At 35.1% G+C, this 144,179-nt stretch overlaps 5 protein-coding genes across 9 annotated transcripts; 4 read left to right on the top strand and 1 right to left on the bottom strand.

Annotated features, from left to right (window-relative positions):
- The first annotated feature begins 11,165 nt into the window (after positions 1 to 11,165).
- LOC309868484 (NKG2-A/NKG2-B type II integral membrane protein-like) lies at positions 11,166 to 20,097 on the top strand. 3 transcript variants are annotated; one of them, XM_082738405.1, is made up of 6 exons: positions 11,167 to 11,307; positions 11,826 to 11,906; positions 12,609 to 12,662; positions 14,246 to 14,397; positions 19,171 to 19,274; positions 19,518 to 20,097. In XM_082738405.1, the coding sequence occupies exons 1-6, from the start codon at positions 11,238 to 11,240 to the stop codon at positions 19,651 to 19,653; spliced, it is 597 nt and encodes a 198-aa protein (XP_082594531.1). In that variant the 5' UTR covers positions 11,167 to 11,237; the 3' UTR covers positions 19,654 to 20,097. The 3 variants fall into 3 exon arrangements, with proteins under 3 accessions (XP_082594532.1, XP_082594533.1, XP_082594531.1); XM_082738406.1 differs by lacking the exon at positions 12,609 to 12,662 and having other exon boundaries at positions 11,166 to 11,307; XM_082738407.1 differs by lacking the exons at positions 19,171 to 19,274; positions 19,518 to 20,097 and adding an exon at positions 17,283 to 17,327 and having other exon boundaries at positions 11,166 to 11,307.
- An 11,579-nt stretch (positions 20,098 to 31,676) lies between these two features.
- On the top strand, positions 31,677 to 63,445 carry LOC309868405 (NKG2-A/NKG2-B type II integral membrane protein-like). Of its 2 annotated transcripts, none has more exons than XM_082738251.1 (6): positions 31,677 to 31,936; positions 32,339 to 32,416; positions 32,897 to 32,950; positions 33,488 to 33,636; positions 60,727 to 60,822; positions 60,887 to 63,445. In XM_082738251.1, exons 1-5 carry the CDS (start codon positions 31,753 to 31,755, stop codon positions 60,802 to 60,804), a joined length of 543 nt encoding a protein of 180 aa, XP_082594377.1. In that variant the 5' UTR covers positions 31,677 to 31,752; the 3' UTR covers positions 60,805 to 60,822; positions 60,887 to 63,445. The 2 variants fall into 2 exon arrangements, with proteins under 2 accessions (XP_082594377.1, XP_082594376.1); XM_082738250.1 differs by lacking the exons at positions 60,727 to 60,822; positions 60,887 to 63,445 and adding exons at positions 40,348 to 40,451; positions 40,680 to 44,512 and having other exon boundaries at positions 31,709 to 31,936.
- A 490-nt stretch (positions 63,446 to 63,935) lies between these two features.
- Positions 63,936 to 84,113, top strand: LOC309868404 (NKG2-A/NKG2-B type II integral membrane protein-like). Of its 2 annotated transcripts, XM_082738248.1 has the most exons (7): positions 63,936 to 64,039; positions 65,061 to 66,824; positions 67,241 to 67,318; positions 67,801 to 67,854; positions 68,366 to 68,511; positions 80,986 to 81,089; positions 81,320 to 84,113. In XM_082738248.1, the coding sequence occupies exons 2-7, from the start codon at positions 66,620 to 66,622 to the stop codon at positions 81,438 to 81,440; spliced, it is 708 nt and encodes a 235-aa protein (XP_082594374.1). In that variant the 5' UTR covers positions 63,936 to 64,039; positions 65,061 to 66,619; the 3' UTR covers positions 81,441 to 84,113. The 2 variants fall into 2 exon arrangements, with proteins under 2 accessions (XP_082594374.1, XP_082594375.1); XM_082738249.1 differs by lacking the exons at positions 63,936 to 64,039; positions 67,801 to 67,854 and having other exon boundaries at positions 66,547 to 66,824.
- A 6,861-nt stretch (positions 84,114 to 90,974) lies between these two features.
- On the top strand, positions 90,975 to 107,587 carry KLRK1 (killer cell lectin like receptor K1). Its single transcript, XM_082738404.1, is given in 9 exon segments — positions 90,975 to 91,129; positions 92,168 to 92,274; positions 93,431 to 93,468; positions 93,470 to 93,539; positions 99,241 to 99,333; positions 99,768 to 99,803; positions 100,169 to 100,320; positions 100,857 to 100,960; positions 107,213 to 107,587. Coding segments are annotated over 8 exon segments (651 nt in total). The 5' UTR covers positions 90,975 to 91,129; positions 92,168 to 92,234; the 3' UTR covers positions 107,331 to 107,587.
- A 9,499-nt stretch (positions 107,588 to 117,086) lies between these two features.
- Positions 117,087 to 130,854, bottom strand: LOC309868481 (natural killer cells antigen CD94-like). The gene is made up of 7 exons (XM_082738401.1): positions 130,558 to 130,854; positions 128,850 to 128,969; positions 123,213 to 123,308; positions 122,428 to 122,505; positions 121,438 to 121,589; positions 120,377 to 120,504; positions 117,087 to 117,241 (listed from the first exon to the last, which is right to left on the bottom strand). Exons 2-7 carry the CDS (start codon positions 128,965 to 128,967, stop codon positions 117,115 to 117,117), a joined length of 699 nt encoding a protein of 232 aa, XP_082594527.1. The 5' UTR covers positions 128,968 to 128,969; positions 130,558 to 130,854; the 3' UTR covers positions 117,087 to 117,114.
- Positions 130,855 to 144,179: the final 13,325 nt, after the last annotated feature.

Raw genomic sequence — 144,179 nt, 5'->3', positions numbered from 1 at the left:
TGTCCACTTTGGAGAAATGTCTGTTCATGTCTTCTGCACACTTCTTGACTGGACTATTTGTTCTTTGGGTGTTGAGTTTGTTAAGTTCTTTATAGATTTTGAAAACTAGCTCTTTATCTGATTAGACATTGGCAAATATCTTCTCCTATTCTATCAGTTGTTTTTTGGTTTTGTCTACTGTTTCCTTTGCTGTACAAAAAGATATTTGAATTTGAAAACAGGGTTTTAAAAATGGAATACATGTTTATGTATGGACCCTAAGCAAGAGTAATATTTCTGTACATGCATTTCCATTTTTGAAATCAAGCTACAATTATTTTTCTCTTATTGGTCAAGAACCCCATCCTCCTCACCCAGAGTTTTACTTTGGACGTATATAATGGTTGTCTTTCTTGGAATTGGAGATGTTTTTAAATGAATTTTCAATGTTTGGCAAGATAGCCTGTTTGGTTACTAGATTTGGGGAACCTAATGGTGCCTAGAAGAAGAAGACAATAAAATTACCTTTTCCTTCCAGTGCTGAGTATCCCATCTATATATATGTAGTTCTTACCATGGAGAATGAAGAAAAGTAAGAGACAAACTACTTAATATTAACATTCTCATGTGGAAAGCCTTCCAATTTTTCTCCCAAAGTATTTTTACATATCTGCATACTTCTGAAAAAGTGCCTAACATCTTACATGCACCCATATAAGAAGCCATGGGAAGTCTTTGGTAGAGTGAGCTTAAGTGGAGGATCCACCAAAAGCACTGGAGATATGTAAACATTGAACATTATTTTCAGGAAGTTAATCAAGTGTGAAGTCAGAATAAGAAGAGTCATGGAGGGGTGCGTGGGTGGGGCAGTCAGTTAAGTGTCTGACTCTAGATTTTGGCTCAGGTCATGACCTCAGGATCATAAAATGGAGCTTGTGTTCAGTTTCATACTCATTGCAAAGTCTGCTTATGACTCTCTTTCCCTCGCATATACCCAGCCCCTAACTTTCAAATAAATAATTTTTTTTTTAAATGACCATACTCTCTTGATGATTATAGCTTTGCAACATACCTTGAAGTCCAGAATTGAGATGCCTCCTGCTTTGGCTTTCTTTTTCAATATTCCCTTGGCTATTTGGGGGCTTTTCTTGTTCTATACAAATTTTAGGGTTGTTTGTTCTAGCTCTCTGAAAAATTCTTGTGATGTTTTGGTAAGGATTGCACTGAATGCATGGATTGCCATGGGTAGCATAGCTGTTTCAACAATATTTGTTCTTCCAATCCATGAGGATGAAATGTTTTTAAATTTCTTTGTGTCTTCCTCAATTTCTTTCATAGGTGTTCTATAGTTTTTAGATTACAGGTCCTTTACCCTTTGGTTAGGTTTATTACTGTGTATCTTATGGGTTTTGGTGTCATTGTAAATTGAATAAATTCCTTGATTTCTACTTATTCTGTTTCATTGCTAGTATATCGAAATGCTATTGACTTCTGTGCATTGATTTTATATCCTGCACCTTTGCAGAATTCCTGTATGAGTTCTAGTGATTTTTTTTTTTTTTTGGTGTAGTTCTCTGGATTTTCTACATAAACTATCATGTCATCTAATAAGAGTGAAAGTTTGACTTCTTCCCATTCTTGATAGGAATACAAACTGGTGCAGCCACTCTGGAAAACAGTATGGAAGTTCCTGAAAAAGTTCAAAATAGAGCTACCTTATGACCCAGCAAGTAAATACACTACTAGGTATTTATCCAAAGGATACATTGTGATTTGAGGGAGCACAAGCACCCCAGTGTTTATAGCAGAAATGCCCACAATAGCCAAAATATGGAAAAAGTCTTGATGTCTGTCAAGAGGTGAATGGATAAAGAAGAAGTAATATATATAGAATGGAATATTACTCAGCCATCAAAAAGAATGGAATTACACTGTTTGCAATGATGTGGATAGAACTGAAGGGTGTTATGATAGGCAAAATAAGTCAGTAAGAGACAGTCAAATACCGTGATTTCACTCATATATGGAATCTAAGAAACAAAACAGATAAGCATAGGGGAAGTGAAGAAAAAATATAAAATAAGATGAAAATTGAGAGGCAAACCATAAGATATGCTAAACTCTAGGAGAAAAACTGAGGGTTGTTGGAGGGGATATGGGTGGTAGTCATTAAGGAGGGCACTTGAGGTAATGAGCCCTGGGTATTATAGCCAAATAATTCATCATTAAATTCTACCTCTGAAACTTGAAAGAAAGAAAGGAAGAAAGAAAGAAAGAAAGGAAGAAAGAAAGAAAGAGGAGTAAGAGAGAAAAGAAAAGGAAAGAAAAAAAAGAAAAAAGAAAGTCTCAGATAATTCAGGGAAATAAAGATCAACATGGTAGTTTTCTCTGTGTCTAACTTTCTGATGTAATTCAAAATACATTAGGTGTTGAATATTATGGGATTGTTATTCTCAGATAATTCAGGGAAATAAAGATCAACATGGTAGTTTTCTCTGTGTCTAACTTTCTAATGTAATTCAAAATACATTAGGTGTTGAATATTATGGGATTGTTATTCTAGTTCCCAGAGATAAGCAATACTCATTTCCATACGAGATTCATAAAAGATGGTGCCTTTTATAATTTACTGTTGTTGCAGCAGAGAGAAAGTGTATTCTTTGCAGGCACTCAGTTCCAAAAAAAATGAAAAGGACAAAGCTGTGTCTGTCCACTCTTGTGTAACAAATTTATTAATCTGAAAATTTTATATTCTGAAAATTAATGGGTTTTAAGTTATGGATAAAATAAGAATTTAACATTAAAAGTTGTTCCTTTCCTCTTAATTAAAACCATTGCTTCTTTGTGGCTCCTCTTAAAGCAATATGCAAATATTTAGCTTTTGTCCTCCTCAAATGCTCTGGATTGGATAAGAATAATAATGGAATCTGAGAGGGGATCAAAAATATTTTTTTAAAGAATTTATTTATTTATTTGACAGGCAGAGATCACAAGTAGGCAGAGAAGCAGGCAGAGAGAGAGAGGAGGAAGCAGGCTGCCTGCCTAGCAGAGAGCCCAATGCAGGACTCGATCCAAGGACCCTGAGATCATGACCTGAGCTGAAGACAGAGTCTTAACCCACTGAGCCACCCAGGTGCCCCAAAAATATTTTTCACAAGAGAGATCAACGTGATAATATCAAAAGTTATGACACATGTAATTAGCATCTTACAAGGAAAGGGAAACAATTAGCAGAAGGTTATTTTAAGAAATAATGGCTGAAGCTAATTCAAATTTGTTGAAAAACACCAAGTTGAATTCAGAAAGCCCAGCAAAACCCAAATAAAACAAATAAAAATTAAATTACAGGCATTGTAGTTATACTTCTGAAATAGACAAAAAATAATGAAAGCAATGACAGAATAACAACACTTTATATGCTTAGAAATTCATTAGAAATAATTAAATGTAGGGGATAATAAAATAATCATCTCAAGTAAAAAAAAATCCTGCTAACCCAGAATTTGATATCATTAATAGCTTTAAAGATGAATGAAAATTAAGACATTTTCAAAAAACTTCTCGGAAAATCCATCACCAGCAGACCTGCAGTATAAGTGTTAAAGAAAGGAAACTTGTCAGGTTTACATGTAAGTTTCATTAGAAAACTGGGTGTTATACTCAACACTATATTAAAAACTAATGATACAGTATATGTTGACTAATTGAACATAATATTAAAATTAATCAATTAAAATTAAAAATATAAAAAAAGAAAACTGGGTATTTAGGGTAGCATAAGGATATGTAAAGTTATAAATATCTAGGTAAATAGGAAAGACACTCTTCTGCTAGTTTCCTTGCAGTGTGCTAACTATTCAAAGCAAAATTTGTAAGATTCTTCCTGTTTTTACAATGTACATAATAAGTAATACATATGGCAACTATATGCCATAATGTGTAGAGGAGAAGATCAACAAACCTGTTCCATACAGGATTCTTAAATTGGACAACTAATTCTACCTAGACTGTGGAAAGTTAAGAGTATATACTGGAATGTCTTCCATCTTTTTGTGTCTTCTTCAACTTCTTTTATGAGTGTTCTGTAGTTCCTCGAGTACAGATCCTTTACCTCTTTGGTTAGGTTTATTCACAGGTATCTTATGGTTCTTGGTGCTATAGTAAATGGAATCGATTCTCTAATTTCCCTTTCTGTATTTTCATTATTAGTGTATAAGAAAGCCACTGATTTCTGTACATTGACTTTGTATCCTACCACATCGCTGAATTGCTGTATGAGTTCTAGTAGTTTGGGGGTGGAGTCTTTTGGGTTTTCCGTATAAAGAATCATGTCATCTGCGAAGAGAGAGAGTTTGACTTCTTCATTACCAATTTGGATACCTTTTATTTCTCTTTATTGTATAATTGCTGTTGCTAGGACTTCTAATACTATGTTGAACAAGAGTGGTGAGAGTGGGCATCCCTGTCGTGTTCCTGATCTCAACGGAAAGGCTGCAAGCTTTTTCCCATTGAGGATGATATTTACTGTGGGTCTTTCATAGATAGATTTTATGAAGTTCAGGAATGTTCCCTCTATGCCTATATTTTGAAGCATTTTAATCAGTGTAATTTACAACTCCAGCATTGTTGTAAATCACAGTCCTTGATGAACAACTCATGGAGCATTATGCTTACTAACAGTTAAATGGTATATTGTGAGGAAGATTACAATGGTAGATATGGGATTGTGGTCCATGTTTATACCTATGATTCCCTGTCCATCTTTGTGCTGGATTTTGTCAAATGCTTTTTTTGCATCAATTGAGAGGACCATATGGTTCTTCTCTCTTCTCTTATTAATTTGTTCTATCACAATCAAAAGCTTCTGCACAGCAAAGGAAACAATCAACAAAACAAAGAGGCAACCCATGGAATGGGAGAAGATATTTGCAAATTACAGTACAGACAAAAGGTTGATATCCAGGATCTATAAAGAACTCCACAAACTCAACACACATAAAACAGAAAATCATATCAAAAAATGGGCAAAAGATATGAACAGACACTTCTCCAATGAAGACATACAAATGGCTATCAGACACATGAAAACATTTTCATCATCACTAGCCATCAGGAAGATTCAAATTAAAACCACATTGAGATGTCACCTTACACCAGTTAGAATGGCCAAAATTAGCAAGACAGGAAACAACATATGTTGGAGGGGATGTGGAGAAAGGGGAACCCTCTTCCACTGTTGGTGAGAATGCAAGTTGGTGCAGCCTCTTTGGAGAACAGTGTGGAGATTCCTCAAGAAATTAAAAATAGAACTTCCCTATGACCCTGCCATTGCACTATTGGGTATTTACCCCAAAGATACAGATGGAGTGAAAAGAAGGGCCTTCTGTACCTCAATGTTTATAGCAGCAATGGCCACAGTTGCCAAACTGTTGAAAGAACCAAGATGCCCTTCAACGGACGAATGGATAAGGAAGATGTGGTCCATATACACTATGGAGTATTATGCCTCCATCAGAAAGGACGAATACTCAACTTTTGTAGCAACATGGACGGGACTGGAAGAGATTATGCTGAGTGAAATAAATCAAGCAGAGAGAGTCAATTATTATATGGTTTCACTTATTTGTGGAGCATAACAAATAGCATGGAGGACATGGGGAGATAGAGAGGAGAAGGGAGTTGGGGGAAATTGGAAGGGGAGGTGAACCATGAGAGACTATGGACTCTGAAAACAATCTGAGGGTTTTGAAGGGGCAGGGGGTGGGAGGTCAGGGTGCCAGGTGGTGGGTATTATAGAGGGATTGTATGGACAGAAGGATAGCATGGATTGCATGGAGCACTGGGTGTGGTGAAAAAATAATGAATACTGTTATGCCAAAAATAAATAAAAAATAAATTTAAAAAAAAGAGTATTTACTGGAATCTTAGAACAACCACTAAAAATAAAATGTAAACAGGGATAGTCTAGAAGCCAATGTACTGATTGAAATGGAGTTCTAAAAAAATATTCAAATAATCCCAGAGAAGGCAGGCACAGAGTGCACAAAGAACAAATAAATTATAAATCCAGTAGTATGTAATTTTGGAATTAACACTTATATACTATGAATAATATATAAATGATATCATTAAGAAAAGAATTCTTCTATCCCAAATTCCTACTCTGTTTTTTTTTTGTTGTTGTTCACCATAAATACGTGCTATCTAGATTAAATTAGTATTTTTTGGCATTTCAGTTTAGGCTGCCTTCCCTTGAAATGGATATAGTATTTCCCAGACTACAAAGAAATGGGTTTAGAAAGAAGTGTTATGTTTCTTATTTTTAAATCTCCAAATATAATTAGCAGATAAAAAATAAAGCCCTTATCTTTCATCCACATAATCATTGCCATTATCTTCCACATAGTAAAGAAAAAAAATCCCTATATGTACAGTTTATCATATACAAAAATAATTTCCCAGAGTTCAGTGATCATTTTTGCTGAAGATAAAGTTCTGTGGCTATTCTCAACCCAGGCCACAGAGGATTTGGAAGCTACAATAAAAATAGAAAATCATTCAAAAAAAAAAAAAAAGAAAGAAAAAAGAAGAAGAAAGAGAAGGAGAAGAAAAGTAAAAGAGAAAAAACGCAAATGATAAAATTCTTGAATATTGATTATAAAGTAAAAATATTTAGGGTCAATAAATGTATAAGGGATACAGAGGGACCATTAAAAAAGAAGTTAGTGTCTGAGGGTTGGGTGATGGGGAAAACCCAGAGAAATTTGAAAAAGCCAAAAAGAAGAATTCTAGAAATGTAAACCAAAACATTTAAAAGAATAATTGGTGTAGTGATTAAAGAACAAATTAGAAAGAATTAAGGAGAAAGTAAGTGAATTGAATGAACACTTGAAAACAAGAGAAAAGGAGGGAGAAACTATAAAAGCTACTCAGGCATGAGGGATAACATTTGCAGCATGGATCAGGATCATAGGGAAAATGCAGATAAGCCATATTGGAAGAGAGCATATGTGGTGGTAGTCAGGACTGGTAGTCCACTGCATCTTCCCATTCAAGAAACACAGTTCATCACTATTGGAAAAGATACCTTTAATGAACACCATGCTGCATCATAGTAAAACTATTTTTAATTTCCATCCTTCCATTTTCTTTAAAAACTATGACAAATTGGATTTTTGCCCCAATTATTCATTGGAATAATTCCCTATTTTATACATAAAATAATAAAATCTCATTTTAGTGATTAGCAGCAGCATTTGACAAGAGTGGGTCTTTCATTCCTACTAGAAACAAGTTTCTCACTTGCTACTCAAGGCAATACCTTTTCTTAGATTTGAGTCCCATCTCATCATTACACCTTTAGTCTTGTTGCTGATTTCACCTCTTCTCCTCTTTCTCTTTACATGAGAGAGTCGCAGAGCTTATCCTAGAACTTCCTCTTACTTATATCCACTTTAAGTTCCTCGGTGGTATTCTCAGTTACATAGTTTTAAGCAACACATGCAAGCTGAAGAGCCCAATTTTATGCTTTCTGCCCCAAACCTCACCATTCATCTCAGGGCACTGATATTTGAGTCCCTATTCAACTGCTCCTCTTGTGTGTTTAATGGATTAGTCACACTTGACATATCCAATCCAAACACAGTCTCCTAATCACAACTACCTCATGTACAGTCTTTTCCATCTCAGTGAATGGAAACAGATTTTATCTGTTTTCAGATACTCAAGGTACAGCACATGCTTCATCCATGACTCCTCTCCTTTCTCATGCCACATTCTCACATTAGAGTCTTGTTAACACTGACTTCAAAGTATTCCAGAGTCCAATCTCTTATCACCATTGCCATGCTTTACCTTAGTCCAGGCCACCCCATATCTTGCCTGTAGGATTTTGCGTTTCCCTTTTTTTGCTCATAATTCTTGAATTTCATTTATCTGCCAAGTTGAGACTAGTAAAGTATAATCAGAGCATCTTACTCATGTGATCTTGCTTCTTGATAAAGAAGGGACAGCCTTACTTAACAAAAACCTGGGTGATTTGAGCCCTCTTCCAACATGCTTTGTAATATAGCATTGGTCAATAATTTCTTCATTATCTACTCCAAACCTCCAACCAAGGAGTCTTTACAGACACATTATCACCATGAAAATTCAAAACCAAAAATATGTTATCTCTCTCTTTTTGTGCTATGTGTGTATCTGTGCTTTTTACATAGAATGAGCAAGATTTTTTTACTACCAACATCACAGGAATTCAATTATAAGAAATATTATTAAAAAACATAGACCAACAAATGGGACAACCTGAAATGGATAAATTCCTTGAAACATGAACTACCAAACCCAAAACAGGAAGAAATAGGTAAGAACCATATGATCCTTTCAACAGATGCAGAAAAAGCATTTGACCTTGTGCAACATCAATTCACAATTTATAAAAACCAAAGAACAAAGAACAAAAAACCTCAGTAATGCAGGGATACAGGAACATAATTAAAAGTAATAAAGACCACATATGAACCATGCACAGCTAATATCATCCTCAATAGAGAAAAATCGAGAACTTTTCCTCTATATTGAGGAAGAAGACAGGGATGTCCACTGTCACCATTGTTATTTAACATAGTACTGGTGGTCCTGGCCTCAGCAGTCAGACAACATAAAGAAAGGAAAGGCATCCAAATCAGCAGGGAAGAAGTCAAACTTTCACTATTGCAGATGACATGATACTGTATAGAGAAAACCGAAAAGACTGTATGAAAAAATTACTACAACTGATCCAGGACTTCAGTAAAGTCACAGAGTATAAAATCAAATGTACAGAAATCTGTTGCATTTCTGTAGTGCAGTAATAAAGCAGCAGAAAGAGAAATCAAGGAATCAACCCCATTTACCACTGCACCAAAATCATGAGCTACCTAATAAAACTCACAAAAGAAGTAAAAGATCTGTGCTCTGAGTACTATAAAACAGTAATGAAAGAACTTGAGGTGGACACAAAGAAAGTATGTAATGCCAAGACTAAGCAACCCGTGTGAAAATAGAACTTACATACTATTAAAAGACCTGAATTTTCAGGTCTCAGAATTTGTGACTGAGAAAAAAGCAAGCTAACAGCATGGGTGGTCAAGCCTCTGACCCCAGAATCTTGTGGAACATAAACATTTCTCAGAGTCATGTCGCAATTAACTGACACACCACAAGCTGAAAGTCTCGGACATTCTGGAGGTGTGTGATGAGATAGTGTCTTCAAAACAGCCCAAGTGTAAGGATTTCCTGTTCAAATTTTAAGTCACACATTGATAAAGAATCTACCTTTTCTACTACTGCTTCACTTTGAAAACTTTGAGAGCTGGCGGTCTGGGAAGACCACAGATACTATCTGTTTACAAGAGTAACCTGGTCTCCCACTGCAAGATGCATGACTTTCTGCCCAATAGAAGGTATGTGTCACTCCTCCACTGTCTCTCTCCTAGCCACCTCATTTAGTGTGAGATTACAAATGCTGGGTGGGATACACCTGAGGTACAACTAATAAACAGTGAAATCACAGAGGACACTGATTATCCCTATTCCAACAATTCTGGGTCACAAACAGGAGTAAATATGAAATATGTCAGAGAATTTCTTGAAATATTCAAATTCTTGCCCGTGGAGAAGTAATCAAGTATATACACACACATATAATAAAGGTTTATAAATCAATATAATTTCAAGTGAAATCTTATAAGCATCATGCATGACAAGGTACAGTTAATTTGGATCTGACATCATATAATTACACATATTTTTGATATTTAACCTAGCCCAGGCTTTAAAAATAGTTTTTAAAATACAATCTTGCAAGCATGAAGACTAACTATAATTCCTCATATACTTTCTTAGTTAAATAAAACCAGTTTAATTTTTCATATCAGGATGAGGAAACTTCCATAATATGGTAATTTAAACTTACCTATAAACAATGATAAGATTTCTAAAACATTTGAACAAAACTTTTCAAAGTTTTACTGCATTGATGAAACAAACACTCCCATGAATCATGTTGCATGGTCTAACTGATATGAGTCAGAAACAGTAATATGGTATGATGCTAAAAATATAATTAAAACAAGACTTAAAAAATCTGATTAATCTAGGTGTTTTACATGCATCACAGCTTACATATTTTTATTTCCATTATAGATTAGTAAACTAGATAGCTGAACATGAAATAACATTTAAAAGATCACACACTGTAACTTTGAGAGCCAGAAGTGATTCTAGAGTTCACGGACTGCGGAGTCAATTGTGTGAATTATTAAATTTAAATTAAATATTAAAATTATATTAAATATTAAAAGTTATATTAAATACTAAATTTGATTTATTACAATTGATTACACATTAAAGTTACCTTCACTGCCTTTGACAACCATAGATTGTTTCCGAGTTCACAACAACACTATTCTTCCATAACTGATCTCTACTTTTATTTATCATTTTACAGTTTCATATGTTGGCCATTATCATTTTCCATTTTCTGGTGTCAAATAAGGAGTTTAAGAAATCTTTTCTGTCGTTTTGTTTTGTTTTCAGTATTGTTTATGTTTTGGATAAGTTTAGCATATCATGTAGCATTTTTCACCAGATACAATATTTCTTCAAAATTTAATGATTTCCAGAATTCCACAATTATTCAAAATAAAAATTCATTTGATAATACCTCAATGCTTTTATTAAGTATATATAAGTCACCAAATAAAAGTAATTTACTTCAGGAATTTCTTGAATACACTAACACTATTATTCCCCCAACTTTAGAACATTCAATCTTTAACCATCCATGGATTTTAAAACTTATCATGGAAAATTAGTCTCATTGTTTCCTAATAACATCATTTTAGTTTTGACCCAGCTATTCTAGCAGTGTTAAAATGTGTTATGGAATCTGACTTTAGGTTAATAAGGGCATCATTCGTTACAAGTTTCTTTATTCCTCACTAATTTATTGCTTTTCATTGCTACACAATAATATTGCATCAAACATAGAATATCATTTTAAAAATCAGTTATTATCTGATGAAACCCTTATTTCAAGCTCTGAGGAAATCGGAACCAGAGTTTTACATCATTCAACTACAAAGGAGTGTTACCACTTACCTCGCACTCCACCTGGTGTGACTCCAGCAGGGCTCTTGTCATTACCTACACTGTTTGTCAACTACATCAGTCCAGTTTCCATACAGCACAGGCCCTGAGATCTCTCAGCTGCTGAAATGAATAACCAGAGAGAAAACCTCTCAGAACCAAATCTGGTTAAGAATGCAAGAAGACAACAGTACAAAGGTAAGGGCACTAAAAGCTCTAATTCAGTAACTGAGCAGGGAATCGTCTGTGCAGAATTAAATCTTCAAAATAAGATCTGCAAGGGAATGACAAGAACTCCCACTGCAAAAATAAAGCACACAGTAAGGCACAACTGTTCTAGGATGTGAACTTGGGGTGCAGATGTGTGGGGAAGAGTAGGGAATGATTTCATGTATTTTTCATTTGTGAGGATCAGAACTTGAAGCTGGAATAAGGTAATCTTATTTTTGAGATCTGAGGAATAATTTACTCCAGCATTGTTGTAAATCACAGTCCTTGATGAACAACTCATGGAGCATTATGCTTACTAACAGTTAAATGGTATATTGTGAGGAAGATTACAATGGTAGATATGGGATTGTGGTCCATGTTTATACCTATGATTCCCTGTGCATCTTTGGTTCTCTTGTATGTAAACTGTCTAAACTTTAGTCTTTATCCACCTATCCTTTCTCACTGTTTCATTTCTCTCCCCACATACCTGCCATTATCTCTAGAGAAGATCGTTGCTGGGAGTTTGGGAATCATCTCCTTTGTCTTGATGTACATTGTAGCAAGAATGATAACTTCTCTTCCCTGTGAGTAAACCTTTGAATGATTGTAACTTCTCTTCCCTGTGAGTAAACCTTTGAATGATTCAAGAATGCATTTTTTGTTTGAATGATCATCAGTGCCTCTAAACATTTCAAGTACCATTAATGGAACTTTCTTTTTCATGTATGCATTTAGACTAAGTGTGAAGCACTTATTCTGAATTTCTCAAAAGTATAAATAACAATGATTGTAGAAAAAAATACATATGTAATTGAGAAACATGGGTTAATTCTTGAGATTGGTTAAACCAAATACTGTAAGTGCTGAGTTTTGGTTCTTTAAGCCTTTTAATTATTTTCTCCAACAAGTTCATTACTTTATTAACTACTTACTGTAAAATCAAAATTATTACAGACTTTTCTAATTCTAAACAATACACCAAAATTCAAATTAAGAAACTCAAATCAGGGACGCCTGGGTGGCTCAGTTGGTTAAGCAGCTGCCTTCGGCTCAGGTCATGATCCCAGCGTCCTGGGATCGAGTCCCACATCGGGCTCCTTGCTCCGCAGGGAGCCTGCTTCTCCCTCTGACTCTGCCTTCCACTCTGTCTGCCTGTGTTCGCTCTCGCTCGCTCTCTCTGAAAAATAAATAAAAAAATCTTTAAAAAAAAAAAAAAGAAACTCAAATCATTGTGCTTTATTTAGTTTAATATTAAGTTTGTATGAGGATTGCTTTAATTTTTCTAGGTACTGATGGACCGGAGCAGAACAAAATATCTCTTGAAACAAGGATCCAGAAAGGTACATCATCATTTTCAAAATTCTGATATTAGTACAGTTTTTATTTTATCTCTATCATAGGTTAGACAAATATGATAATAGAATTTTTCTTTATGTTATCAGTCACCATACAGCACATCATTAGTTTTTTTTTAATTTTTTATTTTTTATATTTTATATATGGACATTGGGGAGGGTATGTGCTTTGGTGAGTGCTGTGAAGTGTGTAAACCTGGTGATTCACAGACCTGTACCCCTGGGGATAAAAATATATGTTTATAAAAAATAAAAAATACATCATTAGTTTTTGATGTAGTGTTCCATGACTAATTGTTTGCATATAACACCCATGCTCCATGCAATCCGTGTGCTCCTTAGTACCCATCCCTGGGCTAATGCATCCCCCCAACTCTCCTCCCCTCTAAATCCTCAGTTTGTTTCCCAGAGTCCATTGTCTGTCGTGGTTCATCTCCTCCTCTGATTTTCCCCCTTCATTTTTCTCTTCCTTCTCCTAATGTCCTCCATGCTATTTCTTATGTTCCACAAATAAGTGAAACCATATGATAATTGACATTATCTGCTTGACTTGTTTCCCTTAGCACAGTCTCCTCCAATTCCATCAATGTTGATGCAAAAGTTGGGTATTTGTCCTTTCTGATGGCTGAGTAATATTCAACCATATACATATTACATCGTGTATATGGATCATATCTTCTTTATACATTTGTCTGCGGAAGGTCATCTCAGCTCTTTCCACAGTTTTGCTATTGTGGATATTGCTGCTATGATAGATGTTCTTGGGGAAAATAAATTAGAAAATCATGTAATAAACTTTTAGAAATCATAGTTATAGGAGAATACTACTTCTTATGAAACAGTATAAAGAAATACTCATTTAAAATCACTATACCCATGGGATGTCTGTGTGGCTCAATCAGTTAAGTGTCTGCCTTCAGCTCTAGCCATAATCCCAGGGTCCTAGGATTGAGTCCTGCATCACTCCCTCCTCTGCTCCCCCTGCTTGTGCTCTGTATTTGTCTTTATATGACAAATAAATAAATAAAACCTTAAAAACTATTTCATAAAATCACCATACCCATAGTCATCAATTGTCTTGAATTTCCTCCTGCTATAAGATGCTGAGAGATGGGCGCCTGGGTGGCTCAGTGGGTTAAAGCCTCTGACTTTGGCTTGGGTCGTGATCCCGGGGTCTTGGGATCAAGCCTCACATTGGGCTCTCTGCTCAGCAGGAAGCCTGCTTCCTCCTCTCTCTCTGCTTACTTGTGATCTCTGTTTGTCAAATAAATAAATAAATCTTTTTTAAAAAAGATGCTGAGAGATAAGTCACTTTACAATGCCAAAAAAGTGATTTTGTTCAGTGACACAAAGGACATATAGAGATGGACATTTTTGTGTGTTTGCTTTATATGGGCACATAAATTAGGATATGAAAGTATGACTCTTCTTTGAGTGTTTTTGTGTTTTGTTTCATTTTTATCTGCTTGTGAGGGTGCATGGATAAATCATATACATGTGAAAGCATACGCGTTGTAAATTTTTAAAATTTGAAAGTTTTTGGATAATGCCTCATAACCTTTGTTCAGTGTATAGCTGTAGCCATTGTCCAAAAGAGTGGATGGCACATTCCAACAATTGCTATTACATTAGCACTGAAAGAAAATCATGGAGTGAGAGTTTGTCGGCCTGCGCTTCTGAGAACTCTACCCTATTCTCCATAGAGGATGAAGAAGAATTGGTGAGATTTCAGATGCTTTCAGATTTTATTAAAAGCTTATCAATTAAATTATATTTTTAGAGTTCATTCATCTTTGTGTACATATTTCTAGTTTATTTGAAGTCTGTTACTATTCCATAGTTTGACTACTGTATTGTATTTATATTTTATGCCTTTATTGTACCTTTGACAATTATCAGTTCTTGTTTTTAATAGAAAATCCTCCTTCTATGAATGCTCTTTTACCTGAAATAACTTTACTATTTAATTTTACACACATCAAAGAAACTAAACATATGATTGTACAACTTGATCACAGAGTAGTTAGAACCACGTAATTACAAATCAGGCATGAAATAGAAGTTTCAAGTCTTTATACAGTCCCACCCATTTTAACAATGTGAAATACCTTTGCTTGTTTTTGGACTTTATATCAATGGAATCATGCAGTGTGCATTTGTATGTGTGTCTCCTTTCACTCTCACATGATATTGTGGTCCATATATATTATCACATTTGTATATAGTTTGTGAATTTTCACCGCTGCTGTCTTAAATGAATATGTCCTTGAAAAACTATTCTCAGAAACTTAGTTCCTTTTTAGTATGTGGGAATTATAAATAATTACTTTATGAAAAGACATTTCTATGTCTTTTAAAAATATTTATTTATTTATTTATTTATCGAGAGAGACCATAGGGAGGAGCAGATGGAGAGGGAGAGCCAGAGAATCTCAAGCAAACTCTGTGCTAAGCACAGAGCCCAACTTGGGACTGGATCTCAGGATCCTGAGCTCATGACCTGAACTGAAAACAAGAGCCAGATGGCGACACGCAGGCACCCCAACCTTTATATGTCTTTCCCACAAACTGTATTTATGCTAATTTATTATACATAACCACATAGAATATAGTATATTATATGTATGGAATGTAACTATTGTACTTGTCATAATAAATAATAATGTATAATGTAGCATTATGATTGTGTTTATATATAATTATAATACTGTTTATTTTAACCATTAGTATAAAATTACATGGTCAATTTTATTTGTTTCTTTTAATATATTTAATTATCCCTATACTATTCTAGTATATTGTGTAAATACACATTGTACAGAATAATCTTGTTATCCAAAATTCAATGGTCTTAGAAAAAATAATACAATAAGTTCTGGTGCTTATGCAAATAGTATCTTTTTTTGGTCTGTGAATCATTTGGATATTCTCTGTGAGGATGAGAAGTGCTCGAGTGTGTCTCTTGTTCATTTCTTTTAGGTGGTGCTTTCTTTTCCTTTCTTAGACCTTGTCATATTTTAGCTATGAGAGTTTTAGGAGATGGACATAGCTGTGACTTGCATTTGTACTCCCCTGTTGGAGTCTTTTAATGATCAGAATATCAATGTTATCATTGAAGAGAGAGATAAATTTATCATTTTGGATGTTAGTGATTATTTTGGACCTATTTCAGGAATATAATTTCCTATATTACTTCCAAGATTTACCTTTTTCTTTATTTCTTTATTTTTTACTTTTAATTAGGGTTTATGATCCACTTGGAATTTATATTTTGTGATGCTGTGGGATGATGTTAGCAATGGCAGTTCAGAGTATTCACTGGCAGTTCAAAATATTCATTTTGTCATTCATACGATTATGACACTTGAAAATTCAACCAGCTATTGGCATGTATCCCCTGAGCGTTCATTTGTATACACATTATACTACAGTAAAATTACCAAAAGAAAATACTATGAAAATGTGCAAATAGGCTTAAAGCTAGACATAAAATTGAAAACATCCTACCAAATACAACTTGTGATTTTTATTTGCATTTATCTGATCATTAGGGATACTGAGCATCTTTCATAAGAACTTTCCCCATTTACTTTCTCGGACAAAATGTTTATTTACTTTTTTTGCCCATTCTTTAATTGCCTTATTTGGATATGTTGTTGTTACTGATCTGTAGGATTCCTTATATATTTTGGATATGAACCCCTTGTCTGATGTATGATTTGCAAGCGTTTTTCCCCATTCTGTCTTTTCATTTTGTTGATCATACCTTTTGGTGCACAAAAATGTTTTGATGTGCTACATTTGCCTGCAGTGAATTTTTCCTTTGTGGTCTGTGATTTTGGTGGCAGACCCAAGAAATCATTGCCGAATATGATGTTTACTTTTCCCCATGTTCTCTTCAAGGAGAATTATAGTTTTACACTTATGATTAGGTCTTTTCTCCATTTTGAGTTAACTTTTGTATATGGTGTAAGTCTTTGCCTCCACCTTCATTCTTGTGCATAGGGATAATCAGTTTCCCGTCACCATTTATGAAAAATCCTGTCCTTTCCCTGTTGGCATCCTTATCAAAATGAAAATACATGGACTATGTGTCTGGATATATTTTGAAGTTTGGTTCCATAAAGGATATAGGACCTTGGGCTTTGTGTTCCTTTGTCTGGCTGATTTTATCCACTCCCATCTGAAATAGTGTGCAGGGCAGATACAGATTCTGCGGTAGATGATGTGGTCTAAGGCTGTGGGAGGTGGAGGATATTATCACCCATTCCCTGATGTTCACACTGACTTAACTCACCTCATAATCCACCCTGTTCCCTCAAGAGCATTTCTTTGTCTGTGTTTGCAAATGATTTTTGGTGGTATCATTATGACATCTTGAGATGTGGATTTGTATGTAATCATTCCATTAGTAGTTTCCTAGCCTATGGTGTCCATAAATATTTTTTGATGATATTTAATAAGTATTTGCTCATCGTGACTTAAGATTGTTGTTCTGCTTTTTTGTCAGTTTGTACTTAGACCTATGTTGGATTTCCTGAAGCTGTTTTGAAGATCTATGAACTCTATTAATTTTTCTCTTTTCTTCCCTCTCTCATCTTATAGGATGAATAACTTCTTTTACTCCTTCCTCAATTTCACCAACTTTTTCTTCTGCATATCACATAATCTATAGAGCTAATAAGTGAATTTTTCATTTCAAGTATGTATTCATAAACTCAGAATCTTCTGGGGTTTATTCATAGAGTTTTATTATTTTATTGATATTTCCTACTTACTATATTGCTGCCATCATATCTTCACTTAACTATTTGAATATTGTTTTCTTTATAATTTACATGTATTTATAAATATTACTTTAAAATACTTTTTTTCTAACAAATGTAACATCTTATCCCAGTAGAAATTTCTATTGGCCTATGCTTTCTCATAGCATGGAAGATATTTTCCAGTTTTTGTGTGTATTAATTCCCTTTAAAGATATTTTTATTTTGTTTTAGAGACAATGCGAGAGAGAGATAAAGAGACAGTGCAAGTGGGTGGAGGAACAGAGGGAGAGGGACAGAGAGAAACCCAAGCAGACTCCACATTCAGCATGGAACTTGATGTGGGGATTGATCCCAGGAGCCTGAGATCACAATGAAGCCTGAGCCTGAGAGCCTGAGCCAAAATGAAGAGTTGGTTGCTTAACCGAATAAGCCACACAGCTGCCCCATTTCTTAATTTTTTGGAAGACATTTTTGATAATACACCTTAGTGAACATTCATTCTATTTCATTTTTCATAGATTTATTATTTTCTTGTATGTTGAATAAACTTTACTGCAGAATTTTCTCTAAAGTTGATCTCCTGATATTTTTGTTTAGTTTTTCCCAAATTCATATTGTTTATTTTTATTTTTGGGGATGATCCTTGTGAATTTTTAGCTTAGGTGTCAACCATCATTTTTTTTTAAAGTCTGTATCCACGGATGCCTGGGTGGTTCAGTTGGTTAAGCTGCTGCCTTCAGCTCATGTCATGATCCCAGGGTTCTGAATCGAGTCCCACATTGGGCTCCTTGCTCAGGGGGGAGCCTGCTTCTCTCTCTGCCTCTGCCTGCCTCTCTGCTTGCTTGTGCGCTTTCTCTCTCTCTCTCTCTCTGACCAATAAATAAATAAAATCTTTAAAAATATATATTAAAGTCTGTTTTCAAATATGGCAAGATAGTAGGGCTTCCACCCTCTTTCAGGTGATGTGTGTATGTGTGTGTATGTGTACACAGACATATACACGTGCACACATGAGTGTAGAAAGGGAGTCCTCATACCTTTATAGCAGTTCTCAAGTCTTCTTCACCTTTACTTCCTACTAGGATCATTTTGGTCTCCTCTCCCCATGCACATATTTTCTATCAGCCAAGAGTGTATAGAGAGCTCATGTCATCTCTTCAGTCACACTTTCCTTTATATTTCTGAGGGTGTCACAGTGCTGGACACAAAACCACAACATCAGACTAGTAAAAGGATATGTTTTTCTCATTCATTACCAAGCAAAATAATCACGTTGAACTGAAAAGTCAGTGGGCTCTCTCACTGTCTTCCCCACTGCTAACCCCTGTGGCACCAACACTATTGCTCTCTGCAGCTTCTCCAAACTATAAAAACGACCACTCATCTTGATCACTGAGCTGGGGTGGGCTGGTGGGGAGCCACAAAGCAATCCCAGACAATAACAATCCTAAGCAACAAATATGATGCTTCTTACTCGAATCTCTAGGATTTTTTCCCACTGTAAGTATTTCATGAATTATCAATTTTCAGAACCCTGAAATTGTTATCTTTGTAATTTTGTTGTCTTCCCTTACACCTACTTATAAGGTAGTTTTGTAACATGTCTACTGTGTAACATTAAAATTTGAAAGATTCTATAAGGCAAGAATTAACTTTGTTACTACAAAATTCAAATGAATATAAGAGTTTCTGTTTGACATCTAATAAAATTTGTTTTCTCACAGCATTTGTTAGGCCTCTTCATTTCTTCTTCATGGCTTGGAGTTTCCCAGGCAAGCAATAATAATCCATCTGTGTGGCCAAAACACTCAACTTTCTCTTCCAAAGCGTAAGTTTCTTAAGAATTTTTGTATTTTGTACCTTAAAAGAATTAATCTTACAATGAAAAACAGCAATATGTGAACAATTATATAAACACAATTGTTGAAGTGTTTTCATAGTAAATTATATGGGAAATATTCTGATTGAGGTATAGAACTATTAGTTGAACTAAATTGTTAATTCATCAAAATACTATGGTGCATAAGGTATATATTGGTAAGATTAATGAGGTATAATTCTCATATTTCAGGTTGGCAGTATCATCAGAGAGTGACCGGGCTTGTCCATATTTCAATTTTGGACTGGAGAAAGTTTTTTTTACATCTTGTTTAGAAATTAAAACATATGTTTGTAAGCCCCAGGCAAGCCATAGCCAAACACCTTGAAAAGACCATAAAACCAGGAAGAAGAGCCTCTTCTTTTCTCTCTCTTTTTTTTTTTTTCCTTATGTTCAATTCAAGTCCCACATCGGGCTCCTTGCTTGGCAGGGAGCCTGCTTCGGCCTCGGCCTCTGCATGCTGCTCTGTCTGCCCGTGCTTGCGCTCTCTCTCTCTCTCTAACAAATAAATAAATAAAATCTTTTTAAAAAATAAATATTTATTGGGGCGCCTGTGTGGCTCAGTGGGTTAAGCCTTTGCCTTCAGCTCAGGTCGTGACCTCGGAGTCCTGGGATCGAGTCCCACATTGGACCCTCTGCTCAGCAGGGAGCCTGTTCCTCCTCTCTCTCTCTCTGCCTGCCTCTCTGCCTGCTTGTGATCTCTCTCTGTCAAATAAATAAATAAAATCTCTAAAAAAATAAAAAATAAAAATAAGTATTTATTTCTCATTCATTAGTTTGTGATTTGGCTGAGTTTTAGTTGATCAAGGCTAGATATGTAAGAACTTGACTCTAGACTACAGATTTAGCTCATATCTTTTTTTTTTTTTTTAATTCTTAGAGAAGTGGGCTAGCTGGCATATGACCTTTTATGGCAGAGATCAGCATCAAAGAGAGACTTCATCTTAATACCTGGACTCTGAACCCATTAGCTATCACATCCCATTCATACTATATTGTGAAAGCAAGCCACATGGCCAAACTTACCATTGATTGTCTGAATCATATGTCTTCTCAAGGTGGTCAGATTGAAGAAATGAAGGTTCATTGAAAAACAACCTAATCTATCATAAAAGCCCTGGGAATATTTTTTTTTCTCATTATATTTCATGAGATACGTTAGTTGGCTAAAGAAAAATATTGGGAAATAGATGAAAAAAAATTAGTAGTGTCTTAATTTCCCATCCAGTTTTTTGTGTTCTCTGTGCCAAAAATTCATGCTAAATAATTTTGCATAGTGATAAACATCATCATACAGATGTTTTCATTGAAGTTCTTGATCAATTTACAAATGGGAATTAGCAGTACAGTATAAAGTTTAAGGACATTGGCAATGAAACCAGGTCATTTCAATGTATTTTCTATATGTACTATCTTAGCCCCATGCCTCAGCTGCATAACTGCTCTGGTTCAGTTTCTTATGCTGGAAAATATGATAGAAATAGATTCTTATTCACAGACTTACTTGAAGATTATTTAAAAAGTACCTCTGTTGACATACAAGTATTCACTAGATCTCAGGTGTTTTGACTTAAGAACTTGATGCTTCTATGCCATGACCTATGACATCATGACCATAATTGTAGCCACCTCATAGGGCTGATCTGAGGAATCAATACTATAAGGCCCAAAGTTCCTTAAAATAAATCTTAACCACCAGAATTTCTTGCTAAATATGATCTCTTCATATTTTACTTTTCCAAATATTCAATAAAAGCTGTTTTCCAAGAAAATCCATGTTCTGTAATTATTTTCTTCCTTTTACCCAATGAAATAGCCAGTCATCTGACTTAAACTCTTCAATTATCAAAGATGTTTGCATTTTAAGTGTTTTGAGAAATTTAATACACCTCATTTATGGACACTAAAGTAATTTTTTTTTTCTGCAGATATATTTCCTTTTTTGAAATCAAGTCACAATCCCTGTTCTTTCTTTTATTGGTAAAGAACCCTAGTCTTCTCATCCAGTGTGTTATATGGATATATGTAAATGTTGTCTGTTTTGGAATTGAAGAAATTTAAAGGGGATTGTCAAGGTTTGACAAGATAACCTGTTTGGTTCCAAGATTTGGGGAACCACCATGAGCCTAGGGGAAGAAGATACTGAAATGCCTCTTCTTTCCAATGTTGGAGAATCCCATCCACACATAATGCATCTCTTACCATTGAGAATGGTGAAAATAGGAGAGAAGGTGCTTAATACATTTTCATGTGGAACACTCCCAATTTTCTCCCAAAGTATTTTACATATCTAAACATGTTCATTTAAAAAAGTGTCAAATTCTTACATGTACCCATAAAAGATCATTGGAATTATTTGGTAGAGTAAGCTTGGGTTTAGGGACCCACAAAAAACACTGGAGATATAAAAATATGGAACAATATTAGGAGGTAGTTAATCAAGAGTGAATTCAGAATAGAAAAAGCCATGCAGAAATCAGGGATATAAAGATCACAATAGTATTTTTTTTCTCTGTGTTTATCTTTCTGAGACTATACATTACGTATTGAACATAATAGACTTGTTATTTTGGATTCCAGAGTTAAAAGGTACTCATTTCAGTATAAATTCAGAGGAAGATGGTGCCCTTTTAAAATACACTGTTGTCGGAGCAGATCTGAAAGTATACTCTCTGCAGGTAGCCAGTCCAAGTAGGAGGCAGAAAGGACTGAGTTCTGGTAATTGAATATAAAGTTGGGGAGGATATCAGAGATTAACACTAAAAAGTTGCTCTGCCCTATGTTTTATGAGGCTCATCCCTTAATTACAACCATTGTTCCCCCTAAGGAACATATAACAATTTAGCCTGTATACCCCCAAATGGTATGGATTTGATAAGAACAATAATGCACTTTGAGAGGGGAATAAAAATAATTTTTACAAGAGATTAATGTGATAACATCAAAAGTTGTGACACATGTATAATTAAGATCTTACAAGGAGAGGGAAATGCTTGGCAGAAAATTATTTGAACAAATAATGTTGTAAACTATTTCAAGCTCGTTAAAAAGGAAGTTAAATTCAAGAATTCCACCCAAATCCCAACAACATAAATATAAACTAAGTCACAAGTGGGTACATTGTAGTCATGCTTCTGAAAGAGGCAAAAAGAGAATCTTGAGAGCAATGAGAAAATAACAACACTTCATATGCCAAGAAAGTCATTATAAGTAGTAAAATTTACAAGATAATAGATCATTCTCATTGAGGAGGAGAAACTGCAGACCCAGAACTTGACGTCATTGATAGTTTTCCAGAATGAAGGTACATGAGGCCATGTTCAATGACTTGGAGCTAACATCACCATTGATCTGCAGTGTAATAAAAAGAGCAAAAAGAAGGGAATTCTCCAGGCTTCAGTGTGGTAGTAACAGATGGAAAACTGGGTATTTGTGAAGGTGAGAAGGGAATGAAAAGTTATAAATATCGGGGTAAATATGAAAGACTATCTGTTATATTCCTTGAAGTATGCAAGGCTATTCAAAGCAAAGTTCTCAACAATATCCATTCCAGGGTTTATAATGTATGCATGATGTAATACATACAATAACTATACCATTATTATTGGAGAATGTGATCAATATTTTTAAGTGGTATTTTTTTTAAAGATTTTATTTATTTATTTGACAGACAGAGATCACAAGTAGGCAGAGAGGCAGGCAGAGAGAGAGGAGGAAGCAGGCTCCCCACTGAGCAGAGACCCCGATGCGGGGCTCGAACCCAGGACCCTGGAATCATGTCCTGAGCTGAAGGCAGAGGTCTTAACCCACTGAGCCACTCAGGTGACCCAATATTTTTTAAGTGTTATTCACTCTGATGCCATTTGAGCTTCTGAGTAAAATGTTTCTGTAGGAAGATTTATATCATGAACTCAATTTCTTTAATACCTGGTAGGTTTGCCCAGGTTGCTTTTTGTTGTACTCCACTTTGGTAATTTTCAGTTTCTAAGAATTTTCTATTTCTTAGAGACATTATTTCTAGATTTTTAGAAAGTTAAAGATTCTGTGCCTAACTCAGTGTCTTAGAGATTATGGTGAAAGGGAATATCCTTAGGAATGATACATAAACTTTCTCTCTTCCTTTGGTAAGAGGTAAAAACTGTAGAGAATTCTGAGGTCATTACTAAGATGGTAGAGTAGGAGGGTCCTGAGCTGACCTCCTTCTAGGCACATAGCTGATTTATACTAATATGGAGAATGACCTAAAGACTAGAAGAACAGCTCTATCCAATGAAAGATATGAAGAAAAAGTCACATCAAGAAAGGTAAAAAGGACAAGACATGGCCTAATGTGACCCATAATTCCAGTGTGGTCACCCACAACTAGCAGAGAATTCACAGGCACTACGGTCTTCTGTGAAAAGTGAGGGGATCAAGCTCAACATTGGGCATCTCCTTACCCTGACAATCTGCACGGGAATGATGAGCCCCCCATTATATCTGGCTTTGAAATTTATCTGGGTTTACCCCCAGGGCCATCTAAAATCAATGGGATTTAACCCTGGGAGAACTTAAGGGTTATGGGAAAGGAAGACTCTGCCCTTATTAGGCCCATGATGAACTCACTATCACTGAGACCTAGCACAGAGGCAGCAGTTTGAAAAGTGCTTGGCCTATATGGGAAGATTAATTGACTAATATTTGGGTGTATCCCAGAGTGACAGGGTCTATAGAAACTTTCTCTGGAACTGGAAGAGCTGGAAGGCACCATTATTCTTACCCACCTTTTGCCTAGCTGCTCTGATGCTTTGTATTCCAGGTCTGACAGTCTCCATCTACCTTTCTAGCACTGTTTACCCCATCCAGGCTTTCCTGCAGCAGACCCACATGCCCAGTGTGCATTGCTGTGGCAGATACCCCTCAATTGGACTCCTAACATGCCACACTCTGAGGAATGGGACTAGTAACACTACAAAAAATAATCTGCCTCACCATGCCTAGACAAAAGCCTTGGACCAAGACAAAGCCACTGCCAAAGTGCCTCCCACACCTCCACACTTGCTAGACAGGCTTGATTGGTCTGGCTTACCTGCAAAGTGGCTTCTGCACTACTAAACCCAGGGGATCAATACCGTCTAAACTGTTCCCATCCTGCCATTCTCAGTAGATGGCTTCACTATGATTAGAGACCCTCCAGAGCAACTCTTCTGGAGGTTGCCCTTGGGCACCATATGCCTTACATCCATTAATGTAAGTAAGGTGTTGAAGTTCCCTACTATTATTGTATTCCTGTCAAATTATCCCTTTTCCCTGTTAATATTTCTTTTATACGTTTAAGTGTCCCTCTGTTGAGTGCATAGAAGTTTTTATATATAGGATATTTGTGGTATCCTTTTGTTGGATTGATCCTTTCACATTATGGATCTTCTTTTTTGTTTCTTGTTACAGTCTCTGTTTTAAAGTCTATTTTTGCTGATGTAAGAATTGCTACCATAGCTTTCTTTTTATTTTCATGTACATGGAATATCATATTTCATCTTTTCACTGTCAGACTGTATGTCTCTGGGATGAAGTGAGTCTTAACCAGCATATAGATGAGTCTTGTATTTTTTTTTCCTTCTTTATCCATTCAGTCACCATTTATTCCTTTTACTGGAGCACTTATTCCATTTATATTCTTACTTCTGTTTATGGCCTTTTCTTTTTCACTTCCATCAAGACAGATTATCAACAAAGAAACAGTGGTATGTTGGACCAGGTGAATTTAATAGATATGGAAATTTGCACTTAAAAACAGAAAAATATACATTCCTTTTTAATTGCATATGGAATATTTTCCAGAATAAATTACATGGAAGGCCACAGAACAGGTCTTATTAAATTTAAAAAGATTAAAATCATATCATGATTTTCTTTTCTGGCCACAATTGTATAGGCATCCACCTAGAAATCAATTACAAGAAAAAAAACCCACTAAAAAACAAATATGTGGGGGGTGCCTGGGTGGCTCGGTGGGTTAAAGCCTCTGCTTTTGGGTCAGGTCGTGATCTCAGGATTCTGGGATTGAGCCTTTCTGCTCAGCAGGGAGCCTGCTTCCCCCACCCCCCTCAGCCCCTCTGCCTGCCTCTCTGCCTACTTGTCATCTCTGTCAAATAAATAAATAAATAAAAATCTTCATTTAAAAAAAAAAAGCATTCGGGGGCTAAACTGCATGCTACTAAACAATGAATGATTCAATGAAGATATCAATGAGAAAATCTAAAATCCCTGGAGAACAATGAAAAGGATGTCCCAATATTTCAAAATCTATGGGACACAGCAAAATCATTTTAAAGAGGGAAGTTTATAGAGATAAAAGCCTGCCTCCATAAACAAGAAATATCTCAAATAAACAATTTACTCTATACCTAAAAGAAGTAGAAAAAGAAAAAAAAAACAAATATAAACAAATATCAAACCCAAATATATTGGAAGGAAGAAATAATAAAGATGAGAGTGGAAATAATTAGAAATGAGAGTATAAAAATAATAGAAAAAAATAAATGAAACTAAATGTTTCTTCCTTGACAAAATATAGAAAATTGATAAAACCTTAACCAGAATTGTCGGGAAAAAAAGGGTGGGGGTCCAAATAAAGACACTCAGAAATTAATAAGAGTAGTTACAAGACACATCTCAGAAATACAGAAGATCATAGGATACCTACTGCCAACAAACTGGACAACCTATAAGAAATGGACCAGTTCAGGGTGCCTGGGTGGCTCAGTGGGTTAAGTCTCTGCCTTTGGCTCAGGTTATGGTCTCAGGGTCCTAGGATCGAGCCCTGTATTGGGCTCTCTGCTCAGCAGGGAGCCTGCTTCCCCTTCTCTCTCTACCTGCCTCTCTGCCTACTTGTGATCTCTGTCAAATAAAAAAAAATCATTTTAAAAAAAGAAATAGACCAATTCCTAGAAATATAAAACTTTTCAAGATTGAATCAGGAATAAACAAAAAATCTAAACAGATTAATTAATAGTGAAGAAACTGAATCAGTAATCAAAACACTCCCAACAAACACATATCCAGGATCAGAAGTCTTCACAGGTGAATTCTAAAAAATGTTAAATGAAATTTTATACCTATTGTTCTCAAATTAAAACCACAATTGAAAACAAAGGGAAGCTTCCAAATTCATTCTGTGTAGACAGCATTATCCTGATACCAAAACTAAAAAGGGACACAATACACACAAACACAAATATACCCCCCCCACACACATACAAATAATATTACAGGCCAGCATTCCTGATGAACATGTAAAAATCCTCACCAAGGTATTAGCAAAATGAATCCCACAGTATAATAAAAGTATCATATACCATGATAACATGGGATTTATTCCATATATGCAAGGCTGTTTCAGTATATGTAGATCAATCAACTTGACACATCACATTAAATAATTGAAAGTAATCATATGTTAATCTCAATACATGCAGCAAAAACACTGACAAAGTAAAGATACATTTATGAGACGAACTCCCATTGGTGTGTAGAAAGGGAATGTACCTCCGCATAATATAGGTCACAAACTACAAGCCCACAACTAACATCATTCTCAATAGAGAAAAGCTAAAACATTTTCTTTTAAGATCAGCATGAAGACAAGGATGTCCACTCCTATTGCTATTATTCAACACAGTACTGGAGATTCTAGCCACAGTAATCTGAAAAAAATTTAAAAAAAGACATCCAAATTGATAAGGAAAATGTAAAACTGTCATTATTTGCAGATGACATGATTTTCTAGAGAGAAAAACCCAGACTCCACCAAAAATACTATTATTAGAACTAATAAATGAAAATTTAATGAAGTTGCAGGATACAAAATTAATATGCAGAAATCCACTGCATTTCTGTACACTAGTAGAAAACTATGAGAAAGTGAAATTAAGAAAGTAATCCCAGGAAAGCCTGGGGGGCTTAGTCGATTAAGAGTCTGCTTTGGGGTCAGGTCAGAATCCTAGGATCCTGGGATCAAGCCCTGCTAAACAGGGAGCCTCTTCTCCCTTTTTCTCTTCCCCTACCCCCATGTGTGCTCTCTCTTGCTATCTCTGTCTCTCAAATAAATACATAAAATCTTAAAAAAAAAAAAAGAAAACAACTTCATCTATAATTACATTTATAAAAATAAATTACTTAACAATAAATGTAACCAAGGGGGTGCAAGTCCTATACTTTAAAAACTATAAGACATTGATAAAAGAAACTCAAAAATGACAAAAATCAGTAAATGGAAGATATACCATACTTATCAACTGAAGAATTAATATTGTGAAAATATCCACATTATACAAAATGACCAATGGCTTAAATGTAACCCTTATGAAAATACTTTTTTATACCATACACAAAAATAAACCTAAAATAAATTAAAGAATTAGATATAAGGCCCAAGACCATAAGTATGTTAAAGGCAGGATAGGCAACAAACTCTTGGTCTTTATTCTTTTGGGTGTGTCCTCTCAGAGAAGGACAACAAAATAAAAAATAAACAATACATAAAACTACAAAGCTTTTACACAGCCAAGAAAACCATCAACAAAAGAAAAAGACAGCCATCTGAATAGACAATATTTGCAAATGATATACCCAACAAGGAGTTAATATCCAATGTATATAAAGAACTCCTACATCTCAACACCAAAAGAACACAAACAAAAGATTAAAAAATGGGCCAAGGACCTGAATAGATACCCTTTCAAAGAAGATATACAGGGACACCTGGGTGGCTCAGTTGGTTAAGGGACTGTCTTCAGCTCAGGTCATAATCCCAAAGTGTTGGGATCAAGTCCCGCATCAGGCTCCCAGCTCCATGGGGAGTCTGCTTCTCCCTCTGATCTTCCCTCTCATGCTCTCTCTCACTCTTTCTCTTTCAAATTAATAAATAAAATCTTTTTTAAAAAAAGAAGAAGAAGATATACAGAAGGCCAACAGACACATGAAAAGATGCTCAACATCACGAAAATCAAAGCCACAATGAGGCATCACCTCACACATGTCAGAATTAAAAACAAAAACAAAAAAACAAAACAAAACAAACAAATAAACAAACAAAAAAACAAGAAATAACAAACATAGGTGAGGATGTGGAGAAAAGGGTACCTTTGTGTACTGTTGGTGGGGAATTTACATTGGTGTAGTCACAGTGTATAAGAGTATGGAGGTTTCTCAAAAAATTAAAAATGGAAATGCCAAAACATCCAGAAAATTCATTCAGAGTTTCTACTTGAAGAAAATGAAAACATCCATCCTATGTTTATTGCAGTATTACTTACAATAGCCATGATATGGAAGCAACCCACGTGTCCATCTATAGATGCATGAATAAATGGAAGCTACACAAACATACACACACACACACACACACACACATGCGCACACACACACACACACAGAAATACTAAATAGCAATGAAAAGGAATGATTTTTTTTGTCATTTTGACAATATCAATAGACCTAGTGGATTTCATGCTAAATGAAGTTAGACAAAGGCAAATAATGTATGATTTAACTAATAATGTAGAATCTAAAAACAACAAACAAAAAAACAGAAACAGACTAATATATAGAGAAAGACAAAAGTGATTGCCATGGTGAAGGTGGGGTGGGGTTGAAATGAGTGAAAGGAAGTATGTGGTATAATCTTTCAGGAAAAAAAAAGTCACAGGGATATAAAATACAGCATACAAAATATAGTTAATAACACTGAATTGAAAAAAAAAAATAACACTGAATTGTACTTCACATGTCATTTAAAAGTTCTTTCTCTGGCCTCTCCTCATTTTTTCACTTAAGTGTAAGTTTCAAAAATTACATTCAATTTTTCCCCTGACATAGTTAACCTTAGGGATTTTTCATTTACAAAACATTCTTATTAAAATATAAGTGATTAGTTATCATTGGAGGATTAATAACCAATATATTAATAATTATTTAATACTCAAATCTCTGGCATGGTGATATTTTTCAATTTTGTTCAGTGTTGTATTCTTCCCACAGGCATTTAGTTTTTTTCATTAGAAACCTAAATAACTTACTAACAAATAACAAAAACTAATTGCAGATATATTAAAAACTAAGACAGAAAATATTAAAAAATATGGAATTGATATATTTGTGAGTGACAAAAAACTGATTATAGCAAGTTTTCAAAATTTATATCAAGTACCACTAAATACTTGTTATTGGGATTATGATTTTAAAATATTTTCAGTGTAATAGATGTAACATAGCAAGAGCATAAAAGAAAGGAGTGTGTAATGTCAAGATTTAGCAACCTCATCTAAAAGTAGAACTTAAACATCTAAGACATTTTTCACAAGGCCTAAGTTCTCAATGTTTGTGAGTCAGAAGGAAGCAAGTTAACAGCCAAGATGGTCAAGTCTTTGACCCCAATATCTTGTGGAACATAAAAACTTCTCAGAGGTACTTACCAAGAGACAAAGTAAATGACACAATATAAGCTGAAAGTGTCGGGCCCTCTGTGTGATGAGATAAATAGTCTTCAAAATAGCCCAAGTGTAAGAATTTCCTGTTCAAATTTTAACTGACACATTGATGAGAAATCTACTTTTTCCACTATTGCTTCACTCAGAGCTCTCACAGGGCTGGCAGTCTGTGAAGACCACAGATTCTGTTTACAAGAGTAACCTGGTCTCCCACTGGAAGATGCCTGACTTTCTGGCCAGCAGAAGGTATGTGTCACTCCTCCACTGTCTCTCTCTTGGCCACCTCACTTAGTGGGAGACACAAATGCTGGATGGGAGGCACCTGAGGCACAACTAATATGCAGACAAATCACAGAGAACATTAGTACCTTTATTCCAACAATTCAGGGTGACAAAAATTAATTTGAAATATATTGGAGAACTTCTTAAAATATCCAAATTCTTGGATGTTTGCAAATCAATATAATTCAAGTGAGATCCCATAAGCATCAAAACTAGGAAACTCAATTTGGATTTGTCATCAGTTATAGATATAATTAAATATATTTTGTATATTTAGCTGAGTCTTTAAAAAAAGATACTTAAAGTGAATCTATGACCAATCTATGATGGTCGAATGTAATTCCTCATACATTTGCTTACATGAAGGAAAGAAATTAGATTTTTTTTATAAAAAGCAAGATTTGTGTAAAATCCTAATTTAAACTTAAGTATAAATATTCAAAACAAAGCTTGGCAAAAATGATACTCAATACTGAAAGACTCCCATCTAATGAATTATGTTACTTGGTCTAAAGAATATGAATCAGTAATGATAAAGTGGCTATTGTGTTACAAATAATTAAAATAACTGTATATCATTGAGAGCTTAGAAAAGCTAGGTGGAGTATTAAGTGCTTTATAGACATTATATTTTACATATTTTAATTCTCATTTTAGATCAGTAAAAACTAGATAGCTAGATAGGAAGTAATTGTTAAAGATCATATATTATAAGTTTCAGAGCCATGAGTAGTTTCAGATTTCACTAACTGCAGAGCTCATTGAATTATGAAATTATATTGATTTGATTTATTAGAATTCTTTATACAGCTAAAGCTACCCTTACTGTCTTTGACATTCATTGAACTTTCTGTGATTTGTACCAACAGTGTTCTTCCATAAATAATCTACACTTCTGTTTATCATTTTATGATTTCATATCTTTATCATTAAATCAGTTGTCAATTTCTAGTGTTATATAAGTACTTTTTAAAAATATAGTTTGGTCTTTGTTTTCAATGTTGTTCAGGTTTCCAATAAATTTAATGTGTCATGTGACATTTTTCAAGTCTTTCTTTTGAAATTTAACGATTTCTCAGAACTATACAATTATTCAAAATAAAAATTCACTTGATAGTAGTGCATTACCTTTTAGTAAAGAAATGTACGTTTAAACAAAAGTCATTTACTACAGGAAATTCCTATTTGTGCTAAAACTAGTATTCCCCAATCTCAGAGCACTCAATTTTTAACTAATATGGACTTAAAAATTGTGGAAAAAGTAGATGCACCATTTTTTTCTAATGCAGCATTTAAATTTTAAACCAGTTATCCTAATAGTGTTGACATGGTTCTGTGGAATCATGATTACATTATAATAGGACATTAATAAGGACAATATTATTCATGAATTCCTTTCTTCTCCACAAATTTATAGCTTTATCTTATTTCAACAAATACTATTGTGTCAAACATAGAATAGTGTTGTAAAACCCCTTATTCTACCATAAAACACTTCTTCAAAGCCCTAAGGAAACCAGTACCAGATTTTACACCTTCAAATGCAAATGAACTCACTCACCACACACTCCACTCAATGTGACTGTCCCAGCAATCTTGTCATCGCATACACTCTTCATCAAGTCCTTCAGTACAGTCCCACTCAGCCCTGTGCCTGACACCACGCAGCTGCAGAGATGAATAACCAAGGAGTTACCTATGCAGAACTCAGTCAGGTTAAGGGTTCAAGAAGACAGCAAGTGAAAGCTAAGGGCACTAAAAGCTCCACTTCAAAAATTGAGCAGGAAATAACATATGCAGAATTAAATCTTGAAAATGCTTCTCAGGACCTTCAAGGGAACAAGAAAACCCCCTGCAAAGGTAAAACATTTAATACATACTCGGTATAAGTGTGCTATTATATGCAGTTGGGATGCAGGGGCGTAGAGAATGAGTAGGGAATGATATCCCATATTTTTCATTTGTGAGGATCTGTGTGTGCAGCTGGAATATGGTATTGTAATGGAAATCTGAAGACTAAATTTGTTCAGCCATTGCATACTGAGTCTTTCCCATATCTCTTAGGGTAATATATTTACTGCAACTGCAATGGTATATTCTGAGAAAAGATTATAATGGTAGATACGGATTGGGGTGCAAGTTTCATATGTGATTCCCTGAACATCGTTGGTTCTCTCATATATTATTTTTTTAAAGGATTGTTACTGCCCATCCTTTCTCAGTGTTTTCAATTCTCCTTCTATTACTTATCTTCATGTCCAGGGAAGCTCATTGCTGGCATCCTGGGAATCATCTGCCTTGTCTTGACATCCACTGTGGTCACAATAGCTGTTATTCCCTGTGAGTAATGTTTGAATGTCTACAAGGGAATTTTTCACTTCAATGATCATCAGTGCCTGGAAATACTATGTAACATTATGGAATTGAATTATCTCATTTTAATGCATATATGTTCTAAGTTTGGAAAGCTTATTTTGCTTTTGTGACATTAGAAATAACAATAATGTAGAGAGTATTAAAATTTGCTCAGATTTCATAACTCAAAGACAAGTTATAGCAGAGACCTGATTGAGAAATACACAAATTAATTCTTGAGATTGCATAAACCAAGTATTATAAGAAATAGTGAGATTTGCTTCTTTAGGCTTTGGAAACATTTTCCCCACATGTTCATTACCTACTTAATGGGCTAAAATCCATTTTATTATGGAGTTTTGTAATTCTAAACAATACACCAAATTTCAAACTAAAAAACTCAAATCATTATGATTTATTTGGTTTAATATTAAGTACGTATGAAGATTGCTTTAATTTTTCTAGCTACTAAACGACCAGAGCAGAACCAAACATCCTGGGAAACAAGGATCTCAAAAGGTACAGAATCATTTTAAAAATTCTAATATTATTATAGTTTCTATTTTATCTCTATCTTAGGCTAGAAAAAGATGATAATAGATTCTTTTGGGGAAAATAAATCAGAAAATCATCTAATAAACTTTCAGAAGTAATGATTATAGGAGACTGCTTATTCTAATACAACAATCTGAGGAAATAATCATTTAAATCCCCATATCCATTATTACCAATTGCCTCAAATTTCCTCCTGCTATAACATAAGAGATAAATCATTTTACTATTCTAAAATAGTTGCTTCCTTCAGTGACTCTCAAGACATGTAGAGATGAATATTCTTGTGTACTTGCTTTATATGAACACATAATGTAGACGATGATCGGCTAACCATTCTCTGTTGAGTGTGTGTAAGCATATTTTGTTCTATTTATACCATCCCGTGAGAGTACATGGATGTATTATGCACACATATGTGTATATATATGTGAGTATGTAAATTAATTTGAATTTGTTAATATTCAAGATTCTTTTGGATGATATCTCATGATCTTTCTTTAGCTAATCATTGTGGGCATTGTCCAAAGGAGTGGATTACGTACTCCAACAATTGCTATTACATTAACACTGAAGGAAAACCATGGAATGAGAGTTTGATGTTCTGTGCTTCCAATAACTCTACCTTGCTCTCCATAGATGAAGAGGACCTGGTAAGATTTCAAATGTTTCCAGTTCTTGTCATATTTTGGATATGAGCTCATTTCTGAGTTTATAAGATGCAAATAGATTTTTTACTCTGTGACTTTCATTTTTACTCTGAAATTGGATTCTTTTTTTTTTTAAGATTTTACTTATTTATTTGACAGAGAGAGATCACAGGTAGGTAAAGAGGCAGGCAGAGAGAGAGAGAGGGAAGCAGGCTCCCTGCTGAGCAGAGAGCCCGATGTGGGACTCGATCCCAGGACTCTGAGATCATGACCTGAGCCGAAGGCAGCGGCTTAACCCACTGAGCCACCCAGGCGCCCCTGAAATTGGATTCTTTTAATGAGAAAATTTATTAATGTTACTCTAGTTCAATTTACAATTTTGGTGATTGTTTTGGACCTATTTCAGAAGTTAGTCAAAGTACATGAATATAATTTCCTATCTTATTCTCTAGGATTTCTCTATTTTTCTTTATTTCTTTATTCTTTTTTATTTTTTAACCCTTAAATAGAGTTTATGACCATTTGGGAATTTATTTTTTGTGAAGCTCTGTTTGTGATGCTGTGAGAAAAATTAAAGATTACACTTTTCTACATCATTACCTAATTGTAGAGTATAATTTATACCAAAGTAGATCTTTTCTTCATAAATGACTTTATATATATATATATATATAAACATATATATGTCACATATGCTCTATTCTACTTCATATAAATCATAAAGGTATTAAAAATGTTATATAGATTTTATATAGAATTTTATATATAGAATATATATAGAATTTTATATAGAATTTTTATATAGAATCTTTATATAGATTATCAGATACACATATATCACATTCTACAGTCTATCACAACCCATAGCACTTTAAGTAAAATACAGAAACTTACCTTTCTTTACTGTGTCCTACTTATAATTTTCCTAAATATTTCTCTACTTACATTGAGAATCACATGGATATTAATATTTTGCTTCAACTATCAAATAATTTATGACACAGAGGTGAAAGGAAGTCCATTGAAGCTAATGAAAGTTTTAATCTTTCTTTCTTCTTGATGATCCAAGATTCCTCCCTTTATTGTTTAATTTCTCTTTAGATAATCCCCTTTATCAATTCTTTCAGAGCAGGTCTGGTGGTGACACATTTTCATAGTTCTCCTTTATCGCAGAATGTCTATTTCCCCAGCGTTCCTGAGTGATATTTTTGCTGGATAGTCAAAGGTTTTTGATTAGAATAATGCATTCAGTGACCAAAAATTTTCCCTTTTCCTAGCATGTCTTTTCCTTGTTATTTCGACTGGAGAGAAAAAATGCGTTTTGGACTTTTGTCTGTCCCCATTGGTATCTGTGGGTTGCCAACCTCTCTGGCACCAGTCTGGGACATGTGAGGGAAAGAGATATTCCAGGGCGCTCAAACCATGTCATTCCTCATGCCCAGACTGCTGATTTCTGTCAGCTTTCTCATCATCTTTCTGAGTCTATGTTGTCCTGTATGTAATGTCCAGGGGTTTTAGCTCTATTTAGTTGGAGGAATAGCAAAAAGTTTTTTTTCTCTGTCTTTCCAGAACAGGAAATCTGATTTGTAGTATCAGATTTGTAGTATCTGATTTGTAGTATCCTGGCAGCAAGTCTTTTATTAGATGTATGATTTGTAAATATATCCTCTGAAGTCTATGATTTATCTTTCTTTTCTCTCCAAAGAGTAGAAATTGTCCTGATGAATTACATTTCATCAATTTCTTCTTTTATGGATCATACTTTTAGTGTTCAAAGAAATCTCTGGCCTACTTTACGTAATGTGTGGTATATATAATGTGATATATATATAATTTTTTTTAATTTATTTGACAGACAGTCACAAGTAGGCAGAGAGCAGGCAGAGAGAGAGGAGGAGGTAGACTCCCCGGGGAACAGAGAACCCGATGTGAAAATTGTGTTCAGTGCTGGGTTTGCTGTTATAGAGGCAGCACATGACCCAAGCAGTTAAAGTGGCCCCATCACGTTCCTTCCTCAGAAAATATACTTAGCATCTCAGTATCAAGCATAGCTTTCAACCATGTTTTTGAAGGTCTATGCTTCATCTCAATTTATTTTGTGCATCCATTAGCAAGATGTGTCATAAAATATCAGAATACCCCAAGAGATTATTTTTTAGATTGGAGAATACTCAGCAACTTTTCCATTTAATTCCAATTAATTAATTCCATTAATTCCAATTAATGGTAATTGCTTCTTCAATTTACACCATTTCAGCTCAGGAAAGATTTCATAGGAACATTCTTTCAGATAGAAAGGGGAATCTGTACTTCTAAACAATGTCATACTGAAGCCACCTAGCATTGATTTGAACACCAATTACGTGTATTTTTTCCTACACTGTATTCATGATTTCACATTGGTGATGTGAAATGAAGCATTTCTGGGGAATGTGCACCACAGAAATTAATAAATACTTAAAAAAATGTTTTTTTCAGGGACGCCTGGGTGGCTCAGTGGGTTAAGCCGCTGCCTTCGGCTCAGGTCGTGATTCCAGGGCCCTGGGATCGAGTCCCACATCGGGCTCTCTGCTCAGCAGGGGGCCTGCTTCCCTTCCTCTCTCTCTGCCTGCCTCTCTGCCTACTTGTGATTTCCCTCTTTCAAATAAATAAATAAAATCTTTAAAAAAAAAAAAGTTTTCTTCCTCCCTCACCCACACCATGTGCCTGTATGCCAACACAAGTTTGCATCCGTAAATGGTATAGATCCAAGTGTATGATATAATGATATAACAATAATAACAATGACTTTAAATAATCTTATCTTCAAAAGCAATTCCAAAAGGAAAATACACATACAGATTATTAAATTACCACAGGTTTACCATTTCTACTATTCTTTATTCATTGCTGTAGGTTTGTGTGACAATCTAGCATCATCTACTTTCAGCTTGAAGAATATTTTGGGAAGACAGGTCTACCAAGATGAAATTCTCTTGTTTCAAGTTTGTCATGGGGCCTTATGTACCTTCTTTTTTTGACAATGTTTTGCTGAATTTATAATTCTTGCTTGACAAGATTTTTTGTTTTATCTTATTTTGCTTTAGATTTCTTTTGTGTGAGGAGGAAGTTTTTGTTTTTGTTTTTTGTACTATTAACTCTGAATTTGACATTCCCTCTCTTTCATTTTTCATTGTTTCTGGTGAAAACTCATCCATCGACCATATTGTTATTTTCCTAAATGTAATGACAAGTTTTTCTCTCACTGCTGTCAAGACCTCTTTATGTTTGTTTGCCTTCTGTTTTGTTTTGTTTTTGTTTTTTTTGAGTTCCTGCAACCAAACCACATAACATGAAATTTACCATATTGACATTACCCATATTAAAAAAAAATGGTTTACAGCAAAACTCAGACAAGACAGAGATTTCCCGTATTCCCCTACTGTCTGTATCTATGCATGCATAGTGCACAGACTCCCTCACTTTCGATATCCCTCAGTAGAGTTATTTATTTGCTACAATTGATAAACCTATAATGACACATTTTTATCACCCAAAGACCATAGTACACTTTAAAATTTCCTCTTGATATTGTGCATTTTATGAGTTTGGAGAAATATGTAATGACGTGCTAAACCATTATGGAGTTATACAGAATAGTTTCAGTGCCTTAAAAATCCTCTGCGTTTCACCTATCCATCCTTCTTTCCCTGCTAAACCTTGTCAAGTACTGATCTTTTCACTATCTCTATAGTTTTCATTTCTCCAGACTGGCATATAGTGGGAATCATACACTATCTCACACCTTGTGTTACATTTAACTATATATATGCATCTTCACCATCTTTAAGCATACAGCTTAGGGAGCTCACTATATTCACATTGAGCCCAACGGATCCCTAGAACTTTTCACCTTGTGAAGCTGGAATTCAATATTCCTTGAACAATAATTCCCCTGCTCCATGTACCTGTCAAGCCTTAATAATCACCATCCTACTTCCGTATCTATCAGTTTCGCTGCTTTAGATACTTCACATAAATGGGATCATATATTTTGTGTATGTCTGTGTGTGTGTGTGCGCGCGCGTGCGCGCGCACGCTCGCATGCGACTGGCTTATTTCTTTTAGCATAATGTCCTGGAGCATGTGATGGGATTTCCTTCCTTTTCAAGGCTGAATAGCATTGCATTGTTATGTATGTACTGTTTGCTTGATCCATTCATCCATCAACTTTTGAGTTGCTTCTAACACTTGACTCTTGTGAATAATGCTGCAGTGAGCATTGGTGTATAATTATCTCTTTGAAACTTTGCTTTCAATACTTTCATGTATTTTCCTATATGTGGAATTGCTGATTCTTTATGTTATTCTATTTTTAGTTTTTTGAAGAATCTCCATATTGTTTTTCACAATGGCTGACCAATTTACATTCCCAACAGCAGTGTACAAGGGTCCTCTTTTTCCTGCAGTGTCTTCACTGACTCTTTTTTTTAAGAGTATGAGGTGATATTTCATTGAGGTTTTGATTTGCATTCCTCTGATCATTAGTGATACTGAGCATCTTTTTGTATGGTTTTTGACCACTGACATATTTTCTTTGGGGAAAAAAATGTTTAAAATTTTTTTTAAAAATTAAAAAAAAATTTTAAAAATTAAAAAAAAATTTTTAATTAAAAATTGTTTAAAAAATTAATTCTTTTACTCACTTTTTATTGGGTTATTTGGTTTTTGTTGTTGTTACTGACTTGCAGGATTTATTATATATTTTAGATATGAATACCTTATTTGATATATGATTTGAAATTGCTTTTTTAAATTTCTTTTCATTCTGTTGATCAATCCCTTTTTTTTGAAGATTTTATTTATTTGACAGAGATCACAAGTAGACAGAGAGGCAGTCAGAGAGAGAGAGGGGGAAGCAGGGTCCCCGCTGAGCAGAGAGCCCGATGCGGGCTCAATCCCAGGACCCTGAGATTATGACCTGAGCCAAAGGCAGAGGCCTTAACCCACTGAGCCACCCAGGTGCCCCGTTGATCAATCCCTTTGATGCACAGAAATGTTTTAGTTTGATGTAACCCATTTGTCTACAATGGACTCTTCCCTTGTGGTCTGTGCTTTTGGTGTCATATCCAAGAAATCATTTCCAAATATGATGTTGTTTATTTCCCCAACATTCTTTTCAAGGGATTTTATAGCTTTATATCTTTATTTTTAAGGTTTTCATTTATTTACTTGGTAGAGAGAAAGAGAGATAGAAAATGAACAGAATAAAGGGCCAGAGAGAGAAGCAGACTCCTGACAGAGCATAGAGCCCAATGCTGAGCTCTACCCAGGGACTCCAGGAACATGACCTGAACCAAAGGCAGATGCCCAACTGACCAAGCCAACCAGGCACCCCTATAGTTGTACATCTTACATTTAGGTCTTCAGTGCATTTTGAGTAAGCTTTAGTTTATGGTATCAATGTAAGCATCCAGCTTCATCAATTGCATGATGATCAAGGTTGGCAACCTTAGCAAAAATGATTAGAAGAAATATACAACTATTTGGGTCTGGATATATCTTTAAATTATTATTTCCTTTGGGATTTATGGCTTGGGGTTTCCTATTGTTACATCTTGCTGAGGTCAGCTCCTATGCATAGTCTGAAATAGCGTCCAGGGCAGATATAGATTCTGTGGTAGATAACGTGGACTAACGCTGATAGAGGTGGAAGATATATCACCCATTCCCTGTTTTCATACTGACTTAAGTAATGTCTTAATCCACTCTATTCCCTCAAGAGTATTTCTTTGTGTTCTCAAGTGATCTTCAGTCATCTTGGTATGATGTCCTGAGATGTGGATTTATTTTTTTTAACTTACTTTTTAGAGATTTTAAAATCTGTTTATTTCTGCAAGAGCGAGAAACAGAGAGAGAGAGCATATGCGAGCATGAGTCGCCTGTGTGTGTGAGTGTGTGTGAGTGAGTGTGTGTGTGTTGGGGGATAGGAGTGCTCCCAACTTGACTAGCAGTTCTCAAGTCTCCTTTCACTTTTACTTTCTAGTGGGTTCATCTTGGTCTCTCCCTGTGCACAGACTTTTTTTTTTCCCATCTGCCAAGAATGTGTAGAGAGCTCAGGTCAACTCTTCTGTCATACCTTCCCTTATCAGTATCTTCCCATTATATTTATGGGAGTCTGAGCAATTGACCCAAAGACCACAAGCTCTGACTAAAAAAAAAGTAAGATTTTAACTCATCATGACTGAGCAAAATTAACACTTTGAGCTAGAAAACCAATGGACTCCTATTCCCCCTTCCCAACTGCTAACCAAGTCTCCCTGTGGCACCAGCACCATTGCTACTTGCAGCTTCTCCAACTATAAAAACTACAATTCTTCTTGATCACTGAGCTAGGGTGATCGGGTGTTGGGGGTAGGCACAGGAGCTGTCCTACACAAGAAAATCACAGGTACTTCTTCTTACTTGAATCTCTAGGATTTTTCCCAATGTACACATTTCACAAAGTATTTTTAAACTTTTTGTCACTTATCAGAAACCCAAAATTGTTATCTTTGTCAGTTTCTCCTCCTACTTAGTCCTAGTAGGATATTTTTTTTAGTGTGTCCAGTGTGATACAAAAAATATAGATATAGACAGATACTATAAGGAAAGAATTAACTTTATTGTTACTACAAAATTCAAACGAGTATGAGAGCTCCTATTTGATTTCTAATAAAATCTGCTTTCTCACAGTATTTGTTGCACTTCTTCCTTCCATCTTCATGGATTAGAAGCTCCCAGAGAATCAATAATAACTCATCTGTGTGGCCAAAAGGCACAACTTTCTTCTCCAAAATGTAAGTTTCCTAAGAATGTTTATATTTTAGGATTTAAAAGAATTAATCTTACAAGAAAAAGTGTTAATATGTGAGCAACTAGAAAACACAAATGTTGCAGTGTTTTCATAGAACAATGACAAGGGAAATATTTAGAGTTGTTACTTAACTATTAGTCAAAATAAATTATTTATTCATCAAAATATTATGGTATTTATCACTAAATTAATGTAATTCTCTGTATTTCAGACCAGCAGTATCTTCAGAGAGTGACAAGAATTGTGCATTTTTCCTCTTCAGTTCAAAGATAATATCTAATGAATCTTGCTTAGAATTAATGCCATATGTTTGTAAGCACCAGACATTAGTTACCTAATTTGGGGATAATGCTCTGTCACCATCTAAAGAACTATCTCTCATTTCTCCAAAAGACATACAATTGCCTTCTCAGAATATTTTTAAGATGTTATTTTTTTAGAGAAATTTTAGGTTCGCAGCAAAATTAAGAGAAAAGTACAGAGATTTCCTTAATTGCCCGGTCTGCACACACATTGGCCTTTCCCATCTCAGTAACACTCACTAAAATCATTCATTATTTACAAGGATGAAGTTGCAATGATGCATCAAATCCTTCCAAAGTCCAAAGTATACGTGGGGTTTCAATCTTGGTGTTGGTGTCATACTAATATAAAAAATAAATACTCAGGTATAGATCATATATTTCTTAATCTTTTGCTATTTATTAAAATGAATTTTATTTAAATTATAAATCATAATATTAAGCACTGTTTTTGTAAATTTCTCAAAAAGGTGAATAATTCTATTAATAATTCCAAAAGAATTGATTTGCCCTAGTCCTTAAAGGGCTACAAATGAGGGTTGAACAGCCGTGGGTGACATGGTTACCAGTCAGATGAGTCAGGACACAGAAACCAGGGGAACTTTGAGACAAACGATTATCATCTATTTGTAAAAGAAAGCCTACTAAGAAAAAAAGCTACTAAGATAAAATTATAAGAATACTTTAGGATTAAAGGAAAGTACCCAAAGGAGAGATCACTGGGAAGCCAGATCTTTTCTCTGAAGATGAAATTTAGATATTGAACACAGTGTGGCCACAAACAACTTCATGACAGACATGTTCATAGGACTGGCCTGGGACAGAGCAATTCCACAGTTTACACCTGACTGTAGTCAGGATGGTTCTCAGGCCATGACTGGCAAGCAGGAAGAATTCCTTGATAGACTATTAGAAGGGGCAGAGTAGAGGGCGAGGGCAGGAAGCTTTGACTGGGACTGGCCACAATATTTGCTGGAGACTGAATACATAAGACTTCATTATGCATGCAGCTGGCAACCAAGCCACATCAGCCAAACACCCTGAAAACACCATGAAATCAGGGAGAAGAGCCCTTTCTGCCGCAATTTTTCTCCACTGCCTTTTTTTTTATAAATTGTAGATTTATTATTTTTTTTAATCATCTGGTTAACCCATCCCCCCGTTCAACCCCCATCTGTAACCCTGTTTGGTTCCCAGAGTCCAGTGTTTTCATGGCTTTTCTCTCTCTCTGATTTATTCCCATTCAGTTTTGCCTCACTTCCCTTATGGTCCTCTCTGCTATTCCTTATGTTCCACATATGAGTGAAACCTTATGATAATTGTCTTTCTCTGATTGACTTATTTTACTTAACATAATCTCCTTCAGTTCCATCCATGTCAGTGCTAATGGTGGGTATTCATTCTTTCCGATGGCTGAGTAATATTCCATTTTATATATGGACTACATCTTCTCTAAATGCATTCATCTGTTGATGGACATCTCATCTCCTTCCACACTTTGGCTCTCGTGGACATTGCTGCTATGAACATTGGGGGGCATGTACCCCTTCTTTTTACTAAGCCTGTATCTTTGGGGTAAATACCTAATTGCTGGGTGGTGGTATAGCTCTGTTTTTAAAGTCTTAAGGAACCTCCATACTGTTTTCCAGAGTGGCTATAATGACTAACATTCACACGAACAATGTAGAAGAATGTTGCCATGCTTGTCAACACTTGTTGTTTCCTGCCTTGTTAATTTTTGCCATTCTAACTCATGTAAGGTGGTATTGCATTGTGGTTTTGATTTGTATTTTCCTGATAGCTAGAGATGTTGCACATTTTTTCATGTGCCTGTTAGTCATTTGTATGTCTTTTTGGAGAAGTGTCTGTTCATGTCTTCTGCCCATTTAATGAATGCATTATTTCTTTTTTGGGTGTTGAGTGTAAAAAGTTCTTTATACATCTTAGATACCAGCCATTTATCTGATATGTCATTTGCAAATAACTTCTCCCATTCCGTGGGATGCCTCTTAGTTTTGTTAATTGTTTCCTTTGCTGTGCAAAAGCTTTTTATCTTGATGAAGTCCCCAAAGTTCCCTTTTGCCTCCCTTGCCTTTAGAGATGTGTCTTAAGAGGTCGCTGTGGCTGGTGTTGGAGAGGTTACTGCCCATGTTCTCCTCTAGGATTTTGATGGATTCCTGTCTCACATTTAGGTCTTTCATCCATTTTGAGTTTATCTTTGTGTATGGTGTAAGAAGATCTTCTCTCTATGGCTGACAATTTTCCCTGTACCATTTATTGAAGAGACTTTTTTCCAACTGGATATTCTTTCCTGATTTGTCGAAGATTAGTTGGCCATAAATTGGGAGAACCATTTCTGGGCTCTCTATTCTGTTTCATTCATCTATGTGTCTGTTGTTGTGCCAATACTATGCTGTCTTGATGATCACACCTTTGTAATAGAGCTTGAAGTCAGGCATTGTGATGCCCTCAGCTTTGGTTTTCTTTTTTCAACATTCCCCTGGTAATTCAGGGTCTTTTCTGGTCCCATACAAATTTTAGGATTGTTTGTTCCATTGCCTTTTATCCATATAATTCAACCTCATGTGAGCTAACAGGAGTAAATGTTTATAGCACCTAGCTCCATTACCTAAGAACCCAGGGCACTGAGGGACACATTTGGAGCTGAGTACTGTTAACAGGCACTCAGGATTATCATGCAACAACCACAGAGTTGCTCTGTAAGAGCCATTCACATCTGCCCCACGTCGTCTGAGAATGGAACCAAATTTATCTTCAGAATCCATTTTAGTGCAGCACTGTGAAAGGTTTGGTACATTATTTGGTAGAGATAGGTGCTTCATGGAATAATAACCAGTGTCCTTTGAATCTCTTTCTTGTGTTTTGTTTTCCTCACCTGAATTCCAGATATATTGGAAGAGATCTTGTTTTATTAAATTCTTCACATCACCACCTCTGTTATTCTTTACTACCATGCTAAAAAATATTTTGAAGTGAAAATGAATTTTAAGTAGTGAAGAAAACAAGAATTAAAAGCATAAAGATATTTGTGCAGAGCAAACAGCTAGTTATTGCCAGAATTCAGGACAGACGTTACTAATTTGATATTGATGCAAAGATATTTCTACCCTAATTCAATGACAACAGAGAGAGAGTTTAAACTCAATAATTATTTGCAAAATAAATTCATATTTTATATATATTTAGCTCTTTGAAGACATATCCTTTATATTCTTTGTATTTATTCCTTATGATTATATAGAGAAGTTATGTGAATATTCTAAATCCATTTCATATAATATTTAAGCAGTAGCTATAACTAATTGCTGAAGTTGTGTTACAAACAATACAGGATTGCATTGAGGTTTAAAAGGAAGCACTTATTTCTCATTCACCAGTTTGTGGTTTCGCTATGTTTTAGTTGATTGGGGCTGGGCATATATGGATTTGGCTCTAGGCTACAGATTCAGCTCAGATCTTTTTTCCTTATTTTATTCTCAGAAAAACAGGCTACCTTGTATATTCACTAGATCTCAGTCATTTTGACTTAAGAACTTGATCTTTCTGTGCCATCTCCTGTGACCGGTGATAATTGTAGCCACCTCATAGGACTGATCTAAGGATCAATAATATAATGCCTGAAAATCCTTAAAATATAGCCTAACCTCATGATGTTCTGGCAGTTGTGATCTCTTCATATTTTACTTTTCCAAATACTCAATAAAAGTCATTTTCCAAAAAACTTCTTCCTTCCATCCAATGAAATAACCAGGAATCAGAAATATAATCTGACTTAACCAGTTTGATAATATACATCAAAGATATTTGTATTTTCAAACAGTTTTTTGAAAAATTCGATATGGGTCATGTATGCTTCCTAAACAAGAGTAGATTTTTCTTCTGTGAGATGTGTTTCCTGTTTTGAAATTAAGTTGCAATCAGTTGTTACTGATCGAGGACCCCAGTGTTCTCACCTAGTGTGTTATATGGACATATGTAAAGATTATCTCTTTTGGAATTGGAGAAATTTGAAAGGGATTGTCAAGGTTTGACAAGATAGCCTGTTCAGTTTCTAGATTTGGAATTTTGTTTCCTGGCAATTAATGGGTGTAAACTTATGGATAAAATAAGTCATTAAGATTTAAAAACTGCTGCCATTTGCAACAACATGGATGGAACTAGAGCGTATCATGCTTAGCGAAATAAGTCAAGCAGAGAAAGACAACTATCATATGATCTCCCTGATATGAAGAAGTGGTGATGCAACATGGAGGCTTAAGTGGGTAGGAGAAGAATAAATGAAACAAGATGGGATTGGGAGGGAGACAAACCATAAGTGACTCTTAATCTCACAAAACAAACTGAGGGTTGCTGGGGGGAGGGGGTTTGGGAGAAGGGGGTGGGATTATGGACATTGGGGAGGGTATGTGCTTTGGTGAGTGCTGTGAAGTGTGTAAACCTGGTGATTCACAGACCTGTACCCCTGGGGATAAAAATATATGTTTATAAAAAATAAAAAAATTAAAAAAAAAAAGATTTAAAAACTGCTACTCTGCCCTATGTTTTTGAGGCTCTTCCCTTAATTACAACCATTATCACTTTGCGGCTTCTCCTGAGGAAATATATAAAAATTTAATTTGTGTAGCTCTAAATGCTCTGGATTGAAGAGAGTAATAATCCAATCAGAGATGAGGACCAAATATAATTTTTAAAAGAGATCAGTGTGATAACATCAAAAGTTAAACACATATATAATTAGGATCTTTCAAGGAAAGGGAAACAATTAGAATAATTTTTGCTGTGACTTTTTAAAAAAAATTTTTTAATTTGTTCAGCATAATAGTATTCATTATTTTTGCACCACACCCAGTGCTCCATGCAATCCGTGCCCTCTCTAATACCCAAAACCTAGTTCCCCCAACATTCCACCCCCCGCCCCTTCAAAACCCTCAGATTGTTTTTCAGAGTCCATAGTCTCTCATGGTTCACCTCCCCTCCCAATTTCCTTCAACTCCCTTCTCCTCTCCATCTCCCCTTGTCCTCCATGCTATTTGTTATGATCCACAAATAAGTGAAACCATATGATAATTGACTCTCTCTGCTTGACTTATTTCACTCAGCATAATCTCTTCCAGTCTCGTCCATGTTGATACAAAAGTTGGGTATTCATCCTTTCTGATGGAGGCGTAATACTCCATAGTGTATATGGATCACATCTTCCTTATCCATTCGTCCGTTGAAGGGCATCTTGGTTCTTTCCACAGTTTGGTAACCGTGGCCATTGCTGCTATAAACATTGGGGTACAGATGACCCTTCTTTTCACTCCATCTGTAACTTTGGGGTAAATACCCAGTACTGCAATTGCAGGGTCATAGGGAAGCTCTATTTTTTATTTCTTGAGGAATCTCCACACTGTTTTCCAAAGTGGCTGCACCAACTTGCATTCTCACCAACAGTGTAAGAGGGTTCCCCTTTCTCCACATCCTCTCCAACACATGCTGTTTCCTGTCTTGCTAATTTTGGCCATTCTAACTGGTGTAAGGTGGTATCTCAGGTACCTCCCTGATGGCTAGTGATGAACATTTTTTCATGTTTCTGATAGCCATTTGTATATATTCATTGGAGAAGTCTCTGTCCATATCTTCTGCCCATTTTTTGATATGATTGTCTGTTTTGTGTGTCTTGAGTTTCAGGAGTTCTTTATAGATCCTGGATCAACCTTTTGTCTATACTGTCATTTTCAAATATCTTCTCCCAGTGCGTGGGTTGCCTCTTTGTTTTGTTGACTGTTTCCTTTGCTGTGCAGAGCTTTTAATCTTGATGAAGTCCCAAAAGTACATCTTCACTTTTGTTTCCTTTGCCTTTGGAGACATATCTTGAAAGAAGTTGTTGTGGCTGATATCGAAGAGGTCACTGCCTTTGTTCTCCTCGAGGATTCTGATGGATTCCTGTCTCACATTGAGATCTTTTATCCATTTTGAGTTTATCTTTGTGTACGGTGTAAAAGAATGGTCGAGTTTCATTCTTCTGCATATAGCTGTCCAGTTTTCCCAGCACCATTAATTGAAGAGACTGTCTTTTTTCCACTGTATATTTTTCCTGTTTTGTCGAAGATTATTTACCCATAGAGTTGAGGGTCCATATCTGGGCTCTCTATTCTGTTCCACTGGTCTATGTGTCTGTTTTTATGCCAGTAACATGCTGTCTTGATGATCACAGCTTTGTAGTAAAGCTTGAAATCAGGTAACGTGATGCCCCCAGTTTTATCTTTGTTTTTCAACATTTCCTTAGCGATTTGGGGACTCTTCTGATTCCATACAAATTTTTGGATTATTTGCTCCAGCTCTTTGAAAAATACTGGTGGAATTTTGATCCGAATGGCATTAAAAGTACAGATTGCTCTAGACGGTATAGACATTTTAACAATGTTTATTCTTCCAATCCAAGAGCATGGAATGATCTTCCATCTTTTTGTGTCTTCTTCAATTTCTTTCATGAATGTTCTGTAGTTCCTCGAGTACAGTTCCTTTACTTCTTTGGTTAGGTTTATTCACAGGTATCTTATGGTTCTTGATGCTATAGTAAATGGAATCGATTCTCTAATTTCCCTTTCTGTATTTTCATTGTTAGTGTATAAGAAAGCCACTGATTTCTGTACATTGACTTTGTATCCTGCCACGTTGCTGAATTACTGTATGAGTTCTAGTAGTTTGGGGGTGGAGTCTTTTAGGTTTTCCATATAAAGAATCATGTCATCTGCGAAGAGAGACAGTTTGATTTCTTCATTTCCAATTTGGATACCTTTTATTTCTCTTTGTTGTCTGATTGCTGTTGCTAGGACTTCTAATACTATGTTGAACATGAGTGGTGAGAGTGGGCATCCTTGTCGTGTTCCTGATCTCAACGGGAAGGATGCAAGTTTTTTCCCATTGAGGATGATATTTGCTGTGGGTCTTTCATAGATAGATTTGATGAAGTTCAGGAATATTTCCTCTATCCCTATACTTTGAAGCGTTTTAATCAGGAACGGATGCGGATTTTGTCAAATGCTTTTGCTGCATCAATTGAGAGGACCATGTGGTTCTTCTCTCTTCTCTTATTGATATGTTCTATCACATTGATTGATATGCAAAAGTTGAACCATCCTTGTAGCCCAGAGATGAATCCCACCTGGTCATGGTGGATAATCTTTTTAATGTGCTGTTGGATCCTGTTTGCTAGGATCTTGGTGAGAATCTTAGCATCCATATTCGTCACTGGTATTGGTCTGAAATTCTCCTTTCCGGTAGGGTCTTTGCCTGGTTTGGGGATCAGGGTAATGCCCGCTTCATAGAAAGAGTCAGGAAGTTTTCCTTCTGCTTCAATTTTTTGAAACATCTTCAGGATAATAGGTGGTATTTCTTCTTTGAAAGTTTGGTAGAATTCCCCCGGGGAATCCATCAGGTCCTGAGCTCTTATTTTTTGGAAGTTTTTGATCACTGTTTCAATCTCATTACTAGATATAGGTCTATTCAGGTTGTCAATTTCTTCCTCATTCAATTTTGGGAGTTTATAGTTTACCAGCAATGTATCCATTTCATCTAGGTTGCTTAGCTTATTGGCATATAACTGTTGATAATAACTTCTGATGATTGTTTTGACTTCCTTGGTGTTAGTTGTGATCTCTCCCTTTTCGTTCATAATTTTATGAATTTGGGCTTTCTCTCTTTTATTTTGAATTAGTGTGGCCAATGGTTTATTGATCTTATTGATTTTTTTAAAAAACCAGCTTCTAGTTTCATAGATACGTTGTACTGTATCTCTGGTTTCTACCTCAGTGGTCTCTGCTCTAATTATGATGATTTCCCTTCTTATGTGTGTAGTTGGTTTGACTTGTTGTTGATTCTCCAGTTCTTTAATGTGTAGAGACAGCTGGTGTATTCTGGATATTTCAATTTTTTTGAGGGAGGCTTGGATGGCTATGTGTTTCCCCCTTAGGACCGCCTTTGCTGTATCGCATAGGTTTTGGACCAAAGTGTCTTCATTTTCATTGGTTTCCATGAATTGTTTCAGTTATTCTTTGATCTCCTGGTTGATCCAAGCATTCTTAAGCAAGGTGGCCTTTAGCTTCCAGGTGTTCAAGTTCCTTCAAAACTTTTCCTTGTGATTGAGCTCCAGTTTCAAAGCATTGTGATCTGAGAATATGCAGGGAATAATCTCAGTCTTTTAGTATCGGTTGGGTCCTGATTTGTGACCCAGAATGTGGTCTATTCTGGAGAAGGTTCCATATGCACTTGAGAAGAATGAGTATTCAGTTGTTTTAGGGTGGAATGTTCTGTATAAATCTATGAGGTCCATCTGGTCCAATGTGTCATTCAATGTTCTTGTTTACTGATTTTCTGCTTCGATGATCTATTTCTGAGAGACATCCAATGTGTCATTCAATGCTCTTGTTTCTTTATTGATTTTCTGCTTCGATTATCTGTCTATTTCTGAGAGAGGCATGTTAAGATCTCCTACTATTAATGTATTCATATCAATATGACTCTTTATCTTGATTAACAGTTTTCTTATGTAATTGGCTGCTCCCATATTGGGGGCATAGATATTTACAATTGTTAGATTATTTTGGTGGATAGTCCCTTTAAGAATTATGTAGTGTCCTTCTGTATTTCTGACTACAGTCTTCATTTTAAAATCTAATTTGTCTGATATGAGAATCACTACCCCGTCCTTTTTTTGAGGCCCATTGGCATTAAAGATTCTTCTCCATCCCTTCACTTTCAGTCTGGGTGTATCTTTGGTTTCAAAATGGGTCTCTTGTAGGCAACATATGGATGAGTCCTGTCATTTTATCCAATCTGCAACCCTGTGTCATTTTATGGGTGCATTTAGGCCATTCACATTGAGAGTGATTATTGATAGATACATTTTTATTGACATTGTGTTACCTTTGAAGTCTTTCTTTCTGTAGATTGTCTCTATATAGATTGTCTCTATATTTCTGTTCAATGTTATTTTTAAGATTTTTCCTTTTTTATAATACCCCCCCCTTAATACTTCCTGCCATGTCGGCTTGGTGGTTGCATAGTCTTTTAAGCCTTGCTGGTCTTGGAAACTCTTTATCTCTCCATCTATTTTGAATGTCAGTATTGCTGGATAAAGTATTCTTGGCTGCATGTTCTTCTCATTTAGTGCCCTGAATATATCTTGCCAGCCCTTTCTGGCTTGCCAGTTCTCTGTGAACAGGTCTGACATTATTCTGATGGGCTCTCCTCTGTAAGTAAGGAGCCTCTTTGTCCTAGTGACTTTCAAGAGATTATACCTACAATTATGATTCCTCAGTTTGACTATCAGGTGCCTTGATGTTTTTCTGGAATCTATAATCTTGTGTGGAGACCGTTCTGCCTCTAGTACATGAAGCTGGTTCTATTTGAGAGATTGGAAATATTTTCATGAAGAACTTGTTCCACTATGTCTTCTAGACTTCTTTCTTTCTCCTCCCCTTCAGGGATTCCAATAATTATGATGTTGGAACATTTCATGGCATCATTTATTTCCTTGATTCTGTTTTTGTGACTTCTAAGCTGTTTGTTCCAGGCTTCCTCCTGATCCTTTTTCTCTATCTGTTTGTCCTTCAGATCACTAATTCTATCTTCTGTCGCAGTTACCCTAGTTTTGAGAGAATTCAGATTAGATCAGAACTCATTGAGAGCATTGTGAACCTCATCCCTGGGAGCTTTCAGCTCAGCCCTAACATTGTGAACATCCTGTCTGGTCGCTTTCAGTTAGGCCCTAATCAATTCTGCTTGGTCATCCATGGCTTTCTCCCACCTAGCTATTGCCTGGGTAATTGTTAGCCTGAATTCTCTTTCTGACATATTGTCTATGTCGATAGCCATTAGCTCTGTTGCAGAAGGCCCATCCTCTGTATTTTTCTTCTGTTGGGCACTCCTCCTCCTAGTTATTTTGGTGAGAGATGACTGAACGGATGTAGCTGGATGTATCGACCGTGGTGCAGTCAAGGTGCACCCTGGAATGCTTCTGAGCAATCAGGATTCCCCACCCAAATGAGAGAAAAAAGAAAAGAAAAAGAAAAAAAGAGAGACAGGGAAAAAAAGGGAAGCTAAAGAGAAGATTCAGCCCAAATGGGCTCAAAGGTAAGATTGATGAAGTATACAAACAAAACCAGACAAACAAAAAGACTGATAAAACTATATGACAAGAGGAAAAAAAATATATATATATATATGTAAGCAAATAAAGGAAGAACCTTGTCAAAAAGAACCCCAAGTATAACATTTATATACTATCAGGGCAAACACAAAAACGCAGAAACACTGGCGGAAGAAAAAGATGGGAGGGTGGTAATAAATTCTCAGTGTGGGTGAGGAAGGTTGTTTTGATTCTTCCTGGGTGTATCTTGATATCTTTGTTAAAGAACTCAAATTCCCTAAGATAAAGGGGGATTAAAAATTGGTTTACCTATAGGGGTAGCATTGATTGGGGAAAGGGAATTACCTTGAAGTTTAACTTTATATGACTATTAGAAAATAAAAATAAAAAAGGAATAAACTAGACTAAACTAAATTTTTTTAAAAATAAAAAAATAGAAATGCACAAGAAAAACAGGTGTATGAATCAAAAAGTTCAGGTTAGAAGGTTATTATGGAATTTGATGTACTGGACATCTCACTGTGATGATAAATAGGTTAAAAAATTATCTATATAAAAAAAATGAACCAGAATTGTGGAGATGAGTAAAAAAAAAAGTTGTCCTATGAAGTAGTGGTGGTTGTTCTCTTGTAGTCTTTTTTTTTTTTTTTTTTTTTCTTTCCTGGTTGGTTTTCTGGGGAAAGGGCCTGCCATTTGGGTTTTCAGTCAATTATGTTCCCTGAGTTACTCCCGCACCCCTCAAGGGGGTGGGCTCTGAGGAAGTCGGTTTTTTCAGGCTTTTGTTCTCTGGAGGTTTTTATGTTTGTTCACTTTTTTTTTTCCTTGCTTTGACCGCTTTTGATGGTTTTTGTAGGTTTAGAGGAAAGCAAACTGCACCCTGACCTCCTCTCAGAGAGAAGCCAGAGTCTGGCTGCAGAGCCCAAATAAATTCCTCCTTGGCTGCTGGCAGAGAAGGTTCCGAGTCATGGTCCCTGGGAACGCAGCATCTTCTGTTTGTACCCAAAACCATGGCAGTGGCAGCTGTCTGGGCAGCTCTAGACTGCCAGAGAGGTTCCAAGCAGTGATCACAGGCTGAGATTTTTTCCCTGGCCCTGGCTGGCAGTGCCGGGTCTTTCTGGGTCTAAGAGCACCAGGCTTGGGCGCACCTCTCTCAGGGGAGGGGGAGGGTTGCGCGGCGCATGTGGGCATCTCAGGCTCCGTGGAATGGTGCGAGTCCAAGAGCACCACGCTGGGCCTTTGTGCACCGATCTAAGAGCGTGGGGGTGGAGGGGCCTCAGCACACACCTCTCTCAGGAGAGGGGGAGGGGCGCGTGTGTCTCAGGTTCTTTAGCACCTGCCCTCTGGCTCTGGAGCCTCTGCTGTCTGGCGAGGCTCCCAGCCCCTTGCAGGAGCCAACCCCACGCATTCTGGGGCGCTCTGGTGGCTCAGGACCAAGACCTGGTTTCTCCGCCCCACTCTCTCTGTCTCAGCGCCAGCGGAGGCTGTCCTGGGTTCCGGGGACTTAAGCCCCTGTTCCTAGCCACCCTGATTCCCACAATTACCCCCAGTTATCCTTTGCTCTCTTTGAGTGCTTTCAACCAGACTCCAGGTTAATGCTGGTCCCCCGCTGCAGGGCACTCTCGGATTGGGGTATTACTTTCCAATTGGCTGCCTCTGGTGGCTCCCTCCCCCTTTTGTTTATCTTCCAATATCAGTCTGATGTTCCCACTCCACTTTACCTTCCCACTGGCGTGTTCTGCCCCTGTAGAGATCCAGACGTGTATAATTATGTTCTCAGGCTGTTTTCATGGGTGATTGGAATTCTTTGGTAGGTAATCAGCTCACTTTAGGGTGCAGGTTGAAAAGGTGCCTCCTCCTACTTCCCCGCCATCTTGTCTCTTTGCTGTGACTTTTTACTGACTGACATAGATTTATTAAAGTAAAATGCCAAAAGACTGAGTCTATGTTTTTATATTTAAGCAAGGACATTATTGGGGCACCTGGGGCTAAGTTGATTAGAGCCTCTGCCTTCGGCTTGGGTCATGATCCTAGGGCCCTGGGATCAAGCCCCACATAGGGCTATGAGCTCAGCAGGTAGCCTGCTTCCCCCTCTCTCTCTGCCTGCCTCTCAATCTACTTGTGATCTCTCTCTCAAGTCTCTCAAATAAACAAAATCTTTTAAAAAAAGGACATTATTTATATGAAATATATACAATTATTTAATTAAAAACAGCCAAAATAATAGATATAAGCACCTCAATTTCAAGACAACGGCGAATTTTACATTATTTGGCATCATTAATGAATGCTTTAAATGTTACAATCCTATTATGTAGCTAAGAGAAAAATAGATTATTAGTTTAGTTTATGAAAATACAATGAATAAAATATACTGAATCACTCATATTGCTAACCTGCTTCATCCAGTGTTAAAAAAGTTCAAGTATTTGTCCTTATTTCAATAACATGAATACAGCTTTAAATTCCACTTTCTAGGTTTTAGAAAGCTAAAGCTTGTTTATCCAAATTCTCCTAGAAATTATGGTATAAGTAAATATCTTTAGAAAGTATAAACAAACATGTGCTCTTACCTTGATACAAGATAAAAAACTGATGAAAAGAAATCTGAGGTCAGTACTAACTTGGTGGAGTAGGAGGATCTTGAGCTGACCTCCTTCCCTGCATACAGATGATCTACAACTACATATGGAGAAAGACCTCAAGATTAGAAGATCAGCTCTACACAGCTAAACATATGAAAAAAAAAAAAGCTACATCAAGAAAAGTAGATAGGACAAGACATGACTTGGTCATGATCCACAATCCCCATGAGGTCACCCACAACTGGCTGGGATCTCACAGGCACTGAGTCCTCTCCGAAAAATGAGAGGATCAGGCTTTGCTTTGGGCATCCCCCTATCCTGAGGATATGCACTGGGATTTAGAGCCCCATCACCTCTGGCTTTGAAATTTAGCTGGCTTTACCTGCAGGAACATTGAAAATTAGTGGGGCCTAACTCTGGGAGAACTCAAGTGTTATAGGAAAATAAAACTCTGCTCTTATAAGGCCCACAAAAATTCACTTGCACTGAGACCCAGCAGAGAGGCAGCAGTTTGAAAAGTGCTTGACCCATATGTGAAGATTTAATGAGTAATTTTAGGGTGTTCCCCAGAGGCAGAAATGGAAGGGCTTGAGGGCATTATTTTTCTTACCCACCTTTTGCCCAGATGCCCTGATGTTTTGGATTCCAGGTCTGACAGTCTCCATCCACCTTTCCAGTATTTTTTGCCCAACCTTGGTGCTCCCTAGCAGACTCACCGGACCAATGCGTGTGTCCTGGCAGATGTCCTTAAGAGACTCCTTCCCTACCACACCCCAGGGGAAACTTAGAATGAAGTCAGTGAGCAACAAAGTGGCACAGCTCCACCATATGAGGAATAATGGATCAGTATGGATCACTGCCAAAGTGACTACCATGCCTCCACACCCACCAGACAGGCTTGGCTGTATCTGGCATGTCTTTGAAGTGGCTTATGGACCACCAAACCCAGTGGACCATCTTAGCTGGGACCAATACCCCTGAAAAGGCACCCATCCTACATCCTGCACACCCAGTGGGTGGCCTCACTAGGACTATAACTCCTCCAAAGGAACTCCTGTCATGGTTGCCCATCAATAAGCCTGCAATATTTGTGGCCGAGTCATACAGCCAGCAACACTAGAGACTTGTCCTGTCCAAAAGCATACTTTCAGTACTTCTACCAAGGCCTCCTAGTGGTAGTATCAGGGGTCAGTCCTCTCTAACAGTGTGACTAAACAAAGAAAAAAGAAAAACCATGAATCATCTATCCTGCCTATAAAAGACTCACTTTAGACTGAAAGATAGTCTGACAGTAAAAAGGTGGGAAAAGATATTTAATGCACATGGGGAAAAAAAAAAGCTAGGGTAGCAATTCTTATATCAGACAAAATAGACTTTGAAAGAAAGACAGTAACAAGAAACAATAAAGGGCTTCACATAATGATAAAGGAGTCAGGCCAACAAAAGAATATAACAATGGTTAATACTTGTGTACCCAATATAGGAGCACCTAAACATATACAACAGATATTAACAAAAAGGATAAATTGAAGGGTGCCTGGGTGGCTCAGTTGGTTAAGCACCCACTTTTGGCTCAGCTTATGATCCTAGGGTCTAGGGATTGAAGCCTGTATCAGGATCCCTGCTCAAGGGGGAGTCTGCTCCTCCCTCCCACAGGCCCTCCCCACTTGTGTTCTCTCTGGCTAATTCTGCTCTCTCTCTCAAGTAAATAAATAAAATTATTTCTTATAAGAAATATTTATTTATTTGAGAAAGTGATAGTAAGAGAGAGAGAGGAGGGGGGGAAGAGAGAGTAGCAGGCTCCCCACTGAGTAGGGAGTCCAAAGTGGGGCTCCACCTTGTGACCCTGAGATCATGACCTGAGCCTAAGGCATTTGCTTAAAACCATATGGAACATTTTCCAGAATAGATTACATGGAAGGCCACAGAACAAATCTCATTAAATTTAAAAAGATTGAAATCATCTCATGCATGTTTTCTGACCACAATGGTACAGGCATGTAGAAATCAATTGCAAGGATTTTTTAAAAAATCAATGAAAAACAAACATATGGAGGCTTCATACTATTAAACAACCAATGGATCAATGAAGATATCAACTAGAAAATCTAAACTCCCTGGAGAAAAATGAAAAGGACATCCCAATGTTTCAAAATCTATGGGACACAGGAAAATAATTTCAAAGAGGACAGTGTTTAGAGATACAGGCTTACCTCAATAAACAAGAAAAATCTGAAATAAATAATTTATCCTTCAACTGAAGGGACTAGAAAAGGAAAAGCCAAAAGAAACAAAATAGAAAGAAATAATAGTAAAGATGAGAGTGGCAATAATTGAAAACAAGACTATTAAAAGAGTCCAAAAGATTAATGAAACTAAGAACTGCTTCTTTGAAAAAATATAGAAAATTAAAAAAACTTGAACCAGAATTGTCAGGAAAAAAAGAGTGACGACCCAAATAAATCCATTTAGAAATGAATAGCAGTAGTTACAAGACATAGCTCAGAAATACAGAAGATCATAAGAGACTTTTTGTGACCAATTACATGCCAAAAAGACATATACAAATTTTCAAGATTGAATCAATAATAAACAGAAAATCTAAACAGAAAAATTAATAGTAAAAAAATTGAATCAATAATCAAAACACCCCTGATGGCTTCACAGGTAAATTCTACCAAGCTTTTAAAGAAGACCTAATATCAGATACATGAAAAAATGATCAACATCATTCAACATCTAGGAAATAACAAATCAAAACTACAATGAGATACTACTTCACACCAGTCAGAATGGCTAACATGAACAACTCAGGAAACAACAGATGTTGGAGAGAATGCAGAGAAAGGGGAACCCTCTTGGGCTGCCTGGGTGGCTCAGTTTGTTAAGCGTCTGCCTTCAGCTCAGGTCATGATCCGAGGGTCCTGGGATTGAGCTCCACATCAGACTTCCTTCTGAGTGGGGAACCTGTTTCTCCCTCTGCCCATCCCCTCCATTCATGCACTCTTTCTGGTTCTCACTTTCAAATAAATAAATTTAAAAAAATTTTTTTAAAGGGGGAATTGTTACACTGTTGGTGGGAATGCAAACTGGTGCAACCACTCTGGAAAACACTATGGAGGTTCCTCAAAAAGTTAAAAATAAAACTGCCCTATGACCCAGCAATTGCACTGCTATGTATTTATTGAAAGGACACAAAATATAGTGACTCAAAGGGGACAATGCATCCCAGTGTTTATAGCAGCAATGTTCACAATTGCCAATATATGGAAAGAGCCCAGATGTCCATCGACAGATGAATCCATAAAGAAGTTTTATATGCACACACAAAGACATATGTGTGTGTCTGTCTATGTGTGTACAGTGGATTATTAGTCAGCCATAGAAAAGAATGAAATCTTGCCATTTGCAATGACATGGATGGAACTAGAGGGTATTATCCCAAGTGAAATAAGTCAATCAGAGAAAGACAGTACCATATGATTCCATTCATATATGCAACTGAAGAAACAAAAAAGATGAACATAGGATAGGGAAATCAAAGAAAAATAAAATAAGATAAAAACAGAGAGGGATGCAAAGCATAAGAGACTCTTAACCATAGGAAACAAACTGAAGGTTGTTGAAGAGGAGGTGGTGGGACAAAAGGGGTATTTGGTGGATGGGCATTAAGGAGGGCACTTGATATGATGAGCACTGGGTGTTGTATGCAACTGATGAATCACTGAATTCTATCCCTGAAGCTAATAATACATTATATGTTAACTAAATTTGATTTAAATTTAAAAATCTGAAAAAACCCTAATGCCTATTTTTCTCAAGTTAACCCCAAAATCGAAGACAATGTAAAGTTTCTAGGTTCATCCTTTCTGGATAGCATTACCCTGATCAAAACCAAACAAGGGCCCAACACACACACACACACACACACATACACAGAATATTAGAGGCCAATATCCCTAATGAACATGCAAAAATCTTCACCAAAATATTAGCAAACTGAATTCCACAATACAACAAAAGGATTATACAACATGATCAAGTGAGATTTATTCCAAGTATGCAAGAATGGTTTAATATCTGCAAATCAATCAACTTGATACATCACATTAACAAATTGAAAGGTAAAAATCATATGGTAATCTCAACAGATGAAGAAAAAGCACTTGACTAAATTCAACATCCATTTATGATAAAAACTCCCAACAAAGTGTGTAGAGAGGGAATGTACCTCACATAATAAAGACCACATATTACAAGCTTACAAATAACATCATTGTCAACAGTGAAAATCCAAAGCTTTTCTTTTAAGATCATGATCAAAATAAGAATGTTATGTGAGAAAGGAATCCATCAAAATCCTTGAGGAGAACACAGGCAGCAACCTCTTGGACCTCAGCCACAGCAACTTCTTCCTAAGAACATCGCCAAAGGCAATGGAAGCAACGGCACAATTAAACTATTGGGACTTCATCAAGATCAAAAGCCTTTGCACAGCAAAGGAAACAGTTAACAAGACCAAAAGACAACTGACAGAATGGGAGAAGATATTTGCAAGGGATGTACCAGATAAAGGGCTAGCATCCAAAATCTATAAAGAGTTTAGCAAACTCAACACCCAAAGAACAAATAATCCAATCAAGAAATGGGTAGAGGACATGAATAGACATTTCTGAAAAGAAGACATTCAGATGGCAACAGACACATGAAAAGTGCTCCACATCACTCAGCATCAGGGAAATACAAATCAAAACCACAATGAGATACCACCTCACACCAGTCAGAATGGCTAAAATTAACAAGTCAGGAAATGACAGACACTGGTGAGGATGCAGAGAAAGGGGAACCCTCCTACAATGTTGATGGGAATGCAAGCTGGTGCAACCACTCTGGAAAACAGCAGGGAAGTTCCTCAAAAAGTTGAAAACAGAGCTACCTTATGAACCAGCAATTGCACTACTGGGTATTTACCCTGAAAATACAAACGTAGTGATCGGAAGGGGCACGTGCACCCAAATGTTTACAGCAGCAATGTCCACAATAACCAAACTATGGAAAGAACCTAGATGTCCATCAACAGATGAATGGATAAAGAAGAGGTGGTATATATACACAATGGAATACTATGCAGCCATCAAAAGCAATGAAATCTTGCCATTTGCGATGACGTGGATGGAACTAGAGGGTATTATGCTTAGCGATATAAGTCAATTGGAGAAAGACAACTATCACATGATCTCCCTGATATGAGGAAGTGGAGATGCAATGTGGGGGGTTTGAGGGGTAGGAAAAGAATAAATGAAACAAGATGGGATTGGGAGGGAGACAAACCATAAGAGACTCTTAATGTCAGAAAACAAACTGAGGGAGAGGGTGGTGGGGTTATGGACACTGGGGAGGGTATGTGCTATGGTGAGTGCTGTGAAGTGTGTAAACCTGGCAATTCACAGACCTGTACCCCTGGGGCTAATAATACATTAGATGTTTATTAAAAAATTAAAACAAAAAACAAAAAAAAAAACAAGGATGTCCACTCCTATGGCTTTTACTCAAAACAGTACTGGAGGTCCTAGTCACAGTAATCTGAAAAGAAAAAGAAATAAAAGACATCCAAATTGATAAGGAAAATGCAAAACTGTCACTATTTGCAAACAACAAATAGTGTTTTCTTCTAGATAGAAAAACCTAAAGACTCCACCAAAGAAACTATTAGTACTTATAAATAAAATCATATAAATTGCAGGATACAAAGTTAATATGAAGAAATCTGTTGCATTTCTATCCACTAGTAAAAAACTAGGAGAAACAGAAGTTAAAAAATCAGTGCTACTTATAATTGCATTATAACCAAGGGTGTGTAAATCCTATACTCTAAAAACTCTAAGACATTGATAAAAGAAATTCAAAGATGACACCAATCAGTAAATGGGAAGATATACCATGTTTATGGACTAGAAGGATAGTATTGCAAAAATATCATATTACACAAAATAATCTATTAATTCAATGTAATCTTTATGAAAGTACAAATTTTTTTGCAGAACTAGAATAAGTTTAATTAAAATTGGTATGGAACTACAAAAGACTCTGGATATTCAAAGGAATCTTTATTTTTTTCTAAAAAATTAATTAAATTATAGTTAACTAACATACAGTGTAATAGTAGTTACAGATGTACAATGTACTGATTCAACCCTTCCATGTAACACACAGTGCTCAACACAGCAAGTGCCCTCCTTAATCTCCATCACCTATTTCACTCATTTACCCATTCGCATTCCCCCTGGTAACCATCAGTGTGTTCTACATAGTTAAGAGTCTGTTTCTTGCTTTGCTTCCCTCTCTCTTTTCTCTTTGTTTGCTTTGTTTCTTAAATTCCACATATGAGTGAAATCATGTTGTATTTTCTTTCTCCAACTTACTTATTTCACTTAGCATAACACTCTATTGTCATCATGTTGTTGCAAATGGCAAGATTTCATTCTTTTTTATGGCTGAATAATATTCTATTGCATTTATATAATACTTCTTCTTTATCCATTCATCAGTCAGGACTGTTTATTTGAGATTTTTCTTGTTTTTTGAGGTACAACTCTATTGCTATATACTTCCCTCTTTGGACTGCTTTTGCTGCATCTCAAAGGTTTTGGACTGTCAAGTTTTCATTTTAATTTGCTTTATGCATTTTTAAATTTTTTTTCTTATTTTATTTCCTGATTGACCTATTTATTGTTTATTAGCATATTGTTTAGCCTCCATATATTTGTATTTTTTTCCAAAAATTTTTAATGGTTGACTTCTAATTTCATCTCACTGTGGTCAAAAGTTCATGGTACGACTTCAATCTTTTGTATTTGTTGACACCTATTTTGTGACCTGGAGAATAGTCCATGTGAATTTGAAAAAAATATGTATTCTGCTATTTTAGGGTGAAGTGATCCAAATATATGTGTTAAGCCCATCTGATCCAGTGTGTCATTCAAAGACATTGTTGCCTTGTTTATTTTCTGTTTGATGACCTGTCCATTGATAAAAGTAGAGTGCTAAAGTCCCCTACCACCATTGTCTTATTATCAATGAATTTCTTTAAGCTTGTTATTAATTGATTTATATACTTGGGAACTCCCAAGTTGGAGACAAATATTTAAACTGTTAGATCTTCTTATTGTATTGTCCCCTTTGTGATTATATAATGTCCTTCTTTGTCCCTTTTTACAGTCCAAATCCAACCAGGAGGCACAGAGAACTCCCACCAAAATCAACAAAAGCAGGCCAGCACCACCAGACATACTGTAATTAATTTTGCAAAATGTGGTGATAAAGGAAAAATTTTAACACAGCAAAAGAAATCCTTAATTTAAAAAGGAAAATCCATAAGGCTACCTGCAGATTTCTGAGGAGAAACTTGGCAAGTCAAAAGGCAGTGGCATGATACATTCAAAGTGATGAATAAGAAAAATCTGCAGCCAAGAATACCCTATCCAGCAAAGTTATCATTCAGAATAGAAGAAGAGACAAAAGGATTTTCAGACAAACAAAAACTAAAGGTTTATTACCACTAAAGCAGCCCTGAAAGAAACATTAAAGGGGACTCTTTCAATAGGACAGAAAGGCCAAAGTTGACAAAGACCAAAAAAGATCAGAGAAAATCTCCAGAAATAATTACAAGAAAGTAATAAGGTGGTAATATATTATACCTATTAATAATTGTTTTGAATTTCAATAGACAAGACCCTCCAATTAAAAGACATATGGTGTCAAAATTATTTTTTTTAAAGAAGGACTCATCTTTACGTTGCCTGCAAGATACTCATTTTAGACCTAAAGACACCTGCAAATTGATGGTGAGGGAGTTAAAAAAACATTAGCATGTAAACAGATGTCAAAAGAAAGCAGGAGTAGCAATATTTACGTCAGACAAACTACACTTTAATACCTAAGCAATCTTTTGAAAGAAAAAAAAAACTATATGTAACATGCTCTTAGATTTCAAACTATACTACAAAACCATAGCAATCAAAGCAGCATGACACAACAATAGACACATAGATCAAAGGAATGGAATACAAAGTCCAGAAATAAACCTCTGTTTATATGGTCAACTAATATATGACAAGAAAGGTAAGAATAGGCAATAGGAAACAGTGAGTTTTCAGTAAATGGTGTTTAAAAAACTGGAAAATTATGTGATAAAGAATAAAAACAGACCACTTTTTACACCATAAACACACACACAGGCGCATGCATGCGCACACACATGCACATACACACACACCCTAAAATGAATCAAACTCCTGGATATAAAGCCAGAAGCCATAAAACTCCTCAAAGAAAGCATAGGCAACAAACTCTTGGAGATAGGTCTTAACTTTACTCTTTTGGCTCTGTCTCCTTAAGGAAGGGCAATAAAATGTAAAATAAACAATACTTCAAACCACAAATTTTTTGCCCAGCCAAGGAAACCATCAACAAAACAAAAATGCAGCCTACCTAATGGGGGATGATATTTGCAAGTGATATACCCAGCCAGGGATTAGTATCCAAAATATTTAAAGAACTCCTACATCTCAACACCAAAAGTATAGAAACAAGTGATTAAGAAATGGGCCAAAGACACGAATAGATATTGTTTGAAAGACAACATACAGAGGGCCAACTGACACATAAAAAGATGTTCTACATCATTAATCATCAGGAGAATGCAAGTCAAAAACACAATAAGGTATCTATCATCTCACAGCTGTCAGAATCAAAAAGAAAAGAAATAACAATTATCGGCAAGAGTGTGGAGAAAAGGGAATCTTGTGCATTGTTGCTGGGAATGTAAATTGGTGTATTCATAATGCATGTGAGTATAGAGGTTCCTCAACAAAAAGAAAAATGGAAATAACATAATATCCAGAAAATCCATTCATTTCTATTTGAAGAAAATGAAAACATTCACTTGAAGAGACATTTCCACCCTATATTTATTACAGCATTAATACTGTAGCCTGGATATGGAAGCAACCCATGTGTCCAACTATAGATGAATGTATAAAGAAGAAGTAGTATATATATTATACTTAAAATATATGTATATATATATATATATATATATATATATATATATATATATATCTGTATGCACACATACAATATACACAATGGAATATTACTCAGCAATAAAAAAGAATAAAAATTTTGTCATTTTTGACAATGTTAATGGACCTAGAAGTTTTAAAGCTAAATGAAATTAGACAGTGAAAGGCAGATACCATATGATTTAACTGGTAATGCAGAATATGAAAACAAACAAAACAGAAATAGTCTCATATATAGAAACCAAAGTTGTGGTTGCCATAGGGGAGCAGGAAAAATGAGTGGCTAATTATTTAATATTCAGATCTCTGGCATGGTGTTATTGTTCAATATTGTTCACTGTTGTATTTAGTTTTTCAGCAGAAACCTAAATATCTTACTTACAAATAATAAAATTGATTGCAACTATTTTAAAAACTAAGGCAGAAAAATTGAGAAGATAAGTTTGGAGGAATGCCTGGTTAGCTCAGTCTGGGGAGTTAAGCATCTGCCTTCAGCTAAGGTCATGATCCCAGGGTCCTGGATTTGAGCTTTGCTTCCTGTTCCTTGCTAGGTGGGGAGATCACTTCTTCCTCTCCCTTGTCCCTCCCCCCCACTTGTACTCATTCCCTCTCTCTCTCAAATAAATAAATATGATTTTTTAAAAAGATAAGTCTAGGGGCACCTGGGTGGCTCAGTGGGTTAAAACCTCTGCCTTTGGCTCATGTCATTATCCCAGGGTCCTAAGATGGAGCCCTGCATTGGGCTTTCTGCTCAGCAGGGAGCCTGCTTCCCCCTCTCTCTCTGCCTGCCTCTCTGCATACTTGTGATCTCTCTCTGTGTGTCAAATAAATAAATAAAATCTTAAAAAAAATAAGTTTGGAAATTGATGTTTTTGTGACAGTAGCAATAAATTTGAAAATGTAGTTAGTCTTCAGAATTAGTGCAATATCATTAAATACCCCTTAAGAGGATGATGATTGTTGAATATTTTCAGTGTAATAGAAATGACATAGCAAACGCATAAGAAAAAATATGTAATGCCAAGATTTCGCAACCTTCTCTAAAAGTAAAACTTAAACATCTAAGATATTTTTCAGAAAGTCTAGGTACTCAGTGTTTGTTATTCAGTTAACAGCCTGGTGGTCAAGTGTGACCCCAGTATCTCCTGGAACATAAATATTTCTTAGGGGCACTTGCCAAGGTACAAACAAACTAAATGACACACTACAAGCTCAAAGCCTTTACATTCTGGAGGTGTGTATGAGATGCACTGGCTTCAAAATAGCCCAAGTGTCAGAATTTCCTGTTCAAATTTTAAGTGACACATTGATGAGAAATCTACTTTTTCCACTATTGCCTCACTCAGTTCTCACAGGGCCAGCAGTCTGTGAAGACCACAGACACTGTTTGTTTACAAGAGTAACCTGGTCTCCCACTGGAAGATGCCCGACTCTCTGGTCAACAGAAGGTATGTGTCACTCCTCTGCTGTCTCTCTCTCAGCTGCCTCATTTGCTGGTAGATTACAAATGCTGAATATGATATACCCGAGGTACAATTAATATACAATCAAATCACAGAGAACATTGGTATATTTATTCCAACAATTCAGGCGACAAACAAGAATGGATATGAAATATCCTGGAGAATTTCCTAAAATATTTGAATTCTTACCTGTAGAGAAGTAATTAATAATGTATGCATGCACATAATTGTGTTTGCAGATCAATGTAATTTCAGGTGAAAGCCATAAGCATCATAAAAGAAAACACTTAACTTGGATTTGTCATCAATTATAATTATACATATTATTTTATATTTAGCCCAGTCTTAAAAAATACATTATTAATATGAATCCATTAAATCATAATGGTCAAACAGAATTCCTCATACATTTGCTTAGATGAATGAAAGCAATTTGATTTTTCATAAAAAGCAAGATGATGTACCTTCTGCAAATGTTAATTTAAACTTAACTACAAACATTCAAAAGACTTTAAAAACATACCCAAACTTGGAAAAAAAAAAAAAAAAGATATTCAATACTTAAAGACACTCCTGTCTAATGAATTATGTTACATAGTCTAAAAGGTATGAATGCTTTATATGCATTATATTTTATTTTAATTCACATTTTAGATTAGTAGAAGCTAAGTAGTTAAACACGAAGTAACTTTATAAATATCATACTTTGTAAGTTCTGAGATCCAGGAGTAATTTCAGATTTCACTTATTACAGAGCTCATTGATTGAATTATGAAATTACACTTCTTTGATTTATTAGAATTCTTTATACAAGTAAACCTGTCCACACTGCCTTTGACATTCAGAGATCTTTCTGTGGTTTGTACCACCAGTGGTCTTCCATAAATGATCTACACTTTTATTTATCATTTATGATTTCATATCTTTATCATTAAACCAATTGTCAACTTCTAGTGTTATATAAGCATTTTTATTTTTTTAAATATTTTATTTATTTATTTGACAGAGAGATCACAAGGAGGCAGAGAGGCAGGCAGAGAGAGAGAGAGGAGGAAGCAGGCTCCTATCTGAGCAAAGAGCCTGATGTGGGGCTCGATCCCAGGACCCTGAGACAATGACCTGAGCTGAAGGCAGAGGCTTTAACCCACTGAGTCACCCAGGTGCCCTGTTTTTTTTTTTTTTTTAATATTTTATTTATCTATTTGACAGAGAGATCAAGCACTTTTAAAAAATATATTTTGGTCTTTGCTTTCAATGTTTAGATTTCCAATAAGTTTAGGATGTCATGTAATATTTTTCAATATATAAAATCTTTCTTTTAAAATTAAATGACTTCTGGAATTCCACAGTTATTCAAAGTAAAAATTCACTTCATAACAATGCACTACCTTTTAGTAAGGAAATGTAAATCCCCCAATAACAGACATATACTACATGAAAATCCTGTATGTGGTAACACTAGTACTCTCAATCTTAGACCACTCAATTTTTAACCAACATGGATTTAAAAGTTGTCAAAAAAGTTGGTACAGTATTTTTTTAAATTTAGTTTCTTTTTTTTTCTTTTATTTATTTTCAGCATAACAGTATTCATTATTTTTGCACCACACCCAGTGCTCCATGCAATCCGTGCCCTCTATAATACCCACCTCCTGGTAACCCCAACCTCCCACCCTCCACCCCTTCAAACCCCTCAGATTGTTTTTCAGAGTCCATAGTCTCTCATGGTTCACCTCCCCTTCCAATTTCCCCCAATTCCCTTCTCTCTAACTCCTCATGTCCTCCATGCTATTTGTTATGCTCCACAAATAAGTGAAACCATATGATAATCGACTCTCTCTGCTTGACTTATTTCACTCAGCATAATCTCTTCCAGTCCTATCCATGTTGCTACAAAAGTTGGGTATTCATCCTTTCTGATGGAGGCATAATACTCCATAGTGTATATGGACCACATCTTCCTTATCCATTCATCTGTTGAAGGGCATCTTGGTTCTTTCCATAGTTTGGCGACTGTGGCCATTGCTGCTATAAACATTGGGGTACAGAAGGCCCTTCTTTTCACTACATCTGTATCTTTGGGGTAAATACCCAGTAGTGCAATTGCAGGGTCATAGGGAAGCTCTATTTTTAAATTCTTGAGTACAGCATTTTTTATACAAGTTTTTAATTTTAACCCAGTTATTCCACTATCATTGAAAAGTTCTATTGAATCTGATCTTACATTGATAAGGACAATATTATTTCTGAATTCCTTTCTTCTTCCCTAATTTATTGCTTTACATTACTCCAACCAGTTGTGTCAAACATAGAATATGTTCTATGTTGTGTCAAACATTGAATACCGTCGTAAAAACAATGTATTCTATCATGAAATGCTTCTTTAAAGCTCTAAGGAAATTAGTACCAAATTTTACATTGTTCAACAGCAAATGAATGCTATCACTCACCACACACTCCACCCTTTGTGACTGTCCCAGCAATCTTCTCATCACATACACTATTCATCAAGTCCTTCAGTACAGTCCCATTCAGCCCTGTGCCTGACACCACGCAGCTGCAGAGATGAATAACCAAGGAGTTACCTATGCAGAACTCAGTCAGGTTAAGGGTTCAAAAAGACAGCAAGTGAAAGCTAAGAGCACTAAGAGTCCCATTTCAAAAACTGAGCAGGAAATAACCTATGTAGAATTAAATCTTCAAGATGCTTCAAATCTTCAAAATGCTTCTCATGATCCTCAAAGGAACAGCAAGAACTCCTACTGTAAAGGTAAAACATGTAATACACATGCAGTATATCTGTAGTATATGTACTATGATGTGCAGTTGGGCTGCAGAATGCAGAGAATGAGTAGGGAATGATCTTCCGTATTTTTCATTTCTGAAGATCAGAGCTTGAAGTTGCAATATAGTGTTGTAATTGATATCTGACAACTAACTTTGTTCCAGCCTTGCTATAATTTGTAATCTTTACCCACATCTCCTGGGGTAATAAATTTACTGTAAATGCAATGGTATATTCTGAGAAATGATTATAACAATAGATATAAGTTTGGGGTCCAAATTTTTATATGTGACTCTCTGTGCTTTGTTGGTTCTACTGCATGTAAATTTCTTAAGGATTATTTCTGCCAATCCTTTCTCAGTGTTTTCATTCCTCTTCCAACCATTTACCTTTATGTTCAGGAAAGCTCATTGCTGGGATCCTGGGAATCATTTGCCTTCTCTTGATGTCCACTGTGGTCACAATAGCTGTTATTCCCTGTAAGTGTTTGAATGACTATAAGAGAATTTTTCCCTTTAATGATTTTCAGTGCCTTGAAATATTTCATAATATTATGGAATTGTATTACCTCACTTTAATGCATGTATGTTCTCAGTGTGGAGTGGTTATTCTGAATTTGTCAAAATTATAAATAACAGAATAATTGTAGAGAGTATTACACACATATTCAGATTTCATTGCTCAAAAACAAGTTATAGGAGAGACCTTACGGAGATATACAAGTTAATTCTTGAGATTGGTTAAATCAAATACTGTAAGATACAGTGAAGTTTGTTCTTTATGTTTTTGCAATATTTTCCTCCACATCTTCATTATTTTATTCACTTTTTTTGGTAAGTCCACTTTATTGCAGAACTTTCTCATTCTAAATAATAGACCAAGTTTCAAAAAGAAACTCACATCATTATGATTTATTTACTTTAATATTAAGTTTTTGTGAGGATTACTTTAATTTTTCTAGTTACTGAAGGAACAGAGCAGAACAAAACACTCCTGGAAACAAGGATCCAAAAAGGTACAATCATTTTCCGAACTCTGATATTAACATAGATTTCTATTTTATCTTTATCTTAAACAAGGAAAAGATGATAATAGATTCTTTTGGGGAGAATAAATTAGAAAATCATGTAACAAAGTTTCAGAAATGATGACTATATGAGGGTATTACTTCTAATGTAACAATCTGAAGAAATACTCACTCAAATTCCCATATCCATTGTTACCCATTACCTCAAATTCCCTCCTACTATAACAGGGATAATAATGGTTTCCTCCAGTGACTCTCATGACATGGAGAGATGGAAATTTTGGGGTGTTTGCTCTATATAAACACATAAATTAGGGAATGGTTGGCTAACCATTCTCTGTTGAGTGTGCATAAGCATATTTTGTCTTATTTATACCTTCCTAGGTATACATGGATATGTTATGCACACATATATGTACACATAGGTGAGCATGTAAATTAATTTGAATTTGTTAGTATTCAAAATTCTTTTGGATGACCTCTCATAATCTTTCTCCAGCTTATCACTGTTGTCCGAAAGAGTGGCTTACATATGATAACAATTGCTATTATATTAGCACTGAAAGAAAATCATGGCATGAGAGTTCAGAGTCCTGTGCTTCTAAGAACTCTACCCTACTTTCCATAGATGATGAAGAGGAAATGGTAAGGTTCAGATGTTTCCATTTTATTAAGAGCTTATCTGTTAATATTATAATATTATACTTGTAGAGTTCATCCATAGTTTTATGTTTGTGTTTGTATTTATAGATAATTGCTATTGTTTTAAAGTCTGCTAATGTTCCATAATTTGGCTCTAAATATTTTATTTATATTTTATGCTGTTAATGTAAATTTGATAAATTTCAGTCTAGGTTTTCATAGAAAACTGTGCTTCTATATATGCCATTTTGCCTAAATTAATCTTTACTATTTAATCTTACCACACATCAAAGAAACTAAGTTTATGATTGTGAAATTGATCACAAAGGAGCTAGAACCACATAATTACAAATCAGATCCTGAAATAGAAGCTTAGAGCCTTTATTAGCCCTGCTAATTTTCATATTGTGAAATACCTTTGCTTATTTTTGGACTTCATATCAATGGATTCATGCAGTGTGCAATTTAATTGTGTCACCTTTCACTCTCACATATTTGTAATCCATCTCTATTATCAATTAGTCTATCGTTTGTGAGTGTTCACTGCCCTGTCTTACATGAATATGACCTTTTAAAATCTATTCTTAGAAATTTAGTCCTTTTAGTATGTGGGTATCATTAACAACGATTTTATGGAAAACCTTTCCTTGTCTATTTTCACACATTGTATGTACAGTAATTTGTGCCTGACTATGTAATAGTCATATACTTAGGCATATAAATATAAAAGGCCTATAAAAATAGTAGTAATATATTTAGGCATATAAGTATAGTAGTAATATATTTAGGTAAATAAATATTACATTTATCATCATAAAATACAAACAGAACTATAACATTATAATTGTATTTATGTTTAATTATAATACCTTTTTACTTAAGGATTAGAATGAAATTGCATGGTCATAGTTATGTGTTTTCAATTTATTAAATTATTCCAGTATTTTTTCTAATGTATTATTTAAATATATACTTTATCAAATAGAACCAAAATTCAGTAGTCTCAGAAAAATTAATTCAGTAGTCTCAGAAAAAATAATTCAATAAGATCTGGTGGTTCTATAACAACACTATTTTTCTGGGCCATGAATCATTAGGATGTTATCTTTTGTGAGGATGAGAAGTCATCTAGTGTCACTTTTGATACTTGCCCATTTCTCCTTTTCCCTTCTTAGAAGTCCTTGTCATATTTTAGATATGAGCTCTTTTTTGAGTTTATAAGATACAAATACATTTTGATGCAGTGACTTACATTTTTACTATCATACTGAAGTTTTTAATCACCAATATTTATTTATTTATTTGTTTATTATTTATTTATTTAATATTTTATTTATTTATTTGAGAGAGAGACACACAGACAGTGCCAGCAAGCATGAGCAGGGGGAGGGGCAGGAGAAGAGGGAGAAGCAGACTCCTGAACTGAGCAGGGATCGCAACAGGGTACTGGATCCCAGGACCCTGATTATGACCTGAATTGAAGGCAGCCACTTAACCAACTGAACCACCCACATGCTCCAAGTACAAAAATTTATTAATGTAACTCTAGTTCAATTTATCATTTGGTCGTTAGTGATTGTTTTGGACTTATTTCAGAAATTAGTCTAAATTAATGAATATAATTGCTTATGTTATTTTCCAGAATTTACAGTTTTCTTTATTTATTTTTTAACTCTTAAATAGGGTTTATAACTCATTGGGAATTTATTTTTTCTGATGCTGTGTTTGTCATATTGTGAGATAATAGATTTTTGATGAATAATGCAGTTAGTGTCTAAAAATTTTCTCTTTCTAGCATGCCTTTTTTCCACTATTTTGACTGGAGAGAAAAAACATCTTGGGGCTTTTGTCTGTCCCCCTTGGTAGCCGTGGGTTGGCAGCCTCTCTGTCATCAGTCTGGGACAGGTGAGGGAAAGAGAAATTCCAGGGAACTCACCACCATGTCATTCCTCAGGTCTAGAGTACCTGGTTCTGTCAGCTTTCTTATCATCTATCTGAATCTTCTTATGTTGTCTTTATATACTATCCAGGCTTTTTGCTGTGTTTGGTGGGAGAAATAGTGAAAAGTTTTCCTTCTCTATCTTTCCAGAACCAGAAGTCTGATTTGTAGTGGTTTTAATTTGTATGTTCCTAAGACTAATAGTGTTGAAATATTTTCCTATACTCATTTGCCATCCATATAATGTTTTCTGAAGAAGTTGACTATTGAAATATTTTGGTTATATTTTTAATTTTTGTAATTATACTTTGAGAATTTTTTATGTATCCTGGCAGCCAGTCTTTTATGAGATTATGATTTGTAAATATATCCTCTGAAGTCTATGATTTACTTCTCTTTTCAAAGAGTAGAAATTATCTTGTCAAACTACACCAATTTTTTCTTTTATGAATCATGTTTTTCTTGTTCTATTGTCTGTCCAACATTAGGTCATGCATTTTTTCTAATACATCTTTCTGAAATCTTATCATTTACATTTATGTATGATTAATTTTAGCAGTTTTGTACATAGTATAAAGTATATATTTATTAAAAATATATGATAGTCCATTCTTTCCACAATATTTTTTGAAAAGACTTTACTTCCTCCACTGAATTATTTGTATCTTTGTTGAAATCTATATTCTGTATGTGTGGATATAAATTTTGCACTTCTGTTTCATTAACCTCCTCATGTGTTTTTATGTCAATTTCATACTTTAAAAACCATCCTTTTTTATTTTTTTTATTTTTTTTATTTAGTCTTTTATTTTTTATAAACATATATTTTTATCCCCAGAGGTACAGGTCTGTGAATCGCCAGGTTTACACACTTCAAAGCACTCACCAAAGCACATACCCTCCCCAATGTCCATAACCCCACCCCCCTTCTCCCAACCCCCCTCCCCACAGCAACCCTCAGTTTGTTTTGTGAGATTAAGAGTTACTTATGGTTTGTCTCCCTCCCAATCCCATCTTGTTTCATTGATTCTTCTCCTACCCACTTAAGCCCCCGTGTTGCATCACCACTTCCTCATATCAGGGAGATCATATGATAGTTATCTTTCTCTGCTTGACTTATTTCGCTAAGCATGATACACTCTAGTTCCATCCATGTTATCGCAAATGGCAAGATTTCATTTCTTTTGATGGCTGCATAGTATTCCATTGTGTATATATACCACATCTTCTTGATCCATTCATCTGTTGATGGACATCTAGGTTCTTTCCGTAGTTTGGCTATTGTGGACATTGCTGCTATAAACATTCAGGTGCACGTGCCCCTTTGGATCACTACGTTTGTATCTTTAGGGTTAATACCCAGTAGTGCAATTGCTGGGTCATAGGGCAGTTCTATTTTCAACATTTTGAGGAACCTCCATGCTGTTTTCCAGAGTGGTTGCACCATCCTGCATTCCCACCAACAGTGTAGGAGGGTTCCCCTTTCTCTGCATCCTCGCCAGCATCTGTCATTTCCTGACTTGTTGACTTTAGCCATTCTGACTGGTGTGAGGTCATATCTCATTGTGGTTTTGATTTGTATTTCCCTGATGTCGAGTGATATGGAGCTCTTTTTCATGTGTCTGTTTGCCATCTGGATGTCTTCTTTGCAGAAATGTCTGTTCATGTCCTCTGCCCATTTCTTGATTGGATTATTTGTTCTTTGGGTGTTGAGTTTGCTAAGTTCTTTATAGATTTTGGACACTAGTCCTTTATCTGATATGTCGTTTGCAAATATCTTCTTCCATTCTGTCAGTTGTCTTTTGATTTTGTTAACTGTTTCCTTTGCTGTGCAAAAGCTTTTGATCTTGATGAAATCCCAATAGTTCATTTTTGCCCTTGCTTCCCTTGCCTTTGGCGATGTTCCTAGGAAGATGTTGCTGCGGCAGAGGTCGAAGAGGTTGCTGCCTGTGTTCTCCTCAAGGATTTTGATGGATTCCTTTCACACATTGAGGTCCTTCATCCATTTTGAGTCTATTTTCATGTGTGGTGTAAGGAAATGGTCCATCCTTTTTTAAACATTTTGAGTTTATACTTGTTCTTTCCAGAGTTATATCTATTCTAGATCTTTGCATAAATGTTTCCTACTTATTTCTATCTTGCTAAAGATATTTTTTTAAATAATAGTGAATGTTAATTTTATTAATTGCCTTCTGCATCATGGAAATCATACCATTTGATCTTCTTTACTCTGCTAATATGATGAAGTATGACTATGGAATTTCAAATGTAAATCCAACATTGTATTATTTCATTAAATCTACTTATGTCATAGTCCTTTATTTTCACACATTGTCCAAATCCATTTATGAATGCCACAAACATGTAATTTCCTTTTTTTTTTAGCATTCCCATCAAAATGCACATAACACATATTTTATTAGCCCCTCTTTCTACCCTCAAGGGTTTCTTTTTACTATTCAATTAGCATTACATTTTTCCTCATTTCTAAACATCTAAATATTCTGTAACTGAGTGTGAAAAGCTTTCTGAATGACAGATTAAATTGTATTAGAATTTGTAACAACACTTCTGATATTTTCATTTCTTTTTGTTTTGGTTTTCACAAAGTTGAATTTGGTAGGATTTTTTCAATTTTATGTCTAGTTTTAAATATGTTTGCATATTTTCAAAATATTCTCTTATGATAATTTTATTGTGGTATAAGGTACATACAGATGGATGCAATTTTACATGCCAAAAGATGCCAACAGATGGCTGCATTTTCAAGACTCACCATCATGTGGAATGAGAATACGAATATTACCATCACTACAAAATGCCCCTTTCATGTTCTAATCTGCATTTAAAAAGCACTTTATGTAAATGGATCATACAGTATGTATTCTTTCTTTCTTGGCTCTTTTAGGGAAAGCAAAACTTGTGCAATTCACCTATACAGTTGCATTGGGTTTTCAATTGTCCAAACTCATTTCTTTCTTTCTTTCTTTTTTTTAAGATTTTTTTTATTTGTCCGAGAGAGAGAGAGAGAGAGAGCAAGCGCATGCGCATAAGCGGGCAGAGTGGCAGGCAAAGGTGGAGAGAGAAACAGGCTCCCCACCGAGCAAGGAGCCCAATGCGGGACTCCATCCTATGACCCTGGGATTGCGACCTGAGCCAAAGGCAGCGGCTCAACTGACTGAGCCACCCAGGCATCCCTCCAAACTCATTTCTATTCCATTGTCTGATTCTACTTAAATTTATTCATCCATACTACTGTTGATACTCTTGGATATTTGGGAATTGATCCATCTGGGGCTACTGTGAGTTATTCTACTATATGTAATTCAGAATCAGCTTTTGGCTAAATATATGTTTATTATTTCCTTGTTCTCTAACTTTAATTGGCTCTTCTCTGTATAGCTTCTTGAGAAGGTCATCAGGTCATGCATTTTATAACATTCTTCCTTTTGAGTATAAGTGACAAAGCTTCACATTGTCTCTAAACACCACTTTAGTTCCACTCTAAAAGTTTCAATATAGCCTCAGTTTAGTATCATCCACTACAAGGTATATTCACAGATTTCATCTTGGAACTATACATTTTTCAGAAGTATACCACTTTTCCACAAGTTTGAAAATTGTCCACATGTCTTTTCCTTGTTGCTTCTAATTTAATCCTTTGTCTATTACTTTGAATATCTCCATACTTCAAAAATGTGATCCTTATTCATGACCTAGACCCTTTTCTCCATTCATCAGTTATGTCAGGCTTGTTCCTACTGCTTGGATAGTCTTCCATAGGCCTCCTGATTTTGTGACTAGCTGTTCTCTCCCTACTAATGGAGCAACTTTTAAATTTCCAACTATACCATTAAATTGTTTATTTACCCTTCCAAATCCATCATTTTCTGTTTCATGGTGTTTAAAGGTTCTGTTGCAAAGTGAATAATATATGTTTGTAATTGTTTTATTTTCCTCTTATTTTTGAGAGCCTTAACATGTTGAAATGTTTAATTTCTAATAATATATCTTATTTTTACAGTTACCTTGTCTGACACTAGAATAGCTATTTCTGCTCATTTATGGGCTGATTGTTGTAGGAAAGATCTTTTGTTATCCATTTTTTATACCTATTGTGCTTTTGAGTCTAATGTGTGTCTGTTACAGAAAGCATGTAGATCTTACCTTTTCACTTGGGAGACAATTTCTATCTTTTGATTGAAATATTTATTTAATTCACTTGAATATCTTTAATGGGATAGTTGGGGTTGGGTCTGTCATTTTGCTACTTATTCTATGTCTGTGTCTTTATTTTTCTTCCATGTTGCCCAACAACTTTTGTATTAAACGTGTTATTTTAGTGTTCCATTTTAATTCCTCTATTTTTGTCTTAGCTATATTTTTAAGTTATTTCCTTTGTAGAAGCTGTAGGTATTACAAATATATCTTTTGTTTGTTTTTAATAGCTAAAATAGACATATAACATTGTATAAATTTAACCGTACAATGTGTTCATTTGATACACTTATGTATTAGAGTATGATTACTAAGATAATGCTAGATAACACTTTCTCATGTTATGTATTTATCATTTTTGTGGATATTGAGAGCAGCAAAGATTTAGTCTTACCAACTTTGAAGTTTATAATACAGTAATGCTGACTATAATCACTACATTGTACATTAGACTTCCAGAGCTTATTATCTACTAGTTGTTACTTTGTATTCTTAAACATCTCCCCAATTCCCCATACTTCACAGCTTCTGCTAAACAGCATTCTGTTCTTTGCTTTTACAAGTTCATTTTTTTAGAATCTCCATATAAGTGAGAGGACAGTGTTTATCTATCTCCGTCAGACTTTTGTCACTTACTATAAGGTCTTCAAGATCTATCAATTTGCCACAAATGGCATGATTTTCTACTTCCTCATGTCTGAATAATATTTCAATATGCATAAATATATTTGTGTATGCTTGTGTATGTGTATATATATTGTACATTCTTTAATTATTTATCTATTGACAGATGCTTAGGTTCCTTCCATAACTGGCTATTGTGACTAATGTTGCAATGAGAATGGATATGCAGATATAACTTTGAGATGATTTCATTTCTTTAAATATATACATAAGAGTGGCATTACTGATTCTTATGGCAGTTTTACTTTTAATTTCTTAAAAACCACCACACTATTATCCATTTGGCAGTACAAATTTACATTTCCTTCAAAGGACTTCCTTTTCTTGACATGCTCACCAAAATTAGATAACTCTTATCCTTTTTGAAAAAAACATCTTAACCGGTGTGAGGTGATATTTTATTGTGGTTTATCTGATGATTAGTGATTTAGAGCACCTGTCACGTATCTTTTGACCTTTTGTATGTCTTCAGAAAAGTCTTCTCAGGTCTTTTGCCCGTTTTTTTTTTTTTTTTTTGCCCATTTTTAAAATTGCATTGTTTTCTTTGTTTTTACCACATTGTGTGAGTTCTTTATGTATTTTGGATATTAGTCCTTTATCTGATTTATAGTTGATAAATATTCTCTCCTGTTCTGTGCATTGTTCTTTCAATTTTTTTTATTGTTTCCCTTGCTGTTCAGAAGCTCCTTAGTTTAATGCAGTCCTACTTTTTTCTTTTAGTTTTTGTTGCCTTGATTTTGGTGACTTATGCACAAAATCATTGCCTCTACCAACATCCAATATCCTTATCCTTCGGCCTCTACTAATGATTTTATATTTTTATATGTTTTTATGTTACTTATTTTTGTCTTTTTTTCAGCTTTAAGAACTCACTTTAATGGGCACCTGGGTGGCTCAGTGGGTTAAGCCTCTGCCTTCAGCTCAGGTCATGATCTCAGGGTCCTTGGATCCTATCCTGCATCGGGCTCCTTGCTCAGTGGGGAGCCTGCTTCCCCCTCCCCCTCTGCCCACCTCTCTGCCTCTTTGTGGTTTCTCTCTCTGTCAAATAAATAAATAAAATCTTTACAAAAAAAAAAAAAAAAGAATTCACTTTAACATTTCCATAGGGTAGGTCTAATAGTTAACATTTCTTCTGACACATGGCATTAACCAACCATCACTAGGATCTTGCTTTTCCTCTCCTCTGACTGCCATCTTGGGCGAGAGTTAAAACTTTGACATGCTATCCTCGGAGATGCTGGAAAAGTCTTTATCTCTTCTTCAATTCTGAATGACAGCTTTGTTGAGTGAGGTATTCTTGGTTGACAGGTAATTTTCCCATTGATCACATTAAACATATCATCCCACTCTCTCTTGTGTCATCCATGGGAAGAAATTCTTGCGGAGAGGATACTTTTTGGTGTCTGGTTTGGCATGCTGACCTCAGAGCTCTCAAAGCATTATGGGAGCTGTCATCCAGGATCAGGTACCAATGGAAACACCATAGCAACTGCGTGTTGGTGCACAAGTACACTTGCTGTGGCTGTGGCACTCAGGTCTGGGGTGGAGACGTGCACGTGCACTGAAAACTGTACTTGGGTCTCAGGGGCTCACCATGTGACTCTGGCTGGCTGGAGGGAAGAATGTAGGAGTGACATGGGCTTTTGGATGACAAGATTCATTTGGGACATGAGGCTGTGGGGCAGGGTGTGGTAGCAGCATAGTCTGAGGAGAGTAAGTCGAAGTTTCAATTCTGTCCCAAGTAGCAGTCACAAGATAGCAACAGCATGAACCTGTGGTGGTTTTTTCAAATCATGTGTCAGGACCCAAGGAGCTGAGCATGGAGCTCTAGCAGTCTAACCCCCAGTAACAGTTCAAAGCTGTGACCTGGGAGCTGAAAATTTGTCTTGGGATGTACAGTACCCCCAATGAGTACTCAGGACCCTGCCAAGGAACCTACAGAATGGGACTCAAGGCAGTGAGAGCTTGACCCTAGCAATGATGGGTCAGAGGCTTGAGCTTCCATAGGTGGAGGAAAAGGTCCATGCAGCACCAACCTGGTGTTAGCAATGGCAGTTCAGAGTCCAGACCTGGGATGGGGTTGTGGTTTAGAGCAGAAGCACCGTTTACAGTAAGACCCAGAGCCATAACATGGAACCTGATAGGTAGGGCATAACATCGTGGCATTTCATCCATGTTGTAGCATGTGACAGGATTTCCTTCCTTTCCAAGGCTGAATAATATTATATTGGTATATGTATACTATGTTTCCTTGATCCATTCATCTGTTAGTGGACTTTTGGGCTGCTTCAACCTCTTGGCTCCTGTGAATAATGCTGTAGTCAGCATGGGTGAACAGATATCTATTTGAGATCTTGCTTTCAATTTTTGTATATATTTCCTATATGTAGATTTACTGATTCATATGGCAATTCTAGTTTCAATTTTTTAAAGAAGCACCATACTGTTTTTCATATTTTCATAATAGCTCACCAATATATATTCCCAACAATAGTGTATTGGTAAGATCAACACTTTTTTAATAGTATACATCTTAAGGAGTATGAGGAAATATCTTAGAGAATTTGATTTGCATCTCTCTGATAACTAGTGACATTGAGCATCTTTTCATATGTTTTTAACCATTTGTATATTTTCTTTGGAAAAAATCTCCTTTTAATTCCTTTGCCCATTTTTAAATTGGGTTATTTGGGTTTTGTTACTAACTCATATGATTCCTTATATATTTTGGATATGAATCCTTTGTTTGATATATGATTTACAAGCATTTTTTTTTCATACTCTGTCATTTCATTCTCTTAATCATGCCCTTTGAGTCAGAGAAACATTTTAGTTTAATGTAGCCCATTTGTCTACAACAGACTTTTCCTTTGTGGTCTTTGCCTTTGGTGTCATATCAAGAAATCATTGCCAAATACAATGTTTTCCCTTTCCCCTCATATTTTCTTCAAGGAATTTTACAGTTTTATATCTTGTGTTTAGGTCTTTAACTTGGTTTGAGTTAACTTTAGTATATGGTGTAAATATTGGCATCCAATTTCATTCTTTTATATCAGATAATCAGTTTCCCAACACCATTTGTGAAAGATACAGTCCCCTTCCCTACTGAATGGTCTTGGCACCTTCATCAAAAATGATTAGACCAAATACACATAGTTGTGTGTCTGGGTATATTTTTAAATTATTGTTTACATGGGGAATTTAGGGTTTTGTGTATCTTCATCTTGCTGATGTTATCCCCCTGCAATCTGAAATACTGTGCCAGGCAGATAAGGATTCTGTGGTAGATGATGAGGTCTAATGCTGCTGGAGGTGGAGGATATTATCACCCATTCCCTGATCTTCACACTGATTCAAGTCCCTTCATGATCCATTCTGTTCCCTCAGGAATATTTCTTTTGTCTGTAGTTTGGAAGTGTGCTTCAGCCATTTCATTATGATGTCTTAGTTGTGGATTTCTATGTGCTCTACTAGTAGTTTGCTAAACCCCTGGTGTCCAGGACTATTTTTTAAATATTTGAGAAGTTGTTTATACATTCTGCCCTAGGATTCTTTTTTTTCCGTTGTCTTTTTTCTTTTTTTCTGCCCTGTTGTCCTTCTCAGTTTGAATTTAAACCTATGCAGGTTTTCCTGATACTATTTGGAATATCCTGAACATTGTTATTATTTCTTTTTTCTTTCTCATCCTATGGGATGAATAAATTATGTTACTCCTTTGACAACCTGGTCATTTTTCTTCTACTACATCACAAATTTTCTGTATTGCCAATACAGTGAATTTTTCATTTGAGATATGTATTTATAAACAGGATTTCTGAGCTCTAGTTGCATAGTTTTATTTCTCTGTTGATAATTCCTACTTGAACTATTGCTGCCATAATATTTTCTTTCTTTTTTTTTTTTTTAAGGTATCTTTTTTTTTTTTTAATTTATTCACAAGTAGGCAGAGAGGCAGGCAGAGAAAGAGGAAGGAAAGCAGACTCCCTGCTGAGCAGAGAGCCTGATGCGGGGCTCGATCCCAGGACCCTGGGATCATGACCCGAGCCGAAAGCAGAGGCTTTAACCCACTGAGCCACCCAGGCGCCCCTGCTGCCATAATATTTTCATTTAATTATTTGAACATAGTTTTCTTTATAATTTAAATAGATTTTTAAATATTACTTTAAAATACTTTTATTTTTCAAATAAATTTAACATCTTATCTTCATACAAGTTTCTATAGACCTTATTTTCCCTTAGTATGGAAGACATTTTCCAGTTCTTTTCCATTCTTTTTTTTTCTTGAAGATTTTATTTATCTATTTTAGAGAAAGAGAGAGTGAACACATGCAAGCAGGGAGGCGTGGAGTGGGAGGGAGAATGAATCTGAAGCAGATTGCACTGACTGTGGAGACTGACAGGGGCTCAATCCCACAACCACAAGATCATGATTAAATAAAACCAGGAGTCAGACACTTAACTAACTGACTGAGACACCCAGGTGCCCTCCCAGTTCATTTTCATGTCTTTTTTAAGTTTTTTAGGTAGAATTTTTGATTATATAGTTTAGTAAGTATGCATTCTATTTCATTTTTCTTTGATTTATTATTTTTGAAACTTGCAAAAAGTTTTACTACTAAATCTTCTAAGTCTGCGTGCTGATAGGTCTGCTCAGTTTTTCCAAATTCTTATTGTTTATTTTTATTTTTGAGCCAACATTCCTAGGGCTTGCCTTTGTGACTTTGTAGCTTAGATGTCAAACACTAATTTTTTCCAAAGACTGTGTGCAAAGACTGCAAGTCAGTAGAGCTTCCACCATCTGCAATGTGATGTGTGTGCATGTGTGTGTGTGTGTATGTGTGTGTGTGAGAGAGAGAGAGAAGGGGGGATTGCTCATAACTTTACTAGCAGTTCTATTTTCTACTGGGTTCATCTTGGTATCCTCTTTCTATGTGCTTATATATATATATATATATATATATATTTTTTTTTTTTTTCCCATCCACCAAGAGTGTGTAGAGAGTTCTTGTCAACTCTCCCGTTGTACTCTCAGTAACAGAATCTTAAGTATTTATGGGGGTCACAGTGTTTGACCACAACATCTGACTAATAAACATATGGGTTTTCTTCATTTATAACAAGAGAAATCATCACTATGAGCTGAAAAGTCAATGGGCTATTTCAGTCCCTTATCTACTGCTAATTGAGTCTGTGGCACCAACACCATTGCTTTCTGCAGCTTTTCCAAATTGTGGAACTACAAGCTTCTGGATCACTGAGCTACAGTGGGCAGGCAGGGAGGCAAGGGAGCAGTGCTGGACAAAAAGACTATGGATGTGCTTTTTCTTGCTTGAATCACTAGGAGTGATTTTCAATGATAGATATTTCATAAAATATTGTTAACCTTTGATCAATTTTTAAGACCCAGAAATTGTTGCCTTTGTAAGTTTGTCCTTTTCACTCACTCCTACTATGATACTCTTATAATATGTCCAGTGTGTAACATTATATGATAGTTTTATAGAATATCTAATGATAGAACATTATATGATAGTTTAAAAGATTCTATAAAGTAAGAAAGAGTTAAATTTGTGACTATAAAATTCAAATGACTATGAGCTTTTATTTGACTTCTAATAAAATTTGCTTTCTCATAGTGTTTGTTGGATGTCTTCATTCATTCTTCATGGATTAAAGTCTGCCAGAGAAGCCACTATAATTCATCTGTGTGGCCAAAAGGCTCATCTTTCTTTTCCAAAGGGTAAGTTTCTTGAAAACATTTATATTTCATGACTTAAAAGAATTGCTTTTATGAAGAAAAATAGCAATATGTGAACAACTATATAAACACAATTGTTGAGGTGTTTCTATAGAAAAATTATATGGGGCAGATTTAGAGATATAACTATTTGTCTAAATAAATTGTTTATTCAACAGAATATTATGTTATGTATTGCTAAGATTAATACCATCTAATTCTCTGTATTTCAGGTTGTCGGTATCCTCAGAGAGTGACAAGGATTGCCCATTTTTAAATTTTGACTCAAGAAAATGTTCTTTTGACTCCTGTTTAGAAAGGAAAACATATGTTTGTAAACACCAGGCATATTAGCCACTTAATTTTGGTATAATGCTGTCTCACCATCTTAAAAAATTATATATATCTCATTTCTTTTTTTTTTATTAATTTTTTATTTTTTATAAACATATATTTTTATCCCCAGGGGTACAGGTCTGTGAATCGCCAGGTTTACACACTTCAAAGCACTCACCAAAGCACATACCCTCCCCAGTGTCCATAATCCCACCCCCTTCTCCCAAACCGCCCCCCCAGCAACCCTCAGTTTGTTTTGTGAGATTAAGAGTCACTTATGGTTTGTCTCCCTCCCAATCCCATCTTGTTTCATTTATTCTTCTCATTTCTTTATAAGCCAATTTTTTTCTCAGAAATATTTCTGATATTATTTTTAGAGCAATTTTAGATTGACAACAAAATTAAGAGGAAAGTACAGAGCTAGCTTACATTGTCGCTGTATGCACATGTGCCTGGCTTCTCTCATTATCAGCATCACTCACTAGAATGATTCATTAGTTACCAACGAGGAACCTGCAGTTTGCATCATAATCACGCAAAGCCCGAAGTGTACCTGAGGTTTCCCCCTTGGTGTCATAGAACTGTTTTTCTGTCTTAATTTTATTAATGTAAATAATATAAATAGTCAGAGACAAATTATACATTTCTTAAGTTTTTGGTATTTGTTAAATCATAAATTACAAATTAAAATATCAAATACTGTTACTATAAAGCTCTCACCAAGATAAATAATTCCACTCGTATTTCCAAATGAGTTGATTTCTCATAGTCCTTAAAGAGACCGCAAATGACAACCTAGGGTGGCAATGTTATCAATCAGAATTGAGCCAGGAGACAGAAACCAGAGGAAGATTGATATAAACAATTATTAAGTATTTGTAAGGGAAAGTCTACTAAGAGGAAAGGCTGCTAAGATAAGGAAAATTATAAAATACCTTTGAGTAAAAAGGAAAGTACTCAAAGTAGTGAACAACTGAGAAAGACAGATCTACTCTCTGAAGATGGGATTTAGATGTTATTGAAGACAATATGGCCACACACAGCTTCATGGCAAACATGCTCACTGCATTGGCCTGGGACAGGGCAGCTCCACAGTCCGCAGGCTGAACGAGGTGAGGATGAATCTCAGGCTGTGACTGGCAGACAGGAAGAACCCCTGTTAGGAGGGACGGAGCAGAGGGAAGGAAGTTGTGACTGGGACTGGCCACAAAACTTGCTGGAGGCTGAATACACAGGACTTCCTGCGTGTGTGCTGTTGGCAACGAAGCCATAGCAGCCAAACACCATGAAACCAGCAAGAAGAGCCCTTTCTGATGTGTCTCTCCATTGCTTTTTACCAACAGAACTCAACGTCATGTGAGCTAGCAAGGAAGAGAAGTTGATAGAGCCGAGCTCCTTTACCTGAGAACAGGGCACTGAGGGATCCATGTGATACTGAGAGGACTAATTGCTTCTCGGCCTTTTGGCTAAGATCAAGTGGAGCTGAGAGGACTAAATGGCTAACAGGCACTCAGGGTATGTGCATGCTGAGTGACCTTAGTGGGCTTTTGTTAATGACCATGGCCCCACCCTCCTTTGGCCTCTTGCTCAAAAAGGTCGGTGGTTGGGGTTGCCGATGTGGTTCTCTCAATGGCTGCATTCAGCAGTGCATCGTTGTTTACCTCAGGGGTTCCCAACCTTTGTGCAATGCCCTTTTTCTAACTTATGAAGTGCATCTTCTATAGTCGTGAAATTATGGCTGGTATGAATGACCCATATAGATGATGGAAAAATGACATGCTTAGACTTACTTTAGAACAAAATGCTATCTCAAAAATCCTAATCTTTTCCCTAGGAATGGTGTAGGGCATGAGTGCACTGTGGCTTTTAATGGCTTCTGATGGACAGTTCGTGGCCAAAGGGGTGCAAGTGGGTGCCAAGATCCTAAATTTCAAGTTTCACACCCCAGCCATGGGCAAACAGGCACTAAACGTAATTAGCTGGAAGTTGAAAGGGTAGACTTGAGTCTCTGACAGGTCTGCACCAACATTTTGGGGGCTTATAGGCCACTATCATAGATGGCTTACTGGGGTGCTGAGTTTGAAGACCTTTTCTTATAAAGGTGTGAAGAGCTGGGGTAGCTTACAAGGCCTGGAACAAGGAGTTTTAAGCCAAGGCAGACTCGTCAACTTGAAGATTTAGAGGGCATTTTTAAGAGCAGCAATCCAGTTATGAAAGCAGCTTACCAGTTGAAAGGCACCTGAATGGATGCTCATGGGATAGAAGATCATATCTTCAATTGTAATAAATTATTATAAATAACAACAACAACAAATCAGAAAAAAACAGGCACTCGAGTTTATCCTACAACAGGGTTGCTATATAAGAACCATTAATATCTGTCCCACATCCTCAGAGAATGGAACCAACATCTGTCTTCTGAATCTGTTTTAGTGCAGCATTAATAATGATTAGTTTTGGTTTTTTTACCAAGATTGGTATTTTCCTTGGATAATAACCAGTGTTCTTTGATACATTTTCTTGTTTGTTTGTCTTTTTTTTTTTTCTCACCTGGGTTGTAGATAGTTTGGAAGATAATCCTGTTTTATTAAATTCTCCACATCCCTACTTTTGCTACTCTTCACTGCAATGCTTAGAAAAATACTTTAATAGGAAAAAAAGTTAAATAAAAAAGAAAACAAGAATTAAAAATATCATGATACTTGTTGTGGGTCAAAGAGTTGGGTATTGACAGAATTTGGGAAAGCCTTTAGTAATCTGATAATTATTCAGAGACAATTATTCACAAGAGGGAAAAAGTTTACATTTGATTATAACTTGCAAAATGAGTTAGTATTTCATATATATTATCTCTTTGAATATAGCCTTGTTCTTTATATTCTCTATATTTATTCCCTAAACTCATATAGAGAAATTATACGAATATTCAAAATTAATTTCATACAATACGTAAATAACAATGATTAACTAACTGCTAAAGTGGTATTACAAACTGCCCAAGATTGCGTTTACATTTAAAAATAATTTAAAGGTTCCCCAGGGAGGCTCAGTTGGCTAAGTGGCTGCCTTTGTCTCAGATCATGATCCCAGGGTCCCAGGGTCAGGCCCCTGGAGGGTTCCCTGCTCAGAAGGTAGCCTGCTTTTCTCTCTGCCCCTCCCCCTGCCTGTGCATGCTTTCTCTCTCTTTCATTTATAAATAAATAAAATCTTTTAAAAATTCTTTAAAAATAATTTAAATTTATTCCTCATTCAACCATTTATAGTTTGGCGGTGTTTCAGCTGATGTAGGCTGAGCATGTATGAACTTGACCTCAGACTACAGATTCAGTTCAGATCTTTCTTATGCATTTTATTCTTAGAGGAGTGAGATAAAAGGTGAGAGACCTTTTATAACAGATTAGTACCTCTCAGAGGAGCCAGGAGATGTGTTAATATTTAAGTTAATATTTTAATTAATATTTTATTTTTTTAAGATTTATTTTATTTTATTTTCATTTATTATGTTCTGTGAGACCATAGGGGGAGGGAGATATGTGATTCTTAATGCCTGGGTCCTGAACTTGTAAGATGTTACTTTCTTACTCACATTATATTGCGAAAAGAAGTCACATGATCCAACTTGCCTTTAATTGTCTGCAAAGTTACTCTTTTCAAAGTGGTCAGATGGAAGAAATGTAGATCACTGAAATATACCTAATCTACTACAATAGTAACAGGAATATTTTTCTCATTGTATTTTATGAGATAAGTAAGTCTGTTTGAAAAAAACAATATTGGAAAATAGAAAAAAGATTACTTTTTTACTTCCATTCTAGTTTGTGTGTGTGTGTGTCCTCTATACCAAATATTCTCAGAAAGTAGTTTTGTTTAGTGGTAAACATCATCTTATAGATGCTTTCACCAGGATCCCTAATCAATATAAAAATGAGAGTAACCAGTACGGGGTAAAGTTCAAGGACATCGCCAATGAAACCAGGTCATTTCAACGTACTTTCTGAATGCATCGTCTTAGCCCTATGACTTACTTGGACTCAGGCTCCTCTCCTGGAAAATACAATGGAAATCATGTTTGATTCATAAAGTTACTTGAAGATTATTTGAAGAACACCTCTTGGCACAAAAGTATCCACTAAATCTCAGTTGTTTTTACTTAAAAACTTCATGCTTCAGTTTCATCATCTGATATGAGGGCCATAATTATAGCCACTTACTAGGGCTGATCTGAAGAATACATAACATAATCCCTAAAGATCCTTAAAATAATGTGTAACCACATTCAGTTCTTGCTATATGTCCTCTTTTCTTATTTTGTTTCCTTAATATTTAGTAAACTCGGATTTCAAGAAGACTCGAAGTCTAAAACTTTGTCTTCCTCTTTTCACCTATCCAAATCTCTATTGTTTCAATATATTGGTATAATGTGGCATCAAAAATATCATCGATTTAACCAATTCATTCATATACATCAAACATACTGTATTTTAAACAAGATTTTCAAGAAATTCAACACATCATGTATGGACACTAAACAAGAGTAATTTTTTACTAGACATGCATTCCCATTTTGAAAATCAAGTCATGGTTACTGTTCTTTTTCTCAATGAAGAAGAACCACTGTGTCCTTCCACAATATGTTGTTTTGGATGTATTTAAAGGAGATCTTTTTTTTTTTTTTTTTTGAATTGAAGAAATTTGAAAGGTACTGTCAAGGTCTAGATTTGGGGATCCTACAGGATCCTAGGGGAAGAAGACACCAAAATGCTCTCTTGAGCATCCCATCCACACATATGAACTTTTATTATTGAAAATGGAGAAAATGAAAGAGAAGCTGCTTAATACATCCTGATGTGGGACACCTCCCAATTTTCTCCCAAAGTACTTACTACATATCTAAACATTCATAAAAAGGTGCCTAAAGTCTTACACGTACCCATGAGAAGCCATGGGATTTATTTGGTAGAGTGAGCTTGGGTTAGGGGAGCCACCAAAACCACTGGAGCTATTTAAATATGGAACGATGTTAGGAGGATGTTAATGAAGAGTGAATTCAGAATAGAAAGAGTTGTGGAGAAGTCAGGGAAATGGCAACTTCCTGTGTCTAACCTTCTGAGAATATACATTAGGTGTTCAACATAATGAATGGGCTTGTTTTTCTGGATCCCAGAGTTAAACTGTACTCATTTCAGTACTAAATTCAGAGGAAGATGGTGCCTTTTTAAAATTTACTGTTATTGGAACAGACCAGAAAGTATTTTCTTTGCAGGCACTCAATTCCAGAGAGAATGCAAAAAGTACAGACCTTGTCTTTCCAATCTCATGTACCAAATTTACTAATGTAAAAATTTTATTTCATCGTAATTAATGAGTGTAAACTTATAGAAAAAATAAGACTTCAGCATTTAGAAAGTGCTGCTCTGCCATACGTCTTATGAGTCTCTTCCCTTAATTACAACCTGTGCTTCTTTGTGACTCCTCCTACGGCAACATGTAACTATCCACCTCTTGTCCCCCTCAAATGGTCTGAATTAGATAAGAATAATAATGCAATCTCAGAAGAGACCAAAAATAATTTTTAAAAGAGACTGATGTGATAACATCAAAAGGTAGGACACCTGTACTTAGGACCATATAAGAAGAGGGAAACAATTGGCAGAGAAATATTTGAAGACATAATGGCTGAAACTATTCCAAATTTGTTGAAAAACACAAAGTCAAATCAGGAAGCCCAACAGAACCCAAATAAGATAGATAAAAATCAAGTCATGAGTGGATGCATTAAACTCAAACTTCTGAAAAAGATTAAAAAAAAAAAATCTTGAAAACAACCAGAGAATAATAACACCTATATGCCCAGAAACTTATGAGTAAGGAAAATAAGAAATAATGGAATAGTCATCGCAAGAAAAAAAATCTGCCAACCCAGAATTCAATATCATTGATAGTGTCCCAAAATGAAGATAAATTAAGACATTTTCAAACACTAGAGGGAACATCCATCACCAGCATGCCTGCATTTCAAGAGGTGATTAAAAAAGGAAATTCTTCAGGGTTATGAGTAATAGTATCAGAAAGTTGGGCATTTAGGAAGGTAAGAAGAGCATGAGAAATTATAAATATCTACATAAATATTAAAAGCCAATATTCTGTTAATTTCTTTCTATATGTATGACTATTTAAAGCAGAGTGTGCAACAGTGACTTCCAGTGTTTGCAATGTATGTAGATCGTAATACATATGGTAACTACACCATAATGTCTAGGGGAGATGATCAATAAATCTGTTTTATACAAAATTTCTTAAATTGTAGAAAATTAACTCTAATAAGACTATGAGAAGTTATAAGTGTATACTGTAATCTTTAGAACAATCACAATATAGGGTAAACAGAGGTAGTCTAGAAGCCAGTATATTAACTGGAATGAAATTCTAAAAAATATTCAAATAATCCTGAAGAAGGCAGGCATAGAAGGCACAAAAACAAAACAAATTATGGACCTAGAATAATTTAATTTTGAAACTAACACTTATGTAATATGAAAGATTAAAAATAATTAAGAAAATAAATCATCTACCCCAAATTCTTACTTTGTTTATTCTCAACATAAAGTATGTGGCCTGGATTGAGTTAGTATTTCTAGGGAGATTAAGCTTAGATCGCCTTCCCCTGCTATAGATATAATATTTTCCGACCACAAAAAAATGGGTTTAGAAACAGGACAGATGGTAACCACAGTTGTGGTGAGCACAGTGTTATGTACAAATTTGTCAAATCACTGTTTTACACCCAAAACTAATGTAACATGGTGTTTCAGATCTACTCAAATAACAAAAACAAAAAATCTTATGCTTATTATTTTAAAATCTCCAAATGTGTGTAGTAATGCATAAAAACACTAACCTTTCATCCACATAGCCACCATCATCATCATTGTCATAATCATCATCTTCATAACAAAACAAGATTTCTCACCCTTAGGGTTTATTATATGCAAAATTATTTGAATAAGTATGTTTGCAGATTTCTTACTTTAAAAAAAAAAAAAGACTCCAGTACTGTCAGCATAGTGTTATATTAGTTTCAAGCATACAATATAGTGATTCATTAACTCCACCCACCTCCCCTCTGGTAACCATCTGTTTGTTCTTTATATTGCTATCTATTTTGCTTCAATATGTCCATCCACGCCCAAACTCGGATCTATTTCTCTGTCTTTATTATTTACGTTCTTGCTCTTGTGAATTTTAGAAGTGATCTTTGGACATGTTTCTTATGAATTCAAACATATTTACCAAAGAGTTAAGGCTACACAAGTTCCATTGGGTCTTAACCACAGACCTTTTACTTTCATTTCTGGGCAACTGCCCACTATATACCTCTGACCACATCCAGGTTCGATGTCACAGCTTCAAGTGAGCATCCTGCCCCAGAGGACTTTTTCTGACCACAAAGTTGCACCTTGGCCTCAACACCTCCTCCCTTTGGGGTACACAGGAAGAGCTTAAAAACCCCTCAGGCCATGTAAACCTGCAAAATTATAGCCAACTGACCAAGAAGGCCAGTGGATGAGGTGTTGGTGGGTGGTTATTCTCATTTAACAAAAGTAATTTCTGAATAGTTTGTTGAAGTGCTGGTGGGTGTTTTCAAATTACTTGAATCCAGGCTGTTTGCATAGCTTTGTCACTTTCTTTCCCCAATAGTTTTAAGAAGTCAGACAAATATGCCCAGATGAAGCCCATACATATATTTTTGTAGCCAAATTACCAATTCTGCATAAATTTTTGTTGGCTTTATTTCATGTATCAGAAAGTATATTTTCTGAAAGTTATATCACATCCTTTTGTAATTTTATGTGTCACCAAAAATGTTCAGCAAATCCTCTATAGATGTTCCAACATGAAGATGCAGAATATGTGCTCAGCATCCAGGAAGAAATTAGAATATCTGTTTACATATTATTTCTTGATACAACTAAGGTTTTTTAACTCTTCCTCTTCCTTTTAATTTTTTTTTTTTTAAATTCACCATCCTGGCCTCACACTAGAATATGCCTCTTTAAGACTCCTTTCTTCGGGGGCACCTGGCTGGCTCAGTTGGTTAAGTGTCTGCCTTTGGCTCAGGTCATGATCTCAGAGTCCTGGAATTGAGCCCCAAATCAGTCTCTCTGCTCAGCAAGGAGCCTGCTTCCACTCTCTCTCTGCCTGCCTCTCTGTGTACTTGTGATCTCTCCCTCTCTTTCTGTAACATAAATAAATAAATAAATAAATAAATAAACTCTTTAAAAAATAAGAAAGAAAAAAAATAAATCTGCATTCTTCACACTGTGAGATGTATAAAGTAGGATGACAGTATCACCTGCCTTCAGCTTAGTAACTTCTTTGCCAACACTTTCCACAATTCCAGCACCTACATGTCCTATATATATATATATATATATGTGTATGTGTATGAAAACATATATATACATATGTTTTCCAGAATGGCTGTACCAGTTTGCATTCCCACCAATAGTGTAGGACTGGTCCCCTTCCTCCACAGGCTCCTTTTGGGTGTGGTAGTCCTCTTTATCATTTTTTTAAGGTAAAAAAAATTATGAGTAGCTAAAAACCAGAACACTAAGACATTAGTTGATTATATTGGTATTTTGGAAGAAGATTTGGTGCTAATGTTCTGAGAAACAGAAAGTAACACAATGAGTAATGTTCACAAGAAAAGTAGAGAAAAGGTCCTGTTTAATAGGAGCAGAGATGGTGTGAGATACCACATATATCATAAATGAAGTCATTCACCACTAACTGATAATTGTTGAAGCTATGAATATGAGGGTTCATTATGGAACTTTTTTTTTTTTTGTATGCACTTTTCCATTATGGAACTTCTATTTTGTATGCATATATTTTTATAATTAAAAGGTCATGTGAATACACATATATGTCTATATACTTGTATGCACTTGTGTGTGTGCATATACTGATATATATGTGTATACATATGGAAGATATCTTTCTATAGTTCCAACTTATATGATATAGCATACTTGATTCCATTCAAATTTTTTTTTTAAGATTTTTTTTTTTTTAATTTGAGAGAGAGACAGTGAGAGAGAGCATGAGCAAGGAAAAGGTCAGAAAGAGAAGCAGATTCCCCGTGGAGCTGGGAGCCCCATGTGGGACTCTATCCCGGAACTCCGGGATCATGACCTGAGCCGAAGGCAGTCCTCAAACCAACGGAGCCACCCAGGTATCCTTCCATTCAAATTTATAACAGCATGTTCACAAGATGATTATAAAGTTAACTTAATTTTCATCTTTTTCCCCCCACACAGTACTTATAACCGTATTTTAGAAAAATTTTTCACTTAAAATTCAGAAAGACATTATCTAATAACACCTTGTGTTTCTCAAAACTCTGGGTACCTTCTTATCACTGAATTCATCATTTAAGCCATAAAATCATGTTAACGCCTACCATTTATTTCACCACATAGTGGAATTTTCTGTGCTGTGATGAAGTGGAAGTAGTGTGGTTTCTGCTATGCTTCTTCACAATATGAGATTACAGTAACACTTGCCATATCTTTCTTAGGAATCAGAATTGACTGTACTGCTCTAGTTTTAGTTCTAAAGTGATAGCTCAGGCCGTGTCTTAACTTTTCAGTTGTATAGGAGACTTTTATCCACACGAATCAAGACCTTCCTTATTTGATCAGGTTTGTTTCTGTGTGTGTCTGTGTTTCTAACAACTGTTTTTCAGGAAATGAGAAATTCTTGAGGTTTCAAACTCGAGAAAGTTTCCAAAAATACTTACACTGTAAGGTAACTATAATTGCTTCTTTGAATAGAATTATGGAGATCAAGGAATTCTTCTTACTTCTGAGGTATATACTGGTTTACACTATATTCAGTGGCGAGTAGGCAGGATATATTTACCGAAGAATAAGATGTTATGATGTTGTTAAAAGATGGAGTCTTGTCATTAAACAAAACTAGAGGAATCAATCTACATTTGGGATTTAAAGATTGAATTTCCATTTTAATTCACACATGGGAATTTTCTGTTCTTATGCAGGGCACTTACCTTCTGTGATACACGACTTTATTTGCAAAGTGAAAAAAAATATTGTTACTTCCTACTATGATGATCAAATATGAAACAGCTTTTTTTTAAAATCTATTCACTATGTATATTTATTTAATAGCCATTTTCTCTCTGAAAGCTCTTCTAGGTACTGTAAGATGTTACTATATAAATAAACATGAGATTATTTTTCTAATAAAGATGGTGATGATAACTTATAGATGATGATGATTATGGTGATGATGATGATAATAATGATGATACTATGGACAGAAGTTGAATTAATATGTACTAGAAACAAGCATCCAAAAAATTCATATGTCTTACCCAAATTTGCCTTGCCAAAAAAAATTGTCACCAAGTAAGATAACTATAAATAGAAAACTATGGGTGTTGTCATTCAAGATCAATAATGAAGAAGAATCAATGAAACAAGATGGAATTGGGAGGGAGACAAACCATAAATAATGGAAAATATTTTTGATTAAGTAGCTTAATGTAGGTGAATTAAGAACACCTATTGCATTTTTTAAATATTTATTTTTTATTTTTAACTAAAAGAAACGCAAAAACTTAATTTTGCCTGGCTTGTATGAACTCTTATTTTCGTTTTCCCCTTTATATATATGAATGGGAGTGATATTTGTGTATTCTTATTTTTCTACGGAAGATATGTCATCTTCAAGATGAAGATTTTGGATTCATCTCTGGAGTAACTAAATAGTCATAATCCGACAATGAACCTGATCCGAGATCGGTGGGCTCATCCCAACATGGGTATGTGCTTTCCACATAGATGTGTAGTTTAGCCTGTGTATAATTTTAAGATTCCCAGAATTTGATACGAGTGTACAAGGCATAAGAAAGCAAGTTACTTTAATTCATTTATGTTCATTTCATGTTATATTTTAAATGGAGTTTTCAAAAACTCGAAAGCTTTTTTCCTCCTTTGTTTCATTAACTACCTAAAGTAGTAGTTGAGGTAGCCTGAAATAGTGACAGCATGAGGATTTAGAGTTAGAAGAATTTTAATCAAACTTTTACTGGTCTCTAGCTTTGAGATCTGGGCAACCCACATATTCTCTGCACTTGAGTTTTCTTTTTATATCAAATAGAGATATAATACATGTTATATGTACATTAGTCAATTTCTATGTCTAGCATTATATTAAATACAAATATGATTTTGGCCTCCTGTAACATTCAATTTTTTCATCCATAAAATAATATCTATCCTCTTCACATGTTTGATAACTCTGTTACATATGGTATGTACAAACAATGCTTTAGTTTAGTTTTAGGTATAAAATATAATTAATATTAACATTTCATTATGTAAAGTTTTTACGTATTCAGTAATGATTACTATTTCAGGAAGAGAGCAAAGTGGCTTTTTACTTTTCCTTCACTGGAAAAAAAAGGCAATTACTGTTTACTACATGATTAACATTATTGATTCTAAATAAATGCTATTTTAATTTCACTTTTTAAACCACTCATGACAAGTTGTGTTAATATCCTTTGGTGTTTCGTTCCTTTTTTCCCTTTTCTTTCTTTTTTTTTTTTTTGCGTATAATTTGTGAGGTTATTAATTTAGCAAATATGGCTCTATAAATTAAACACATGCTATCTCCCTACGTCCCTGTCTATTTTACTATACACTGTCTTTATTTTAATGTTAGATTTTATTACACACTAATAATTACCTTATTTTATAGCACAGATCTGCTAAAGACCATTTGCCATAGAATAAATATAATTTTATTCATATTACAAGTACAAAAATTGTAATAATGAAGTAATATAAAACAAAAGTAACTTGATGTTATACTTTAAAAAGGATATGAACAGTATGTCAAGTTAAATATGAAAAACTATGACCAAAGAGGCTGAAAGGCTATGACTCCTATTGACCTAAACTCTTTTTCTCTAGAAATGAATGAAGTTCATAATTATAACTTGGAACTGGTTAAAGCATGGTACTTCTCCACAATGGCAAAAGAGAAAGTCTACATTAATTACAAGCAAATGTGGAGAAAATAGTAAGTTCAATACTCCATTTGTCTTTTCTCACTATACTGAGGTGAGTCTTGGAATCTGTATGATTCGATCAGTGATTAACAGTCAGTTTGTTCTACCTTAATGAGAAAAGCAGAATTAAAATTAACTCTAGTATAATATTGGAAATTATAATACAATTAGCAGAAATTGTTCAGCTTAGGATTTTTTCATGCCCAATAAATGATACTATCATTAACATAATAATGACAACTGAGACAGCAGTTTCTTGATTTTTTTTCAAGTTTTTATTTAAATTCCAGTTAGTTAACATATGGTGTAATAATAGTTTAAGGTTTAGAATGTAGTGATTCATTACTTACATATAACACCTGGTGCTCATTTCAAGTGCTCTCCTTAATCCCTAACACCTATCCAGCCCATCTCCTACCACCCACCCTCTGGTAACCATCAGTTTGTTCTCTATAGGTAAGTCTTTTCCTTGGTTTGCCTTTTCTCCCCCTAGGTTCATTTGTTTTGTTTCTCAAATTGCACATATGAGTGAAATCATATGGTATTTGTCCTTCTTTAACTGATTTTGTTTGGCATAATACTCTCTAGCTCCACCCACACCATTGCAAATGGCAAGATTTCATTCTTTATGATGGTTAATATTCTAATATTCTATATATAAAATATTCTAATATATATATATATATATATCTCGCTTTTTTATCCATTCATTTTGTCCATTCATCAGTCAATGGATATTTGGGATCTTTCCATAATTTGGCTAATGTTAATAATGTTGCTGTAAACATCCGGGTGCATATATCCCTTTAAATTAGTATTTTGTATCCTTTGGGTAAATACCTAGTAGTACAATTGTTGGATTGTAGGATAATTCTATTTTTAACTTTTTTTTCTATATATAAATTTTTTTAAATTTATTTATTTTCAGCATAACAGTACCATTATTTTTTCACCACACCCAGTGCTCCATGCAATCTGTGCCCTTTATAATACCCACCTGGAACCCCGACCTCCCACCCCCCCACCACTTCAAACCCCTCAGATTGTTTTTCAGAGTCCATAGTCTCTCATGATTCACCTCCACCATACTATTCCATACTATTTCCATAGTATTTACAGGAGCTGTACCAGTTTGCATTCTTACCAACAATGCATGAGGGTTCCGCTTTCTCCAATTCCTCACAAATGTCTGGTGTTTCCTGTGTTGTTCATTTTAGCCATTTCAACTGGTATCTGTTGATATCTCATCATAGTTTTGATTTGTATTTCCCTGATTATGAGTAATGTTGGACATCTTTTCATATGTCTGTTGGACACCTAGATGTCTTTGTAAAATGTCTATTCATGCCTTTGCCCATTTTAACTGGGTAATTTGGGGGGGGGTTGAGTGTTATAAGTTCTTCCTAAACATTGGATATTAACCCTTTATCAGATAATGTCATTTGCAAGTATCTTTTCCTATTCCATAGGTTGTCTTTCAGTTCTGTTAAGTGTTTCCTTCACTATGAAGAAGGTTTTTATTTTTATAAGTTCCAATAGTTTATTTATGCTTTTGTTTTTCTTGCCGACTAGTAAGAAGTTGCTATGGCTAATGTCGAAAAGTTTACTGTCTCTGTTCTCCTGTAGGGTTCTCATGGTTTCCTGTCTCACATTTAGGTCTTTCATCAACTTTAAATTTATTTCTGTGTATGGTATAAGAAAGTGATCCATTTTTTTTCTTTTGCATATTGCTCTCCAATTTTCCCAACACCATTTGTCAAAGAGACTGTCCTTTTTCTATTGGATATTCTTTCTTGCTTTGTCAAAGGTTAGTTGGTCATAGAGCTGTGGGTTCATTTCTGGATTTTCTATTCTATTCTATTAATCTATGTGTCCATTTTTTGTGCCAGGACCATACTGTCTTGATTACTACAGGTTTGTAATATAAATGGAAGTGTGGAATTGTAAAGCTTCTAGTTTTGCTTTTCTTTCTCAAGGTTGTTCTGGGTTGTTTTGGGTCTTTCATGGTTTGTATGGAATTGTGTTCTGGCTCCATGAAAAATGCTTTTGGTATTTGGCTAGAGATTACATTGAATATGAGACAGCAGTTTCTAAGGGAGCACTGAACAACTAACTTTAAGGAGAAGTAAATGAAATGGAAACAAAAGGGAAAGGAAATACAAAATATCTTTCAGAGATCTGTTCTTAAAGGTGTGGAAGCAACAATTTGATTGTCATCCACAGAAATGTTTCAGAATGTACAGAGATAAGCTCTCTGTCTTTTATCAAGCCAGAATACCATTGAAAATAGAGCCTGAAGTGGTTTACACAGAAAGGAAAACAACATACTTCTCACTTATGAATCTTCATAAAGTCTTAAAAAATAAATGATTATTTATGAGTGGATTACAGGGAGGGAAATGTGCCATATGTAGTCATCAAAGGGGAAAGCTTGTATGATCATATGCATAATGTTGAAAAGGTTTTAGATAAAAATCACTCTGAGTTCTTAATTTAAAAGAACTTAATTTTAAAAATGTCTAATAAATAAATACTTTTTTCAAACATATACTTGTTCAGAAGTTATCATTATGCTTATTGATAAATGCTAGCTGCATTTTGTTTTTTACAGGTTTTATTTATTTATTTCACAGACAGAGATCACAAGTAGGTAGAGGCAGGCAGAGAGAGAGGGGGAAGCAGGCTCCCTGCTAAGCAGAAAGCCCAATGTGGGGCTCAATCCCAGGACCCTGGGTTCATGACCTGAGCCAAAGGCAGAGGCTTTAACCCACTGAGTCACCCAGGCGCCCCTGCATTTTTATTATAGTTAGAAAAGACAAGAATTTTTCCTCTCATTGTTGTTGACTAATAGTGATTGTTCTGCTGGTGCTAGCCAACATGAATAACCAAAAAAAAGAAAAAAGCAAATGATGTGACATTAGAATAAAAGGGCAAAAAAAAAAAAACATTACTTGAAATTATATGTAATTTAAAATACTTTTTTTTTAATTTTTAAATTTTTTAATAAACATATAATGTATTTTTATCCCCAGGGGAACAGGTCTGTGAACTGCCAGGTTTACACATTTCACAGCACTCATCATAGCACATATCCTCCCCAATGTCTATATCCCCACCACCCTCTCCCATCCCCCCTCCCCCCCAGCAACCTTTTAAAGACCTTCAAAAGCTTCATTCAAGAATATGACAAACAATAAGAAAATCTGATATGAGGACTCAATTGAAGATAAGATATAAAAATCAATTGCCTTACTATCTAGAAAAACAACAAAAATGTGATGAAACAAAAATTCCATATATACAAGACTATATTTTTTAAAAAAATACAGAAATAAACTTTTTAATTAAAAACGCTAGAAGTAAAACTATCAATTTAAAGTTGTATTAACAGGGCCACCTGGGTGGCTCAGTGGGTTAAAACCTCTGCCTTCGGCTCAGGTTGTGATCCCAGGGTCCTGGGATTGAGCCCCACGTAGGGCTTTCTGCTCGGCAGGGAGTCTGCTTCCCCCTCTCTCTGCCTGCCTCTCTGCCTACTTGTGATCTCTGTCAAATAAATAAATAAAATCTTTAATAAAAAATTGTACTGACAAACATAAAATAAGACATGCATAATGGGAAAAAACATTTTAAAGATGTAAATTATCTCCATGTATTTATGCATTTAATGTGACTCTATTGAAAGATTAATTATAATATTTTAAACATACAGGTTCTTGAAAAACTTAAAGTTCTTTTATTTTTTTTCTTTTTCTTTTTTTTTTAAAGATTTTATTTATTTATTTGACAGAGAGAGACACAGCGAGAGAGGGAATACAAGCAGGGGGAGTAGGAAAGGGAGAAGGAGGCTTCCTGCTGAGCAGGGAGCCCAATATGGGGCTCGATCCCAGGAAGCTGGGATCATGACCTGAGCCAAAGGCAGAGGCTTAACCCACTGAGCCACCCAGGTACCCCAAGTTCTTTTTATTTTAAAGTTCTTAAGGTACATATAAAGTGGAATGATAACCCAAAATATTTTGAAAAAAAAAAATGTAATATATAGTTGTGGGTACTGTGAAAAACTCAAGCATATTGCAAAACTAAGGGAATTTTACATATAGTTTGAATGGAAAATGCATAAAGAATATAGGAATAAATGAAAATACAAATATGAATGTATTATATGCCAAAGGTGGTATTTCATAGCAATGAGAACACATTGATTTATTCAGTAAATGATGTTAGAAAAATTCAGGACCCATTTGGAAAAATTAATTTTAAATTTAAGTTCCTACCTTATTTATTACACACACACACACACACACACACACACAAATATCAAATAGGTCAAATAAAAAAGGAAACCATATAACATGATGACACATGAGTTCAACCTACTTTATGAACTAAGAATAATGAAGACATTTTATCATATCCAAAAAAATCAGTTATAAAGGAAAGGTTGATCAAGATAACCATTACACATTCAACACTCTCACAATTTCATAATGTTAAAGCAGAAAAATCTGAGATGTGTGTTTGCAAAACATATGGTAAGAAATGAACTAATACCCTTAACCCCAAAAGCAAAAAAGGAACCAGCTACTCAAAACAAACAAGAGAATTATCAGAGAAATAAAATAAAAACATTATTTAACCATAGTAAAAGATGTCCAATCTTATTCATAACAGGAAAAACAGAATTTAAATTAAAAATATGGCTTATAAGGTTTATATATTTAAAATGTGAGTAATATTTAGTGCAAAGAAGATGTGAGCAAACAGGCTTTTAAATTTATATCTGGTACTACATAAATTGGTATTTCTTCTTTGGACTGAAAATTTCAATCACTACAAAAATTTTAAATGCAAATGGCCTTTAACTCAGCAGTTACTCTCTCAGGTATTTCTCTTAGAGAGGAACTCAAAAATATACACTGGTGTGTATAAAATATTATTCATATTGTTATATCTAATAGCAAAACTCAGAAACAATTTAAATTCATGTTGGAAAAAATTAAGTTTGTCAATAGATTTTGTCCACGTATCAATGAAATGTAATGAAAGCAACTATTTATAAAATTTTGACTTTATAAGACATGATATAGAATAATCACTAAGATTTTTTTTAAAGATTTTATTTATTTATTTGACAGAGAGAAATTACAAGTACACTGAGAGGCAGGCAGAGAGAGAGAGAAGGAAGCAGGCTCCCTGCTGAGCAGAGAGCCTGATGCGGGACTCGATCCCAGGACCCTGAGATCATGAGCATCGATCCCAGGACCCTGAGATCATGACCTGAGCCGAAGGCAGCGGCTTAACCCACTGAGCCACCCAGGCGCCCCTCTAAGATATTTTCTTAAGCGAAAAAAAAAAAAATCACGAAGTATTTTCCGCAGTTTCTTCAACGTCTTTTTAAAAAGGGATTGAAGGGAAATGTCTATATTTATTCTTGTATCTACATAAAAATATTTTTAAAATTATAGCCATGATTTATTCTATGGATGAAACTGGAGAACTCTTAGAGAGAAACAGTAAGGGAGTATGCATTTCTGTAGTCTTTTTCTTTTTTTAATCACTTGCAAAGTACTTATTTTACTAGTTCTGAGTAAAAGTACTGATGTCCCTTCCCCCTAAAAAACACTCATAACATTTATATCAAATATGAACATACCAAACTTTTTAATCTTAATTTTCTATTCTTTCTCATCCTTTTTTTTTTTTTTTTTTTGACAGCATCTCCATTTTTTGTAGCCCGCGCCATTGCTATAGCTATGGGGATCCATTTCATTATAATGGTAATGATATGCAGTGCCATATTCATACATTGTAAGTGATAGTAGAGAATAGATAGATCATTCTTGACCTAATGATTGTAATGCATTACTTTGATTAGTATTCAGAAATACAGAGGCACAAACAAGCAATATTGTATGTGTCTTTATGTTTTTGCTATTAGTGTAAAAATGTGTCAACTACTTTTGCTAAGACTATGTTACTAATAACCTTTTAGTAATTTTATTTTTTTATTATTGAACTGTGTTTTACATATAATGTTATATTAGTTTTAGGTGTACAACATAGTGATTCAATAATTCTATACATTACTCAGTGTTCACAATGATGAATGTAATCACCATCTGTCATTATACAATGCTATTACAATATTTTTTACTATATTCCCTATGCTATGCTTTTCATCTTCATGACTTATTTTACAACTGGAAGTTTGTACCTCTTAATCCTCTTAATTATTTTAATAGCATTATTCAACCAAGAAGCTCCAATTTCTTTGCAAGGTAAGTGAAAGTTTTCTAATATTTTGAAGCACAGATTACATGAATCTCTATGTAATTGAGCATAAGCATGTATCCAATGTTATTAACAAGAGAATGTATGAGAAAATGATTAATTCCTGCCTGTAATCCATAACATCCCCCAATTTTTATTTTTTAACAATGAAAGAGTGCTTCTAAAAAAGCAGAAGATACTTGGTTTTGACATCTGTCTCTCTTTATAAATGTGTAAAGATATGTCATTGGAGGGATCCAGTTGGTTATCTGGAATGTTAAAGTTACAATAAGAGAGTATTTAACCTGTCTAGACAAAATCTGCTATAATCTTCTGACTCATACAGAATTAATAATATATTCTTTCTTTCTAGGAAGTTATTGTGGCCCATGTCCTAAAAACTGGATATGTTATAAAAATAACTGTTACCAATTTTTTAATGAGAGCAAAAGCTGGTACCAGAGCCAAGCTTCTTGTATGTCTCAAAATTCCAGTCTCCTGAAGATATACAGCAGAGAAGATCAGGTTGAGTATTTGTTTTAATTTCCCTTACTATACTTAGTCCTAACATGGGAGGCAACTCATTGAAATATGAATCTGAAACATTAGAGAGTCACTAAGACTCAGATATATCCATCCTAAATTTTTCTGCACCAAAAATAAGAAAGCACAGGGCACTGGGGTGATTCAATTGGTTAAGCATCTGCCTTCAGCTCAGGTCATGATCCCAGGGTCCTGGGATGGAGCCCTGCATCAGGCCCCCTGCTCAGTGGAGAGCCTGCTTCTCCCTCTCCCTCCACCTCTTCTGCCCCACAACTTGTGTGCTCCCCCCATCTCAAATAGATAAATAAAGTCTTTTTTTAATAAATAAAAATTTAAAATTTAAAAAATAAATAAAAATAAGAAAGCACAGAAATTTTAGGTATTATGTACAATGTTTAAGTGAGAATTAGGCTAGAGGACAGAATGCATTTCCCCAAGTGTGGGGAAAAATGATTAAATAATTATGGCTTTGTATTAATTAAAATTCTGAGCACTGATTTATTTGTGGTCTCAAATAGGACTTCTTTAAATTAGTGAAATCATACCATTGGATGGGACTGATACAAATTCCAGCAAATGGATCTTGGCAGTGGGAAGATGGCACCATTCTCTTAAAGAACCAGTAAGTCTTAAGGTGTCTATTTGTGGGTTTGTGTCTAAGCTGTCCCTATGGTCATTCAAAATCATGTTACTTCACACAATGCCAGCATGTTTCCCATATTCTAACAGATTCAGCAAAACACCCTGAGGTCCTAAATTTAGGAGATTATAGACAGAGCAGCCAATACCAATTATAATGAGTAACATTGTTTGCTATGTGCTAAGTACTGCACAAGGTAAATCTAATACTATGCCCATTTTACAGAGGAAGAGACTAAAGCAGAGAGGTTAACACATATTCTTTCTAGAAGTTTCACCTGCAAAACTTTCCCTTTGCACCCTTGTAATCTCTCCTTCTTACCCCTTTTTGCCACCTTGTTCTGACCCCAGGCAACTAACCTACTTTATGTCACTATAGATTAGTTTGCAATTTATAGAATTTAATATGAATGGATTTCTACAGTATGTGCCATTTTTATGTCTGGCTTTTTCACCCAGCATAATTATTTTGGATTCAGCCACCTCATAGCATGTATGAGGTATTCCATTTATGAGTCACTCAATTTGTTTTTCCTTTCCTCTGTTGATGGATAGATAGGTAGTTTCCAGTTGTTGACCATTAGCAATAAAGCTACTTGCTATGAATATTTGTGTACAAGTCTGTATGAACATATACAGAACATATACATTTCTTTTCTCTTACATTTAAAGGTAAGAGTAGAATGGTTGGGTAATATAATAAGTATGTGTTTAACTTTTAAGAACCTGCCAAACTATTTTCCTAACCAACTGTGCCATTTTACATTCCTACTAGCAGTGTATGAGAGCTCTACTTGCTCTCCATCCTGGTCTACACTTGTTACATCCCTGACATTTTAGCCATTCTCATAGGTGTGTAGTGATATCTCATTGTGGTTTTAACTTGCATTTCGCTAATGACTAATGATGACGAACATCTTTTTTGTGCTCATTTACCATTTATTTTTCAATTTTCTATTTCATTAATTTCTGCTCCCCACTTCCACTATATTTCTTTCAGTATTCACTCACACAGGCTCCTCGTTCAACCTTCAGCTGTATTAAAGGACTCCCATTTATCTATCCTCTAAAGAAAAGAGAAAGAAAATCACCAAACTTTCTCGTAGTGAAAACTGATCTATTGGTTTGAAATTTTTTTCCTAATAGAAACACATTCAGGCTACAAATATGTAAGATAATTTTGCAACATCCTCACACGTTTTGAGATATTATGTTTTCATTTTCATTCACTTCAAAATAGCTTCTAAATTCCCATTTGCATTCTTCTTCGATCCATGGATTATTCAGAAGTATGTTATTTAGTTTCCAACATTTGGAATTTCCCAGAGATTTTTTTCTTTTACTGAGTTCTAATTTAGTTCCATCTTAATCAAAGAATACTTTGTATGACTTGAATCCACTTAAGTTTATTGAGATTAGTTTTATGGACCTGACTATGGTATGTTTTCCAAAACGTTCCATGTGAACTTGAACAAACTCTGTATTACACAATTCTTGGGACGAGTATATTATAATTTCAATTAGGTCAAGTTAGTTGGGAGTGTTGCTTCAGTCTTCCATATCCTTTCTGATTTTCTGTCTATTTATTCTATTAATTACTGAGAGACAGATATTGAAATCTTGGAGTATAATTACAGACTTGTGTATTTTAGTTGTAGTTCAAAAATTTTTCCCAAAATATTCTTAAGTTCTACTGATAAATGTTTGGGTTGTTGTATACTCTTGATGAATTTATGACTCTTATCATTATGTAATCTCTTTTTCCATAATGACATTTTGTGCTGTGAAATCCTCCTTTGTCTATTACAAATATAGCCATGTCAGGTTCTCTTTGATTAGTGCTAATGTGGTGTTTATTTTGCATTCCTTTCTTCTTAACCTATCTGTGTATTTATATTACAACTAACTTCTATGGACAGAATACTCTTATAGACAGACTACAGTTGGAATCATTTTTTCATCAAATCTAATGATCTCTGCCCTTTTGATGGGAAGTTTAAGACATTCACTTTCTATGTGATTATTTATATCATTTAAGTCTTTATCTTGCAATTTGTTTATTATTTGCCCAATTCGCTGTTTATTAGTTTAAGAGATAAAGTTCAGTCATTATTCAGTTGAATATAACACCCATTGTTCATTACATCAAGTACCTTCCTTAATGCCAATTACCCAACTACTCCATTCTCCCACCCAACTTTCCTCCAGCACCCCAGTTTGTTCCCAATAATTAAGAATCTCTTATGGTTTGCTTCTCTCTCTGTTTTCATCTTATTTTATTTGTTCCTTCCCTTCCTGTATGTTCATCTTCTTTTTCTTACATCCCACATATGAGTGAGATCATATGGCATTTGTCTTTCTCTGACTTATTTAGTAACTGGTATTATATCACTTATGTATTAGTATAGAATTCTTGCAATAGTATCCTTCCATTTCTTCCTTTTAAACTTTGTACTATTTTTTTCTAGCCTGTTAAGATATAATTAACATATAACATTGTGTAAGTTTAAGGTGTACAATATAATGATTTGCTATATATATATATATATTTCAGTGATTACCACAATAAAAGTTAGTTAACACATTTATCACCTTCACTTGACCACAATTTTTTTTTAAAGACTTTTATTTATTTATCAGAGAGAGAGAGGGGGAGAGAGTGAGCACAGGCAGACAGAATGGCAGGCAGAAGCAGAGGGAGAAGCAGGCTCCCTGCTGAGCAAGGAGCCCGATGTGGGACTCGATCCCAGGACGCTGGGATCATGACCTGAGCCGAAGGCAGCTGCTTAACCAACTGAGCCACCCAGGCGTCCCTTGACCACAATTTTTATTTATTTATTTTTTTGGTAAGAACATTTAAAATTAACTCTGTTGACGACTTTCAAGTATATAACACAGTATTGCTAACTATTGTCATGCTCTATACTAGATATAATATCAGATGACATGTATATTATTGTACTACATGTTATATATATAACATATTTACATGTATATGTTAGGTTGCTCATATGAGATCTTTCTTTTCTCTTCATTTAGGCGTTGATTCCTATAAAATCCCCTCTTAGAACTAATGGCTTTGCTATATTCCATAAGTGTTGTTAATCTCAAGATCCTTTTTGATGTCTCTTTTGATTTCTTCTTTAATCCATTGGTTGTTTGGGAGCATGTCGCTCAATTTCCATGTATTTGTGAAATTTTCTGTTTTTTTCCTGCTATTGATTTCTAGTTTCATACCACTGTGTTCATAAAAAACACCTGATATGATTTTTAATCATAAATCTGTTAGGGCTTGCTTTGTGGCCCAATATATCATCTATCCTGGGAAATATTTCATATGCCCTTAAGAAGAATGTGTAATCTGCTTCTGTTTGATTGAATGTTCTGGATATGTCTGTTAGGCCCATTTGGTCTATAGCATTATTCAAATTTACTGTTTCCTTATTAATTGTCTCATGTCTATTTAATGTTACAAGTACAATACTGAAATTCCCTATGTTACTGTCTTGCTATCTCTTTCTCCCTTCAGTTCTGTTAGTAGGTTCTTTATATATTTAGGTGTTCCAATGTTGGGTGAACATATATTTAAAATTGTTTTATCCTCTTGATTAATCAACCCTTTTACTACAATATAGTGACATTTTTGTCTTCTGTGACTGATTTTGACTTAAAGTCTATTTTGACTGATATAACTATGCCCACACCTATTTGGTTTGGCATATGATTTGCATGGAATATCACCCACCATTCATTCAGTTTTCGCCTATGTGTGCCCTCAGAGTAAGTCTCTTGCAGGCACCATATTGATGTATCTCATTTTTAATCCATTTAGCCACCCTATAATATATCTTTTTCCCATCTCTAGCTACTTTAATAGTTTTTCTTTATAACTGGATTTGAGAAATTGGGTTATAATATGCCTTAGGTTAGCTTTTTGTGTGTGTGTGTGTGCTTGTGTTTTGTTGAGACTCTTAGATCTGTGAATTTATAATTTTCAGAAAAATTTAAAAATTTACTACTATTATTTATTCAAATTTTTTGCCCTTTCATTTCTCTTTCCTTTCCCTCAGACACACTACAGTTACAAATACATTAAACAAATTGAAATTGGAATGAAGTTAACTTGTGCTTTTTTCTTATATAAAGCTATAAAAGTTTTTAATTCTTTATTTCAAGTGTATTTTTCTTATTTGAATCTCTAGTTCTGTAAAGATGATACAAACATCACAACAACATTAACGCTAATGTCTGGTTTATTAGCTGGTTCCTTACTGTCACAGACAGTTTTACGCTCTTCATATGTATCTTTCCATTGTTAACCTCTTTAACAGGGTCATTTTTAATTTTGCTGGTAAGAAACAGAGTTTTAAAGTGTACAATAATTCACCTAAACTATAAAATGAGTAATAGTTCTGGTAGGTATTCAAATAAATGTCTTTATTACTCTACAGCCAAAATTACTATTGAATGACCTTTAAAAAATCCCTTCTCAAGGCACCTGGGTGGTTCAGTTGGTTGGGCATCCCAGTCTTGGTTTCAGCTCTGGTCATGATCTCATGGATCACGAGATTAAGCTCCACTTTGGGCTCCACCATCAGAGGGGTGTCTGCTTAAAGATTCTCTCCCTCTGCCCCTCTCTCCCTTTCTCTCCCTCTCTCTAAAATAAATAAATAAATATTTTTTTAAAAATTGCTTCTCCTGTATCAGCATTTAAAAAAAAAATGAAATTAAATTTAAATGAATTTAAATTAAAAAAAATTGCTTCTCCTTGATTTTAAAGTTCACTTTGCTTCCCTAATGGTTAGTTGGCAGTAATCAATGCATAACCTTTTACTGCCATCTGTTTCCTTCATATCTCCCCTTATATTCATTGTAACAAGTACTACCTATGCTCCTCCTTCATTATATATTTGGAATTTGGAGGCCCCAGTACACCTTAGACTTGATGTGGAAAGACCTCATTTCTGTATGGCTTGTGATTTTATTTTTGACAAAAACCAGTCTATTCTCCAGAAATACTAATAAAACTTGTTTCACCTTATCTCCGTATTTTCCATGCTTTAAGTGTAAGTGTTTTTATAGAAGCAAAAGCAAAACAACTAGCAAAATAAATTTCAGTTATGCATGTGATATTTTTTGAGTGTTATTCAATTTCCAGGAACTTTGCAGAGATAATGACAGAGATGAATAGGACAAAATTCCTTCAGGGGTTTCACACTTCTGTTAGAGATATGGTTATAAGCAAATAAGTACCATCCAGAATAATCAGTACTCTGGCAGACATGGGATACAAATGGTATGGGAAAACACACAGAAACGGAAGGAATAAAAAAAAAAGTGAGATTTAAAAATGAGACTCTAATGTACATAGACTGAGACCAACTAACAGCAGTTACTAAAAATATCTTAATTTTTTCTCCTGTGGTAGCTAATGGTTTCTATATGGACTGAGTCTCTTCCCTTGTCCTTTTGAATACAAACTATCAGACCATGGTCTTTCTCTATTTTTTTGTTCAGATTTACACTGATGCATCCTCACTCTTTCCTTGGCCTTCTATTTCCCACAGGTTCCTGGCAGAATACAAATCACTAGACTCTGAAGCAAAATAGATACACAGATATAACTACCTCTACATGAAAAAATAAATAAGTAACTATCTCTACGTGGAATGCTTACACATACACACATATTTTATATATATATTATATATATATATACTTATATATATATATATACACAGACATTTCATATATAAAAGAATTTTACAACATTTATTTCCTTACCAAGTAAATTTGCATATATCCAAAGAAGATTGTTTATTTTTACATAAAACATGACATCTGCTGACTTCTAAATTGAATTCTAAGTTCTAACCTATTTGATATGCTTAAAAATATTTAAAAACTTTCATTTCACTCAGGTACATATATCAAGAGATTCCAGACTTCCTAAATTGACTAATTTCCAATGTAGAAAAAAATAGTAGCATATAATTTATAATAGAATGAAGTTTTTGCTTTTATAACTGACTTGGCTATGTTTTGCATATCTTTAAGAAAGACTAGGCATAGTCTTAAAACCTTTTGAAACAATATTATTTCAATACCTATATTTAGATTTGTTGTATTGCATTTTATATTTATGCATTGATAAATATGTATTGTTTGAATTAATTTACATATTAAATATGTAAATATGTGTTAATAAAGTCACAAATATAATTTGTCCTTCTAGATTAACAATGGTTGAAATGCAGAATGGAACCTGTGCAGTTTATGGATCAAGTTTTAAAGGTTATACTGAAAACTGTTCAACTCCAAACACATACATCTGCATGCAAAGGACTGTATAAATGCTTATGATTTATAAAAAATAAAGAATTCAAGAGCATAAAAGCCATTCTTGGGGTGCTAGTGTGGCTCAGTCTGTTAAGGCTCTATCTTTAGCTCAGGTCATGATTGCAGGGTCCTGGGATGAGCCTCAAGTCAAGCGCTTAGCAGGGAGCCTGCTTCTCCCTCTGCTCCACCCCCTCCTCATTCTTGCGTGTGCTCTCTCTCTCACTGTCACTCTATCTCAACTAAATAAAAATAAAATCTTTTAAAGAAATAAGTCTTTCTCTGAATGTTCTCTGTGAAGAAAACTTTCAGAAGAAAATTCTGCTTATAGTTATTGAATTATTTTTCCATCTATGACCTAACACAAAAATAACCTTGCAGGGAAATAAAGGCTGATAATTAAAGAATTTATCTTCTATAAAAATGTTTTGTTTAATTTTTGTAAAATTTCTAGTAATGAGCAAATTCATTTTTATATTTAATAAACTGTAGATGAAACCCACGGTTAAACTAAACTTCAAGCTACAACTTTGTGCACAAATAGTACACTAAGAAGACTTTTAGAGTTTTTCAAACTCAAAAATTTTGAAAACTAAATAAACTTAAAGCTGGGTGAAGGGTATATGATGGTTCATTACATTTGCTATATTTAAAAGTTTTCAAAATGAAAGTTGAAATATCAACAAATTTCTCCTCAAAATTTCAAAATGCCACTACTAGTTTAATGCAGTACATGAGATGTGTGGCAGAAATTGAATTACTCCTCACAGTAAGAATATGGCACCAGGTATTACAAAATACAGAAAGTTTAAGAATTGAGGTTGAAGAGGACTTTCCAAGCTTCAGTGGGAAAATGACACTGGAATGGAAACTTGCAGAGTGACTAGAAGTCATCTGGACAAATCATAAGGATAACAGAATCCTAGCAAATGGAATATTACTTGCAAATGTGCAGATGTTGGAAGAGTGTATGACTCTAAGGAAAGCCAGTTTGCTTGACTTACTTCACTTAGCATAACCCCCTCCAGTTCCATCTATGTTGATGCAAATGGTGGCATTCATTCCTTCGGATAGCTGAATAATATTCCTTATGCTAAGTGATGCTAGTCAACCAGAGAAAAACAACTATCATATGGTTTCACTCATATGTGAAACATAAGCAATAGCACGGAGGACCTTAGGGGAAAGGAGGAAAATCTGAAGAGGGAGAAATCAGACAGGGAGATGAACCATGAGGGACTGTGGACCCCAGGAAGCAAAGTGAGGGTTTCAGAGGGGTGGAGGGCTTAGGGAGGGGGTAACAGGGTGATGGGTATTAAGAAGGGCACATGTTATGATGAGCACTAGGTGTTACACATAACTAATAAATCATGGAACACCACATCAAAAACTAATGATGTACTGCATGGTGACTAACATAACACAATTAAAACAAAACAAAACAAAACAAAGGAAAAATAAATAAATAAATAAAATTTTTAAAAAACATAGAAAGCCAGTTTGTACTTACATGTCTAATTCTTCTTTTTGTTTGTTTATTCATTTATTTGTTTGTTTTAGTTTCTATGTATGAGTGAAATCATATGGTATTTGTCTTTCTCAGACTGACTTCTTTCATTTAGCATTATACCTTTCAGACCCATCCATGTCATCTCACGTGGCACAATCTCATCCCTTTTTATGGCTGTGCAATATTTCATTATGTATACACACCATCTCTTCCTTATCCATTCATCTATTGACAGACACTTAGGTTGCTTACATACCTGAAACTAATGTAATATTGTCTGTGCACTATACTCAATTTTTAAAATTGTAAAGCAAAACAATTACCCCTCCCCCCCCAAAAAAGCCAATTTGAGCAGAGCAGAATGATGAAGATGAGGAGCCTACAAAGTGGAGGAGAGAGAAGCAGAGGCTAAAGCATGTGGAGCTTTGTGTACCCCATTATATTTTTTATTTTTTTCTAAGGGTAATTGCCACTTGTATGTTTTGTGAGGGGCATGAAGAAGGGGGTTGAATAGCATTTGGGGGGGGATTAATATAAGGTGCCATGGAGAAAATTTTTTATTTTCTCAGTCAATTAAGGGCTGAGGAATGTGTTAGTCCAAATTAGTTTTTAAAATTCTTGTGTAAAGTTGTAATATGCACCACTCATAATTAATAAAATTTAACACTTAGTCACACTTTTTTAAGGTTTTATTATTAAATATTTAAATCATAGAAAGTGTGCAAAAAATCACATATGTTTGCTTTGAAAAAATAAAGCAATATAAATGGGAGTATGTTACTGTTTCTGGAATTAAAGAAGCAAAAATAGCCTGCTACTAGCTCCCATGGAAAACAGCAAAAAACATTTTGTAATACTGTTATATAATGTATTACAGTTTAGGGAAAACCCTGCTACAACAAGATGGTAAAAAATAAAAAACTAGAATCTCACAATTCAGTGAAAATGGGATTCCTGTAAGGACCTATTTAGAAACGGTCCCTGCTCCACTTCCCCCAGGGGATTTACAGGTAACAAAGCCCAGATACAAGTGTGGGTCAGGCCAGGTGGAGACATTCGATCAGTGGGGGGATGCATACTGTCTCCCTGGTTACCAAGGAGTATGGGCCCTGCCCTTTGGGAGCCCTTTTGGCACCAATCCCAATCAAGGCATAATAGGCTGGTTCAAATGTCTACTAGGGTAAATTGTAACTCAATTGGTCACCTAGCATCACTGTGGAGTTTCCTGTGTGTGTTACAATCTCATTGGCCACCTGTGTGTGGCCAGGCCCGACTGCATGGCCTTTGCCCTTAAAAGCTAGCCTGTGAAACAGAGAAGGGTCGCTCTCTCTTGTAAGAGGTGCGGCCCCGAACATTCGCTTAGGTTCTTGATGCTTGGCGCGAAATAAAGCTTTGCTTGACCTTCGCTTTGTATCAGTCTCACTCCGTTAATCACGGACCCATTATTGGGGCATAACAATTCCCAAGAGAAAAGCAACCACAGAAACTGACTTTCAGGGGCGCCTGGGTGGCTCAGTGGGTTAAGCCGCTGCCTTCAGCTCAGGTCATGATCTCTGGGTTCTGGGATTGAGTCCCGCATTGGGCTCTCTGCTCAGCAGGGAGCCTGCTTCCTCCTCTCTCTCTGCCTGCCTCTCTGCCTACTTGTGATCTCTCTGTGTCAAATAAATAAATAAAATCTTTAAAAAAAAAAAAAAAGAAAGAAACTGACTTTCATTCTGATGGTCTATGGTAAACTCAGAGAACTTTAGTTTCTGTTTTGATTGTTGTCATGGAGCACCAGAAATACAAGATAAAGCTTAGGGGCCACCTTTCCTAAAGGATTAAATACAAGTTATCTTTCTAAACCTGGAACACTCTATGGCTAAACTCTCATATAAAAAATAGCAAATAAAACCTATATTTCAGAAAATAGTAACAAGGATCCTTTCTAGTGAAGCAAAGCAGAATATATCACCCTAAAATATGCCTCTTTGACTTAATTATTTTGAGCTCAAAAAAATTAAGAAGCAGCTTTAAATCACTGTCTCGAAGATACCTGCATCTCATGTTCATTGCATTTTTTTTTAAAGATTTTATTTATTTATTTGACAGAGAGAAATCACAAGTAGATGGAGAGGCAGACAGAGAGAGAGAGAGAGGGAAGCAGGCTCCCTGCTAAGCAGAGAGCCCGATGCGGGACTCAATCCCAGGACCCTGAGATCATGACCTGAGCCAAAGGCAGCGGCTTAACCCACTGAGCCACCCAGGTGCCCTGTTCATTGCATTCTTATTTACAAAATTCAAACATGGAAAAAACCCAAGTGTCCACCAACAAAAGAATGGATAAAAAATGTGATACATATAAGTAATGGAATAATTATTCAGACACAGAAGAGAAGGAGATCCTGACATTTGTGACAATATGAAATGAAGTTAGAGCACATCATGCTAAGTGAAATAAGGCAGACATAGAAAAAAATACCATGTGATCTCACTTATATGTAGAATGTAAAAAAGCTGAATTCATATAATCTGAGAGCCAAGTCCAAAAGAATTGCATACAACTCTGGCTAATTGAATTTAAAATTAATTCTTAAAAATAAACTGCTAAAAAAAAACCCTGTAAATTCTAAAAGTCTATGTCCATGAAAACATTTTTAAACATGCAGGCAAAATAAAGACATTTTCATACTAAAAAAAAAAATAAAGTAGTTCAAGGTGAATAATGGTCTGCCTATTAACAATACCATTAGTATTGTTATTTCTTGCAGGAAAGCAACTTCAACCCGCTCTTGAAAGAAAGGACAGTAGACACAAAAATAAACATTGAGAGGGAGGAGGAAGAGGGGACCGAGGAAGATAGAGAGAGGAAAGACTATAGTAAATATGATAGTACCTCAACATTTAAGTAGTTTCTGGATGAAGAGTATAAGCTTTTGTACTGCTTTTGCAGAGTTTTATAGGTGTAAAATTATGTCCAAAAAAAAAAAAAATCTAAAACAAACACAAACCTGGAGTCATCCTTGAAGTTTCTATTTCTCTTACACACAACCTCTAATATGACTGTAATCTGATTGTTATATATATATATATATATATTTACTTAAGGTGGACATATATATGGATATTTAAAGTGCAGATACATAAATACATAATCAGAGTTGTCATTTCTTACCTCCATTACTATCAAGGCTGCTGCTGTTGACAAATTGTTGTTGACAAATTTTTTTAAGATTTTATTTATTTGTGGGCGCCTGGGTGGCTCAGTGGGTTAAGCCGCTGCCTTCGGCTCAGGTCATGATCTCAGGGTCCTGGGATCAAGTCCTGCATCGGGCTCTCTGCTCAGCAGGAAGCCTGCTTCCTCCTCTCTCTTTCTGCCTGCCTCTCTGCCTACTTGTGATGTCTCTCTGTCAAATAAATAAAAAAGTTAAAAAAAAAAAAGATTTTATTTATTTGTTTGACAGAGAGAGACACAGGGAGAGAGGGAACACAAGTAGGGGGAGTAGGAGAGGGAGAAGCGGGCTTCCCTTTGAGCAGGGAGCTCATGCAGGACTCCATCCCAGTACCCTGGGATCATGACCTGAGCTGAATGCAGGCACTTAACGTCTGAGTCACTCAGGCACCCCACAAAAGCTTGATTTTTCTTAAATACTTTTGTTTTACTTTAATCTTCAAAAGGTCTTTCACTGGATATGTAAAATTGTTTTGGCAGCTATTTTTCTCACTTTCAGGTTGACAAAATTATGCCTTCCTCTATTTCTGTTAAGTTAATTGCTTGGGAGGGAGCCCGGGGTGGCTCAGTCAGTTAAGCGACTGACTTGGTTTCAGCTCAAGTTGTGATCGCAGAGTCCTGAGATCAAGCCCTGTGTCCAGTTCTGTGCTTAACATGGAATCTGCTTGGGACTCTCTCCCTGTCTGCCCCTCCCACCTTCTCTGTGTCTCTCTCTCTCTCTCTCTCTCTCTCTCTCTCTCTCTCCAGTAAATAAATAACTCTTTAAAAGAGAGAGAGAGGTAAACTGCTTGGGCTTCTTCTATTTTTCTAGCTACTCTGAATATTTTTCTTCATTTTTGCTTTCAGCATTTGGACTGTGACATGATATGAATTCATTTCTGTTAATCCTGCCCTTAGTTTGTTGGGTTTCATTTCTGAATCATTTGTGGTTGGGGGAGGGTTGGTGTTGGGTCCCATTCTTTCTCTCTTCTCAGCCTGCAGCCCCAGCTCCACATATAACACATTTTGTTCATCCATTTATCTGTTTTTATTTTTCTACTTTTGTTTGTCTCTGTGTTTCAGTTCATGGGATACATTGACCAGACTTTGAGTTTACCAATATTGTATCATTTGTTGCGATCTCCCATTTAACCTATCAGTGAGTTTTTCATGTCAAATGTTACTTTTCAGTTTTAGAACATCCATGTGGTTCTTTTTAAAGATTGAAATTTTCTGCTGAAATTCTTAACATATGTTAATTAGATTGATCTTGTCTACATTTTTCTATCATTGCTGAACACATTTATTATACTTATTTTAAAGTCCCAGTCTGGGGAAAAAAAAAAAAGAAAGAAAGAAAAGTCCTGGTCTAGTAACTGCATATGTGCATTGTTTATGTATCTACATCTCGTGTGTGTGTATGTGTGTGTGTGTGTGTGTGTGCGTGTGTGTGTGTGGTCTGCTGTATTTCATTATGGGCAATATTTTCTTGCCTTTTTCACAGTCTTGTGGTTTTTTTCTATTTTAAGTCAGATGTTGTGTCTAAGAGAACCACAGAAGTCCAGATGAAGTTCTCTTCTACCAGAAGGGGTTCCTTCATTTATTTATTTATTTTTTTAAATGCATGGGATAGGGATGTGATCACTTTATTGAGAGAAATAGAAGGATTAATAGTTTTGGTAACACTGAATTATCCCAAACTTGCAATCTACAAGAAATTCAGTTCTTCCTTTGACTTATTTTCATTTTAGTTATTCAACATCTGACTACACACAGCATCAAAGTTTGGCAAATGTCTTGAAGGTGATACGAACATATCTTTTTGAAGTAGTGTTTTTTTATTCTTTGGGTAAATACCCAGTAGTGAAATTATTGAATCATATATTGACCCTATTTCTACTTTTTTGGAGAACCTCCATAGAGTTTTCCACAGTGGCTGCCCCAGCTTACATTCCCACCAATAGTTATTTTCTTCATATCCTCACCAACAGTTGTTGTTTCTTGTATTGTTAATTTTAGCCATTCTGACGGGTATCAGGTGATAGCTCATTGTGGTTTTGATTTGCGTTTCCCTGATGATGAATGATACTGAGCATTTTTTCGTGTGTTTGTTGGCTATCTGGATTTCTTCTTTAATACCAACCATGTTTTTAAAATCCCATAATCCTTCAGTTTTGACATTTGCTTCTTTGTGAACAGTAAAATCCCCACTGGTTTTTCTGTTCCGAAGCTATGGCCTTCTGCCAAGGGACACACTTAGTTTCTCAGCTTCTGGCTATTTTCAAACACAGTTATTATCGTCAATTATGACTATGCTACAGACTTCACTGACTCTCATACACTGTTTTTAGTTTGTTTATAGCTCCTTTTTTTCTTTTTTTAATGTATTTATTTATTTATTTGACAGAGAGAGATCACAAGTAGGCGGAAAGGCAGGCAGAGAGTGAGAGGGGAAGTAGGCTCCCTGCTGAGCAGAGAGCCTGATGCGGGGCTCCATCCCAGGACCCTGGGATCATGACCTGAGCCAAAGGCAGAAGCTTTAACCCACTGAGCCACCCAAGCACCCCTGTTTATAGCTCCTTCTGTCTAGTCCTTGTTTCCTGAAAACTAAAACTTCATAAGGTTTATTTTTCTTAGAATCATTTTTTAAGTTCTTATTTAAGTTCTAGTTAGTTAACATACAGGGTAATGTTAGTTTTGCTTGTAAAATATAGTGATTCCACACCTCCATACAACACTGAATCTTTTGACTTTGCTACACAGTCTTCTCTGTTTTGTCTCAAGATCTACCAAACGAAAAAACAAAACAAAAAAAAATCTACCAAATGGCCTGTGAGAAACTTGATGTGAGGACTGTCAAATCTCCAGTACTGTCATGCTAACCCATGTAACCACTACAAGTTTTGTCAGTTTCTTATCCCAGACATAGTTTCTCTGACTTTGCCAAAATCTTCTCCACAAAAATACAAAAACAACAACAGTACCAGATTGCTGATAGAACTCTGCTCTGGAATTTGGGCTTATTTAATCATCATTCCATAGATCTTTAATGTCTAAAAAACTGCATTTTCAAAAACCTATATAAAAAATCCTTCTTCTTTTCTCATTTTGACTTTTCTTTACCAACTATAGTTTATCTGGAAGCGAAAATGTTATCTATGGAGCCTTTGCTTTATATTACTGATATTCTCCTGTATCCCATGAGGACTTCTTAAAAAGCTTATTTTAAATTTTTATTAAAGTTGTGCTCTTTATTTATTCTATTTATTTATTCTATCACGTAAAATAGAAATTAATTTTGCTTCACTACTGTTAGAAGAGTTGTACTGCTTCGGTATCTAATAATTTTTGTCTATAGCTCATGTCATCTGGGGGTTCGGGCAACTCTGTGAATGTATACAGGTTTGGGTTCTCTGCTCTATTACACCTTCTGGCAGTTTGGATGAGTTAAAAGGATTGAGAGTACCTTGAGGAAGTCCATCTTTCTTACAATTTTTAAAGTTCTGTGATTCCTTGTTTCTTTCTTTCACCTCCTAGGTGGCCTCAGGCCATTTTTCCCTTCCAGCTCTGGGATCCAGCCATCCTGATCTTCATTCCAACACAAAGCCTTCCTACAAGCTGTTTGTTTTTCTCTCTGGCATACTTCTTTCCTTCTGGATTCCCTCCCTCATTTGTTACTAAATTATTTATTTCTCAGATCTATCCATATGGATAGAAACATAGTAATATCAGAAAGGTCTTCACTAAATTTTTAGTCTAGATCCGGTTCTTTGTTAAAATCTGATAATCCCTTTCTAAGTACTTATTTGAATTGTAGTTTTATTAATGTGGTTACTTTATTAATGTTTCTCTTATTCTCTAATTTGTAAGCTCCATGAAAGCAGACATAATTCGTTGATTTGTACAACTAGTTATCTCCAGCACTTAAAATTCAGTGCCTGACCAATGGCAGGAAAAATGAAGTAAATTTTGTTTTTGAATGAAGTAAATTCTGTCCATTTATTTCACTCCAGTGGAGACTACCTATTTCCACACTCTGTAACTTGTGTGGCTAACAAAGTTAGCATTTTCTGGCTCTCTATCACTGCTTTTATTATTTTTTTCTATAACCACTTTTAAGTCATTATTTTCTATCTTACCAAAACTGTAATTTTTCCTTGGAATTCATTTTTTCAGGCAATTTTATCTTCTTATCCTGATCATCCGTTCCTCTAAAATATGACTGTAAGGAGGCAAAGGAAGACTGGCATGTTATATAAACCTACACAGGAATATAACACTGAAGTGACAATATTTATTTTAAAAGAACTAGAATATTTGAGTGTCATAAAAATGTGATTTACTGACTACCTCTGTCCCAAAATGTTCCTTCGCATTCCTTATTTTCTTTTTTATTATTCCATGTTATAAATATATTATTAATTGTATTTATCCTGTTATATTGTTATAGAACACAGACAGGAACACAGATCCTGACCAAAAAAAAAAAAAAAAGTGGCACTGGAGACTTCGGAGGGTGGGAAGTTTATTTTAAGCCAGAAGGCCCAGAGGGGAGTAATCCCTCAAGGTCTGAGCCCTGAGCACAAACAAAGGGGGTAGTTTATACACTTTTACTTTCATATCTGTGCCATTCTTGTGGCTTCAGCCAATGGGGCTAGGGGAAAACCTGGAATGGCCCTGGGATTCCCCTGCTGGATTGGTCAACCACCTCAGAACACAGATTTTTCTTATCAATATATTATGAATTGAAGGCGAATAATAATAGGTAGACTTCAATATTTAATGACATCTAATTTCAGCTAAGTAAGTAGTTTTCATGGTTGAAGTCATCACACTGGGGAATTTCAGGTGTTTCTTTTTTTCTTTCTTTTTTTTTTCATTTATTTATTTTCAGCATAACAGTATCATTATTTTTTCACCACACCCAGTGCTCCATGCAATCCGTGCCCTCTATAATACCCACCACCTGGTACCCCGACCTCCCACTCCCCCACCACTTCAAACCCCTCAGATTGTTTTTCAGAGTCCATAGTCTCTCATGATTCACCTCCCCTTCCAGGTGTTTCTTTTCCATTTTTTTTTTCTTTCTGATATATTTTACTTAATCCAAATATATTATCTTCTTGCAGATACAATAACCATTATTCTGGCAATCTTCAGCAACCACCTGGCCATGTTTTATATGTACACATTTATTGTTAGCATTCTTAAGTCCTTGAATTTGAAGCCTAGAAGAGGAAATACCTTCCATTAATTCTTACATTTGCTTTACATTTCAACTGTATTTTTTTAGATCCATAATGTTCCAATATACTTATAAAGAAACAGAAATGTTGGGGTGCCTGGGTGGCTCAGTGGGTTAAACCTCTGACTTCAGTTCGGGTCGTGGTCTCAGGGTCCTGAGATTGAGCCCTGAATCTGAATCCGGGCTCTCTGTTCAGCAGGGAGCCTTCTTCCCCTCTCTCTCTGCCTGCCTCTGCCTACTTGTGATCTCTCTCTCTGTCAAATAAATAAATAAAATCTTAAAAAAAAAAAAAGAAAGAAAGATGCAGAATGTGGCATTCTGGTTCTCTAACAATGCAAATAAGGAATATATTAAGTATCATCAAAATTTAATATTAAATCTGGAACTGGGATGGTAACACTGCCTTTAATTCTGGCAATCATCTCTGCGACCTCAGGCAATTTCAGAGTAGTTTTCATTTTCACAGAGGTTTACGATGGTTCTTTTGTACATTAGCAGTCTGAAAAATACTTTCTGTTGCACATACAACACAACATTATTCATCAATAAAAGTTCATTTTTTCCTGGAAAAATTTAGCTTGTTTCTTCCAGAGTAAAGACCAGAATCCTCATTGTTAGTAAGTATTAGCAACAATTTCAGAAGATCAAGTATATGAATACATCAGTGAGGATCAGAGGGATTCAAAATATGTGCTGTAATTCCTGAAGAGGAGCATACGTTTGAATAACAAGGATGTTTGAATAACAAGACCATGACCACCCAAGTGGCAGAACCCAGATGTAAATCCAGGCAGGTTAGCTTCAGAGTCTGTGTTATAAATTACTTATTATATTAAACTCTGGAAGTTAAAACTGGGAAACCAGGGTATTACAATTTTGGTATTTCCCCAAATCTTGCTAACCTGGCTTTAACACACAAAGTGGTCTACTGGTCATGTTAGGAATCACATAGGGAATCATGTAGAGAAGTATTCACAGGAAATGAAATGAAATACCAACAAATAGGGACCCAGGCTGGAGACAGAAAGCATCAATTACAAAGCATGAAACATAAAAAAGGAAACATGGACATGAAGAGTAATGATAAATACAGTGAATCAGATACTTAATTGGTAAATACAGGATGGGAAGTTTCACCAGTTTTTGTTTTTGTTTTTTAAGATTTTATTTATTTAACAGAGAAACACTGCGAGAGAAGGAACACAAGCAGGGGGGGTGGGAGAGGGAGAAGTAAGTTTCCTGCTGACCAGGGAGCCTGATGTGGGGCTCGATTCCAGGACCTTGGGATCATGACCTGAGCCAAAGGCAGATGTCTAATGACTGAGCCACCCAGGCTCCCCGCCTCCGCTTTTTTTTTTTTAAGATTTTTATCACCAGTTTTATAGTTTGATGGCTACAAACGTTTTTTGTAATATATTTGACTGTGTATTATATATACAGGTGTCTGAAATAAATGTTTAAATGAGAATGGTAGATTGGAAAGACATGATTAAAAAATATAATCCATCAAAGCAACATATTACAATTTTTCTGATTTTCAAAATTAATTCTCTCTTTGCATAATTATCACTAAGTTTCATAAATGTGGTGTTTGGTTTTTTTTTTAGTTTTTTCAAAAATGTGTTTATGATACAATAGAGTACAGCATGTAGTGGAGGTGTGGACACCTAATATTCAATGTGTTGATTCAGAATCATTGTATTGTTTCAAGCCTTCAGCCACTATTGCATCCATAATCTGATAATAAAATTGCTAACTGTATATAGAATTGTAGACAGTTGTTACCACTTTTTCAGGAGAGTTTTATAAGAATATTTGGCTTTGTCAAACATATCAGTAGGAGAATTTTATTGTTAATATTTGAATCACTTATTCTAGCTAATGTTGTCACTAGTGATGTGAAGTTTCTTCTCTCCACCACTTCATTCAATTGTTAATGGTTTGATTTCACATTAATTTCACATTGGATGAAGAAGTCCAGAGAAGTTTCCATGCCATGATCAAAATATTTGTGATATCCAGTGTATTAAAATTTTATTGAACTCTTCTTTAGAATGCAATTTTATACCTCCCACTTCTAGATAGCCTAATAAAATCCTCTGAGTTAAAGCCTAGAAATCTTTTTTAGATAGTGTATGGACTAAATAGTCTGTCCCTAAAATTCATGCTTACCCAGAACTCAGAATGTGACATTATTTGGAAATAGGTTCTTTATAGGTAGAATTGAGTTAAGAATTACAAAGAAATCATATTGGATTGGGCCCTAAATCCAATATTAGATTGTGCAGAGAGAAATGGGCACACAGAAATGCAACGAAGGTAGCAATGTGAAACTGAAGGTATACATTTGAATTAGGTCAAGAACTGCCATCAATGTGGCCTCAGGGGATTTAAGGATATATTCCATTTTCACTGAGATTTACAATATTCTCTTTATACATTAGCATTTTGGTAAACAAGTTCTATAGTATATATAATATTACAAATTTGTTGTTAATCCCCTATAATAAATAATTTTCTCCCTGGAAAAGTTTAGCTAGCTCCTTCAGGAGAATGAAGCTTCTAGAAAAAACCAACTCCACCAATACCCTGATTTCAGACATCTGACAGCCTAACCTGTGAGGGAATAAATTTCTGTTCTTTTGAACTACTCAGTTTGTGATGATTTGTTACGATGGCAAAGAAGTAGAAAGCAAGTAGCAAACAAGTAGAAAATACATTTGGTGTGTCCCAGAAAGGTGGGATGTACACTGTAAGAAAATTCATTATGTACATGTATTAGAGTCAAACAAACCACATGAAAGTTAAAGTGACAGATCTAATATAATCTTGTACTAGTTTGTTTATTTAATAACCATTTAACAAAATGCAAAATTATAATACCTTAGTCATGAACTAATAAACAATTGAAATAAGTTATGAAAGTAAAATTGTTTAGTACTCCCTTCTGTCTCCCTTTTTGACTCTCTTCTGTCCATCTCTCCTGTCTTTTCCTAGTTGATTTATTAAAGATAGCTATTACAAAATCTAACATCTGTCCATATCCACACTAAATATTTAGATTTCAAAGAAAAGAACATTATTCTGGACTAAAATTTTAAAACAGCAAGAAACTTACTTGTGCAGGGTAACAACTGTGCCATCTAGCCAGACCCATTTTAATTTCTTATTGTTGTAGTATAAACTGATCCAAAACTTTGCTTCACGTAGACCACATTGCATCTTTGACAATTTTAATACAAAATTCTGTGGAGTGAGGAAAATAAATTAAAAAGAAGAACATTCCCTGAAAAAGAATATAATGGCTCAAAAATGTTTCATGTATAGACTTCCCTGTGAATTCTTTGCTCTAATGTATAAAAGGAATCTGGAGGAATTAACCCTAGATTTTTTTATCCATAGACAAAGGGATGCAGTAGTTAATGACTCATTTGTTCACCAAGCAATTTTTTTTTCAGTAAACATTATGTTCTAAGCATTTTCTTAAGTTATGGACTGCAAAAGTCATATATCTGTAGTCATTTTAATTAGGTTCTTGAAAATGAAACCTTAATTGAGTCTATATAATAAACAGTGATCCATAGGACACGAATGAAAATACAAGATCAAAGAAGGAAAATTAGCAGGTGATTTTAACAGGCCTTGATGAACCAAGACTTTTTCCGAAGGGATTACCTAATAAGTTAAAATCTTAAAAATGTGAGGCATTAATCAAGAGAAGACAGTTTGGGTGGGAGGTAAAGGAGATGAAACATGTCACAGACAGATGGGACAAGGACATGAAAGAGAACAGTGGACCATGATGAATTTAAAGAGCTTCTATATAGATGGAGACCACTGTGTGCTTCCCTTAGAACAGTGTGGTAGAGAGTCTATCAGCAAAGAAGACCAGAGAAATAGGGTTCAGACTGCAAATGGCAGTCTGTTATTTGTACCTTATCCTAAGTACTGAGGAAAGCCACTCAAGCATTCTTGAAATACACTTTCAGCAGTATAGTCTCTGCTACAATATAGAAAGTGTTTCTCTATTTCTGACTCTCTCTGACTCTCTGACTCTGACTCTAATATAGACTAAAATATAGAAAGTGTTTCAGTAGAATAGGAAACTTGAATGATAGATTGCTATCATTCTTAAAACTTTCAGATACTGGAATTTATGAAACAAAGTACTGTAATTACCATCTCTTCTTCCGTATTCAATATAAGAAAGCTTGACTCTAAACCAATGCAATAATGATTACATTTTTCCCAAGGAAGTATGTCCCTTGAAAAATAGTAACAATATTCTCCATATTGATGCCAGTTGTTTGAACACGTAGGATAACTCTGAACTATTAAAAAAATATAATAAAAGAGAATGCTTTCCATCAGTGCAAGTCACATACAATAAGTTCATACAGTAAATATACCCTCTACAAACAAATATTATTTGAGTTTTTCATTATAAACTTTATGCACTTAAATTTAGTATTACATTTGTACTAAAGTAATAATTCACCTCATTGAAAACATTTTAGTCTTCAAGATTCATAAGATGCATATTAAGGAGTATTTATCTATTTTTATTTTAACTTTTTTACCATGTTCAGTTAGCCCACATATAGTACATCATTGGTTTTTCATGTAGTGTTCAATGATTCTTTAGTTGCATAAAACAATTCTTTAGTTGCAAAAAGAAATATATTTTTCAAATCACAAAATTTGAAGTATACCAAAACATATCTAATGCATATCTCTTAAAAATATCAACACAATATTCTTTGTGTTCAAGATGAAAAATATGTAATACAGTAACTATACAACTACAGTTGTATAGTTATATACATATAAATTAAAAAAAACTAGTTTTTTTTAATTTATTTTTTTTCAGTGTTCCAAAATTCATTGTTTTAAAAGGCTGGAAGTTTCAAAAGTTAGACAATGAGGAAATGTATAAATAAATCACAAATAGATATCTCCCCAATAAAAATCAACAATGCACTGTCAAAATACAGAGTATTTTGTTCAACCTTAGGTCACCATTTGATAGTGCCCTCATTTTGAGTGTGTAAATTATATATATATATATATATAGAGAGAGAGAGAGAGATAATATCTATATAGTATATATATATATATATATATTACATGGAAAATACTTTTTGATATACAAGTAGATTTCATTCATACTTTGAAATGTTTTATTTGCTTCCTTGTTAGAGGAGAGATTTCCTGGATATCCTTCTCCTTGACATGATTTCTGATGCACTGAAGAAAAATCAATCAGAAAGGTCAGTTTTAAACTCAAAAATAACAATAACTGGGCATTCCTATGTGCAAGACACTGTACTAAATTTGGATATAAAAATCATTAATGAAACATGACTTGCTTCAAGGAACTGAAGTATAATAGAGTCATAAACATAAAATCAACTGACAATACAAGTTTGACAAGTTCATATAGCAGCTGAAAGAGGGAAATTTGTGAGCAAAGGAAAGTGTGAGCAAGTTTTTCATAGAGAAGTTTAAAAAATATATATTTTTGGGCAAAAGAAATACAAGAACAAATAATAAGGCATTTCACAGAGTTCCTGATATGCTTAAAAATGGACAATTTGATATGTCTCTAAAAAGTAATCTTCAGTTCTGTGCCCAAATATTATTCATGGTCAAGAAACTGAATTGACAGGGGTGCCTGGGTGGCTCAGTGGGTTAAGCCGCTGCCTTCGGCTCAGGTCATGATCTCAGGGTCCTGGGATTGAGTCCCGCATCGGGTTCTCTGCTCAGCAGGGAGCCTGCTTCCCTCTCTCTCTTTGCCTGCCTCTCCGTCTACTTGTGATTTCTCTCTGTCAAATAAATAAAATCTTAAAAAAAGAAAAGAAAAGAAACTGAATTGACAAAAAATACCTTATTTTCAACAGATTTCATTATGTGAGTAATGGAAAAGCAGATTTCTGTTTTATATAGTGACTTACACATTGTGGCTAAGATTCCAACAGACCAAGTAAGCATCAGGCAAATGATCCACGGAATCACTGCAATGAATTTCCATGGAGATGGAGTACAAAGATCTGTAGAAAGAGATGAATAAAACGTGTGAGTAATAGCTGTTTACTCAGAGTCCTGCTTCTATTTTAGGTGTAGTAAATTGTACGACAACGTGGCTCACCATACTAAAAGTGGGGGAAAGGAGGGTAATCTGTAAAATCATAATTCATTTTCAATGAATAAGATCACTGAATTCAAAAAGCAGTCAGATGAGCCGAATTCTAAAGAGGGAATAAGCCCTCCAAGGTTTCTATCGAAAATACAGAAAGCACTATTTAGCTTTTGAGAAAACGTAGGAGAAAAAGTGGCAACCATAATGTCATGAAAGAATTTTAACAAATATCACGAGGCTTTAGAATTGCTTGCAGCTCTAGGCCAATTGGAGTTCACATCTGGTTGCCAGTGATTCTCCATTGTCTTTTCCTGGGTGTTTGTGGAGAGATGAGGAAAGTTCAGAAGACCTGAGAGACTCCCCTTTCTGTGGCACAGTCTACAAGGTGTGCCAAAGTTTGTGGGTGTAGTGGATAAACCTAGAGATCATCCCTGCTCTTGGTTCTGAGTAAAAGGTGATAAATGCCTGCTTCTGGGGGAAAAACATAAAACCCATCTGGTGCCCAGAGTGTCCTGGCTCCAAGACCTTGAGAAAGACAAGCCACCACTGGGGAAGGAGAAATAAAATGCTGCATCACTTCCCACTGCATCTTCCATTCTAGGAAATGTTCTTTTGCTAGTGGAGGAAAAAGTGGAAGGCCAGCCTGCTGTATACCCTGCACTGAAAATGGACAAAAGTCACCTGCTTCCAGAGAAGAAACAAAAAACAAAAAATAAAAAAATAAACAAACAAACAAAAACAACTTATGCTCAGGATCCTAAAATGGTACAAAGTGAAGCATTTCAAATGGGTAAGAGATTGGGAACTGCCTCACACAAGATCCACGAGTACAGATCAGATGCCACAGAGGAAGGGAGAGAAAACCTGCCTGAGCAATAAACTCTACATTAAGTGGAACACATTTTTAAACAATAAGGCATTGAAAACTAGGTCTGGAGATAAATCAGTTGTAATTTCTAGACAGGGAATTTCAAAGAATGGTGACTGACAGGTTAAAGCATCTTATGGGGGAATGAAACTGGCATAAACATATGGGTCACATCAGTAAAGACAGCAGAATTTATAAGAAGCATAAAATGGAAATTCTATCACCGGTAGGCAGGATCGAGGCAGAAGGTAAAACCTCCTGACTGTCACTATGATCATACTGATGATTTTACCTTTTGGATCTTCTTGACCTGTGTTCCAAAACGTGACACTACATATATCTTTCTTCTTAAATTCCCTGAACTTGGATTTCTTGAATTTGCATTCTTGTCTCCAATATTATCAAAATCCACTTGTCAGAGTAGAATCAGTGAATGACAGTGCATTTGGGGCCAGCCCGCATTCATCTGACTGAATTTCATGTTTCACTTCAAACCTCACATTTGTGCAAACTTTTACGTGGTCATGATGGAGAGCCTGCTTATAAATATGTGACTATCCCTTCCATTTGCCTCCCCAACCTCTACACCAAGTGAATATTGTCTTTACTTGGGTTATTTTTATCCCTCTTTTCCAATATCTAGAGAAAATGTTTACCCAGTGATTTTATTTTTAAAAAAGTGAGTGGATATTCTTAAAAAATTGAAACAAAGTGGTGCTTGGGTGGCTCAGTGGGTTAAAGCCTCTGCCTTTGGCTCAAGTCATGATCCCAGGGTCCTGGGATCGAGCCCCACATCAGGCTCTCTGCTCAGCGAGGAGCCTGCTTCCTCCTCTCTCTCTGCCTGCTTCTCTGCCTACTTGTGATCTCCATCTGTCAAAAAAATAAAGTCTTTTAAAAAAATGAAATAAAGCAAATAAATAAAAAATAATTTACATAATAAGGAGTTCAATTGAGCTATATGAGTAGAGATAGAAATATCAAAGTCTTAGGAAAGTGATGTTATTCAATTTAGGAAGATATGCATAAGGATAGTTTTTAGAGAATATTTACCCTGTAAGAGAAGAGGGCAAAAAGGTAAAGAAATCAACTGTGAGAAAGATTGCTATAGGTTATAAATAAAACCCCCTCCAAAGCACATTAAAATTAAAATTCTTCTGAAACTTCTTTTGTTTGTTTGGTTTTACTATTTTAGATGTGTTTCTAAGAAAAACTGGGCCCTGGACATTTCCCTCACAAGGTGGGCATCAGCAGAATTTATTTGGTTACACTTAGAATATCCTTTCATTATCCACCTTCAACCTAGATTTTTAAATCCTTACCCCGGGTCTGATTAGGCATGCCATCTTACTAAGATTGCACAACCCTTGAACTAATGGTAGAGAGAAATGTTTCAGAAGGATGGATTAAACTTAAGGCTAATTAAGATATTTGTAATATGTCAATAACATCAAGCAAAAATCAGAAAACTGATCAGAAGTAGGGATTATAATATTTCACAGAAGTCTCAGGTCAGAGATGGATGTTTCAGGTGGAGAATCAGACGTCTTTACATGAATGCACTAAATTGAGATAGAATTGAGATCTCCCTATGAAATGGATAATAACTAAAATATCAAATTCACTCAGTCTCCATAAGCACTCCTTAAGGACTGAGAGTCATTTGGGAAATCAATCACTGTTCTATGCTGAAATCCTTTTAAAAATCAGTAAAGAAGGTTGCCTGGGTAGCTCAGTCCATTGGTCCTTTGACTCTCGATTTAAGCTCAGGTCATGATCTCAGGGTCTGTGCTCAGTGTGGAGTCTACTTGAGACTCTCTCTCTCTCTCTCTTTCCCTCTGCTTCTCTCCCCAACACTCTGTCTCTCTGTCAAAGTAAATAAAATCATTTTTTAAAAATCAGTAAAGAAGTAAAATATATAAACTTAAAAAAAAGAATGAAAAGCAGAGATGAAAAAATTGTTTTGAAAGTTATAAAGTGGATAGAGGGATGGTCATGAATTAGTCAATACAGAATAATGCTTAGGTTAAATATATAGGCAATGGTGTACAGGCCACTTACTAGACCCACGATCTGGGCAATTTACTTAATTTTTCTTTGTCATAGTTTCCTCCTCTGTAAAATAGTGATAGTAATACACAACCTATAGTATTATTGAAGGAGTTGAACACATTATAATATTTTAAATCCTTAGAAGAGTTCCTGGTTATAGTCATGAACAGTAAGCATCAACAATTATTAATAACAGACAGGGAAAATATGAAACCTAGGTGTCCAACAGGACCTAGACCTTGGGTAGCTTAGAGTAGACTAGCTTTTTTTCTGAGTGAACTAGGAAACCATGGGGGGCATTTGAGCCAAGGAAAGACAATCTGACTCATGTTTCAACTGGAAGCTCTTTGCTACTCATAAATGGAATGAGGAAGACAATGTGAACGTGGAAAGATGTTTAAGGACAGAATGAAGACCAGTCTACCAGAACAATAGAGAACAGAAAACGGCAGCTTGCAGCAAGGTAGTGAACATGGTGAAATTTTGAAATTGTAAACAAAAGGCCGACAGGATGTATCAATGCAGCTTGTGAGGAAAAAAAGATGAATTAAGGAAGCATTTCAAGTTTTTTGTTGTGAATAACTGAAAGCATGAAGTTGTAACTAACCTAAGTGGGGAAAAATACAAGAGAGCATTTAGGGGGACAACATCAGGAGTTTAGTTTGGAATATACGTTTGAGATTTCTATTAACTTTCAAGAAGCAATTTGGACTGGGATACTGTGTAGTCAGCCTGAAATTCAGATGGCTATAAATTTCGAGTCATTAGCATGTAGATAATATTTAAAGCAAAAAAAAAAAAAAAAAAAAAGGTTGAATCACTATGTAAATGTAAATCGAGTCTGCCTGAAATTCTCTCTCTCCCTCCCCTTCTGCCCCTCCTCACACTCATGCTCTCTCTCCCCACTCTCTCTCAATAATTCCTAATTTCACAATGTGAAGTGTTTATCATTGCATGTGTCAAGGAAGGTATTTTAAGAAACTTAGTTAAAATTAGAAAGGCAGAAAAACATAAGGCACCTTCTTAGAAAAGTTAGTTGAAAGCCATCTGTAAGGAGAAAAAGCTTTGGACTTTGTAGGTAAGGACTGAGTTCCAACAACTGCAGACTCTAATGTCCCACATATGCCACTTAACTAACCATCATGACTCTTTGCTTATGGTGGAACATTGGGTATGAAAATGAAACTTAGCTCATGGAGTTCTTTTGTTACTGATTTACATATGCGACAACACTTTATAAACAGTGAAAAACTAAAATGTATTGTTAAGTTCAAAAATCAAAAGGCAATATAATGACTCTAAGTCATTCTGTTTTGACATATAGAAAAGCAAAAGTGATAGTGAAGTAAGTTCTTTTGCATATAGTCACACAGTTACGCAAATAATAATTTCATTAATAAAGTTTCCCATACAAATCAGAAGTCAAGAATTTCTGAATACATTATAGGAAGAGCATATAAGATGCAAAAGTTTTTTAACTGTTTTTTAAATGTTAACAACATATTAAGGAAAATTTGAAGGTATTTCCTCACTTATCACATGATAAATGTGTATATCACAAATATTATTATAATAATTAACTCTCTAAAAAGTTGGAAGATAGGGGCAACTGGGTGGCTCAGTGGGTTAAGCCACTGCCTTCGGCTCAGGTCATGATCTCAGGGTTCTGGGATCGAGTCCCGCATCGGGCTCTCTGCTCAGCAGGGAGCCTGCTTCCTCCTCTCTCTCTCTCTGCCTGTCTCTCCATCTACTTGTGATTTCTCTCTGTCAAATAAATAAATAAATAAATAAAATCTTAAAAAAAAAATAAAAAGTTGGAAGATAATCAATTCAGCCCCAGTTTAAAAGAGGAGATCTTACCCAAAGTTATGAATATCCACTTATTATAAAACAAATTACAACTAGTAAAATAATATGTCGTGCATTTCTGATCATTCCACATATTGATTTAAAATATTTGAAGAATGCAAATTAGCAACAGTGAAAATGCCAAGTAAAACAAATTTCAAGTGATAGGAAAATGATCAAACTCCACATCATCATACGTACTAGAAGAATGATCACTTTGTAGTGTGCATGTCAAGATAGAAGCAAGGTACTTGAAAAAGACACTTTGCACTATGCTACAAATACATAAATCAAGAAAACAGGTGGGGGGGAACTCCTCAAATCACAGCAACTGTAATAGGATAATGAAATTAACTGTACATTTTCTCACTTCTCAATTTCCTAAATCTTCTATTATATAGTATTGATATTTTTAAATGACAGAAAATGGTAAATGACAGAATTTGATCTTCATATATGTCAGTCATCCAAACATCAATTTAATGTTTACAGGGTAGTTAAAATTATTGAACCTCATAGGAAAAGAAGTCTAATCTGTCCTCAAAATTGTTGATTTTCCTTGTTTAGTAAAAGATAAACATTTAAAGTATATATATGTGTGCATGTATATACATGTGAGCATGATAACGCATAATTTGGTATATTTTAACCCAATTTAAAATAAGAAAATGCAGAAAGCACACATACCTTGGTGCTTACAAGGAAAAGAACTTTTTCTTTCAGAAGTTGCAAGCCTTTGTCTTCTCTGTGGCTGAGATGAAGGTTGAAGTCGCAAATCAGAATATGTTACAGTTAATTCACTCATTACTGAAAAGCAGAGATACAACAAAAACGAACAGGAAAATGTATTTTCAATTCATGTAAATTGTGAAATCAGTAGGTAAAATTAGTGTCGAATAAAACAGCGCTGGGGATGAACTCAAATCACTAGCTATTAGAACAAGACTACAAAAACATGAAAATGGTTTAAGTATGGAAAAAATATATAAATTCTTTAAAAAATTAGTTCATGGGTTAGTATGGTATGTCACTTTCAGTCTCTTTGCTATTATTCATCCATAATTAAAATTACACAAATATCATTCACAGATAAGTAGAAGTGCAAAATATGACACTGTGGCCTTATCGAAGTCAGGAGGATGAAGTTCATCTTTACAAGCTGGCGTCAGATTCCTCCAACAGCCTCACCTGCTCCCGCCCCTGTCCATCCCATCCTTCACACCACCAGTCCCCAGCTTCCCATAATCCCATGGATACACTTAACTCTTTTTCAACTGAACAAATGCACTTTTCCAACCTGCATGTTTTATTCAAATTCTTCCTTCTCTGGTACATTTTCCCCCATTATTTACTTATTATAATTTGAGCTTATGCAATCTGTAAATCAGATGCCACCACCTTTAATAAAAACCCCCAGATCCTTCAATAACAATCTCTTCTTATAGCTTTTCTCATTACTCCTTGTCACATTCTACCAATCATTTCCCCTTCTCTCACTTCCATTGATATCTCCCCCATGTACTATGAATTCCTTGATATGTCTTACTAATGTTTGTGATTGCCTAATCGTTTGATTTCTTTATGCAATAATAAAAACAGTTAAATTTATCTTCAAAGATAATGTTCTATGCACTTATTTGGGAAGACGTTGAGAAACATTTTTTCTTGATTAAAACATTTTAGAAAATTAGAAGAGAATCAATGTGAGGTTTTCTTTTCTCTCTCTCTCTCTCTTACCAGAAGATACTATCTCCAAGTTCTTCATAATCACAGAACACCTCCTATGGGAAGGTTAATTATGCTTTACCTTGATTGTTCTGTATTTTTTTATCTGTTTTCTTTAAGCTCCTATTTCATATCACTTAACAATTTCTAGGGTCGTAAAATGTCATATCAAATAATAACAGTGACTATAGCAATAAAATTACTAAAACAAATAATAATAATTAGAATAGCTTCTCTAAGATTACTGAAGCACCCCTCATTTCCCTCCTGGCATCTCTCTTTTCTTCAGTACTTTCTCCCTTTTTTTCCTCTCTGTCCTCTTTCCCTGCTCAGTTACTCACAATTTTATTCCCTTTTCTTCCAAATGAAAAATATAGAGATACAGATATATACATATATATCACATGAGTGCTGTGAAGTGTGTAAACCTGGTGATTCACAGACCTGTACCCCTGGGGATAAAAATATATGTTTATAAAAAATAAAAAATTAATAAAATATTTTTTAAAAAAGGAAAATACAAATATATATATAAAATATTTGTACCTACATATGGATGTATCAATCTGCCTTTGACTGTGTAACTTTTGTTTCTTTAATTTAATTTCCCTCAAAATTCTAAAAAACATATGTTAAGAAATAGAATGAGTATCCGAGAAATTACAAGTACCTGATTTTTAGAAGCAGACGTCAGAGCTTTTGCAGAGTACCACGTATATCCCGGGAAGAAGAGGATCTTGACTCTTATGACGAAGCCTGAATTTAAGAATTTCGATGGCCTCAGTATATATCAAGAGCTCAGAAAAGAAGCCAAAAAAAAAAAAAAAAAAAGGCACAGGCTAATATTGCCTTTGTCTGTCCTATAAGAGGCTGATAGGTGAGTACAGAAGTCAAGAACAGGGGCTCTGAATGTAACCACACAGAAACTGTTTTACTGTTGCTCAGTTGAGCTCTGTATCATCTCTAGATTGGGCATTTCACCAGTCTTACCTTAAGTACACAAGTTTCCTAAAATATTTGCATGAATACCCAATCAGTTTCACTCAACCCTTGAACTGTCAAGATGTAATTGAATATACATAATTGATAAATGAGAAAGTAACTTCAGACTTTTAAATCACTTTCAGTGTACTTTAATATTCTGGAAATATTATTTTTATTAACACTTTTGTGATGTCTCTTTATTAACCCTTTCAGTTCTAAAGCAGGTAATATTTTCATCACTAGGTGGTGTATGCGTGATTTTTCACAGTAACCTCAGCATTTATGATCAGTAAGCCATCAATTCCCCAAGATCATTCTCATGAGTCATATTACCTAAAAACAAAAAACAAAAAACGAAAGCTACAAATATCAATCAATGTATTATTCACTTTCCTATAAAATTCAGTTTGGGAGAGGGATGGATGAGCCTGGTGGTGGGTATTAAGGAGGGCATGTATTGCATGGAGCACTGGGTGTGATACATAAACAATGAATCTTGGAACACTGAAAAAATAAAATAAAAATTTTTTTAAAGATTTCATTTATTTATTTGACTGAGGGAGAGACAACGAGAGAGGAAACACAAGCAGGGGGAGTGGGTGAGGGAGAAGCAGGCTTCCCTCTGAGTAGGGAGCCCGATATAAGGCTTGATCCCAGGACCCCAGGACCATGACCCAAGCCAAAGGCAGACCCTTAATGACTACGGCACCCAGGTGTCCCTAAAATTCAATTTCTTAAAATAATCTCATTCTTTGTGTGATAGAAAACATTTAAAACATTTTGACAATTTCAACATTTTTTTAGCTTGGGTTAGTTGAAATTTTGTATTCATTTTGCACCTTCCTTAACATTTTCAAAGATTTTTTTTATCTAATTAATCTGGGGTCATTTCTCATTACACTCAGAAAAATCACATTTTAAGCTACTAAGTCAGAAAATAAACTATATGTGGGAAAAAAGACAGTAACCGCTTATTAATTGCATAATTAATTCAGGAAAAAAGAATAAATACAAAATATCACATATAGGGAAGCAGAAGAACTTTATAGCTAAATTTTGGTAAAATAAATTTCAGGAGAAAGAACATATCAGAATCCCTCAAATACTAACTTCATATTCAATTTTAAATTTAATAATGAAAATAAATAGGAAGTTAAAAATAATTATAAATAATAAATATAAATTGTTATAATATGTCTTGAAAATCCATTCCTGTAACGTATAGGATAAAAAAAAACAGAAAATCCACGAAGTGTTAACTATTGTTAAGCAAAGCCATTAATCAATTAAGAAAGAAAAAAAAGAAGAAAAGCTTTAATTGCAATTGTCCTAAGTATGCAATTAATTACACTTGAGAATATTATTTAGAAAGATATACTAAAATCTGTTAGGCCAATATTTTAAAATTCTATCTAATATTAATCTTCTTTTAATCAGAATTTCACTACTGGAAATCAACTCAATGGAAATAACCTAAAAAAGAAAAACACTTTGTATTCAAAGTTGCTTACTGAAGAATTTATAACTCTAAGGGAAAATTAAAAATATCTGCAGGTAGTATAACAGGAAAACATTAAAATATGATTAATTAAGTCAATATGATATAATAAAATCCTGAAAAAATTTGATCAAGAAGTAAAAATGAAAAAATATTCATGAAGACTTGTTTGTATATTTAGTTAAAAGAGTAATGATAAAAATTGTAATGACATTAGTTTCCCTCTCCCAAAGCTTATTACAGCCTTGTGGGTAGGTGACTACTTTTCTTACACATTTTCAATGCTCATTCAAACAAGCACACATAAGCATAAGTGCATACACACACATTCATTGTTTCTTATTTCTAGTTTAATGATAGTTTGAGACTGTGCAAATTTCATTCTGCTTTCCCGCTCCTCTTCCATACCTTGTTCTAAGAAAAATACCTTAGCGGGGAGGATAATGTGAATGTGCTTGTTAAACTATAAACTTTATACTACTTGTCCAGACATATTTTGCCCTCCTTCGTGTTTATCTACAAGGCATATGACTACTGTTTGGCCTTGTTCCGCTCTTCTGTTGTCTGTTTCTATCCAATAAAAGCGGGACTGAGGAGTTGTTCGGGGCAGCAGTCTTTCTACTTTTGTCCCCTGCTCCCTTTCTCTTGCAGCTGACTTGTTTGTGCCCCATTCTTCTCCCGTTCACCGACAGGAAGCAGCAGCCAATAACTGTCCAAATACAATAATAAATTCATGCACTTTGATATTTTATTTGTCTCCATTTATAATAATTATTATGATATTCTATTTAAACCTATCGCTATTTTGCCATTTCAAAATTTAAAATTGCCAGTGGAAACACCTTTTAGTTGATTAATGAGTCCTTTTCACAGTGTTTCCAGGTAAGGTTTATGTAGTAGAACTTCTTTTGTAATCTGGCACAACTAATTATCCTAATGAAATTTGTTTGTGTGTCTGCACATGAGTGCTCACTGCCCTATCAGAAAGTACTTATTTCTCCAAAGAATCCTGGTTGCTATTAAGGATGGTTAATATTTGGACATGATTATGTTGTGGGCACTGGGAGTGTTCATTAATAATGGAATGCCATTGCTTCGATAACTTTTGGTGTATCAAGCCAAGAAATATTTACATAATTTTAAAAGACTTACTTCAATACTTCAACTCAAATTTTTAATAATGGGCACTTTACCTAAACACTTTGATTTTTCTAGTTGTATCCTTTTCTTACACTGTAATTCTTGATCTTTGATAATATTAATACAATTTCATATGTACTTTTTCTATATCATACATATAATAATTTCAAAATATGATTACCAATACTATAACTAAAAAGATTGTCACATACTGTTTTAAATTGCTTAAAATGGTTTTGTCCATAAAATATTTTGGATTAGCAGCAAAAACAATAATGACAAACCATTGTATTTCAGCCACTTGAGCTCTTTTTTTCTGTATGGTAGGGTCAGTAATTTGACACAGATTTAATTTGTTTCCATTTCATTCAAATTTTTTGTTGTTGGCGGTTGTTTTTTGCTAGTTATTTAAATGCATTCTTTTTTTAAGAATTCATTTATTTATTTATTTGAGAGCAAGAGAGAGAGGGATACGGAGAGAGCATGCACCAGGAGGGGCAGAGGGAGAGGGAGAAGAAAATTCCCTACTGAGCAAGGAGCCCAAGGCAGGACTCAATCCCAGCACCCTGTGATCATGACCTGAGCCGAAGGCAGCCACTCAGGTGCCCCAGTTTCTGAACCTTTCACAATCAAGCTCCAAAGGTATGTCTAGAACTTACACGGTTGTCTGATTTTGCACATTGGCCAATTCATTATATCAAAATGTCCTGGAGTTAATGGTTCTTATTAATTTTAATATCAAACATAAGAATGAAATATTCCATTTTCAAATAAAATATTTAAGCTATATGCAATAGTTTTATCATATTTGAAAATTTGAGAAAAAATTAAAAAAGAAATCAAAATATAATGTTGTTTCACTCAGAAGCCAAAAAGTATAAAAAAGTCAAGAGTCAAAAGTATAATGACTTGTTTTAACAAGTCATTATACTTTTAAAAAATGTTTGCAAATTGCATAATATTCAAGCTATATCATAATTTGACTATTCTGCAATTTTCAGATATTGAATTTATTTCTATTTCTATTTTTTTCTATAAGAAGAAAATATCAGAATATAGTTTGTCATTAAGTCTGTTACTATCAAGTGTAAAATTCTATAGGCAAACACTGTATACACTATAGTTTTAATCCACATTTTCTTCAGCTATTTCAATTTGAACTATTCTTTAATGAACATATTGACTATTTTTATTCTTCTGAATAATCTGCCCATTGGGAGTTCTAGTGTTAAAAATATTTATTTTAGTGAGTCTATCATATATATCAATTCCTTAGTTAGGCTGATATCAATTCAATATATCAATTCCTTAGTTAGGCTTATAAAGAAAGAAAGAAAGAAAGAAAGAAAGAAAGAAAGAAAGAAAGAAAGAAAGAAAGAAAGAAAGAAAGAAAGAAGAAAAGAAAAGAAAGAGTGAGTTTTGGTGAGGATGTGTAGAAAAGAGGACCCTTGTGTGTTGTTTGAACTACCTTGTGATCCATCAATTTTACTTCTGAGTAGTTACTTGAAGAAAACAAAAATACAAACTCAAGAAGTATCTGGACTCCCATGTTTATTGCAGTATTATTTATAATAGCCAAGATGTGGAGACAAACTAAGGGTCCACCAATGGATGAATGGATGAAGAAAATGTCTCTCTCTCTCTCTCTCTCTCTCTCTCTCTCTCTCTCACACACACACACATATAAATATGTACCAAAGAGAATATTATTTAGTCATAGAAATGGACACCTTCCCATTTGTGATAATATAGTTGGAGCTTCCAGGGCATTAAACTAAGTGAAATAAATCAGACAAAGACAGACAAATGTCATATGCTCTCACTTACATATGTGGAATCTAAAAAAAAAAAAAAAAACTTGAGCACTCACAGCAGTGGGGAGGATAGTCAAAATGGGTGAAGGGGGTCAAAAGGTGCAAACTCCCATATACAAATTAAATAAGTCATGGGGATGTAATGTACAGCATGGTGACTACAGTTATTAATGGTTTGAATATTTGAAAGTTACTAAAAGACCTTAAAACTTCTCATTACAAGAAAAAAAGTGTAACTGTGAGGTAATGAATGTAAACTAGACATATAATGGTGATCATTTTGCAATATATAAAAATACTGAACAGAATGTTGTATACCTGAGTCTAGCATAATAAATTGATTATATCTCAATACAAAAGTTAAAATAAAGAATACTTCTTTGTATATTATTTATAGCCATCAACTCCATCACAAAACAAATAACAAGCACAGAACATAAGTCTTGTAACTACCCAATAATCATCCTCAACAAACTATACCTCAGACTTTGACAGGTTTTCAGTTTCTAACATCTTCAGGAAAAACATTTATTAGACAGACTCCATTCCTACCTATGGGACTTAAGGATTAAAAAATATATTAAAATAAGATATCGAGACAAAGTGGCATTAAAAGCTTGAACAATTAACTTTTTAAATTACTTTTTACCAAGAAGCATAAAATTGCTCGTATATTTTGGATACTAACCCCCTAGCAGATACATGGTTTGCAAATACTTTCTCCCATTTAGTAGATTACCTTTTCATTTTGTTGATGATTTTCTTTGCTTGGCAGAAGTTATGGTGTTCTTCAATAGCCAAACTATTGGGAGAGAGGCAGGGAGTGAGACAAACCATGAGACTCTTACCTCAGGAAACAAACTGAGGGTTGCTGGAAGGGAGGGGAGAGGGGATAGTGTGGCGGGCTGATGAACACTGAGGAAAGTATGTGTTATGGTGAGCACTGGGTATTTTATAAGACTGATAAAACACACAGATTTGTACCCCCAAAATAATACATTATATGTTAATTAATCGAATTTAATTTTTTTTTTTAAATGATGTTCTAAGATCTATGAGTGCAGGAGAGAGAAGAGTGGTGCCAGATCATGGATTTGAGCTGCAAGTAAGAAATCCAAAAGATGCTGGTAGAGAGGGTGAATGGCTCAGTCTGTCCTCGAGCCCCATGTTGGGCTCCCAGCTCAGCAGAGAGCCTGCTTATCTTTCTCCCTCTGCTGCTCCCCTTGCTTGTGCTCTCTCTCTCTCTCTCTCTAATAGATAAAGACAATCTTCTAAAAAAAATGAAAAAAGATGTGGGTAAAAAAATTTTTAAAGATGATAAACAAAAACCATACATATAAATGATGTTTATTCAGTGCCTCTGTGAGCAATGGATAAGACTATGATCAAGAAGTAGAGAGTATACTTACTTCTAAAAATAAGTAGGATAGTACTTACAAGATTTTTTAAATTCATACCTACAAAGATGAGAAAGAATTCTTTCATTTTGCTGTTTTGTTTTAATCCTTGAAAACAAATATCATTTTGAAAAAAATTCATTCAAATATTTGAACAAAAGATAACCAAATAAAGATAACTTTTAAGGTAACTTTTATTACAAAAATAATGTTCCTCCCTTAGAAAGAGTTAACATTTGTGTGGGGGCCATTTTAATTACATGTACTTTGCTTAAACTCATTGATTCTTCAGATCAAATCTGGAAGAAAGATGTTTTAATGGTTTCATTTTTCTAACTGAGAAACTGAGGTGTAAACTGAGAAAAAATAACTTGTCCAGAGTCACATAAATTATAGACCCAGGAAATCTTGTTTCAGAGAGTACCCCTAAGTGATACATTATACTGTCTCTTATCCAGCCTTCTTTCCCTGCACATGTAGGTCTTATGGTTTTCTATTTCTTTCCACTTACACATCACCTTCAAAATAAATTCCTTGGAGATGGATTGCTGATCTAAGGAGTACATGAATATGCAATTGGGTATGTTGGGTATTTCTGTTTTTTCCCATAACCATAGCTCTAGAGCTATACCTATTCCTATATCAATATCTGTAACTGTTCATCTATAGAGAAGGGTAGGCAGAGGGGGAGAAGAGAGGAAAAGAGACACTTCCTCCATGGGGATGTAGCCTTTAGCATTCCCAAGTTTAGGATATGAAAACATCTATTTCCCCTCAACTTCATCAAGCTTTAGAATTTTTGCTTATCTGGCAAATAAAAAATAGAATCTCATTATGATTTTAGTTTGCATTTCTCTTATGATGATTGAAGTTTATTTTCTCAGTTTAATGGTCATTTATATGAAATAATTATTCACGGGGTTTTGCCCAGGTTTTTGCTAGGGGATTTTTGGTCTTTTTTCCTTAGTCTTTAAACATTCTCTATATGTTAAGAATATCATCTTTTATCTTTTAATGTTTATTGTAAATTTTTTCCCAAGTTTTTCATGTGTATGTTGACTTTAATTTTGGTATTTTTTGCTATGCAAATTAAAATAAATTTAGGTAGCCATATTTTTTCAAACATTACATTTATAGCATTGAAATTTTTAGGATAATTAGAAAGCCTTTTCCCAGATCATAGAGAAATATATCCAATTTTCTTCCATTTATATGGTCTCATTTTATTTATTTAAATTTATAATCCTTTTGATGCTAACTCCTGTATATGGTTTAGAAATATATCTAACTTTAACCTTTTGCAAATAGCTATCCAGTTGTCCAAACAACATGTATCCTGTGATTTAAGATCACCACCTTTATCATAATCTGAATTTTTATATGTAGTTGTGACTATTTTTGACCTTTGTATTCTATTCCTTTGTTCTATTTGTGTATCTTGACTAACCATACTATTTTAAATGGAGGTTTTTGAAGTATGTTTCAAAAATTAGTAGGTCTAGCACTTCCTCATAGCTATGCTTTTGCAATCTATATATATGCCATGTTTATTTTCCCATATGGAACTTCAATGTCAACTTGCCCAGATCTCTCAGTCTTTGGGTTTTGGGGGATCCATTCAAATGTACAAATTAAATTAAGAAAAGATCGCAACCAAAAATAGATGTTCTTACCTTTTCAAAGTCTATTTTTTGTCTTCCAGGAATGTTTCACATTTTTAAAAAATAGATTCTAAATAGTCCTTGTTAAGTTCATTCCCAAATATCTCATCTTATTTATCATGATTATAAATACAGTTTTTTCCTTCATCATGTCTTCTCAGTGGTTTTAATTGTATAAATAGATGTTGTTTTTTTAAGATTTTATTTACTTATTTATTTAAGAGAGAGAGCCTGAGCAGGGAGAGGGGAAGAGAGAGAGAAGCAGACTCTTTTCTGAGCAGGGAAGCCATCGCAGGGCTAGATCCCAGGACCTGGCGACCATGATCTGAGTGGAAGACAGATGCTTATCAGTTGAGCCACCCAAGCACCCTGGATGTTATTTATTTTTGCATATTAACTCCACAATCTGTTAACTTACTGAATTTATTATTATTAGAGTTGGGCTTATCATCAATTATCTCATATTATTTAGGTATATTATCACACAGGTGCAAATACGGAGGTTTTTTTTAATCTTTTTTTTTTTTTTTTAGCCTAGTTATATTGGCTAACACTACCAGAACAATAATAATAAAGAGTGGAGATAATTGGCATCTATGCTATCTTCCTAACTCCAATGGACTACCTTAAGAGTTTTTCTGCAAAACAAAATGTTTTAGAATACTCAAAAACATATACATAACTGTACATAAATACATACACTTAAGTGTATGTATGAACTATATCCAGATCAAAAAGCATCCATACATTTTTGTGTGTGTGTATATGCTTCAAATGCATTTGAAAAGAAGGTATATTTTCTACTCTCCGGGTATAGTAGTCAATAAGTGTCTAAAATATCTACGATGTTGACTACGTTATTTAGAGCATCTATAACATAACTTATTCTGTTCAAACTTGCTGTCCTATATTGAGAGTGGCCTATTAAAATCACCTTTCAGTAATGTGTTACTGCCTATTTCTTCTCATATCGACTTTAATTTTTATAATATTTAGTCACTATTACTTACTGAATAGATTCATAACTATTAATATCCATAGTAGCCTGTTATCTTTTAAGATTATAGAGAGTCTTTTCTTGGTCTCGATTAATTCTCTGTAGGTATTCCTCTTTGTCTAGTATGGGGGCTTGAACACCTGCTTTCTTATATTTCCATTTGTCTTGTAAATCCTTGCTTTACTTTGGTCAATTTACTGCTTTTCTGAGTTTCATTGACTTCTGCTTCATTTCAACCTTTTATTTTTTGGCACTTCTGTTCCTTTTTATGACTGTGTGAGGCTCTTGTATTTAATTTTTGTGTGGCACTACGGTTTTCATCAGCTTTGTGGTTGTTTTCTTTTTTAGATGGATGATTTTTTTGGAGGTAGAAAATATTTTATTCATATTCTTTAATTGTTAACGTTATTTTCTACAGACACAGTCTGTTTTTTTTAAATTTATTTTTTATTTATTTTCAGAATAACAGTATTCATTATTTTTTCACCACACCCAGTGCTTCATACAATCCGTGCCCTCTATAATACACACCACCTGGTACCCCGACCTCCCACCTCCCGCCCCTTCAAAACCCTCAGATTGTTTTTCAGAGTCCATAGTCTCTCATGGTTCACCTCCCCTTCCAATTTCCTCCAACTCCCTTCTCCTCTCTGTCTCCGCATGTCCTCCATGTTATTTGTTATGCTCCACAAATAAGTGAAACCATATGATAATTGACTCTCTCTGCTTGACTTATTCCACTCAGCATAATCTCTTCCAGTCCCGTCCATGTTGCTATAAAAGTTGGGTATTCATCCTTTCTGATGGAGGCATAATACTCCATGGTGTATATGGACCACATCTTCTTTATCCATTCGTCCGCTGAAGGGCATCTTGGTTCTTTCCACAGTCTGGCAACCGTGACCATTGCTGCTATAAACATTGGGGTACAGATGGTCCTTCTTTTCACGACATCTCTATCTTTGGGGTAAATACCCAGGAGTGCAGTGGCAGGGTCATAGGGAAGTTCTATTTTTAAGTTCTTGAGGAATCTCCAAACTGTTCTCCAAAAAGACTGCACCAATTTGCATTCCAACCAACAGTGTAAGAGGGTTCCCCCTTTCTCCACATCCCCTCCAACACATGTTGACACAGTCTGTTTTTTTGTTTGTTGTTGTTGCTGTTGTTTTTTCTATCCCTACTCATGTACTGGTCAAGGTTCCTAGTCAGAGAGCTCCCTCTTCTGTCAGTTCTGCCCTGTTCTGTGCAGTTTCCTTTACGGATGGTGTGGACATGAGAGGCGCAGCATGCAGGGAAAGGCATGTCTTTTCCTTTTTCCTTTCCTCAAGATCCTTAAATCCCCATAATTATTATTATTTATTATTATTATTTACTTTCACAAGTAAGAGGCACAACTCCCTCATTATTATCTGCTTCTCCCAAAGGGGGAAAAAAGTGTTTTCCCAAGTTTCTCCTGTGTCTTACATTTCAAACCTTTATGAAATACTGAGTTCCAAACTCTGTTAAGTATTTTGGAATTTCTTATTGCAGTTTTATCTTCCTGGATTGATTCTGTCTGTGCTTCATTGGCACCTTTTGTCATCTTTTTCATAGAAATCCCCTGACGCTGCACCGTATATGCATTAAGTAGTTGGCTAGAGCAAGAACTCCATTAAATTTCTTTTCTCTGCTTATGGTTAATTTGGAGGTTGTGGTAGTCTGTATCAGGAGTTGCTGAAAGGTCATGGGTCTTGTGTGGTTTATTTGCTTTTCTTACTGAGTTTATGTATTTGGACGAGAGTTGGGAGATAAATTTGAAATCAGACAACATCTTTGTAATATGAAACTGGAGACTTAGCTAGTATACTTATTAAAATACCCTTTCTTTTGGATCCATACTCTAAAATATACTTTGTACTCTTATCCAGCAAAAGCTAGTATGGAAGACTCATAAGTTTTCAGTGACTAAGCATTCGAAATGTTAAACTGAGGTGGCTGTGTTCTGCACATACAATTGGCTCTCTCACAGCACATCTGTGTTACTTGTTTAGTGCTTTCACAAACATCTGTAGCCCATAACAGCTGAAAAAATGCAAGTCTAACAACTTTAATGCTGGGGCAAGTAAAAATGTGCAAAGAAAGAATATCACATTGGGTTTTACAACATGGGTTGTACAGGAGCCAGAAACATCTCAAAGGATATTGTTCAGAAAACCCCAGCAGGTAATTAGAAAATATTAAAAGTCCCAAGTAGTGTTATAAGGAGATGTTTTATGGCATTATTTACAATGGCGATCGTTCTCCCAGTCATGAGATGAAGCCAGCCACTATCCTTTCACTTACACAGGGTGTTATTTTTGTCCATTTAAACCCAGTTAAACTGCACTTGATTGCAATTCAAATCTGATTTAGATATAAATTAGAAATTGAGTGAATAAGTATTTCTATTTTATATCACTTAAGGCTGGAAATATGTATATATAAATATATGTGAATTAGAAATATATAGTGTGCTTATTTTCATTTTTTTCTTCTAGGGAAAAAAAATTAGCCAAATGACATCAGCAAGAGAGCAAAACAGGAAGTCCTTAGCCATCCTTCCAACCACAAACACACCAATTCAATAACAACTCATGGGTAGAATCCCTTTGTGAGAAATTCTAAAACTAACCGAGAGGCTTCAGGTAACCTGGGTGAGTGCAAAACTACCCACTTTGAAGCCAGTAATGTTCACCCTCTTGTCATAATGTTCACCCTGGCTCAGGTCTATGCAATCAGCTCTCCTCTATCTCTGTGGAAGGAAGAGGTAGACTGAGTGTCTTAGTGCCCTGACTTTTCATAGTCTACCGAAAAGACTGGATTCTGTCTAGGCTATTTCAGAATGTTGATAACACCCAACAAAATCTAGCCTCCTGTGGCCAGTGAGAACTGTGACAGTGGTGTGTGCTGGCAGTCATCCTAATCTCAAAGCCTTCATAGCCCGCTCAACAGTGAGTGAGAAAATAATAAACTCTGACTCCCAGCTTCTCCCTGTGGAGGAAAAGAGGTAGACTACACATCCAATGTTCTAACTTCTGGGAACATTTCCCATAGGATTGACTTCTGTCTAGCCTGTCTTGAAGTGCTAATGTAACCCAGCAGAGTCCCATTGCCTGGTACCAATGAGAACAGAGATGATGGTGTGAAATAGAAGCTGTTATAGCTCCGCAGAGCCACTCGCTGGCCCAACACAAAATGGGTGGACAAAATACTCCAGCTCCCAACTTCTCCCTAGAAAGTAAAAGAATGGAAAGTGCATCTGATAACCAACTTTCACAGAGGTTTCCTCAGGAACTGGAATCAGTGTCCCTTATGTCAAAGTACTGAAGACTTGCCTACAGTAGATGACTGGGAGCTTCTAAGAATAAAATGGGTTGAACTTAGCACAAAGGTTTGAGGTACTGCAGAGTATCTGGCCAGGCTGATTGGTGAGATCAGAGGACTTTATATTGTTAAAATGTCCATATTTCTCAAAATGATATTCAGATTCCATGCAATGTCCATCAAAATACCAGTGATGTTTTGTACATAACTAGAAAAAAATCCTAAAATTTCTGTGGACTGACAAAAGATCTCAAACAGTCAAAGCAATCTTACACAAGAAGAACAAAGCTGGAGGCATCAAACTTCCTGATTTTAAATTATATGATAAAGCTATAGCAACCCAAACAATATGGTACTGGCATGAAAACAGATGCATAGATCAACAGAACAGGATAGAGATCCTGGAGATAAATCCACTCATGTACAGTCAACTGATCTTTGACAGGGTGGCAAGAATACACAATGAGAAAAAGATTGTGTCCTTAGTAAATGGTGCTGGAAAAACTGGGATATCCACATGCAAAGGACAAAACTGGACTCTTAGCTCACACCATATGCAAAAATCAACACAAAGTAGATTAAAAACTTACCAAAAGATCTGAAATGATAAATCTCCTAAAAGAAAATATAAACAAAAACCTTCATGACATTGGTCTTGGTAATTATTTCTTGGATATGACACAGAAGTACAGGCAAAAATAGACAAGTGGGATTGCATCAAACTAAAAACCTTCTGCACGTCAAGGAAACCATCAGGAGGGTGACAAAACAACTTATGAAATAGGATAAATATTTGCAAACCATATATATGATAAAGGGTTAATTTCCAAAATATGTAAGTAATTCTTACAATTCTATATGAAAAAAAACTAATAACAATTTAAACATGGACTTAATTTTGAATAAACATTTTCCTAAGGGAGATTTACAAATGTCAACAAGCACATAAAAGAATGCTTAAGAATATTAATTATTAAGGAACCACAGCAAGATACCATCTCTAACACCTGTTAGAATAGAGATTAAGAAAAAAAAAAAAAAGACAAGTGTTGACCAGAATATGGAAAATTTGAAACATTTGTATACTCTTAGTGGAAATGCACAATGGTGTGACAGCTGGCAAAAACAGTATGGAGATTCTTCAAAAAATTAAAAATAAAAATACCATATGATCCAGCAGTCCTATTTTGAATATGTATTCAAAAGAATAAAATCAGAATTGAAAGAGATATTAACACTCCTACATTCATTGCAGAGCTATTCATCACAGCCAAGATGTAGAGCCAACCTAAATGCCCTTTGACAGATGAATGGAAAAAGAAAATGCGCCATAGATGTTACATGATGATAAAAAGAGGGTTGATAGAAAAAAAAAAAAAAAAAAAAAAAAAAGAGGGTTGATAGGCAATTGATAGACAGATGAATATCTGTATCTATGTAATATAAAAATAGTTATATG

Source organism: Mustela nivalis (assembly GCF_964662115.1).
Source record: "Mustela nivalis genome assembly, chromosome: 7".
NCBI lineage: Eukaryota > Metazoa > Chordata > Mammalia > Carnivora > Mustelidae > Mustela > Mustela nivalis.
Note: the sequence above shows the minus strand (reverse complement) of the source record. Positions and strands in the feature narration are given on the sequence as shown.

What these genes read in the sequence shown, in the direction of transcription:
- LOC309868481 (XM_082738401.1), bottom strand. Translation starts at nt 128,967, where the DNA reads ATGAGTGAATTAACTGTAACATATTCTGATTTGCGACTTCAACCTTCA. An exon ending in TTTTCCTTGTAAGCACCAAG is followed by an intron (nt 123,309 to 128,849) that starts GTATGTGTGCTT and finishes CTCTTTCTACAG; the next exon opens with ATCTTTGTACTCCATCTCCA. An exon ending in AGCAAATAAAACATTTCAAA is followed by an intron (nt 121,590 to 122,427) that starts GTATGAATGAAA and finishes TTTTTTTAATAG; the next exon opens with TTCAGAGTTATCCTACGTGT.
- LOC309868404 (XM_082738248.1), top strand. Translation starts at nt 66,620, where the DNA reads ATGAATAACCAAGGAGTTACCTATGCAGAACTCAGTCAGGTTAAGGGT. An exon ending in GGAAACAAGGATCCAAAAAG is followed by an intron (nt 67,855 to 68,365) that starts GTACAATCATTT and finishes ATCTTTCTCCAG; the next exon opens with CTTATCACTGTTGTCCGAAA. An exon ending in TCATCTTTCTTTTCCAAAGG is followed by an intron (nt 81,090 to 81,319) that starts GTAAGTTTCTTG and finishes TCTGTATTTCAG; the next exon opens with GTTGTCGGTATCCTCAGAGA.
- LOC309868405 (XM_082738250.1), top strand. Translation starts at nt 31,753, where the DNA reads ATGAATAACCAAGGAGTTACCTATGCAGAACTCAGTCAGGTTAAGGGT. An exon ending in CAAGAAAACCCCCTGCAAAG is followed by an intron (nt 31,937 to 32,338) that starts GTAAAACATTTA and finishes CTTCATGTCCAG; the next exon opens with GGAAGCTCATTGCTGGCATC. An exon ending in ACAACTTTCTTCTCCAAAAT is followed by an intron (nt 40,452 to 40,679) that starts GTAAGTTTCCTA and finishes TCTGTATTTCAG; the next exon opens with ACCAGCAGTATCTTCAGAGA.
- LOC309868484 (XM_082738405.1), top strand. Translation starts at nt 11,238, where the DNA reads ATGAATAACCAGAGAGAAAACCTCTCAGAACCAAATCTGGTTAAGAAT. An exon ending in AATGATAACTTCTCTTCCCT is followed by an intron (nt 11,907 to 12,608) that starts GTGAGTAAACCT and finishes TAATTTTTCTAG; the next exon opens with GTACTGATGGACCGGAGCAG. An exon ending in TCAACTTTCTCTTCCAAAGC is followed by an intron (nt 19,275 to 19,517) that starts GTAAGTTTCTTA and finishes CTCATATTTCAG; the next exon opens with GTTGGCAGTATCATCAGAGA.